This window comes from Camelina sativa, chromosome 12, assembly GCF_030686135.1.
Source record: "Camelina sativa cultivar CO46 ecotype springtype chromosome 12, ASM3068613v1".
NCBI classification, from domain to species: Eukaryota; Viridiplantae; Streptophyta; class Magnoliopsida; order Brassicales; family Brassicaceae; genus Camelina; species Camelina sativa.
The window spans coordinates 17,934,548-18,047,818 of record NC_141891.1 but is presented as its reverse complement, the minus strand read 5'-3'; the positions used below and the strand labels follow the sequence as shown (position 1 = coordinate 18,047,818).

General features: G+C 34.3%; 11 protein-coding genes, 2 long non-coding RNA genes, 2 other non-coding genes and 4 pseudogenes across 18 annotated transcripts; 8 read left to right on the top strand and 11 right to left on the bottom strand.

Moving 5' to 3' along the window:
• Nucleotides 1–5,741: 5,741 nt before the first annotated feature.
• On the bottom strand, nucleotides 5,742–9,592 carry LOC104732102 (coatomer subunit beta'-1). The gene is given in 17 exon segments (XM_087478803.1): nucleotides 5,742–6,068; nucleotides 6,158–6,215; nucleotides 6,313–6,429; nucleotides 6,527–6,618; nucleotides 6,702–6,911; nucleotides 6,987–7,127; nucleotides 7,219–7,410; nucleotides 7,492–7,602; nucleotides 7,724–7,859; nucleotides 7,949–8,020; nucleotides 8,108–8,406; nucleotides 8,491–8,670; nucleotides 8,672–8,841; nucleotides 8,919–9,016; nucleotides 9,133–9,197; nucleotides 9,279–9,299; nucleotides 9,449–9,592. Coding segments are annotated over 17 exon segments (2,055 nt in total). The 5' UTR covers nucleotides 9,452–9,592; the 3' UTR covers nucleotides 5,742–5,978.
• Nucleotides 9,593–18,231: 8,639 nt separating this feature from the next.
• LOC104732101 (uncharacterized) lies at nucleotides 18,232–20,807 on the top strand. 3 transcript variants are annotated; one of them, XR_015575234.1, is made up of 7 exons: nucleotides 18,232–18,580; nucleotides 18,675–18,945; nucleotides 19,183–19,277; nucleotides 19,555–19,659; nucleotides 20,057–20,245; nucleotides 20,328–20,472; nucleotides 20,590–20,807. It is a non-coding gene; the product is annotated as an uncharacterized LOC104732101 (long non-coding RNA). The 3 variants fall into 3 exon arrangements; XR_002034477.2 differs by having other exon boundaries at nucleotides 18,675–19,077; XR_015575233.1 differs by having other exon boundaries at nucleotides 18,675–19,077; nucleotides 20,328–20,480.
• Nucleotides 20,808–33,586: 12,779 nt separating this feature from the next.
• On the top strand, nucleotides 33,587–33,693 carry LOC147930679 (small nucleolar RNA R71). Its single transcript, XR_015576917.1, has one exon. It is a non-coding gene; the product is annotated as a small nucleolar RNA R71 (small nucleolar RNA).
• Nucleotides 33,694–35,978: 2,285 nt separating this feature from the next.
• On the bottom strand, nucleotides 35,979–38,974 carry LOC147930678 (uncharacterized). The gene is made up of 4 exons (XM_087477568.1): nucleotides 38,637–38,974; nucleotides 37,412–38,537; nucleotides 36,346–37,326; nucleotides 35,979–36,281 (listed from the first exon to the last, which is right to left on the bottom strand). Exons 2-4 carry the CDS (start codon nucleotides 38,528–38,530, stop codon nucleotides 36,195–36,197), a joined length of 2,187 nt encoding a protein of 728 aa, XP_087333694.1. The 5' UTR covers nucleotides 38,531–38,537; nucleotides 38,637–38,974; the 3' UTR covers nucleotides 35,979–36,194.
• A 2,909-nt stretch (nucleotides 38,975–41,883) lies between these two features.
• LOC147930677 (uncharacterized) lies at nucleotides 41,884–42,408 on the bottom strand (annotated as a pseudogene).
• An 11,874-nt stretch (nucleotides 42,409–54,282) lies between these two features.
• On the bottom strand, nucleotides 54,283–57,855 carry LOC104748889 (uncharacterized). The gene is made up of 4 exons (XM_087477899.1): nucleotides 57,483–57,855; nucleotides 57,017–57,386; nucleotides 54,669–56,690; nucleotides 54,283–54,618 (listed from the first exon to the last, which is right to left on the bottom strand). The coding sequence occupies exons 2-4, from the start codon at nucleotides 57,095–57,097 to the stop codon at nucleotides 54,442–54,444; spliced, it is 2,280 nt and encodes a 759-aa protein (XP_087334025.1). The 5' UTR covers nucleotides 57,098–57,386; nucleotides 57,483–57,855; the 3' UTR covers nucleotides 54,283–54,441.
• Nucleotides 57,856–61,174: 3,319 nt separating this feature from the next.
• Nucleotides 61,175–64,233, top strand: LOC104718283 (putative inactive linolenate hydroperoxide lyase). The gene is made up of 2 exons (XM_010436000.3): nucleotides 61,175–62,125; nucleotides 63,011–64,233. Exons 1-2 carry the CDS (start codon nucleotides 61,748–61,750, stop codon nucleotides 64,043–64,045), a joined length of 1,413 nt encoding a protein of 470 aa, XP_010434302.2. The 5' UTR covers nucleotides 61,175–61,747; the 3' UTR covers nucleotides 64,046–64,233.
• An 8-nt stretch (nucleotides 64,234–64,241) lies between these two features.
• Nucleotides 64,242–64,821, bottom strand: LOC104718292 (uncharacterized). The gene has a single exon (XM_010436013.3). It carries the CDS (start codon nucleotides 64,701–64,703, stop codon nucleotides 64,335–64,337), a length of 369 nt encoding a protein of 122 aa, XP_010434315.1. The 5' UTR covers nucleotides 64,704–64,821; the 3' UTR covers nucleotides 64,242–64,334.
• Nucleotides 64,822–68,601: 3,780 nt separating this feature from the next.
• Nucleotides 68,602–70,685, top strand: LOC104718301 (senescence/dehydration-associated protein At4g35985, chloroplastic). The gene is made up of 5 exons (XM_010436024.3): nucleotides 68,602–69,446; nucleotides 69,538–69,647; nucleotides 69,853–70,019; nucleotides 70,116–70,200; nucleotides 70,379–70,685. The coding sequence occupies exons 1-5, from the start codon at nucleotides 68,826–68,828 to the stop codon at nucleotides 70,530–70,532; spliced, it is 1,137 nt and encodes a 378-aa protein (XP_010434326.1). The 5' UTR covers nucleotides 68,602–68,825; the 3' UTR covers nucleotides 70,533–70,685.
• A 3,596-nt stretch (nucleotides 70,686–74,281) lies between these two features.
• Nucleotides 74,282–76,287, top strand: LOC104772465 (uncharacterized). Its single transcript, XM_087477502.1, has 2 exons — nucleotides 74,282–75,839; nucleotides 76,044–76,287. The coding sequence occupies exons 1-2, from the start codon at nucleotides 74,308–74,310 to the stop codon at nucleotides 76,285–76,287; spliced, it is 1,776 nt and encodes a 591-aa protein (XP_087333628.1). The 5' UTR covers nucleotides 74,282–74,307.
• Nucleotides 76,288–77,205: 918 nt separating this feature from the next.
• Nucleotides 77,206–77,861, top strand: LOC147930676 (ubiquitin-conjugating enzyme E2 4 pseudogene; annotated as a pseudogene).
• A 4,703-nt stretch (nucleotides 77,862–82,564) lies between these two features.
• Nucleotides 82,565–83,498, bottom strand: LOC147930675 (uncharacterized). Its single transcript, XM_087477627.1, has 3 exons — nucleotides 83,099–83,498; nucleotides 82,875–83,013; nucleotides 82,565–82,764 (listed from the first exon to the last, which is right to left on the bottom strand). Exons 1-3 carry the CDS (start codon nucleotides 83,321–83,323, stop codon nucleotides 82,748–82,750), a joined length of 381 nt encoding a protein of 126 aa, XP_087333753.1. The 5' UTR covers nucleotides 83,324–83,498; the 3' UTR covers nucleotides 82,565–82,747.
• An 851-nt stretch (nucleotides 83,499–84,349) lies between these two features.
• LOC147930674 (uncharacterized) lies at nucleotides 84,350–84,805 on the bottom strand. Its single transcript, XR_015574392.1, has 3 exons — nucleotides 84,787–84,805; nucleotides 84,563–84,703; nucleotides 84,350–84,481 (listed from the first exon to the last, which is right to left on the bottom strand). It is a non-coding gene; the product is annotated as an uncharacterized LOC147930674 (long non-coding RNA).
• Nucleotides 84,806–90,106: 5,301 nt separating this feature from the next.
• Nucleotides 90,107–92,042, top strand: LOC104718309 (BI1-like protein). 2 transcript variants are annotated; one of them, XM_087477898.1, is made up of 5 exons: nucleotides 90,107–90,179; nucleotides 90,303–90,636; nucleotides 91,095–91,208; nucleotides 91,384–91,541; nucleotides 91,646–92,042. In XM_087477898.1, exons 1-5 carry the CDS (start codon nucleotides 90,141–90,143, stop codon nucleotides 91,850–91,852), a joined length of 852 nt encoding a protein of 283 aa, XP_087334024.1. In that variant the 5' UTR covers nucleotides 90,107–90,140; the 3' UTR covers nucleotides 91,853–92,042. The 2 variants fall into 2 exon arrangements, with proteins under 2 accessions (XP_087334024.1, XP_010434338.1); XM_010436036.3 differs by lacking the exon at nucleotides 90,107–90,179 and having other exon boundaries at nucleotides 90,194–90,636.
• Nucleotides 92,043–95,925: 3,883 nt separating this feature from the next.
• On the top strand, nucleotides 95,926–99,325 carry LOC104718318 (F-box/LRR-repeat protein 4). Its single transcript, XM_010436046.3, has 8 exons — nucleotides 95,926–96,397; nucleotides 96,650–96,901; nucleotides 97,134–97,540; nucleotides 97,853–98,038; nucleotides 98,138–98,330; nucleotides 98,415–98,491; nucleotides 98,573–98,723; nucleotides 98,817–99,325. Exons 1-8 carry the CDS (start codon nucleotides 96,125–96,127, stop codon nucleotides 99,111–99,113), a joined length of 1,836 nt encoding a protein of 611 aa, XP_010434348.2. The 5' UTR covers nucleotides 95,926–96,124; the 3' UTR covers nucleotides 99,114–99,325.
• Nucleotides 99,326–105,742: 6,417 nt separating this feature from the next.
• On the bottom strand, nucleotides 105,743–106,197 carry LOC147930673 (uncharacterized). The gene is made up of 2 exons (XM_087476981.1): nucleotides 106,079–106,197; nucleotides 105,743–105,848 (listed from the first exon to the last, which is right to left on the bottom strand). The coding sequence occupies exons 1-2, from the start codon at nucleotides 106,195–106,197 to the stop codon at nucleotides 105,743–105,745; spliced, it is 225 nt and encodes a 74-aa protein (XP_087333107.1).
• A 1,467-nt stretch (nucleotides 106,198–107,664) lies between these two features.
• On the bottom strand, nucleotides 107,665–108,616 carry LOC147930672 (uncharacterized; annotated as a pseudogene).
• Nucleotides 108,617–108,774: 158 nt separating this feature from the next.
• LOC147930670 (uncharacterized) lies at nucleotides 108,775–110,587 on the bottom strand (annotated as a pseudogene).
• Nucleotides 109,418–109,489, bottom strand: TRNAG-GCC (transfer RNA glycine (anticodon GCC)). The gene has a single exon. It is a non-coding gene; the product is annotated as a tRNA-Gly (tRNA).
• Nucleotides 110,588–113,271: the final 2,684 nt, after the last annotated feature.

Below are 113,271 nucleotides of genomic sequence, written 5' to 3'. Positions count from 1 at the left end.
AAGCAACCAATGAGCATTCATGATTGGGCTGGAAGTGTTGCGTTGGTGAGGAGCGAACTTCATTGTTGGGGGCCAAGTGTCTAAGACAGAGCCCCTCTCCCCTACATTCAGAGTTAGAAGCGTTGTTGTGGGCCATGGAGCGCATACGTGTTGAGTTTACTCACTATGATGCATTCCCCTGAATATTGGCCATCCTTCTTCAACTTGCTTGATGAGTTTAATTTGTTGGAGTTTTTTCCACTATTCTCCATCTCTTAGATCCCGCATGCGACAAATTCGAAGGCGAATTATCTTGCCCGTGTTTCGCATTCTCTTATCTCTGAAGTTCTTTTGTAAACCCCTTCCCTCTGGCTTGGGCAACTTACCGAAGAAATTCCTTTTACTTTATTGTTTGTTTGAAAAAAAATAGATACACTTTTAGTTAAAGAAAATAGTTGTTGATGAGTTCAAAAGTATTTAAATTAAATTAAATTTAACAAAGAATATATATTTAATAATTTTCGTAAGTAAAAAACAATGTATAAAAGTAAAGAGATAAACTTTTAGTTATAGAAAATAGTTGTTTTTTTTTTTTGCTATAATACACTTATGTATACCATTTACAAATGTACTGTCTACATTACCACTAAAAGTTTATTTGTACCCGCAAATATATTTTATTATTAAAATATACTCTTTAGTCTTAACTACTACCAACACATTATCTTTATGAACACATTAAATAACCTATTATATGTCTTTTCACTTTAACATTTTTATAGTTACAAAAACGCATACGTTTAATCTTACATACTCCTATCATATATATTACAATAGCAGTCTTTTGAATAAATTATTTGATTGGTGAAAAAAATATGAGACGATCTATTTTTTTTTTTACTTCAACAATCTTTTTTTTTATGTAAAGGTGAGTATTTACATTTTTTTTAGAAACAGTAACTAATTGTATAATTTTTACAATCATTTTTTTTATCTTATATAAAAAGTAATATTTTTCTTGTAATATAGCAACTAAAAATTAAAATAAGTAAACAATATTATAATTTTGAATTTTTTGGTATATATCTATATATATATTATATTATAATTAGTTTTTAAATAAATTTAGGTTTTATTTTATCTATTTACTTTTATATAAAACCTTTTTAGGTTAGGTTTTGAATTTTTATATTTTTATTTTTTAAAATTTTAATAATAAATTGACATGTGTCAACATCTGAATGATATAATTGACACGTGTCACGATCTTGTTAATAAGTAATATTGTCATCAAGGTTTATATAATAAGATTATAAGCACAATGCAATATGAGTATGTAATTTTGTAAAGATGAAAATATAAATTTTTTAAAAAAAGACAGAAAATTTTATTTTAAATCATTACATATTTCAAATTAGTCAAGAAAATTATAAAAAATAATGTAAAATTTTCAATGATATATCTATCATACATGTCGTGATCTGAAATTCTAAGCACATTGATACACGATAGATCAAAATAATTCAAACATTCAAGCAGAAATCAAAATAGATAATCTAAAAATATTGGAACATTATAAACACGATTACCTCTTGGATAGATGCCATCATAAGTCATTAAACCAGTAATGTGTAACGACCCGGTTTTAGAATTAAACCGTGAGGCCCAAACCGAGTCGATTAGTGAGTCAAGCCCGAAACAAACCCTATTTTCTCTGCGTGTGCATAAAAAGAGAACACAAACTTCGAGACAGGTCACAGAAACCCTTAGCCGTCACGTTCCACGGTAAGCCTCCGCATAACTCGAGTCTTTAGTTTCGTATGGTTTTGGGAACAGCCCTAACTCGAACCTTGTTGCGAACCCTTGTAGCACCACTAGAGACACCGGAGATTGTCACCGCGCTCAGCCTGTGCCGCCGTGTGAAACGTCTTCACCGGAGAGGTAAGACCCGTGAACCAAACCTGAGAACTATGTTGTGTTTTCATAGATTGTTGGAACCAATCTAATCACCAAGCTTGAACCACCGCAGATCTGTGTTGCCGAGTCCTCCACTTCGCCGTTCAGTTCGTCAAGTCAAGCCGTCGAGAAAGGTTGCTGAAAGAGGTAACGACAAAGCTTTACGTCTCGTGTTGTTGTCGTTGTTAGGTTGTTCGTTTATAGCTAAACCAATATTTAACCAACTAAACCAGAAAATTATGGAACGTACGTGCATGAGTTGTTTATGGTGTCATGCATGGTTAATTACGTACGTTGTCGATGACGTTGGATAATTTAATAATGGTGAGTCGTGTGTATTGTGGCTGGTTTAGGAATCGGTAATAAACGGGGAGCATGTGGTCGTACGTGCATTAAATTGTGGTGATAGAAGTTATTAGATCGTTAGTTTGATTTAATTATTAAACTACATCTAACTAATTTATTTGTGAAGTACCAGCACAATTAAGTCAGTTTCGGTTATTAGATTAAATAAGTGACTAATATTGGAATATAATCATTGAGATTGTTGTTGGATTGGATTTGTGTTGTTGCTGGTCTTTAGGAGAATCAACCCAATTTGCTAAGGTGAGGACTAGTTGGTGTCTTTTTTATATACCGATATGTTTAGATAATTACTTAGTTTAAGGTTAAGCCAAGTATACTTATAGATTATATATATATAAATAATTTTAGTTGATTGTTGAGTATATAATAATAATATATATAATATATATTTATTACATAAAATGTAAGGAAAAAGAATTAGTAATAGGATTTGAAATTTAAAAGAACTAGATATTTTAAAACGGATTGTGTGGTGTGTGATATGCATGTTTGGGTGATAAAATAATTGTTTGAGTGTGAGGAGGAAATGTGCTAAGGCACGAAGGAGCGGATGAACCGCGGAGAGTCCTGCAAGGAGAAATCTTTGTAATTGTGTGGTGGTCTAACCGCGTGGTTTGCAGGTAGATTAGGATGGCTGACGAGCCGACATGTGTGCAATGCTAGGAACAAGTGCAAGAGGCGCTTGTGGTCCGTAAGCATGAGCACGAGTGATTGATGCTAGGACGAAGTGCAAGAGGCATGGAGGTTCCGTAAGCATGATGCATGAAGAAGTGCGAAAGCATGAGGGATCTGATAATGAGGATAGCTTGTGATGACACTTTGTATCTGACCCGCCAAGGGCGGTGATGGGATGTAGTCCCATTTTCTTGGTGTGTGTGTGTCGTTGACACATGTTTGACTGCTTGTGTTAGGTTTAGACTTTGTGATTGTCTAAGCGTGTTTGTGTACGGAGACTTCGTGAGCCCTAAGGCTTGCCCTCGCTGAGTAATCTTAGATTGCTCACCCCTCTCTTTCTCTTGCAGGTAACTATGAGGAGTAACTTTCTCTTGCAAGTAACCATGAGGAGTAGTTGTTAGAGTTGGTGTTGGTGTTAGGAGCTGGAGTTTGTTCTTTTATTATTCGTTGTTGGTCTTTGAAATTGAACTGGTTGTTAGTTTCGGTTTAACCTTTAAAGGATGATTTGAAGGACGTTTAAGTTGAATTAATGGATTTTTTGGTTATTTTCGGTTAAGTATGGTTTACTTGTGGTATAAGTTAACCTGTGACATGCCATGGAAACTGGGTGTTACAAATGAATCAATTAACCAACAAGAATTCCAAAACCAGATTATCATAGATAAAAAAAAAAAAAAAAAATCAAAATCAACAATAAGCAACAATTTCAACGAGTAAATCAACAACCTAACCAACATGCAACTAGCCATGGTTCCAGTTATAAAACAAGCATAAAACAACAACATCCAACGAGACCCTACATCTCCTCTCTTCGGCATAATAATACGATCACAATTTACTTTTACATGTATCACAAGGAAAAGATGCATATGTATCCCTGTTCTAAAAATCGTTTAAGATGGCTGAATCCTCGCTAGAAAGGCGTTGGAATTTTGTTGTAATCGGAAGTTGAATATAAATAAATTATTTGCTCTTTTCAACTTAAGAAATCAAATGTATTTGAGTAGATCTATTGATTTTGAATTAAAAATTTAAAGAAAAAGAAAGAGCAATGTGAATAAAATAGGCCGCCATCTAGGGATGCAAAAATAGAAGGAAGAAATGTTTTATACCCTTTAAAACTCATGACTTTTTAGAACCCGAACAACAGCCGAAACCAATACACCAGTTCTAATTTATGTAGTTTGTATCTAAATAATTAATATATACATAAAATTAGGTTCCGATTAATCCCTGATTTTTATGTTGAACGCTAGATCCACTTCAGCCGCCCGACTAGAACCTAACGATTTGTTAATAAAAAATAAATCTATATTAACATTTTTGAAGTACATTTTGGTTTATGGCTTTTAAGTTTTACTTATTTAATTTGTTTTTTACAACATTAACCCCTAAAATAATTCCATAAATAACATTGCAGAGAAACTCAAATACTAAACTTTCTTAAATTGACCAACATTTGTTACATTATTGTCATAAAATCTTAACAACATCTATACATTCCAATTTTTCCAAAAACAACTCTACCCATTAAAATTTTAACCCATTAAATTTCCAAAACTATTTTTATGGATGCTAGAATCTCTCATATTTAAATGATATACAACAGATTTTTCATAACAAAAGTTTACAATCTCCATAATTATATTAACATTAATAAATTTCCTAAACCGAAAATCCAATTATAAAGTGTCACATTAAATATGTTGAAAACTCTCCATATAATTTGGTTTATTTTTTATTTTTTGAGGAAGTACCAAAAAAATTAAAATTCTATTAATTATCATAAACTATATATATTGACATGAAAAAATTATAAACTATAAAATATGCTAATTTGGTAAAATAATTAACATAATTAAACTTGATAAAAAAACTTATTTTGATTATTTTTTTACGCAAAAACTTATTTTGATTTTGATGAAACGGGTTGGCATTAATCTCATATAGGGAGTTATTGTTTTTTTTAAAACACTTTTAGATGTGTGCAGGGAGATAAATTTATTATTAGATTATACATATACCACACGGGTTAAAACCTTGAAAACACTACAAAAATCTTATACTTTGAATACTTATATCAAATACGTGTAAAATTTTATATTTTAAAATTAATAAAATAACAAATAAATACAATATAAATTTTAAATTTTTAAAATTAAAAATATTGTCCGGCGGTGTACCGCGGGTTAAATCCTAGTATTATAATAAATACTTAGTAAGGTGATCCTCCAATCAACTGGACTATACACACAAGTCACTTGACACAATCATAATCAACAATCACAAAACAATCAAACCATGCAACAAAATAACATAATCGGCGCCTGATGTTTACTATTATATTATTATATCGAAACTAATTGAAACCGAATATACAACCAAACCAAAATCGAATGGTTAACCAAATGCATATGCCAACTAGTAGTTGCTATGCAAATGAAGCCGTACTAACCAACATTTAATTCTAATATCAATAACGTTTTGTATTCTATGGAACTAGTTGTTTTCTCCCTTTCGTTAGAGGTATGGTATCTCAAAAGTTGAAAACCCTCTTTTGTTTCTTCACTAGCAAGTATCAACCAAAGTGGAAGGATAACAAATTCTTTCATGGATGAATTCATCATCGATCGTCTATTTAATTAATATTTCACATGCATCTGTTTGTTGGGTGTTCTACGGTTGTGCGGCCCGGCAATTAATTAAAAGATCTATTGCAGAAAAAAAAACGCAAGAGCTTAGGGAAATACTCAGGTAATTCAGAATTTTACATAACATAATTGCTACGATTAATTAAGAACTCATCTAAAACTCAAATCGCAATAGTAATATAAACCAGATTTCACTACGGAAATTATCTATGTAAAAACCATAAAGAGTCACATAGAAAGAACAAGCAGCATCCAAGAGGACCAAGACTACTACAGAGAGACTCATAAGTTTAGGGAGTAATTATATTTATGACCCACAAAGAAAAGCGACATAGCCCTCTCTTTCCACACCTACAAGGCTTGAACACTGGTTTGTGGGAAGGTTGTTCCTGGTGGGACGTAGCCAAGTTCTATCCAACGTGCTTCTTCTTTAGCAAAATCCTGTCAGAAGATACGAATTGAATGAGCACAAGATAAATATGGGTACAAGTCATGGGCATCAAACATGCTTCTCAAAAGTACACACTAACCTCGAGCGTCTCACATTTGTAACCAGTTACTTCTAGATCTGCCAAGAAGCGTGCCACGCTGAGAAGGTATATGAAGATGACAATATCAGAAAGTTTATAACCACAGCGCGCAAGTAATGATGATATAATACAAGGGAAAACACACTCTCGTATACCTAATACGCTCTTCCTCAGGAATTGAAGGGAAGACTTCAAGAGCCTGAACCAACTCTCCACGCAACACAAGTCTCTGGTACGCAATCAAACTTGTAGGTAAAGTATAACCAAACAAGCTGTAAACAATCAAATTTGGCAAAAAAAAAAAAAAAGTCAGAAAGTTAAAACGACAAAACATTCGTCAGCAGTGATATTTGTAAAACATCTGCTCACTTAAACTCTTCGTCCATTAGATAAACCCGACTTGGATTAGCGGGAGACACCATCAATGACATAGGACGAGGCAGAAAACACATTACCGTTGCCTGTAATTTAAGAGTTGTAAATACAAGATTGTACCTAACAAATTAAAAACACAACAATTTTCTTAAAACCAGAGCCTCTTTACCTCAGAACGACCACCAACACAGTAGGTAAGCTCATCATGCTCAGTGATATAGATAAAACAATTCATAACCCATACGCCATCTAGAACACATTTATCTTCGGCTACACTGAGAGTTTTACCACCTTCGCAATTGAGGTCAAGGATTTTTAACGATGAATCACCGGCAATTGCAACGAGATCATCACTTTCAGAACAATATATATTCCGAGTCTGTAGCAAGAAAACATTAGCCGTGAATAGGAAGAGACTTTGTGGCAGAAAAGAGCGGTAATTTTAACAACTTACTTTGACGGTAACATCTACTCGCGAAATGACCACACATTTCTCCCAATCATAGAAGTCAATGAAATCACTTGAGCTCACTGCCAAATACGTCCCACCAAAAATGCGCTCTACTGAGTAAGGAGGTGTCACAGTCCCCTTCTTCTGCACACATATATAATTCACATAGGCTGTGGGAAAAAAAAAAAAAAAAAAAAAAAAAAAAAAAAGGAAAGTGCAAAAAGGAATCACGAACATCGAAGTTCTTGTTGAAGATCTCGATTTGTGACGAATCTCCCTTGACAGCATGTCCCCCCTTAGAGGACCAAACAAATTCCAGTGCCGAGCCAGATGATGCAACTTTCCGTGGTAAGGAATTGTTGATAATAATGTACTTGCCATCTCCACAAACAACTACAGACCTATCATCAGGGCTGTGCTCTAAGCTCTGAAACATATATACATGATAGTGGCTAGTTACAAAAGTTATGGTGCAAGGGGAGCAACAATGTATACCGATGCCACTTACTTCAGGATAAAAATCACAGGTTGTTAGCAAATGCCTAAAAACCCAATGGTGTCCCTCAAAATCCCAAAGTTTTTCCTCATAACCCCAACAGGGTCTCTCAATACCAGTACCCTAAGTAAAGGTCACAAAACAAACCATTAAGCATTTCCCAACATGAGCTAATATTCAAAAAATCTAAAAAAGAAAAGAAAGCAACAACCGAAGAATTTGTTAAATCATTTAAACTCCATACCTTATCTGCGGCAATCCCAACATATATCTCCCTGTGTTTAGCAAAAACAATTGTCCCCTTCTTGTCCATACTAGCCAATGGTATTTCAAGGCTAAATTCCATCAAAACGGGTCCACGGTTGCAACCAAACACAGCCCTGAAAAGGTATCGTATAAATAATGCGTAAATAATGTAGGAGGCAGAAAGGGATTAAGTATTGCCATATTAAAGGTCTCAGAAACTTACTGGTATGAACCAGTCCCGTGTCCGATAGCAAAACATCTCGAGTTAGACCTCAACTTCAATGTTTTCTCAAGCCTAGATGTCAAATACTGATACTCAGTTAAATTAATTTGGGGTATGAAAAAGTGAAGGAAACTAATCAATAGAAGTTATTAGCGTTACCTGAACGTGGTGGCAAGCCATATGAAGGCAGTTGCATCTTCGGAGACTGTAATAATTATTGGGATCACTGGATGGAAACAAACTGCTGTAACAGAGTTAGTATGACCTTTAAGTGTCTCAAGGCATCTCTTAGTTTGGTAGTCCCACACCTTAGCAGTCTGATCAGCCGAGCAAGTGATAAGGTACGGTTTATCGCTAAGAGTAAAGTAGTCTACACACAATACCCCATCAAGATGTCCTTCTTGATGTTCCTCTCCACCTAAAGTACACTGTGGAGAGTGAGAACCAAGGCTCCATATCTTGATCAAGGAAAAAGGTTTAGCTAGTGGAAATAATAATGGAAAAAAATGAAGTGAACAAACAACAAGTACGTAATTACTTACTTTTGTGGTATTGTCAAGTGATGCACTAGCAAAAGTATTGTCGTCTTTGGGATTGAAAGTGACGTGCACAACAGAAGCAGAATGCCCTACAAAAACCCGAAGAAGGCACCAATCCAAGTCCCAGTTCCAGAGCTTGATTTTATTATCATGAGATGATGACAAAAGATATGGAAGGGTTGGGATGAACAGCAAGACACATAACGGCAGCAGCGTGAGCATCACTAATTACTTTTATTGGCTGTCGCGAATTCAAGTGGCGGTTCATAGTGTACCATTTGTAGACACAAATACAGCCGTCGCCAGATCCAGCTACAACCCACTGCTTGCGTGGAACAAACTTAGCTGAACAAACTGCATATGCACGTTCACAGTAAAGAAAGGACAAGAACAAACCAATAAAATGTATATATATTCGAATAAAAATGTACCTGAATAAACACCACCAGACGGAACGAATACATGTATTAGTGCAAATTTCTCAGAATCCCAGATTTTAATAGTTCCATCTGACAAACCTCCTAGGATCCTGTAATTATAAATTTAAAACATATATTGATTAAATTTAAAACATATATTGATTAAATTTAAAACATATTGATTAAATTTAAAACATATAAGAAGGATGTAATGGCGAGAGCGTACCATGGTCTATATGGATGGAGTTCCACAGAGAGTACTGCCGCGTTTGAAAATATTGCAATTGCCGACTGATCCAAACATGTGTCAGGAAAACGGATAACAAAAGATATGATAAAAAAAAAAAAAAAACAAGCAGTCAGGAATTTTACCTCATTATAAATTCCCAGAGGCTGTCAACAAATTCAAAGAAGAGTCAGAGCCGATTGAAGCAAATAGAAAACTTTTTAAGTTGAAAAAACTCAATGTATTTAGAGATCTCAAGGCGTTCGTCGATTAAGGGATGAATTAGTAAAATATCCAATTTATAGCAACGACTAACCATCTTTGCAAGTAGGAGATCGGCTACGGGCAAAGGAAGATCAGACAGAAATCTCGGAAGAGAAGAGCGTTGTGCGATCCAATCCGTAGGAATCAATAGAAAAGGCAAATCCCGATTCGGAAGAGGGCCGTTGGTTGCCAAACTAGGGTTGTTTACTTACGGGACAAATATATATATATAGCATATAGGCTTTTCTTCGTTCAGGGCTGAAGTTTGCTGGGTTACCCCGGCCCGTGTCAAATTTTAAAGCCTCTAGTTTTTGTAAAAAACGGGCCCGAATGTAAATGGGCTCAATCTTTTTTTTTTTTACATGTGACATTATATAAATAAAATTATTATGCTAGAACCAATATTTATATAAGTACTCGCACTATATAAGTAAAACTAGCAATTGATCCGCACTACGCGCGGGAGTTAGATGAAGGTGTATGTCGGGTTTTTTCTATATATTATTTTTTAGTTATGTAAATTCATCTTTATGTCTGTTTTTGTATTTGATTCGGGTGTTTATGTTGTTTGTAACCTTTTTTTTTTGGCAGTAAGTATAATTTGGTGTGTTTTTTACTTTTCAAAGTTTGAGATCATCTTCTGTGCTTTTTAAATGTTTTTTAAATAATAATCATGAGAAGATAATATTGTGTACTTAAAGTTGTTGTTTTGTTGTAGTTATTAGTTGTGAATTGTGATTAATGTATTATTATTTATCATTTTGTCATTGTCTAATATTTGGCCCGTGCTTAGCGCAGGAATTTGATTAGGGTGTGATATGTGTTTTTTTTTTGTGGATATTTATAAAGTGTTTTGTTATTTCTCTTTATATTTTGGTTGCTATTTTTTGGTGGTTTTGTTTTTTTTTTAAATGGTCATTTTGGCTTTCTTGCTTGTTTTTCTTGCATTAAGTACAATTTACTGTGTAGTTTTACATTTTTTATTTTATGTTAGTTATGTTTATTTTAAAATTTGGTTTTGTTTTTCAGTTATTTAAATTGCATATTTGTAGATTATTATGTATAAGTTCATTTCTGAATGTAATTGTTTTTTGCATTGTTTTTTTTCCCTGTTATCTGTTTGTCTTTTTTGTGATTGTGTTACAAAGTTTGTAAGTTAGTAATATTTTATAAGGTTTTTAGGTTTTTAATTTAATTACATTCGAGTGTTTATATATATATATATATATATATATTTTTCTTATATTGATTGGGCCTAAATATCCGTTTAAGCCTTTAAATGTAGTGGTGTTTTGGGTCTAGATTGGATTTTATTGATTTGAGGATGTATTCGTCCTTTTGGGAAATAGCCCATGTCTTGTAGTTGTGTTTATTCATCTTTGCCGTATACCAGTTGTTGGATGGAATGGTGTGTATCAATATTTCAATCTAAAAGATAGTAGTAGGCTTGTAGATATTATTTTGGCACTTGTTTGAAGTGATTTGTTGTGTGATTCTATTATGTTCGGTTCCTTCCAGTTTTGTCCTTCCAATTGTATGTAATCAGAGTCGCCGTTGTCGTAATTTCCGACGAAACTTGAAGAATATCAAAGTTTTAGGTTAATGTTTTTGAGTTGTGAGAATGATTTTTAGTTTAGTTTCAGTTTTAGTTTTGCATGAAAAAGCCCATTTTTTCCAATTCGAAAATTTTAAAATATAAATAAATATATATATATAATGTACTTTAAGAAAAAAAATGAAAAAACTAATTAAAAATAAAATATTGCTGCAAGAAATTTAAAACTTATTGGAAAGAAAAACCCGACATTTTCCCATTCTATTTAAAAATTATTAATTTTTCTGCAAAATCTAAAACCCATAAACAAAAATACAAAAATTTTAAAAGCCAAAATCCAAAACTTTTTTTTGTTTGTTTTTCTCGTCTGATAGAAACCAAATAGTGTTTGAAACACATAACAACAACCATGAGAAAAATATAAACCCTACGATTAAATTAAGCTTCAGCAAAGCATTTATTTGATCGTGAAGCCAAAAAACCTGTTCAAGCGCCAAATAATAGGGTCGACTATGCTAGACTACACCAACTATATTGCTTCTTTGATAGTTGCTTCTATCAAGTGTGGCATTGTTGGCAAGTGTAAGTGGATGGTGTAAAATAATTATATTGAGTTAAATTTGTTTATTGATACAATAGAAACCCTAATTTTTTTTGGGGATTTTGATAGAAGAAGACGATGGCATGGTATCATTTCTTTGGTTCATTAACCTTAATCGTGGTTTTCAAAACGTGATTAATGGTTTAGTAAGTTTAATCACAATTTATATTTGTTGTGTTGCAATTAAAAGATAATGTATAATTTGTGATGTTTGATAGAGAAAAAATTTGTTTGTGATGTTTAGAAAAGAGGCAAAAAGTATAGGATGTATATCAAAGAAGCAGGTGTAGTGCAGCAGAGTCGACCCCAAATCATATATATAAAAGTAGAGTTTCAGTCTCTCCTTATTGGTCCACTTGGCAATATAATTTTAACAAAAAAAAATTATATTAGAACACAAATTTAAAACAATTAATTTTCACATTTAACCCACATAATATAAAACTGAAATCTTTATTGCTTCTCCCTATAAATTATGCATTAACTTTATTTCTCCACTAAGTTGTATTAATCAATTGTATTAACAAAATAATAAATTAGAATTGTAACTCTCATTTTTCTAAATTTCAGTCTCTCCTTATTGGTCCACTTGGCAATATAATTTTAACAAAAAAAAATTTATATTAGAACACAAATTTAAAACAATTAATTTTTACATTTAACCCACATAATATAAAACTGAAATCTTTATAGCTTCTCCCTATAAATTATGCATTAACTTTATTTCTCCACTAAGTTGTATTAATCAATTGTATTAAAACAAAATAATAAATTAGAATTGTAACTCTCATTTTTCTAAATGTAATTTTTCATCATTTCTCTTCCTATAAATATTCATTATCTTATTCTTTTAGTCTATCACTCTTTCATTCTCTCATCTTCTTCCACTACTCTCAAATCTCTTTTTTGTTTTGTTTTGTTTTGTTTTGTATTTTTTTGTTATTGTTGTTGTATGGGTTATAAAAACTCAAATCAAATATCATTGTAAAAGCTTAGTTTTAGATTTTGTATGATATGTATATCTTATATATTTATTTTAATATTTTAAAGGGAAAATGTCATGAAAACCCACTTTGGGTGTGAGTTGTGTCACAAAAACCCACTTTCCACTCATGGTATACTTTCCCAAGTTTTTTGCTTATGTGTCCACACATATTGGACGATTTTGCCCCTCTCCTCTTTCTCTCCTTCTTTTCTTTCTTTTTCTCTTCTTTTTTGTTGTTAACACTTTAACAAAGTAAAATATATTTATTTGTTATCATAAAACAAATTTTCTATTTATTTATATAAAATATATTATGATTATATATTTTCTACATTTTAAGATACATATTGCTATTATTTTTATGAATTTTTAGATTATACAGTATCCATCCGTCGTTGAACATTTGTTCAATTATAAGTGGATAATCAATTGCAGTATTGTTAATAGATAGTTACTTGTGTTTATTCATACAAAATATACATACATAAATTTGGTTAGATCTTTATCCATAGCATATTATCCATAACACAACATAGACCAAATAAGTACAAAACCCTTTAATTCTAAATTTTAAATCCTAGAACATAAACCCTTGAACCTAAAACCAAAACTATTCACTTTAAAAAAAAATAAACAAAGTTTAGTGGATAGAAAAACTATGGATAGGTCTCCATGGATTTACAAAGCATATCTAGACATTAAGCTGAAGAATAGCAGTTGAATGGTGGCTATGGATGTGATCATGTGGATATTTTTTTGTGGATACCAATGTAGACAGACCAAAGAATCATCATACAACATCCACACAATTAAATCCATAGACACCATGAGCTCCTTGCTTCATATTTTGTGTTGGTCCAGAAACATATACACTCATAAGTGGTTAATAAACAAAATAAAAATTAACAACATTGATTTATTTAGAACATTGAATATCAATCATGTGGATTAGTAGTTATGGATACTTATCTTATAATATCTTGCTCATTCTTTACATGAGCAGAAATTTGTCTAAGATAAATTAGCCACATAGATTTCTTTTAGCTAAATGTTTTTGTACTATTTTTCAGCTAGAAGTAGGTATATTAGAACTTAGAAGTGTCACTAGAAGCATACTACACAATAAACATGGTCATTATTAATCTCAAAGCCTATCCACCAAATTCTGACCACGTGGACAAGCAATCCAGATGAAAATTATTGACAAGTTTGTTGCATGTTCAAACATCACTATAGTTTAGCCACTTAGATGTCTTTTAGCAAAATGTTTTTGTACTATTTTTAAGCTAGAAGTAGAGATATTAGAACTTAGAAGTGTCACTAGAAGCATACTACACAACACACATGGTCATTATTAATCTCTAAGCCTATCCACCAAACTCTGACCACGTGGACAAGCAATCCATATGAAATTTATTGACAAGTTTGTTGCATGTTCAAACATCACCATAGTTTAGGGTTTAGACTTTAGATGGTATATAGATTCAATGTCTATGTTTTGATTTCAAGTTGTATTGTCTAAGGTTCAAGGTGTAGGATTTAGGGGTTACGGTTAAAAGTTTAGGTTTAGGTATGTGGATGATGTGTCTATATTTTTAATTCATAGGATTTAGGGTTCAAGGTGTATGGTTTAGGGTTTAGGATTTAAGATTTAGGGTATAAGGTTTACGTTTTTGGGCTTATATGGATTTAGTGTCTATGTGGTGTTAGGATTTAAGATTTAGGGTATAAGGTTAACTTTTTTTGTTTGTCAACAACTAAAGTTACTAAACTTAAAATTTAGTATGTTTATCACCAACTAAAGTTACTAAACTTAAAATTTAGTAATGAAAATGAAAAATAAATGTTAAAGAAAAAAAAATATTAGAAAAGAAAGAGTAAAGTTAGAGAGAGAGATGAGAAGGAAAAAAAAAAGTAGAAAGAGAAGGTTAGTTTAGTTAGAGGGTGTAAGTTGTAATTTGACATAAGAAAAGTATAGGGATAGTAGAAAGTGGGTGTAAGTGTCAATACTTTAGGAGAAAGTAGGTGTGAGTGTCATTTTCCCTATTTTAAAATGTTTATCTCTATTTTCTATTTTATATTAACATCTTATAAGTCATTATTTTCATACTTCCTTACAATATTCACCACACAATAAGATCATAAAGTTGAAATGATCCATATGTAATTATCTATTATGTCTCTGGTTATCTCACATATTCATGTATCATTTTTAATAATTTATAAAGATTAATATAATATTTAAAGATCAATATAATTATCCATTTATCTATTTATAAAGACTATTTTGTTTTGTGATCCAATTGTTAAATCTGCAGAGATCAATATAATATATATATATATATATATATATATATATATATATATATATATATATATATATCTTTTTATTATTTGAGGTTTTTGAAAACAAAAAGAACATAATTAAACAATTGGTTTTTTGTGTCTTTAATCAAAATAAAATATGATCCAAAAAACAAAACATATTCAACTGGAACTTAAATATAAAAATAAAATATAATTTTAAAAATATCATTTCACTAAATTCTCTAAAGATGAAACCATTAGAATGAAATCTAGCACTATAAATTAAATTGATGAGTGAAAATCAAAAAAATATAAGTTATCCTTGGGATTTTAAAAATTATTGAGATTGAAGAATTCATATAATTTTATAAGAAAACTAATTTAGTTTGTCACTTAAAAGTAATATTTTTTATTTTGAAATATTATGTGTAAGTGTTGAGTTTATATCAACAAACAACCAAATTATGTGAATTTTGATACAGCCACTTGGTATTCCTTTTATTTTAGGTTATAAAAAATTAAAATATTTATTTATAATTAAAGACATGTAACTCCATTTAACTCAAATGTAACTCCTATCCAATAATTCTACATTAATTCATTCCTCCTACTAACTTATTATCTTTGAAGAGAAATTATTTTTGGTTAAATTTTAATATTTTTTATTTATTTTGGTTGGCTAAATTAATATATTTCTCATGTAAAATTATTGTTTATAATATATTTCTCATTTCAAAGTTTAAAGCAATATATCATATATATAAAAGTAAGGTTTTCTAATTTTTTTTATTTTTTTATTTGCTTTCTAATTACTTTAAACAATATTTAAGATCCAATAAACACAATACATTTAACTCACACATTAAAATAAAATTATAACTGAAAATAAAATAAATTATGCATTAATCATATTCTACCACTCAATTTTATTCAAACACAATAAATTACTATTATAAGTCCATAGTTCTAAATGTAACTTCCATCATTTCTTATCATATAAATAAGCATTCTCTCAATCTATCATTCTCTCATATTGACATTCTTTTACTATCTAATTTTCACATTCTCTCATTCTCTTCTACAATATCTCAAATCATTTTTCGTTTTTTTTTGTTATTTTTGATTTCTTATTTTTGTTGTATGGGTTGTAAAAAAAATAAAATATCATTGTAAATTGTTAATGCTAAATTTTAATTTTAGAGACTACATGATATATATTTTACATTGTTCTTATTTTAAAAGATTTATCTCCTTTATCTAATTTGGGTTATTATCTTATAAGTAATCATTATCTCTTCCTCTCCCACCAATATCAAATGTTGTTATATCTCATATGTGTTGTAAGAGTTTGATTCTATATTTTAATTTAGAAAGTAATATATATATATATAGATATTACATTGTTCTATTTTTTAAAGATTCATCTCCATTATCTAATTTGGATTACCATCTTATAATAAACATTCTCTCCTCCTCTCCTACCAATATCAAATGTTGTTATATCTCATATGTGTTGTAACTTGTAAGAGTTTGATTCTATATTATAATGTAAAAAGTATTATATATGTTTAACATTGTTTTCAATTTTTATTTTATTTCTATAAAAAAATATTTCTTTTATATTTCTTGCCTTTCTAATCTATTCATATTTATTTTTTTAAATTTGCATAGTTAAATTTAAATTCACATATGTTGGTTTTAACAAAACAATCAACTTTATTTGAGAATTAAATGTTCCTATTCATTTTTAAACGATCAATGTGTAATATATAAGCATTTTGTCTTGCAATCACAAGTTCCATTTCCATTGCTTAACTCCATGGTTAAACTATAATATATGTTGTCCTATTTGTAGGAATAACAACATACTTATTTAATTTATTTAAAAGAGCAGATAATTAAACGAAATAAACATTTCTCTAAATTTTATAATTCAATCAGTGAGTGTACTTATTACTTTGAAAAACTTTTACATTGAAGTTCATAAAATCATATAAGAAAACTAAAATACAATATCACTTCAAATTTGGAAGGAAACACTTGGTATTCCTTTTTAAAAAAGTCAAGACACATATAAAAAATTATTAATATTTAACTCACTTTAAAGACATTAAAGGTCATTTAACTCAAAAATAACTTCTATCTAATAATTTCATACATTCCTCCCACAAATAAAAAAATATATATATGTTCAAGATTGTATTTAAATATTACATAATTTTTTAGTTAGCTAAATTTATAGTCACATATATACAATATATATACATAATAATTTATATTACTTATTAACACCATAATTTCACCCATTATTTGCTTAACTCAATATTGGTTTCAAAGCCAACTAAAGAAAAACAGAAACGATCTTATTGATATTAGAACCAAAACATGGGCATACAAACATAATCACTTACACGGAAGATATTTTAAAAAAATAACTTATTATTGCAACATCAACGTATGAAGGGTTTACATAAGCAGTTAATTAGAAAATCTCTAATACAATAAATGTATTGGAAACAATATCAGTCAATGATAAGATTGGATCTTCAAAAGCAAGAAACAACATCTTCATAAAAAATAAAAAATAAATGCCACAATTATACACATATGAACGAAATGGTATAAACATATAGTGTATAAATAAAAGTGACGGTAAAGCCTGTATATGCCTAATTAAAACGAAATAATACAAAAGAGAAAACGAAAAAGACAAAAAAAACAAGAAAGTGCCAACTACACCACAACCCACGTGTTGTGTGGGGAAACACCTAGTACTTATTAACACCATAATTTCACCCATTATTTGCTTAACTCAATATTGGTTTCAAAGCCAACTAAAGAAAAACAGAAACGATCTTATTGATATTAGAACCAAAACATGGGCATACAAACATAATCACTTACACGGAAGATATTTTAAAAAAATAACTTATTATTGCAACATCAACGTATGAAGGGTTTACATAAGCAGTTAATTAGAAAATCTCTAATACAATAAATGTATTGGAAACAATATCAGTCAATGATAAGATTGGATCTTCAAAAGCAAGAAACAACATCTTCATAAAAAATAAAAAATAAATGCCACAATTATACACATATGAACGAAATGGTATAAACATATAGTGTATAAATAAAAGTGACGGTAAAGCCTGTATATGCCTAATTAAAACGAAATAATACAAAAGAGAAAACGAAAAAGACAAAAAAAACAAGAAAGTGCCAACTACACCACAACCCACGTGTTGTGTGGGGAAACACCTAGTAATATTAAAATCGCAGTAACGTTAGCTACTTTTATTCGTGAACAACGCTACTTGATGACAATGGAATGAGTAACTCTAGTTAGAATATTATGAATCCAAAACTCATTTACAAACAAAAAAAAGAAACAAACAAACATTTTTAAGATTCAAAATTACTTAAAATATTACATAAAAGTGGGTTTATTACTATAACAACACGTTATGATTTCCCAGTTACTCAAACAATATTGAAAAGTTTGATTATTAATTATAAACCAGAGTTGTTTGTTTTACTACAGATAATGCTATTTATATTTAAAATTGTCTTTGATTTTTAAGTGAAAGGGAACACAAAAATCTTGAAAGATGGATTTCTGATTTTTTTTGGTATTCTCTTAAATTTGGGTTAACAAAAAACATGAGATTGATTCCTTCTAATTTGATTCATCTTCTTCGACTAAAATCATGACAAAAGAAAGAAAATATCATAGGTGGATCACTGTTCATTTTCTCTCTCGAGAACAAAATTATAGATCTAGTTTTTATTTTGCGTGAGTTTCGTTCTTTTCTGGTTGATTGTTGCAGGAACTTAGAGAAAGATAGGTGTGGAAGTGGGCAAAGGCATCTCTCCTCTCCTAGCCGAAACAAGAAAAAAATTTAGCAAAAAAAAGAAAAAAAAAAGTCTCCTAGGCGAAGACTTGGGTTTGTTTGTGAATAAACCAAAACTTGTGGGTTGTTCTCTCCTTCTCTTCAACCTCCTCAGTCGCTGATATTCAACAGTGGGTGTGAAACAACAATAGAGCGAGATACAATGGCGATGAGCTTGATGAACAGAGCAATCTCAAGAACCGAAACCGTCGGTGTTTTCAGACTCTCTTCTTCAACCTCTCTCTCTCTCTCTCTCTCTTCCATTTTTTTAAAGTTTCTCCCTTTCTTCTCTCTCTCTCTCTCTCTCTCACTACGACAACTCCATTTGTGCTCCTCAAACGTGCGTTACGAACGAATCCAATTGTTAATTTGGGTTTGATTTGTTCACCTCCGTGTTTTGGTTAGTTAAAAGTTCTGAACTTGTTGTGAATTGTGGAATCTGCAGGGACAAATCAGCTTCTGCTCATTCTATGACTCCAGGGGAAACAATCGCTGTAAGCTCTGTTAATATCAAAGGTGCCATTGCCTTTGAAGTTGCAGGTATAAGGATTTGATTGAAATGGTTATTAAATACAGTTTTCTGAAGTTTTCACAACATCTATAACATTGACAAAAGAGTATATGGATTGTGGTTAAATTCTTAAATTCTGCATCTTGTTCTTCTCTAAATCAACACTTGCACTCAACATGAAACACATTTTTTCTGGTTAAATTCTTAAGTCTTGTAAAAATTTCTAAGGAAAATATATATATATATATATATATATATATATATATATATATGTATTATAACCTACTTCCCTTTTGGTAATGGCAGGTTTTTGTGACTCCATTGTCTCTACTTCCAAATATTGATTCGGAAACTCAAGCCGCAGCATCAGAATGGATCTCCAAAGCCTTTAGACTCTGATCAATGAAAAAGGTCATACTCGTAAATTACGTTACATGATTTGGCCAAAACTCTCCCAACAAATCTGATTACTGGATTCTGCATTTGTTTGTTCTTGTGGTCGTCTTGCCATTTAACCCTTTTGTTATTTATTTATCTGATCTCTGGTTGCTCTTTGTTGGCTTGTTTGTTTGTTTGTCAGTAGCTGTTTTACTTTTGTAATTGGGGAAAAAAGGTCGGTCTGCTTTTTCTCTATTTCGAATTCATACAATTTGTTATGTGTGTTAGATTTGTTGTCAAAAATCATCAGCAGGATAATTTTTTTGTGCCCGCGTGTAAAATTTGGAGGCTTATTTTACATAGTCCCTTTTCTGGGTTTAGGTTTGTATCAATTAATAACCCCTTTTCCATTACTTTTCTCTTGCTGCAGCTAGCTATGATGGATCTGAATCGCTCGCTCCGTCGACACCCCTAACTCTTCATCCTCTCTTCCCGACGATCTATGTCCCTCTCTATCGTCGATTTGGGACTCATATGGTTGAAGACAAGACAAGCTTCGAAGAAGACCAGCTCGCCTCCATTTCCACCAAAGATATCACCTGAGTTACTCGACAACGAGGTTCACTCCTAGAAAAGTTGTTTGTATGCGTTAAACACTTGATTTATGCCATCTAATATGCCTCTGTTTTACTTGCTCGCAGAATAATAATTGGAGGCCTCACTTTACTGAACCAATGAGCCTTGTAGCCATGTGCTCCAAATAAACTACTGCAGAATTTAAGCAAGAGGAGCACAAGAAGGCACCAAAATTCAAAAGAAAAACCTTTGAAAAAAGTTACTACTGAAGTTATGTAGTTTAGTACAACTTACTTCATTTGTCTCTCTCTCTCTATCTAACTTAGCGTAGTACTACTGAAGTTATGTAGTTTAGTACTGAAGTTAAATTTGTTTTCTCTGTTTTAGGTTGGAATGATGATGATGTTTTAGCAGCAGATGATGATGAGTCAGAAGACGAAAAGAAGGAGGACGGAGAAATGGTCGGAGAGGACGCCATTGTTAAGAGATGATGAAGAAGAGGATTGGTATGTGAGTGTGTATTTATAGGCGCGTAATTTGAATAATTGGGATAATGTTGTGACGTTTTTTTGACTTGTTAATGATACTATATATAGATTTCGTGATTTTTGCTTCTCAGTTTATATATATATCTGAAAATGACACAAATCAAAGAATAGTTTACTGTTGTGTCTTCTTACACTCGTTTGGTATCGTTCAGTCTTTGTCCCGATCCATCCACAGATTATTATTAGTCTGTAACGATCATCTTCTTCCTTTTTTTTTGGGAGAGTTACTATAATATTACTAGGAAAAAATAGAGTTGTAACAGAGGTGGAGAGACTGGCATTTGTTTGGTTGTAATTAATAGAATTTTAGGGTGAGTGTGAGGTTTTATGTAAAACTAGATCATTTAGGTAAAACTGAGAAAATTTCAGTATAACTTGAACTATGTACTTGGTGCAACTGTAATAGAGCTATTAAAATAAGTTTAAATATGGCTCATGTGAAAACAAATAAACAATAGATTTTTGGCAGCAGAATATTCATTTAAAATCATCATACATGTGATAAAATGAACCAAAGACAACAAGATATTAGTAAAAAATTATCTGGTATACACATAATTATACATAGTTGTCCAGTTGTACTCTCATATTCATAGTTGAACTTTTGCATTTTTCCGTATTTCCAGTTGGACTATAATATAAATTATTAATTAGCAGTTGGCCACAAGATTTATCACTATTAATTAGCATATACAAGTTTTCATAACACAATGTTCATAACAACTTGGGACTCACCTCTTTTGCTTCATTTGAGGTGATCACTTACTAAGTCTTCCTTATACTATAAAGAGTGTTTTATGTGAAAACGATAGTATATATTAGAAAGTGATAAATTCTTGTATTGTTGATTAAACAAGGTTATTTAATAGTTCAATATGTAAAGAAATTCTTATAAACCTTAATTATCATTTTCATATTTTAAATATAAATGCAAATCTAAATATATATTTAGTTGTACCTAGTTAAACTGAGTATTATATATTTATGTTATCTAAATATAACCCTCTATAGTTAAAATGTAATTTTGTGTGGTTATTATTCATTACCTCTCTCATAAATATAATAAATAAACAAACAATGACGAATTACATAGGTTGTTCTAACAACATCTCTTACTTTTTCTAGTATCATCTCTTACTTGTTCCATTTCTGGTGAACAACAACGACAATATTAGCTAGGATTGCAGAAGAAGATATGTTGAAGATGACTACAATTACAATAATATCGTTCATTAAAACAGATTTATGGACGTCCACTAAGCAAAAGAACGTTATGTACGTACACTACAAGAAAACATGTAGTTTGTGACCATATTTTGTGACCCTTTTTTTGGTCACTAAACTTTGAGACGCTATTGTGACTACCTTGCAACTATTATGCGACTAGATGGGATTCAGTGGCTAAAATGTTGGTAATTTACAACAGAATAAAATAGACGGTAAATAGTCTCATATTTGCGACTTATTAAACACTAAAAATTTACCAAAAAGTTTCAGTCGCAAAAAAGTCACAAATTAAGACTCGTTAGTGACTCATATTTTAATCTCAATAATCAAATAAATATATTTTCAGCAATTTTAATTGTCGTTCCAAAAGCGTCATAAAATCCCCACTTTTTTGTGACTAACTTTGGAATCATCTATATTTAACAAAATTGTCGCAATTGTGTCACAAAATAACATCGATTTTGCTACTATATTGTGACTATTTTGCTACTTTTTACCAACTCCTAAACATTTTAAATTGCAAATTCACATTATATAATGTTAATATGTTAAGTTACATGTTTCAACATTGGTTTGAACTAATACATACACAAAATCTCTATAAAACTCTTGCTTTTCAATGTTTTAAACAAAATATTTGTATTTTCCTTTACATGTACAAGTGTTACATGTAGTTTCAATGAAAAGTTGTTAGTATTGTATCTTATAAAACTAATTTATCAAAACATTGTTTTATCTTTTTAAACTTAGAGATTTACTTTACAGTTCAAACATGAGGGATTGTAAGTAGTTAATGTAAAATTTTTATCTCTTAAAGAATAAATTTTGATATATAAGTTTCTGACTCATAAAAGTATGTCACAAAAGAGTTACATTTTGTGACTATTTTGTTACTAGTTAATTTGGCTACTTATTTTGTGACTGTTTTACTACTAACTTTGGGAATACTTTGCTACTTATTTTGCCTACTATTACATTTGTGACTACTTTGCTACTTACTTATGACTATTTTACGACTACTTTACTACTAAATACCTTTGTTAGAACTAAATACACGTAGTCTTTTTAAAACTGTTTACATACAAAATCTCAAAATTTATTGAATCTAGTCATGTTAATCCTAAACTATAACTATAAATTTCTAAACCCAACAATTATTTATTAATATATATAATACATATATATATCAACACTTCAATCTTAAAAAAAAAATACAATCATTGAAAGCCTAAATCTAATTATTTTGAAATACACATTAATTTCTAAAAAGGATTAAATTATTATTATTAGATTATTTTGTGATAATTCTTGAATTTATATTCTTTCTTAGTTAAAATGAACTAATAATAATTAATGTCTATAAAAGAATATATGGATTTTATTTATTCCAAAGAATAAAACTTCTGATTGGCTAATACACAAAGACAGGGATTGCACTTTTGTTTATCATCTACCATTGATTAATTAGATCCAACGGACCAGATCTCCTCCTTCTATTTTTTTTCTTTTCTCTTCTTCTCCTCCTTATCTCGTTTCTTCAAGAATCAAGCTTATGCATTTTTAGAGTTCAGACACAAGAAACACAAATCAACTAAACCCATTCACCGTTAACCCTTCATCTATGCTAATCGATTCTCCTTCTCTCACTTTGTTCCCCATATCTCAAAGCTACATTACACCACGAAGCTTCCGCCTTCACCACCACCAGATCTCGGAGCTTCTGTCGCTCCACCCACCAGACCTCAAAGCTTCTGTCGTCATTGACCACATCATATATTGAAGCTTCCGTTCTCGTTCACACCAGCACATCTCGAAGCTTCCGTCATCCTCAACCTCCAGATCTCGAACTTCTCGCCAATAGATCTCGAATCCTCCACCATCACATCTCTATACTCCGCCTCGAGCGTACTCCTCTTTGCCGACACGTTCCCGATCTCCCTTATCTTTTCCTCCGCTGCCAGAAAAACGCGTCGCCGGCCAAGCTTATCACCGCCCAACCACAACATCGATACAACAAATATACACACATGTATATTTTTCAAATTAGTTATTTAATAAAGAAAAATTCATTTATGTGATTTATTAATTAAAATTAAAAATGGTGTAAGAAAAGAAAAACATTTAAAAAAAACAAAATAAATAATTTTTGTTTTTGTTTTTTGCTAAATAACTTTGGAACGTTACAAAATAGTGGCTAATTATTCGGTCACAAAATAGTGGCTAAGTTTTATGTCATAATTTAGTCTCTAAATATGACTACAATACTCGGTGTTAATGTAGTCCTAATGGACGACACTTTATTAGTCTTACTAAACAGTCGCAAATTAGCGACTATTTTGCCACTCTATAAATTTGCGACCAAATTTTAACGACCATGTAAAATAGTCACTAATTAATCTCAAACAGTGATTTGTAACGGTTTTGTGACGCTTTTGATGGTCACAAGTTTTTTTGTAGTGGTACACTAATCTCAAGAACGTTATGTACATATGCGTTCATATGTATGTACACGTTTATATGTACGTACACGTTCGATTTTAGGTTTAATGAACCCGAAATTACCAGAATATCCTTGTCTTCTACCTATAACATACGACTGAAAATCCTAATTTCCCTGCCTCACTTTATTTTTTCACGACTTATGTCTATTTTTTTGGTTTCACTTGTGGGGTTTTTACTCAACTATTATAGATTTTCATTTCAACATTTGATTACTAAATTAAAAATTTATAAAAAGTGAGTTATATAGATCCCCCAATAAGTCTATCACAACGCTATGCTGTCTTTACCAACTCAAACAAATTCATATTATTCTGGTAAGACTTTACAACTGTCAAAAATGCCTACAAAATCTACCACAGACTAGAAGTCTACCAATACACTACGAAACTATTTCAAAAAAAGACAAAGTATACCAAAAATATCTGTAACGGGCGAAGGCTGTCGCATAAATCTGTCGCAACAGGCCATTAGCCTACCATAAATATCTTTCCACCATTTTACGTCTATCGATATACCCACTAAAAACATAAGTCTATCATCAAGGGCAATTCCTCTACCAACTTAATCTAACGAAATCATATATCTATCAATTTGATATACGTTAACCGATAAATGTACCAACACTACAACTAAGTGTACCAATAATATCTGACGTACACCTTCAATCAGTCACCTAACTATACAAACTATAACTACCGACTTGATGTACCAAATAAATGTACCGTCAAAGAATCGGTAGACTTTCTCCCAGTTCCCAATGTTTTTTTTCCACTAATGGTATTAGCCGTAATTACGTTTTTTCCCAGTACTAGTTTCAAGGGTACAAAATTTAGTCTAATAATTACCAACAATTGTGTGCTACTTTTGTAATAAGAAACCTTTTATGTAATATTAGAGTAACTCTCTCTTGTTTTTTAATGCTTTAATTTTTGCATTAGAATTCAAACTTTAGAAAGAAAAAAAAAACATAAAATAATAAACTCATATCTAAAATCCATCTACCATTCTTCACCAAAAAAAAAGAAATTCATATACCAATAAGACACCTTACCCATCCCTCCTCCAAGTTGTTCTTTAAAGTTGAAAGTTACTTTTTAACTTAGAAAAAGGGGAAAAAAGCATCTACCAGTATGATTCTAGCAGATTGTAATTGTTGTCATTTGGTATAAGAGTAGTTACTGAGGTGAGGGCAAGATTAGGATTATTATTCATTGTTTTGGTAAAACGATGGGGTCACTAGGGCTTAATTTGGGCTTTTGGTAAAGAGTACTTGAAGTTTAACCAAGTCTCTCTGGTTAAGTTTATATGATAAAAAAGTAGTTTTGCATATTCTATTCTTTGCGATGAAAAAAAAAAGAAAGTAGTTTTGCATATTCTATTCTTTTTGTATTGTCATACACTGACCACGCCATGGCTTCGACTGTTGGGCAATGTAGTATCCACCGTTCGAACATTTCGTTAATCATCAAACGCCAAAGGGTGTGGTTGGTTTTTGTCCATTCAAAGATTTCAAAGATTCATCTTCTTTTTTTAAAGGATATTTACTATAATGCATTGGCAAATCTGATTGGCCCTGAATCAAGTCTTATCCTAAGCTATGCTATAGAATCTAATAAACTTCGATTAACCGGAGAAACGAGAGACACGACGGAAGAGAGACGAAGCTCGAAGAAGAAGAGAGAAACGTGATTCTTCTTATTAATCCAAAGATAAAAGTTTGTTACAAAAGCTTAACCTGAATTAACAAACTAATTAGTCTTTATAGTTAGACTAATCAGGTCAGCTATATAACCAAAGATAACCCAGTTAAGCCAATGTTTAATGACCGGTCATACTCTAATACGCCCCCCTCAAATCTTTATCTCCGAAGTGTCTGGTTTGGGAGATAAAGATTTGACAAAGACATTTTCTGCAGCAGATGATGAAACGGTCTTGGGTGAAGAGGCTTGGTAAGGATATCTGCATGTTGTTCTTCAGTTGGTACATGGAGAGCTTGAAGTGTACCTTTCTTGAGTTGATCCCGTACGGTGTGACAATCAATTTCGATATGTTTAGTCCGCTCGTGGAAGACAGGATTTATGGCGATGTGTAAGGATGATTTATTATCACAAAACAGCTTGGCAGGTGCAGCTTCTCGAATGTGTAAGTACTTGAGTAGCTGTTGTAGCCAGATGATCTCACAGGTTGCTTGTGCCATACTTCTATACTCTGATTCAGTGCTACTTCGACTGGAAACTGCCTGCTTTTTAGATTTCCAGCAAATGAGTGAAGAGCCAAGGTAAATACAATAACTTGTGACTGTACACCTTGTCTCCTTACAAGTAGCCCAATCTGCATCAGAGAATCCATTCAAGTAGAGATCTGAAGTGACAGGATACATCAAACCTTGTCATGGATTCATCTTGAGATAACGGAGAACCTTGTGTGCAGCTTGAAGATGAAAATCAGTGGGAGCTGATATAAACTGGCTCAGCTGATGAACAGCAAATGTAATATCTGGCCTGGTGATAGTGAGATATAGAAGTCTACCAATAAGCTCTCTGTAAGACGTAGGAGAAGATAACAGTGTGCCCATATCTTTGGTAAGACGTTTGGATCCGTCGGAATATAGCTCGGTTTATAGCCTAAGAGACCTGCATCTTCAAGCAGATTCTGAGCATATTTGCGTTGACAGACTGAGATGCCCTCCGATGATCGCGAAATCTCTAATCTTAGGAAAAAGCAAGCTGGTCCAAGATCCTTTATCTTAAATTCGGATTGCAAAAGTGTCTTCAAATCGTGGACAACAGCATCATCATTACTTGCGATCCTAATGTCATCAACATAAACGAGCACAACAGCAATGGAACAAATTCCTGATGGACGCATAAAGACTTTAACGTAAAGGGTATTATCAGCAGGAGACTGAACGTAATTTCCCAAGAAAACGGTAGACAGACGTTTATACCACTGTCGTGAGGCTTGTTTCAAATCATATACGGACTTGAGTAAACGACATACCGGATTTGGAGGTAAAACTACACCCGGTGGAGGTGTATATCCTTGAGGAAGACTCATGTATATCTCTTCATCCAAGTCACCATGGAGAAAAGCATTGGAGACATCCATTTGAGTCAAGCTCCAACCTTTCACAGAAGCAAGTCCAAGAAGTAACTTAACACTGGTTAGTTTTGTGACAGGTGAAAATGTCTCGAGATAGTCAACCTCCTCCTGTTGTGTGTAACCCTGCGCAACCAGTCGTGCTTTATACCTTCAACAGAACCGTCGGAGTTATACTTGATAGTAAAAACCCATTTGCAGCCAATCGCGTGTTTCCCTGCAGGTAGAGACTCAACAGCAAAAGTCTTATTAAGTTCAAGAGCAAAGAGCTCATCATTTGCTGCTTTAGTCCACTTCTCCGATTTCATGGCTTGATATAAAGTTTTTGGTTCTGTTTCGGCACTATAAGAAAAAATATAAGATTGAAACAAAGGTGTATATCGATCAAGGGTACAAACAGAAGAAAGGGGATATGGTGTAGTCTTTTTAGGTGATGGAGGAAGAGATTTAATGAGAGGAGGAGGTGGTGGTGGCTGTTTAGGTGTAGAAGGTGGTATCTCTGTGGGTGGTAAAGTGGAGATGGAAGGAACAAGAGAGCAATGATACTCAGCCAGATAACTAGGAGCTTTAGACTGTCACTTTGGTCTAATGTTAGATACAGAGGTATGATCCGTAGCAGACGTAGATACAGTACCAGCCGGAATGGTACCATGATCATGCTCTAATGATGGTGCAGACGGTACAGTAGGAATTAACGAATCTTCATCAATGAGAGGCATGCTTTCAACAAAATGCAATAGAACAGGAAGAGGCAAATTGGAATTGGGAAACATATCAACTGCAGATGATAGTAATGAACTAGTCTTAAAAGGGAAAACATCCTCTTGAAACACAACATTTCTAGATATAGATAGCATTAGACTCTAAATCCATGACTTTATATCCATTATAACCCACTGGATACCCTAGAAAAACAGATGGTTTAGCTCTAGGAGAGAACTTATGACGGTCATGAGTATTAGTCGAGACATAACACAAGCAACCAAAACTTTTGAGTAAACTATAATCGGGTAATTTGGCAAGCAACAATTCATATGGTGATTTGTGAGCTAAGACAGGAGAAGGCATGCAATTGATTAGAAATAATGCAGTCAATACACAATCACTCCAATATTGCAGAGGAATATTTGATTGAAAAAGTAAAGATCAGGCCACATTCAAAAGATGTTGATGCTTGCGTTCAACAACAGAATTTTGTTGTGGTGTATAAGCACATGAAAAATAATGAACCATCCCTTGTTCCTTGATAATATCAGTGAAAGCTAATTCTGATGCATTATCAGATCGTATGGCTTTAACAGTGCTATCATATTGCGTTTTAACATGTTTAAGAAAGATAGAAAAAACTGTATGAACTTCTTTTTTATTTCTTAAGAGATAAATCCATGTAGTACGAGTATAATCATCAACCAAAGTAAGGAAATAACGAAACCCTTCTACAGACTCGACACTAAAAGGACCCCATATATCAAGATGGACTAAATCAAAAGGCTTATCTGCTAAATTGCCATGAGAAATGATATGCTCAAATTTACCCTAGAGCTACTCTCTCAAATTAAGAGATCAATGCAGTACTTAGGGGTCGAATTCCACAAGGACTCAAGACTACACAATAAATTATAGAGTTTTATAATTAAGCTAAACAGATTAAATTGAATTAAAATAAAAGCAATGAAAAATATTAAATAAAAGCTGTTGTAAATTCAGAAGATCAAAAAGCTAGGCCTAGGGAATTTCTCAGGAAATTATGAAATATTAAATCAATCAATTAAGAACAGATCTAGAACTCTAAACACTTTTGTAAATTAAATCAGTTCTCACTGCAAATAATATCTAAATTTAAAACCAGAAAATCCAAATCTCTTTGTAAAATTCTAGGTAATAAATCAGCAATAAAAACAGATCTAGAACTCTAAACACTTTTGTAAATTAAATCAGTTCTCACTGCAAATAATATCTAAATTTAAAACCAGAAAATCCAAATCTCTTTGTAAAATTCTAGGTAATAAATCAGCAATAAAAACAGGTTTAGATTGTTCACAAAATTATTAAATCAAATCTCTTTGCAAGAAATAATTTTGCTCATCAAAAGGTTTTATCAGGAAAATCAATTATATTCTCATATCAATTTATTTTCCTAGAGTATTAATTCTAGATGGCCAATCAAGGATTAATATGAAGAACAACCTAAGATGAAGATCTAGATAGATAATGAATCCTAAATAATCAGATCTAATAATTCATAAAATCCCTGTGAAAAACCCTAAACCTAACAAGCAAACTACTCAGACATAATCAATGAAGAACAAGACATGATTCTGAATAATAAGCAATAGAGATTAAAAGAGTAAGAAAGGAGTTTTAAGAATTCTTCTCTCAAAGCAGTTCAGATCTCTCTCTCCAATAGCTCTCAAAAATCTCTCAGGGTTGCAGAAAAATAAAACTTGCTAGAATAAAAATTTTTGGGTTTGGAAAACCTAAAAACACTATTTATATGTCCTAAAACACGTCAGGGACTTGTTTTGCAATTATGGAAAACTTTGGGGCAGATTTGTAAAACTTCTAAATTTGGCTCTTTTCTCGTTGGCAACAAGGGTGTCGATCGATGCTCTCTAGTGTCGATCGATGCCCTCTCTCATATTCGACTCCAAGCTGATTTCCTCCAGATTATTGCTCCAAAATGATCCAAACTGCTCCACTTTGCTCCTTTCATGCTAAAAACCTGTAAAGACTCAAAAACAATCTAGAAACAAATGAAAAGACACTAAAAGACTCCTTATATCATGGTTAAAAACCACAAAAACCATGATATATCAACTCCCCCAGACTTAGCCTTTGCTTGCCCTCAAGCAAAACATAAACTTAGACCTGTGAAAGAAGTTTGAAAACAGGGAACTCACTCAATTGCATGATGATTCTTATTTGCACTCTTCATTTACCTGACTCAAGAACTTACTTCTTATACTTAACCATGATAAGCATCAACATTCCTTACTCAAATCCCACAATTCTCTAGAATCTTTGAAATCTCCATTGTCATCTCATTACATAAATTAATGCAAGTACATGTGAGTTCTTACCTTGGGTGTATCGAACAGTGGCATATAGATTCTCTTCAGGCCAAGACATTCTTCTTACATCTCCTTTCCTCTCCCTTTTCTCACTTCCATTATTTTTTCTTCTTTTTTTTTTTTTTTTCAAAGGTGTAAGCGAATACCGGGGTCATCGGTAATTTACCTACCCCTCGCTTCCAAGCTTTGTGTGATCATTTGACTCAAGAGTAGAATAATGAGGTCACTGGTAATTTACCTACCTCTCTAAACTGATCAAAATCATCTCATCTTTTATTCTTTATATATATATTTTTTTTAAAGCACTGAAGGGAAGAGAGAGGGGAGACATACTTTGAAAAATTGCACTGTCTTGTATGGCCTGAAGAAGAAGTCTAGTCCACTGATTTCCAACCCCAAAGTAAGAGATTAAGTCCGGTTAAAATCCTGATAAAGGTTGAGACAACGTTAGATCAATCAGATATCCATTGAGTAAGGGCTTTCAGTATTGTTGATAAGGCTCATAGTCTTTCTAAGCTTCAGTTCTGAGATCAAGCATAAACAAATAATCATTAGAGTGTTAGCCAAATAAGAGAAATCATTAGTCAAGATCATAATTCCCAAAGACAAAAAGAAAAATTTTGAAAAATTTGACTCAAACTTTATGGTTTTGACTGACACAACTGAAACTCAAAAACAGAAAACATAGTTAGTAACTAACCTCCCCCAGACTTAAACAACACTGTCCCCAATGTTATCAAGTAAGAGGAAAGCAAAAATAGAAATAAAATAAACAAAAATCAAAATCAAAAGAAAAAGAAAACCCTACCAGTGGGTTGCCTCCCACTAAGCGCTTGTTTTCAGTCATTAGCTTGACTGTATTGGAGCTCAGGCATCCGGAGGAGCAAAACATGGCATTGAAGTCCTCTTCATCCAAGGTGGTGTATAAGCTTTAGGTGCATGAGGCTTGCCAAGGATGTTAGGAACAGGACCAGGGCGGGACTTAGGTATGGGAGGGTATCTTTTCTGTCCTGCAAAATCATCAACAGAAGAAACAAGCGCTCTACGATAATCTCGTGGCTTGGTTAACTGCAAAACAGTTTTTATCTCTTTGAAATTCTTGTTGATGATAGGAGGAAGTTTAGGAGAAGAAGATGCATACCTTGGCCTTACCTGAGGGCTCTGGAGTGTGGATTGATGACTCTTCTGTTTGGGAATAGGTTTCTGACTTGGAGCATCAGTTTTGGAAAAGCTTTGTCGCAGACGTGGAGGGATGTCGATCGATACTCTCTTGGTGGCATCGATCGACACTGAGCCTGATGCTCGTGTTGCAGAAACTTTTTCAACAGAAAAAGTCTGTCCATCAATAGTAGGAGCCCTCCTCAGCTTATCCATCTCAAAATTCAAACTCAAACCATCCACATTCAGTGCTATGTGTCCCTTCTGCACATCATGATGGCACCAGCTGTAGCCAAGAAAGATCTTCCTAAGATGAGAGGATCTTTAGGCTCTTGATCATACTTCAGCACCACAAAGTCAGTAGGAATCATGAAGTTGCCAACCTTAACTGGAATATCCTCTAAAACACCTTCAGGAGTTCTTCGGGAGCGATCAGCTAGGATTAGAGAAATCTGAGTTGGCTTGAATTTTGTCATCCGAAGTCTCACAGCAACAGAATGTGGCATCAAGTTGATGCTAGAGCCAAGGTCACAAAGTGAGTGAGAAAACCTTCCTGCTGAGATTGAGCAATCAAGTACAAAGCTTCCAGGATCTGGTAACTTCTTAGCAGTCCTACATTGAATGATTGCACTCACTTCCTTAGAGACAACTACCTCCTGCTTTCTCTCCTTCTTCCTCTGAACAGGCTGGTTCAACAGAATTGCACTAACATCCTTAGTTAGCAATGCTCCTTCTTCAGGGCTCAAACCATTGGATACCATTCTCTTGACATAGCGCTTAAGTGGTGGTGAAAGCTTCACTGCATCAATTAAAGGCATCTCAATCATCACCTTATCCATCATAGTCTTGCATCTAGCTTCCTCAAGCTCCTGCTTAGACCTTCTTGGCTTGGGAAAAGGAACCTTAAGCCTGTAGACCCTTTCAGCAGCTGGAACCTGAGATTTTGCAGTTTCTGGGTTCGTCTGAGAGGAGTGTCGACCGACACCCAGGTGGTGTCGATCGACACCATCATCTGAAACCGAGAGATTGGTCGATTTCTCTTCTTTTTCTGCAGAAGCAATTTCACCATCATCTTCATCTCTCACTGATATGGCATTGCAAGCATGTCTGGGGTTTGACTCAGTTCTTGCTGGAAGATAATTCTCTTGCCTTTTGACAGACCCAGCAGTCTGTGCAACTTGAATCCCTAGCTTCTTAACATGAACATTCAATGCATCAATCTTCCCATTCAGCTCAGTGTAGACATTGTCAATCTTCCCATTGAGTGTCACTGTCAAATTCTCTTGACCTTGTAGAAGCTGCTCAAGCATGGCCTCCATTCTACTCTCAGAAGAAGTCTTAGGAGGTGGAGACTGATAAGATGAGTTCCCATATGTCCTTGTATAGCCATTGTTCTGTTGTTGCTGATTTCCAAACCGCTGTCCCTGATTCCCATACACATAGTTCACATCCTCCTCTTGGTGTCCTTGATCAGGTTTTGGCTCATATGTCTCAACCTCAGCAGCAAAATGAACAGATTTCTTACCCATAAGGAGATTATGCACTGAATCCAGCTTAGCATTAACAGAAGCTAACTGGTTTGAATCAAATCCTCCATGCAATCTCTTCCTTTCAGCATCTGCTCCCTTAGTGCTATTGCTAGAAGCCAAATTCTCAATCAACAATTCAGCATCTTCTGGCATTCTTGTCTTGAAGTTTCCATGACTTGCAGCATCCAAAGCTAACTGATACTTCCAGTCACACCCTCTAAAGAAGATACTCAACAGTTGTACCTTTGAAAAACCATGGTGTGGACAATCCCCCTGATAAGCTTTGAATCTCACCCAAGCTTCCTTGAAAGCTTCATCTGGTCTTTGCTTGAAAGTGGATAGCTTGACTCTCAGCTCATCTGACATAGCATCATCATAGAAATGGTTGAGGAAAGCCACTTAGACTTGTTGCCAAGATGTCAAAGATCCAGCTGGCAACTGCTTCAACCACTGAGATGCCTCTCCTGCAAGTGAGTATGGAAAGAGCTTGCAGAATATGAAGTCCTCAGTCACTCCATTAGCCTTGATACTGGTCACAAGATCCTCAAAATGCTCAATATGGTCCAGAGGCTTCTCATGGGGCAGAGCAGAGAAAGGTTTCTGTCCAACCAGTTGAAAGTAAGCAGGCTTCAGCTCAAAGTCATTCCTCTGGAATGGTGGAGGAACAATTGCAGACCGGTTCTCATACATAAGATCAGCCCGGTTGTAGTCAGCAATGGTCCTGATCAAGTCCCGGTTCTGCTCCTGTCGTTGAACTGGGTTCTGTACATGGTTGGCAGCTCCACGTCCGTCTGCAGGAAGGGGGTGTCGATCGATACCCTCTTGTTGGTGTCGATCGACACCGTCGACACCATCAGCTGGTTCGTCGACAACAGCAATTTCAGCAATCACATTGCCCTCAACATCAATCTTTTGGCCCTGCTCATTGTGCAAGTGGCCCTCTTGATCCCTCAAAGCACCATCCTCATCTTGCATCAGAATGATAGTATTAACCATCTTTAGAGATTTGGCTGCCTTTCTGTTCTCACGCTCAAGTTTTCCTAACTCTTGGTTTGACAAATTCACAGTAGGACCAGACTTGTTGCTCCTTGTGTGAGGTCTAGGAGGCATGCACCTGAAACACCAAAGAGAAGAAAAACAAAAACGTGTAAGTAGAAAATAAAAAGAAAAATTTAGACAAAATCTAAAACTCAAATCTAATGGTAGATCAAAAGAGTCCCCGGCAACGGCGCCAAAATTTGATATGCTCAAATTTACCCTAGAGCTACTCTCTCAAATTAAGAGATCAATGCAGTACTTAGGGGTCGAATTCCACAAGGACTCAAGACTACACAATAAATTATAGAGTTTTATAATTAAGCTAAACAGATTAAATTGAATTAAAATAAAAGCAATGCAAAATATTAAATAAAAGCTGTTGTAAATTCAGAAGATCAAAAAGCTAGGCCTAGGGAATTTCTCAGGAAATTATGAAATATTAAATCAATCAATAAATTAGGATTCAAACAATTAAGAACAGATCTAGAACTCTAAACACTTTTGTAAATTAAATCAGTTCTCACTGCAAATAATATCTAAATTTAAAACCAGAAAATCCAAATCTCTTTGTAAAATTCTAGGTAATAAATCAGCAATAAAAACAGGTTTAGATTGTTCACAAAATTATTAAATCAAATCTCTTTGCAAGAAATAATTTTGCTCATTAAAAGGTTTTATCGGGAAAATCAATTATATTCTCATATCAATTTATTTTCCTAGAGTATTAATTCTAGATGGCCAATCAAGGATTAATATGAAGAACAACCTAAGATGAAGATCTAGATAGATAATGAATCCTAAATAATCAGATCTAATAATTCATAAAATCCCTGTGAAAAACCCTAAACCTAACAAGCAAACTACTCAGACATAATCAATGAAGAACAAGACATGATTCTGAATAATAAGCAATAGAGATTAAAAGAGTAAGAAAGGAGTTTTAAGAATTCTTCTCTCAAAGCAGTTCAGATCTCTCTCTCCAATAGCTCTCAAAAATCTCTCAGGGTTGCAGAAAAATAAAACTTGCTAGAATAAAACTTTTTGGGTTTGGAAAACCTAAAAACACTATTTATATGTCCTAAAACACGTCAGGGACTTGTTTTGCAATTATTGAAAACTTTGGGGCAGATTTGTAAAACTTCCAAATTTGGCTCTTTTCTCGTTGGCAACAAGGGTGTCGATCGATGCTCTCTTGTGTCGATCGATGCCCTCTCTCATATTCGACTCCAAACTGATTTCCTCCAGATTATTGCTCCAAAATGATCCAAACTGCTCCACTTTGCTCCTTTCATGCTAAAAACCTGTAAAGACTCAAAAACAATCTAGAAACAAATGAAAAGAGGGTTGACTCTGGTATACTACCCAAACTATACTACTTCTTCGATAAACATCATAGACTCTTTGCCTCTTTTCTGAACACCATAAACTATATTTTTCTCCATTAAACATCACAAACTATACATTCTCTTCTAATTACAACATAACGACTCTAAATTGTGATTAGATTTAGTAAACCGATAATTACGTTTTGAAAACCACGTTTACATTGAGTGAACCAAAAAAAACAGAGCCCACGATCAGTCTCCTTCTTCTTCATATCAAAGTCCCAAAATCTTAGGGTTTATACTTCCATTAAAAATTTTAAACGCTAACAAGTTTTCTGAATTTACTTTTCAGTATTAAAGTAATCTAATGTTAAGATGTATAAACGATGGTTTCAAAAAAACAAAAGCTATCACCAAAATAACAAAACTCCAAAAGGTATCATTCATGTTTGCAAAACTAAGCTAAAGGAAACGTTCATAGCTACGTTAAAAATTTTACTCATAAACCACCATGTCGGTGCTTGTTTGCGATGGTTGCGTGAGAGAGATTGTATCAGGTACTTGAGATGATGATGACTCGACCTAAAAAATAAATACAAACAATTATCAAACGCACCAGAAAAATAACAAAAAAAAAGGATCATACCTCAGTAGTTCTTTGTCTCTTTGTCTTTTCTTTTGGATATTTTTTACACCCAGCTGCATTATGACCAGTTTCACCACAAGACGAACAACGTATAATGCGTCCCTTCCTTCCAAGTGTTTCTTTTATTGTTTTCTTCTTCGGTGACTCTTGTTTTCCTTTAATCCTTTGATATATCTTCTGTCTATTTGTTTTTTTCTTCCCGGGTAGTATAGGCTCAGGTGGTGCTGTTACCAAGCGATACATAGATGTCATCCAGAATCTTGGCCCTCTCATTGGATGTATGGACTGCTCGTAATTGTCTCGCCACAAATCAGTGCTGAAAAATCCTGATACATAATCTTCAACATTCATATCATAATCAATCATTGCTCCATAAGCATGCTCACATGGAATCCCACTGATTTGCCATTTACCACATGTACATGTTCTTCTTTTCATGTTCACCGAATTCTTATTCCCATAAAGCATAACCTCGTAAACTCCATGAGTTGCGGGAGTTGTTTCACACTTGTTTGCATCTTTCTTCTGCTCTGCGAGAATCTTAGCAACATACTCTGTAAATCTTCCTTCGTGATTCTTGGATTTGTTATGCCTCTTCACCATTCGATGCATAGCTTGCCTCCTAATTGTCTCCAACATTGGAATCATTGCCTTAGCCCTCGCTTTTGTAATTGATGCATTGAATGATTCTGTGGCGTTGTTATCAACATCCTCACAGTTGCTTCCAAGTTTAAAGAAAGCTCTTGACCACATCTCGGGTTTCTTTTTCATCACTGAATTGTAGACATCGACATTATACTCTTTCACTTTGTTGAGATTCTCTTTAAACTCAGTCTTGTTGTAGCTCCAAGCTAGTTGCCATATTAATGGTTTGATCATATCTTTTTGTGGATGCTTCTTCTTCAAGTTCTCGATGATGTGCTTCACACAAAATCTGTGTTCAGCTTTAGGCAATTCCGTTTGCACTGAACTGATGAGTCCCTAAAAAAAAAAATTACAACACATAGGCAGTTACGTTAGAAAGAAAGGACAAAACAGAGAGAGAAGTCAAATTTTTGATATGTACCTTTGATTTATCAGAGATCAAAACAAATCCTTCACCATCTTTGAGTTTTAAATCAGCCTTGAGTAGCTGGAGGAACCATAACCAGTTATCCCCAGTTTCAGATTGTACCACAGCCCAAGCAAGTGGATAAATCTGATTGTTTGCATCATGACCAATTGCAGCCAACAACACTCCTTTCACTGCAGTCTTTAAGAATGTACCATCAAGCCCGATAATTGGTCGACAAGAACCTCTCCAAAGTGTGCGTGTTCTTTCAAAACACACATAAAAGCGGTTGAAAACATCTTCATTGATAGAGTTAGGTATAGTTTCAACAATGGCAGTTGATCCAGGATTTGTATACATAATCTCTTTGGCATAGCCACGAATGTGAGCAAACTGTTCTTCATACTCCTTCTCAATCAACTTTAAAGCTAGCAGCCTTGCACTCTGACATTGACCCCTAGAACTCACCAACTTCCATTGATCTTTAATGTGATTTTGAATTTCTAGAGGCATGAATTTAGGATTTACTCTTAGCTTGTCCATGAAAAGCCTTGCAATAACTGGACTTCTAAGTAGCCTGCATCTCCCATTAGCAGTACAACTGTGCTTTCGGTATGTCGATTTCACCACCCACATTTTTCTGGGCTCATCATAAGAGCAATACACCCTCCACTTACAGTTGCCAACAATGCCACACTTGAATTCAAGCCTTGTCTTCTCCCATCTTCCTTGAACCACATTATTCCCTGAGTTTAAAGCATACTCAATTACAGCCTCTTTGAACTCAACACCATTGAAGAATAATTGACCAATATATAATTTATCAACTCTGTTCTTTCGGATTCTTCTATCTCTTAAAACAATGGGATCTTCCTCTTCATCTGAACTATCTGGAATTTCATTTCGACCAACAGGCAATTCATCAACAAAATTTTCTACTGAATCTTCTACTTCAAACTCAAACCGATCTACTCCATCTTCATCATCTTCAGCTTCATCGTCGTTTTTCTTTTTCTTACCCTCTCTTTTGTTTTTTTCTAATTTGCAGTCATCTTCGTTTTCCATAATATGATTGTTATCAATATTTTCCATTTCCGTGTCGTGTTGCATCGCATCCATGTCTTCTTCGTTCATCGGATAACTGAAAAAGTAACAGCCCTAAGTTTTTGACAAAAAGTAAAAAATCTAAGCTAACAAGAGAGAAAGAGAGAGAAGCTATGAAAGGAGAGAGAGACCATACCAGGAAAATCGGGAGAAAGAGAAGTGAGTAGTTGCTGTGATAAATTGAGAGAAAGAGTGAACCCTAAGAATTTGGGACTTTGATATGGAGAAGAAAAAAACTGATCGTGGGCTCTGTTTTTTGGTTCACTCAATGTAAACGTGGTTTTCAAAACGTGATTATCGGTTTACTAAATCTAATCACAATTTAGAGTCGTTATGTTGTAATTAGAAGAGAATGTATAGTTTGTGATGTTTAATGGAGAAAAATATAGTTTATGGTGTTCAGAAAAGGGGCAAAGAGTCTATGATGTTTATCGAAGAAGTAGTATAGTTTGGGTAGTATACCAGAGTCAACCCATGAAAAGACACTAAAGACTCCTTATATCATGGTTAAAAACCACAAAAACCATGATATATCAAGAAACATATGCTAACCTTTTCTGTTTAGCTAAAGGACAAATGCTACAATGCGAATATAAAGAAGAACTCTTTAAAGAAGGAATCAAACTAACAAGTTTTTGGAGAACTATATGCGACGGATGTCCAAGACGTTGATGCCAAAGAGAATCATCATAAACCACAGAAGCAGAAAAAGAACATGCTGCAGGAAGAGATGGAGAGAGGAAAGTATTCTCAGTTGCCAGAATGTAAAGGTCTTGAAAGACTCTACCCCTCCCAATCATCAAGCCCTGAGAAAGTTCCTGAATCAAACAACAAGTATCAAAGAAATGTGCAGAACAAGATAATGTTTTAACCAATCTACTAACACTAATCAAATTAAATTTGAAATCAGGAACATGCAAAACATTATATAAAATCAACTTTTGAGAGATGTAAATTGTGCCTATATGAGTGATGGAAACTCTGGTACCATTCGGCAATGTCACAGTAATATCTGTAACGGGTCACAAATCTGTAAACAAAGCTAGATTGGAGCAAACGTGACTAGAAGCTCCACTATCTATAATCCAAGCATCATGCGGTAAAATTTGTTGTAAAGAAGAACGAATATGATTTTGAAAAGTTAGAATATGATTTTGATATTTAAGAGAAGTCGAAGGAAAAGGAATAGTGATACCAGAAGTAGAAGTCTCGGCCATCAAACCATGTTCAGATATCGTGGCCATAGCACTAGGAATACTAGAACCAGAAGATGTAGCTATAGGCTCTTGAATCTGAACTTGACATTTGTATTGAGAAACCATTTGATCAATTTGCTGCGGTGTAAATCCTTGTAAACTTGCAGGAGCACCATTGGGAACCATGTACTGTGGATACTGAGTAGAAACAGGACCATACGACACATCTTCAGTTGGAAACATTCCAGTCTCTGAATAAACTTGAGCCACTGCATTAGCCTTTTGCATAGAATTTGCATACGGCACCATTTGGTTAGCAGATTGTTGAGACATCCTTGGCTGAGACTGCATTGTTGGCATCCGAGGCTGGAACTGATTTGGAGGTCTGTAATTGTATCCCGCAGTATTAGTCTTGTACCCTAGTGGAAAACAAATGAAGCTTGTAACACTTCTGAATAGTATGACCAACTTTGCCACAGTGAGAACAAATAGGCTTTTGAATAGTCCTATTAGTATTATAAGCGGCTATATAGGCACTCTCTGCATCATTCATCGTAGCCACACTTTGAAAAGTCACACTGTCAATTCCTGTAGTCGGTTTGACCACTATCTATCGTTCATCTTGTGTCACCATGTTGAAAGCTTCTTCAATGGTAGGGATCAGCTTAAGTATTAATTAATATATGACGTCTTGCCTGATCATAGCTCTCATTCAAACCCATCAAAAATTTAGTCACACGACTTCGTTGCTGCAGTCTCTGCCATTTAGTAGCTGCATCACATTCACATCTTCCACAAGTACACACTGGAAGTTCCACATAATTCTTATGTTCTTCCCACAAAGTAAGCAAAGCCGTATAGTATGTAGACACATCTATTGATCTTTGAACAATCTGACTAAGCTTCTGTTCAATAGAAAAGATCCTAGGAGCATCATCTTGCTTAAAACGAGACAATATATTCTTCCAAATCCCTTCAGCAGTAGGAATAAAAAGTAATCTCTGTCCTATATTTTTATCAACTGAATTCATCAACCAAGTAGATATACTATATCGTTGCATCTAAACCATACACCAAAATCTATGATCTTCTTGAGGTTTTGAGATCGTACCATTGATAAATCCAAGTTTGTTTCTGACATTAAGAGCCATCCACATCGATCGACGCCAGGAAGGGAAATCCGAAGCAGTGACAAGATGATCGGAAACGAGAACAAGTCCTGCGTGGTCAGCACTATGGAGATGATACGGATTCTCATACTGTTCGGTTTGATATTGTGGTTGAACATTCACTGGGTTCGGAGTGGAAGGTCGATTCACCGAAGCATTCAAATTACCAGAAGAACTCATTCTCAAAGCAAGAATCGAGAATTTCAAAGAAAGTGAGACGAAAAGAGAAATCAAAAACAAAAATCGAACTCACAAAGATCAATCAAAAGAGAATTAAGAAAAATAGAAAGATGTAAAAGACTCCAATGAGAAAATCGTAAAGAATGGCGAATAATTCTTGAACAAACTGAAAACAAGAGCAAATCGGAAAACTCATCTCCGTCGCAAGATGCAGAAGCAATAGAAACACAATATCAGTGCTCTGATACCAGAATAAATTTTGATTAACCGGAGAAACGAGAGACACGACGGAGGAGAGACGAAGCTCGAAGAAGAAGAGAGAAACATGATTCTTCTTATTAATCCAAAGATAAAAGTTTGTAACAAAAGCTTAACCTGAATTAACAAACTAATTAGTCTTTATAGTTAGACTAATCAGCTCAGCTAGATAACCAAAGATAACCCAGTTAAACCAATGTTTAATAACCGGTCATACTCTAATAGAATCGAATTTTCTCGTTTCTAATTGTAAGTTCAGCTTGTAACATGAAGTCCCTTTAAAAGCTGTTACCACATGATGGTGCATAATTTGGAAACGATATCATAAAAGGTATCGTGTCTCGATCGGAATCAATTAGGGCATCATTAATGGGGGAACTAATTTTGGTGTTTTTAGAATAAAGATATAGTGAAAATAATGTAAGATCAGTAGTTAAGATCATATGTTAAAAAATGGAGGAACTAATTTTGGTGTTCTTAGAATAAAGATATAGTGTTTAAGAACATGTTTAAGATTTAATACAAAAACAAAAAAAGCTTAGTTGATGAACAAACTAATACTACTATTCCTAAAAGAAGAGTCAGGTCTGAATTTAAAGCTCTGTCTCGATTTCGTTGAAGTTCTAGTCTCTGACAAGGTCTCTTCTCACAGCACGGCTTCATACTAAGCGTGGTGAGGCTCCTTCACCTGCTTGGAAATTGGGTTGTGGGGTTACCTTTGAGGATGATGCAGGGAAAGTGTTTACCTTTGAGGATGATGCAGGGAAAGTGTTTACCTTTGAGGGTTACCTTCCTTGTGAGGCAGCTGGCAATCACAGAGCATCTACCTTCGTTGTCTGAGCTAGAAACAGAGTAGCTTCTAAATGAGTGGGATGGGCTCTCTACACTGTGGCACACGGGGTTTGAATCACAAGCACACTTGCTCTTTAAAATTCCTGCGTTTAGACATAGTCCAATGGTTTCAGAAACATACGAATGGAACATAAATAAAGGTCTGCTGCGAGTGATCTCACATTTCTGTGGAACAAGTTACTTGAAAAAGGACCATTCATTGTGAAATAAATAGAACAAGAACTAAGCTAACCATTCACAAAAAGTCAATTCCTTTACTCACGAAATCTAAGCAAAATCAGACACCGTTTCAAACAGCAATCTTGGCTGACACTGCATCAATAAGATCATGAGAATATCTTCTTGAGGATGATGTTCTACTAACATCTACATTGATAGATAAAGAGCACAAGACAAAAGCTCATTACTTTCTCCCCGACGAAGAATATCCCTGAACACTAGCTACTAAGAGGTGGCAGCTCCCAAACCATCAAATGAGAAGTGTACATAACCAGACTCATGTGTTCCACATCTATAAACTAAGACTCCTTATTCAGCAGCAAAAGGAGGCCAATGAGAATTGAACTTCTTCGAATCACCATTGAGAGAAGAATTCAAGCGGAACACACTATGATACACCACAAAAAGCCCCATCTCTAGCTTAGCCTAGATCAAGCTCTATGCCTATCTTACTCATCACTGCTAGGGCTCAACGCCAGAACTACAAATTCAAACCTATAAATATCTTTAACTACAAATTCAAACCTAGATACATTAAATTCAGCTAAAATGCATCAAATAGGTGAAAACATTTGTGCGTAACACAGAAAGATCCGATAAGAATTCAATTCCAATAGCGCGGTAGAGAGATAGAGAGAGAGTTGAGATCTGGAGAAGCAAAACTTACCTCTTGGGTGATTCTCCAATTGAATTCGGTGTCCAGAGACGTGAAGATGATGAGAGAAATTAGACCAATCAGAAGACAGGTAAGAAATTAGAACTAGCTGTATATCAGTTCTATCTCAAGATCAATATTTTTTATCTAAGCCGCCTACTGTTCCGTTTTTTAATAATATAATTGGACTTAGAACACATAAGTGTTGTACCGTTAATGATGGCCTTATAGCGTGAGTACAAAAATGTAGGTGAAGAATCTATCACTTATGTTAATGTTTTTGCGGCTTTTGTAGGTGTGAAAACCTTGCTCAATCTTCTTCTCTCTCAGTTATTACTTATTAGCATAAGCCTTAATGAAATTAAATCTCCATATGCTCGTATATTCGAGAAACGTAAATTCTCGTGTCTTTTGAGTCGTGAAAGCAAATCATTACGTTGTTTTACAACATTTCATGATTTCAAAGAACGATTTATTTTTTATTTTATCGAAATAATGTTACAATCAAAGGATTAACGTCACATCTGAAACATTATAATCATATAATGTAACCAATATTGATATTTCTTCAAAATACTATGAATGTTTGTATTTCTTCACATATAATGGTCAGAATACTATGAATCCAAAACCTATTTAGAAAAAAAAAAAAAAAAAAAAATCAAGGCCTAAAGTCTTTATATGTAATAATATGCTTTAATTTTTGCATTGGATTTTTAAACTTTCAAGAAAAGAAAAAACATAAAATCAATAAACTCTACCTAAAATTCATCTATCATTCTTCAACCCTCCAAAAATAAAAATCTATCTACCAATAACACCCCTTAGGGCAACTCCAACCGAGACGGCAAAACATCAGTTATACGTTAATGCACTCCAACTGAACTGCAAAACAAACACTATCTCTATTTTTTTTTCTGTTTTGTGAATAGTATTACACTATATTTGATGTAACACTATTTACAAAACACTAAAAATATATATATTATTTTATTTATGTTTTTGATTGAAAAATATATCTAAAATATTGTTTATCAACTATCATCAATATTTTATAAACTGTTTTATTACATTTAGTAATATAAACTAGTAAATATAATTAATATAATATTAAATAATATATATATATATTTTTAAAAAATAATTTGTTTATATAAATATTGATGTTTATTAAACTATTAGAAAAAGAATTTTAAATTTAATAATATAATAATTAAAAGTTTTGTTTTTAGTGTAAAATTTAGTGTTGTGGTTGGAGATGAAAAACTTTTTGGAACACCAAAACACTAAATTTAGTGTCAAAATTTGGTGTTTTTGTGTTTTATGGTTGGAGTTGCTCTTAGGCCATTCACATCGGTTATACACACTTAATGAGTGTCAAATGAATTTAATATTAATTGTTTTTGCATAATTTAATTAAATAATTAAATTATACTGAATTATACTGTATTTTTTTAAAACTAAACCAATCAAAATGAGGCAGTTGGCACATGGGTGTCAAAAGAACGTCTTAAATTGTCTTACTCCTCTTTTTTTTTTTTTTTTTTTTTTTTAATTATTAATACAACATTCATTATAAGCTTTTTAACTTTCATTGAAAACTCTTTGAAATATACCAATATGACTATATGTGATGTGATCACGGGATCGACCACTCGGCCGTGAACACTCGATTCTCTCGGACGTCTCTCAACCACCTCTCGGACAACACTTGGACGCCTCTCGGACACTTATCGACAACTTGGAACCGGCCTTCCTAGTGATGCGCGGTACCAACTAGTCTCCAAGGATCATCAAGGAGGAGCAAGTAAAGTCATCTAATGGGCTTTGCAATCCAAGCTCCAACCCTCACACCAATGGCTCATGGCTAGCATCACCACTGAAGAGCCTTGAGTTGCGACCAGCTTTGGGAAGCTTAGTTCGCGAGTCTTCACCATCGCGCAAGCGTGAAGACGCCCCTAAGTCATTAGAAGGAGCTGTACTCTTTTTCCTACTTTGGGTTTGTCCCAATGGGTTTACCAAAGAGGTTTTAACGAGGCAGCGAACTCTAGTGCATCTCCACTTCGTTCCCGCTTGGCTCATGACTTGGAAACAATCATTGACAAGTTTAGGAGCCAAGGAAGTGAAGATCCTATCACCGCGTCCAGCCAATGACGTGGCTTTTCTATCTCTCTCCCTTCCCTTCCTTTGAATTTCTTCTTGAACCTTCTATGACCGTTGGATTGGTCTTTCCTTTGATTTACTTTTGCTTTTGCTTTATGGCCAAGTGTAAGGATGAGATCCTGGCCGCGTGTCTAGGGTTTTAGAGTCCCCCATTTGTAAGCCTTCCTATATAAAGGCCTAAACCCTCATTGTAAAAGGCAGACTTGAAAGAAATAGAAATTTTCACAAAGAGAGATTCTTTGTTCTTGTCTCACCTCTCTCCTTAGCCTAAGTCCGGGACTTGGCTCTTGAGAAACCCTAAGAGATTCACAAACCGGGTTTGTAATCTCTTAGTTGACCGTATCAAGAGGAGAGCCAACCCTCTTGTGTCGTCGCATCAAACCACCTCTATTCCATCGCCCATCTCTTTCGTCCCACCGTCCCAACCTCGAGTTCTCTTCCGCCAGCTCTCGAGTCTATCATCGATTCCACTTCGCCAGCCTCGAGTTCTTACCATCAGTCCTCGAGACTTCCCAGTACCACCTCGCGTCGTTCCCACCTCCGTTTCCCACCGGGTCCTGCCATTAGCCGTATCCGCTCAGCCGCGTCCGTACGTTCCGAGAAGGCTTCACGACCGTTTTCACAAACCGTTCGTTGGAACCTCCTCAACTCTCGTTTCTGTCGTTTGAATCCTCTCTGGATTCGAACCCTTGATGCTTGGCCGAGGAAAGTCCCACCGATTCTGACTTGACCGAAGTCACACTCCTCCATCGATCCATAGCCGCGTCCGCGGGTCACATCAATATGAGTCTGGTTAGAGAGTTCAGAGTAGTTTAGTGAGGTGAGGGCAGTATTATAAGGATTGTTCATTGTTTCGGTAGATTATTGACAACGATTGGTTGTTTAGGGCTTAATTTGGGCTTTTGGTAAAGAGCTAGTACTTGAAAAAGGATTGTTCATTGTTTCGGTAGATTATTGACAACGATTGGTTGTTTAGGGCTTAATTTGGGCTTTTGGTAAAGAGCTAGTACTTGAAAGTTTAACCAAGTCTCTTTGGTTTAGACTATTCTTTTTGTATTAGGTAATATCCCGCGTCAATGCGCGGATTGTTGTATAATAAAATATATTAATTAATTTAAATTTAATTGATCATCATAAAAAAACTTAACAAATTAATTTAAATGTCATTAACATTTTTTATAGTTTTATTTATTCAAATAATACAATATCAAAATATATAACTTATTTTAAAATAATCATACATACATTATACATATCTCTTAAAGTTATTTTTTATGCTCAACTTTGACAATAATTTTCATTAGTATTTTCGAGCATTTGAGGTAATAAAATACTATTTAATAAAAATAAATTTACTATGTGATTTAAATATATAATTTAAGTTTTACAACACATAATCTAAACTATTTAATAATTAAAAGCTAAACTATTTTGAAAGTTAAAAAACACATATTTTCTATAAAATCATATGAAGTGCATCAAAGTTTTAAAATACGATTAAAAAATGTTTTTTTATATTCCTCTTAGTTTAAGATATATTGCTAGGTTTATTTTTTTTTGTTTTCTTCTCTTTTTTGGAACGAAATATTGCTAGGTTTAGTTATAATTTTTAATCCTTGTAATAAAAATTTAGATAGAAAATAAAAAAATCAATGTTTTTCCAAAAAATAAAAATAAAAAATCAATTTTTTTTATATAGAAAAATCTTTAAAGTACATATTTGAATTAAATTTAAAAAATAGTTATTTTTATAGCATTATATGTTGAATCAAAAACTGAATATAGCATTATATGTTGAATCACAAACTGAATATAATGATTATTATTCTAAAATAAATGTATTACAATTTTGTTGGATGTAAGTGAGAAGTAAAAAAAATTGATTTGATAATTATATTACAAAAATTTCATTCCTGAGAACATTTCAAATTTTAAGAATAAAATAAATATATGTGAATTTGTAAGAACTAATCAAACATCTAAAGTAAAGAATTAAGTGTTTTCTTTAGCTTGATTTCCTTATTATGAGATGGTTATAACCAAAATATTATTATGGTCATCAAAATTTTATTATACATATTAGAATACATATGTATTTTAAATCAAAATAATATACAAAAAAAAGAAGAAGTACATAAAACAAAGAAAAAATAAAATTCAAAACAATGTAAAATATATAGTAAACAAATAAATATAATCAAACTCTTATTTGGGTTTTCAACTTATGCAAAAACATTATAAAAAAACAAAGAAAATATTTAGGATTTGGGATATGGTGGAGGAGGATGTGAGAATAATTATTTATAGGATAAAAAGTGATGGAAGTTACATTTCTAAAATAATTAAATTAGAAGAGTTACAATTATAATTAATAGTGTGTTTAAATGAAAATGAATGGAGGATAAAAAGTCAATTCACAATTTATGTAATTTCAGTTACAGTTTAGTAGTAAAGAATGAATTTAAAGTATGTATTAATGTATATAATTAAATGTGTTGTTTAATTAAAAATAAATAATAAATTTTTAAAAATTAAATGTCAAATGGACGAATAAGAAGAGAGTGAAACATTTGAAATATGAGGCCATGAAGGTTAATGGGTTATAGTGAGATATGTGTCTTTCTTTTAGTAGATAATACTGAAATTGATGTATCAAAGATAACTATTTGAGAGTTACAAAAGTGCAAATCATTGCATATTAATACATTTTTAACATGTTCTATTATATTAAATTAAATTCATTGAGAACACTACTATGATATTATTATGTGAGTTACAAACAAATTTTATACTTTTCCAACTCCTAAAATTAAAACCCATTTAATTAAATGTGAGTGGGTGGGTCTATAATTTGATTCAAAGTATAATATGTTACACATTGATCGTTTAAAATGAATAAGAACATCTAATTCTCAAATAAACTTGATTTTTTTGTTAAACCCAACATATATGAATTTAAATTTAAATATGGAAATTTAAAAAATAAATATGAATAGATTAGAAAGGTAAGAAATACAAAAGAAATATTTTATTTTTGCATTTAGAATCAGACAATGATAAATATATATAATACTTTCTAAATTAAAATATAGAATCAAACTCTTACAACACATATGAGATATAACAACATTTGATATTGGTGGGAGAGGAGGAGAGAATGATTTACTTATAAGATGATAATCCAAATTAGATAATGGAGATGAATCTTTAAAAATAAGAACAATGTAATATATATATATATATCATGTAGTCTCTAAAATTAAAATTTAGAATTAAAATTTTACAATGATATTTCATTTGGATTTTTGTAACCCATACAACAAAAATAAAAAATCGAAAAGAAAAAAAAATGATTTGAGGTATTGTGGAAGAGAATGAGAAAAGTGGAAGAGAATGAGAGAATATGAAAATGATAAAGTAAAAAAATGCCAATATGAGAGAATAAGAGAATGAAATAATGTTTATTTATATGATAAGAATTGATGGAAGTTGTGAAGTGACCTTAGTGCAGTGACCAAAGGTAAGTCCTTAATGCACAAGGCACCATCACACAAGGGATCGAGTTCCGCTCTCTACGAATATAGGGATTAGGGTAATGGGCCGGCCTGTTGTGGCCCAATGGTTGACCACAAAAAATTGATGGAAATTATATTTAGAGTTATGAAAATTACAATTATAATTTATTGTGTTTGAATAAAATTGAGTGGTGAAATATGATTAATGCATAATTTATTTTATTTTCAGTTACAATTTATTTTAATGTGTGAGTTAAATGTTTTATATTAATTGGATCTTAAATATTGTTTAAAGCAATTAAAAAATTAGAAAAAAAATTAAAAAAAAAAAAAGAAAATATTAAAAAAAATCAACTAATAAGTAAAAACCAAAACCTTACTTTTATGTATATGATTTTCATACATTGACCACTCCACCACTCCATGGCTTGGACTGTTGGACAATTTAGTATCCACTGTTCGTACATTTGGTGAATTATTACTCTTGTAGACTGTAGAAATATAAAGATTCCTTTCTAGTCGTCTATCAAAGGGTGTGGCTTCTGTCCATTCAAATTAAATCTGATTGCCCATAATCAAGGAGTTTTCGTCTCAGAACTCCCTAAAACATTTCTGACAATCTCAAAAGTCCCTCTCTATTTTGGCATTTATTTTTGATTTTTTTTTAAAATCGAGAATGTGTTGTTTTACACTCTTGTCCATAGAAAAATTAGATATTTACAAAAAATACCTGGGTAGTATCCACCCAAAAAACTGAATCGGATCTAAGACCCAAAAAAAAACTGAATCGGTTTTTTTTTAAAAAAAAACTGTAAATTAAAACGAGACTCAAATTAAAACTGCTCTCTCTCTCGTCACTCTTCTCTTTCTTCGGGAAATTCGAATCGATTTGGGTAAAACTGTAGAACTAGGGTTTTCTCGTTTTCATTCAATCAACCAAAAATAGAGTAAGAAGATGGTGAAAACAAGGGGGGGTCTTGTGAGGAGGAGTGAGCGTTTGAAAGAGAAGAAGATCTTAGAAGGAGATGGTGGTTCGAAAGCAAAATCCAATTCGCCGGAAGTAGGTGTGTCGGGTTTGAGTCCGGCGACAGTAGGAGGAGAGAGAGCTTTGAGTACGGTGGCGGAAGAAAGTGAAAGTCGAGTTTTGGAGGAACCCAATCCGGTGGTCGGAAGAGAAATTGCGAACGAAGTAGAGAAAGTAAAATCCGCTACTCCGGAATCAAGTAATGGAGAAGAAGATGATGAAGAAGGAGGAGATAACGAGAGATCTACTTCTGTGGAATCAAGCGATGGAGAAGAAGAAGGAAACGATGAAGGGGAAGAAGGAAACGATGAAGGGGAAGAAGAAAAAGATGAAGTGGAAGAAGAAAACGATGAAGGAGAAGAAGGTGAAGAAGGGGTAGAAAAAGACGATGAAGGGGAAGAACAAAACGATGAAGGAGAAGAAGGTGAAGAAGGGGAAGAAAAAGACGATGAAGGGGAAGAAGAAAACGATGAAGGAGAAGAATCAGAAGAAAAAGACGATGAAGGAGAAGAAGGTGAAGAAGGGGAAGAAAAAGACGATGAAGGGGAAGAAGAAAACGATGAAGGAGAAGAATCGGAAGAAGAAGAAGAAGAAAACGATGAAGGAGAAGAATCGGAAGAAGAAGAAGAAGAAGAAGAAGAAGAAGAAGAAGAAGAAGAAGAAGAAGAAGAAGAAGAAGAAGAAGAAGAAGAAGAAGAAGAAGAAGAAGAAGAAGAAGAAGAAGAAGAAGAAGAAGAAGAAGAAGAAGAAGAAGAAGAAGAAGAAGAAGAAGAAGAAGAAGAAGAAGAAGAAGAAGAAGAAGAAGAAGAAGAAGAAGAAGAAGAAGAAGAAGAAGAAGAAGAAGAAGAAGAAGAAGAAGAAGAAGAAGAAGAAGAAGAAGAAGAAGAAGAAGAAGAAGAAGAAGAAGAAGAAGAAGAAGAAGAAGAAGAAGAAGAAGAAGAAGAAGAAGAAGAAGAAGAAGAAGAAGAAGAAGAAGAAGAAGAAGAAGAAGAAGAAGAAGAAGAAGAAGAAGAAGAAGAAGAAGAAAGAAGAAGAAGAAGAAGAAGAAGAAGAAGAAGAAGAAGAAGAAGAAGAAGAAGAAGATAAGGAGGGAAGTTCAAACTCGGCAGGTAACTCGAGAAGGAGTACAAGCGAAAGTGAGATGGAGCACGAGGAGGACAACAATGCAAGTGTAAGTACAACAAGTCTGTGTCATTCGTTCGGAATATGAAAACTCATTGGAATTTGAAATCGATCAAGTAGAAATGGTAGAACTGGTGCAACTATTGGGTGTAGAACTAGTAGAACTGGTGCAACTATCGGGTGTAGAACTGGTACAACTAGGTGATGTAGAACTGGTACAACTAGTTGTTGTATAACTGGTATAACTCATGTAAAACTGATATTGTTGCAGGAATCGGAGGAGGAAACAGAAGCGATGCAACCTTTAGGAATGCACTTCAATTCTAGTCAGTACAACAAGAAAATCAAGCTATCGACAAGGTGTCATATTTTAGAAACTTTGGAAACGCTGGATAAATTAGAGCACTCACTGACTAGTTTCTGAGAGGGATTGGTTTGAGAAACATCCACAATTCAAGCACATTTTCCACATGCCAAGGGAACCAAACCACAAGCTTATGGGAATGTGGTTGCTCTTACTTCGAACGGCTAAAATCGAAAAAAAGAAGGAAGCATGGTTTGTTGTGAATGGTGTTCCAATCCGGTATGGTATGAGAGAACATGCTTTGATGTCTGGATTAGATTCTCGGTGCTATCCACTTGATTATAAGGAAGCCGGCGGTATCGAGTTTCGAAGGAAGTATTTTTTACGGAAAAAAAAGATTACACTTCAAGATGTGAGGGGAAAGCTAATGGTAATGCAATCCGATGGTACTCGTGATAGGTTGAAGATGGCGGTTCTCTACTTTTTAGGAAGCATCATTGTAGGGCTATACAAAAGACTCGGGGAGAGATGCCATGGGTATCGATGATTTTGTTGTAAGAGCAGTGAATGATCTAGGTTTTTGTGTGTCTTTTCCTTGGGGGAGATTATCATTCGAGAACATGCTTGAAGAGATTTCCCATACAATGTCGCATTTTAATGGGGTCGTGCATAAAGAGAATGTGATATGGCCTGTTCCAGGTTTCTGTATTCCATTGGAGGTTAGTTAGTTTAAAATTTGAAGTTTTCTCATTTTTGATATTTCTTATAAGTGAAGCTGATTTTAGTTTTTTTTTTGTGTTGTATAGTTTTTACTATTTGAGGCAATTCCAATTTTGGCGAACACTTACGTTGACCAAGTTCCTGAGGCGGATGCAAGTTGTCCTAGGATGTGCAGGAGGAAATTTAAGAATACCGGTCAGAAAGGTTTTCCTCTAAAGAATATAGGAAATACACTTGGTACAACAACGGTTAGTTATCCTAGCAATTGCCATTATTAATCATTTGAATCAATTGGTTTGTAATGTATCTAAAGTAGGTCGTTTACACAGGCAATTGCTAGTGTGATCCCTCATATTGATGAAGAAATTCCTCTTCTCGATTTAATCATGGAAGAAGCTGAGGAAGACGATACCCATGATGTCGTAGTTGACAGTTGGATGTGGCGCATTTGTAGAGGACTACCTGTACTTTTGGAGGAGATGTACACAGCCGATGTGGCTTCTCATTTGGAACAAAACGATGCGAATGAGGAAATAGACGGCAATGAACAACCGAGAGAAGATACTATTGAGTTGGTGGATCTTCTAAGGACCATGAAGCAGGATATGAAAACCCAGTTTGATAACATTTTGGCGAAGATTGATGGGCTTGAAAAAAGGATCGAACCGTTGGAAGTATATGTGAAAGAGCAAGAAAAACCAAAGGTAATCGTAATACTGTAGTAATACTTGATAATACTAGAAGGTGTTAACAAAATTTGGTTTCATGTCAGGCGCCTGTAGATGATGAGCAACCGAGTACTTCGCAAGAAGGAGGGAGAGGGACGAAGAGAAAAAGGTCTAAGAAGTAGTAAAACTTTGATTTGTCATCGTAGTACTAGTAAAACTATGTAAAACTTCGTTAATTTGTTGGATTTGCGATTGGTACTGGTATTACTAGTTAAACTATGTAAAACTACGTTATTTTCTTGGATTTTCCGTATTTATGGTAAAACTACGTAAAACTAAACAAAAACTAGAGAATTCATATAAGAAAAATATAGAACATGATTCAATTCAAGGAGGCATAATCCTAGAAGTCACATAGAACATCATGATTAAACAAGAGAAGTCACATGAAAGATAAGAAACTGATTCGACAAGAGAATTCAAGGAAAAGATAAGAAACAGAATCTGATTCAACAAGTTTTAAACCAACATAGAATGAGATCGACTCAGATAATATCAATCGAAACACAACCTATCCAGGAGATCGACTCGAGTGGTAAGCAACGCCAACTCCTCCTTTAGTTTGGCAATCTCGTCACTCTTCTCCTTAAGCTCCATCTGCAAATTATAGATCTTAGTATGATGGGGTTCAAATTCCTTCAATCTCTCCCAATGGTTATCAACATCTTTCCTTAAGGTTTGGGTTTCTTCTTCAATTGCATCAGCCCAATTTTTCCGCCTGTGCAATCCATCATCCTGCAAAATATATCAACGAACAGACATCATACTCAGGTATCTCAATTGTATTTGATTAAATTTAATTTACCTTATACTTAACGCAAGTAAACCATCTCTTTTTCTCTGTTTCTGTTGGAGAGATCTCATTGACGATTCGTTTGCCACATGGGCAAATTAGAGGCATGTCAAAATCACCATCGGCTATGGCTTCTCGCCATGCTTGTAACTTCCTCGCCCTCTTCTGATCAGCATAGTATTGGTCGGCCTCAAATTGTTCCATAGTTTGAGAAGGAGAGAAATAGATCTAGGATCTGGATCTTCGACTTTGAAGATGAGAGAAGGAGAACTCGGTGTACTTTAGGTTTCGAAGAAGAAAATGAATGAATGACTGAGAATGAGCGTGAGTGAAGATAGATAAAAAAATAAAACTTCATGCTGTCGTCAAAAAAGAAAGAGAAAACGAAATTCTGGCCACGTGTAAAAGATGTGTGCGTTCACACTGCGTGTTCACACACAATTTTACCGAGTAATGTGGTTGCACTAAACTTGCAAATAGTTGTACTTTAGAGGTTTCTCAGTTTAATTAGTTTTACTAAACCTTAACATTACTTTTTTTAGTTTTACAGTTGATTAAACTTAACTAACATACAATTACAAACTTTTTGCAACTTCATAAGTTAAAACTTATAATTCTATAACTTTTTTCATGCTTACTTGGTAATTATTTACAAAGTGACATTAAAAGTGTAAGGAAACACTTGTTGAGATCAATAAATAAATTAAAATTGGTATATTTTTGAAAATTATTCATTTATAGTAGAAACCTATGTAGAACATTTATACTATACAATATGTATTGATTTTAGGTAGTACCAATTTTATTATTTTTACCAGTTTTATCTTAGTTCTGCCAGTTCTACTCTCTCATATACACATATTTTGAAAGAAAAAAAATATTAATAGACTTCAAATTAAGTTTCAAATTAAGTTTCAAACCAAGTTTTACATTAAGTTTCAAACCAAACACAATTGATACATGAAGAGGTAAATCAAACATGAACATTATCTCCAAATAACAACCATTGGAGTCCATGTCTCCGGCGCCTTTTATTCTGCGTCCTAGGTCGTTTTTGGTCGTTTTTCCCCAACAGATGCATACCTTTTTGTTTTCTTTCTTCCCCCTCTTATTTTCCGACTCGGAGGTATGATCTCCATATCTTGGACGTCATCTAGGACATCCCATCGAGACTTATCAGGTACTAAATAAATTGTCCTGCAATATGCAATTGCCCACAGCTCCGTCCAATAATACTTAGAACACAACTCATGTAACTCGAAATCCTTACCTCCATATTTCCTCCATATTTTTGGAATGTAATGAAAGACGCCAATGCATGCACACAAGGATACTTTTGTATATCGAAAAACCTGCAACTGCAACTTCTCAATCGCAACTTCACCAAATAAGGCTTTCCGTCACTGTCAATGACATTGTATTCAAGCTCGAAACCATTTAGCTCTATCACCTTTAGTTTCTCAGCAGTTGCCCATAAATCATGTAAGTAGTTCTCCACTAAAGGCAGCAATTTATTTGCGACTGATCCAGACACAGCATCTTTTCGATGTTCATTAAACCATTCAGAGAATTTTTTAAGTATTGCATCAAGCATGGGTATCAAGGAGTACCTCCTTGCATCTTTGAATACACTGTTCAACGATTCAACACAGTTGCTTGTGTCTAGGTTGTATCTATCTCCTGGAAAAACACATTGTGCCCATCTTTCTTTCTGGGTAGATTCTTCAAGATACTTGGCAGCAGAAGGATATCTTGTCGTAAAAGATGCGTAAGCAATGTTGAACTCAGCCACTGTGTAAAACCTACTACACTCCATGAATCTCCATGCAACAACGTCTTTGTTCACGTTACGAGCATAACTTTTCACATTTTGGGATAAGTGCCATATACAAAAACCATGATGAGCCAGAGGATACACATTAGCTATAGCTTTTATGAGACTTGTATTTCTGTCAGTCATAAATACTATTTCAGAAGAATCCCCAACAACGGTTTTCAACATCTCCAAAAACCAATTCCAACTTGCATCATTCTCACCATCAAGAACACCAAACGCCAAGGGATAATGGTGACGGTTAGGATCTTGAGCCGACGCAAAAACAAGAACACGCTTATATCCGTTCTTTAGAAAAGTTGCATCCATAGTTATAACTTTCCTCATGACTTTAAATCCTTCAATGCTAGCTCCCAAAGCTATGAAAAAGTACATGAATTTATTATTCTCATTGCAATGCACATATGATCTTGTACCATGATTAACCTTCTCTAACATGTGCAGATAACATCGCAGCATCTTGTAGCTTTCTTTTGGGCTACCTTTCAAATCAGTAACAGCTTGATTTTTCCCTCTCAACGCCGTGGAATATGATATATCAACACCTAATTTTGTCTTGACAAGATCCATGATAATTTTCGGAGGTGGAGTTTCCATTTGCCCTGGATAATCACCATGTAAAAGAGAAGCAACTAATTGTGGAGTGCCTTGTCTCTTACTATTGCTTGAACTTTGACTAGCCCGAGAGCATGTATGCATCTTGTTGGGCCTTCTAATCAAGAAAATATCTGTACCTCGAATCCTACCACCTCGTAAACCCCAGTTACATCCTTCTTTAGGACATTTGACCACATAACGCACCTTGTCCGACTTTACTATTTTAAAACTAAAACAGTTAGCGAATGAAGCTCTATCCACCACATCTTGCAATGCCTTCTTGTTTGGAAATTCTTGAAGTTTAGTCAGATCCAAACCATCATCCCATGGTTCAATATACTTACACGGTTCTACAACAGGGCGTGGCTCAGTATATTCATCACCTTCATCACGTGATTCAGCTTCATCCTCTTTATTAGAATCACCCTCTACAGCCTTTTCTTTGCCTACGTAGACAACAATGGCGTTAGGTCCGATTTCACCATCCTTCGCATGTTGGTTTTCATAGTTCATACCAACAGAACTTTGGTCCACTATGGGCACTGTGGGCACTATGGGAACTTGCTCAGGCTGAGGATCAGAAGGGATGACATTCACAAACAACATACATCTTCGCTTCTCATAATTAACGGAGTCTAGATAAATATTAACATTCTCATCATCATTAAGCTCACAATGCTCCAATGTTTCTACCAGTAGTGGCTTGTAGCTCAGCTGCAACTGAACGTTACTTTCAACAAACCCAAGCTTCCTCTGTATCCTTGCTTTTAACATCAACAATGTTATATTCCTCTTGAACATTATACTATACATGCGTCCTTCATATTTAAAATGTAGGCTGACGTTCTCGCATATTGTATCCTGCCAAACCAACCAATATAAAAAAATCATAATTAGTACTACTACTAGTTTTACTAGTTTTACTAAAAATGCCAGTATTACCAGTTTCACCACCTTCTCTCTCCTATCAAAATCGAATCGAATGGTAGACGAGTTCTAATCGAGTTAATTCACTGAAATCGAAAGCCAAATCTCTTTCTTATCTAATAGATAGCTCAATCGACCCATAAACCTTTGTAAAACACTCAATGTGCTAAGCTTTCTTCGATCTAAATCCAATTGAATTTCTATATTTACAAATCAAAAACAAATTCAACCAAAAGCAACTCTAAAGTGAAGTAACGCACCTGCATTTTGAAGAACAACTTGATGCAACTTGATTTGGTGAAGAACGACAACAGTAGGAGCTCCAACGACGGAAGAATCATCGGCGGCTGGGTTGAGAGAGGTCGGGTGAGTTTCTCGGGTCGAAAGAAGCTGGGTTTGAGAGTTTTTGTTTTTTTATTTAAAAAATTTAATCTAATTCAGTAAAATAAAAAGGGTAAAATCGTCTCATCGAGTATTATTGAAGAAGGTGAGGGTATGAAGAATAGAGAGGGAGATAGGAGATTTGTCAAATTTTTTAAGGACTTCTGAGACGATTACTCCATAATCAAGTCTTATCCGGACTTTAATCTCTCGGACCCCTTCATCTCTATTTTCATTCTATTTAGCCCCCTAATAAAAATACATGTATTTAAATGTTTATTTTTATTAAAATAATTAGTAAAAGACAAATAAATTTAGGATTTTTGATATATTTACAGATCTAACCTTATTTTGGATCTAGACCCATATTAGCTTTGGATTATCCATATCCACTTTGGATCTTAATCAACTAATTTCTTTATTCTCTTTTTGTATTCTCGTCTTCTTCTTCTTCGACTCCGGTGAATCTGAATCAAGTGAATCTTCTCATCTTCTTTTTCTTTTTCTTCTCATCTTCTTCTCCTCATCTTCTTCTCATCTTCTTCTTCTTCGACTCTGATATCATGGAAAATCAAGTAGGCGAATCTGCTATGATGATGGTAAAAGAGAACATGAAGCTCTAAGAGAGAAGATGATGCTTTGTCCGTCAAAGTTTATCACTACTCCTTTCACGATTGGGGAAAAAAAAGTGATATTTGTCTTTTGTGTTTATGCAACTAGTATTTTTAGGTACAACTGGAATTTATAGGGACAACTATGTTCTGGGTTATTTAACAATGAAGTATTTTGGTACAACCGAGTAAATCTAAGTACAACTATGTCTTTGAAAAAATTGTTAAAATATGTCTCATTTGACAATTATTTTGGTATAACTGAGTAAATCTAAGCACAACTATGTATTCTGTGTTTAATTTTTTCACCGTCAGAAGTCCACATTGAGACAGGACATCTGGCGCCGTCAAAGAACTGACATGTGTAAAATTAATATTTTGCCCCAGCAAAAAGTCATATAGTTGTTCAGTTGTACATAGTTGTACAAAAATGAACATAGTTGTTCTTTGTTCTATAAACCACAAAAATTAGTTATTCTTTACTCTAAATCAAAAAAAATTTGTTGTATTTATGATATTACGTCATCAGAATACATTTACTATGTTATCTTGTATTTAAATGTTTGAAACCATCCTTATTTCTTAATTCTCATAATTTGTGGTTGTTATATATAAAGTACCTTTAAAAGACTAAGGTTGTCTATGTAAGAATTTGGATTTCTATGATTTAGATTTCTTTTTTACATGTAAAGTAGTTAAAATTGTGTGGTTGTTATATACAATGTAATCTTAAAAGACTAAGTTTATATATTTTGGTTCTAAGTTTTCTAATTTAATAAAAGTTTTCAAATTAAGTAAGGCAATATAATATAGTTGTACCAGTTGTATTTAGTTGTACCAAGACAAAACAACTCAAATTTGTACAAATTAATTAGAGTTGTATCTGTTAAAACTTAGTTGTACGAAACATAACAGATAAGTTTCACAGTATTTTCATTGTCAACTGCAAAGAAAAGAGAAGAAAAAATGTCTATAATTTTATATTTTTCTGTAGCAATCCATCAACATAGTTGCACTCATTTATCTCAGTTGCACCAAATTTTTGTATCTGTAATTTTCTACATAATTGTATCCAATGGTCCCAATTGTCCCATATCTGCAATTTCTAAATTTTTTACAAACCTCGCATTTTTTTCTTTTAGAGAGAAGAGAAAATGTTTATTATATTAGTTATTTTTATTTCTTTCTTTTAGATTTAAATTTATAATATAATATAAGAAGGGTAGAGTTGGATTTTAATAATATTAGAAAAGGAAGGAGTAGTAAGAATAAGTGGGGGTTTTTCAAATTAGATATGAAGGAAAAGGGGCTATAGAGATTAAAATCCGTTATCCTGAGCAATGCTATATAGAATCGGATTTTCTCGTCTCTGGTTGTATAAGTTGCCACCTCGAAATATTCAATATATTATTTACTCCTCCTGTTGTGAATTCCATAATGTGAAGTCCCTTTAAATGCTGTTATCATAAGGTATGGTGTCTCGGGACCAATTATAACGTGAGTACAAAAATGTAGGTGAAGAATTTATCACTTACTTGGGACCATATCATATGTTAATGTTTTTGGGGGGTTTTGTAGGTGCGAGAACCTTCCTCAGTCTTCTCTCTCAGTTATTAGCTTATTGAAATTAGATCTCATCCCTTTGCTCATATTCTAGAAACGTAGATTCTCATGTCTTTGGAGTCGTGAAAGCAAAGTTCTCATCGAGAGAAGTAGAAATTGTTTTCACTAGTCAATCATTCATATTACGTTGTTTTACATTTCAAAGAACGGGGGTTTTTTAACGTCACATCTGAAACAATACAATCATATAGTGTAACCAATATTGATATTTCTTCATCATGCGGTGGTAACATGGCGTTTCTTTCTTTCTTTTTTGGACAGAAGCGGTGGTTATAAGTTAGATAGACACGTGTTTTATCGATCTTTTGATTCTCGTCCACACACTGATTTTTTAAGAAAAATCTTCTTGATACCTTAATTTAATCAAACCAAACAAGATAGAGATCTTCATGGTAACGTACGTAGCATGGCCACAAACTTCAATCATGTGGTACCTAGAAAAGATTCGACACAGAGTTAAAACAACTCGCCGACAAATTGAATAAGGACATATATGGCTTTGGCCTCCATCAATTTTTCCAATAGTTAGTCTTAAGTCTTAACTTTCTTTTTATTGTTAGGGTCCCGACCTTTTTTTTGAGTACCAACTTTTATCTTGAGTATGGAGTTTGGAAAGTTGGACATTGAATAAAATGATAATTTAATACAAAATTTGTTCCCTCTAAGAAAAAAAAATTGGTCAATTTTGATCATTGTCATAGAAGTTATTTTTCCCATTTGATGTTCTTATAATCTACTACCATATACTTTAGTGATTTCTAAAGGTTACAAAAATTTAAATCATTTATATTTAGTCCAAAATTTTTTAACCATAAATCCATAACTCTGAATCGTGAGTTTTATGAATTATACACATATATGATTTTTAACCATACTGATTCAGGCCTCTGCCTAGCAAAAAAGAAAACGTAATCACAGTTTGGAGTTTGATTTTCTTCATACAGCAGTCAAGCTCATATGTCAAGGTTTTTTGATATATTTATAATCACACTTCAGAGTTTGGTCAAGTAGTACCCCAAATACAAAAATATAAAATGTTTTAGAATTTTCTAAATGAACTCTCAACATAAAAGTATTTAAAAAAATAGTTCATTAATTATATAATACAAACATATATCATATATGTCATATTGTCATGCGCAAGAAAAAATAAGAACTTTTCATTTTGTCTGCGCGATCGTGCTTTGAGAAATATTTTATGAAAAATACACTTTAAAAACGTTTTGTCCTAGAAATGAAGACTATCTTAATGTTAACACCTCCCCTTAATGTATATGCATGCATAAGCTTGTTTTTTGAAACAACGGTGAACGGAGGCCATAATCATCATCGCGTTGTATCAAACTATCAATGGTTACGCGATTGTTCACGCTCACTACTTGCTATGTTTGCATTTGCTTTGAATCAATGAAATAATTCACATTTTTGAAAGAATAAGAATTTCTTTTATCAAGTGTATTATAAAATTTAAATACAAACGCCGATTAACATTTAAATATGTTGCTGAAATATTTAAAATAACATTTATTTCGGAATAAAGACACACACACATATATATATATATACTTTTTTTTTGCGTAAACGTAGACGTAAATGAAACAAAGAATAAAAGACAACTTTTTTTTTGTTGAAAAATAAAAGACAACTTTGTATGTACGTAACACATGAACGTCACTCTCTAGCCTCTTATACAATGTGACACATAATTTTTATTTTTTTTAACATTAATAAAATAAAACGAGAGAAAACTTCCTTCTACTTTTTCACATTCACATAATGTATATTCACATCCAAATTCAATTTACTTCTTTGAGTAATAGTGTTATTATACTCTAACTAAAAAAAACCATTAAAATTTCAACTAGAATAGTATAAAACTTTAAAACAATTCATCCTATATATATATGATATATTAATTTATTGTTTGGATTAAGCCATTTGGCTGTAAACTTGACTCAGTTTCCATTTTCTTCTCCAAATATAATTTAGGTTTGTTTTTGGCTGTAAGCCATTTTATACATACTATGGTTTTCCCATCCGTTTTGGAAATAGAGTCCATATTTTATAAAGAACATATAATTTTCTACGGAAATATAATGAATGATGTTTAATAGTAATGAAATTCAAATATACAATGAAAAAGAGTCAAATATTATACACAACAGAAACAATATATAATACAGATCAAAATAAATAAACAAAAGTTATTTACGTAAGAGTCCACAAATAATGCACGTATTCCATCTGGTAATGGTATACAGAAATATAACTACATGTTATCTCTTTTTATTTATATCTCCCAAGATACATCTACAACCGCATAGAAATAGAACACGACGAGATAATTTCTAAAAAAATTATAAGCTCAAGTTAAAGATGTTGTCACCACCGTCCCCGTCGCAGCTTCCCCTCCGTACAATACCGGGATCGTACGGTTGGCCGTTGGTTGGACCATTATCGGACCGTTTAGATTACTTCTGGTTCCAAGGGCCCGATAAGTTTTTCCGGACAAGGGCAGAGAAGTACAAGAGCACAGTGTTCCGTACAAACATTCCTCCGACGTTTCCTTTCTTCGGCAACGTTAACCCTAACATCGTTGCCGTCCTCGACGTCAAGTCTTTTAGCCATCTCTTTGATATGGATCTAGTTGATAAAAGAGATGTTCTTATCGGAGACTTCCGGCCTAGTCTCGAGTTCTACGGCGGCCTTCGAGTTGGAGTTTATCTCGACACCACCGAGCCAAAGCATGCCAAGGTTCGTACAAACGTTGCTTTACTACTATTAAACATATGTGTATATAAGTAATTAGTAAGGTAGCAAATAAAGTAACGATCTATATATATAGATAATTTAGTACTCTAATTGGTTGATTGTGGGAGCTTTTAAATAATACTAATTAGATTTGAGAACTATCGACAGTGGAGAAGATTAATATAGCTCTTCTCATCTCTAATTAACCACAAGAGTCTTTTCCAATATATATAACCCCAAATCCCCAATACTCTATTTGACAGAGATTATAGATTTACACAAAAATAAAAAAATTAACCCCAATACTCTATTTGACAAAGATTATAGATTTACACGTAAGAGATGTATAATTTTAAGATCCACCGTCGTAATTGAAGAGATGTAAATTTTTTAGAAACCATTTTTAAATTAGTTTCAAAACTAATCGAACCTAACCTAACTAGTTTTTTTTTTTTTTTTATATCAAAACCTAATTTAACTAGTTATCATTAATAAAACCTCAACAAAAAAAAAAGGTATGCACAAATACTATATGTTACAAGCTTAGCAGAGTAGAAACAAATGTATACGGTGTCTTTGTCAATATAAAAGAGAGGGAAACCAACTAAAATGTGCGCTGTTAAAAATAAAACAACTAAAATGTGTAAATAATAGAAAGACAAATACAAGAAACAGCTTTTATCTTGTAACGTTTTACATACAGAAGAAACAGTTTAAGTTTGGCGTTTTCCACCATTCCTTAAAACAACTTAAGATTATGTAATCGATGAACAGTATAAATTTTGTTTTCTTATTCACAATTGAACATATAATATATTATTTATTTATTCACATGTATTTAACTATATATTTATGGTGTTAACGTCTTACATGTATTTTTACACTCAGTTAAAAAATTTCGCGATGGAAACACTAAAACGAAGCTCAAAGGTATGGTTACAAGAGCTTCGTTCAAACCTAAACACTTTCTGGGGAACAGTCGAATCAGAGATATCCAAAAACGGCGCCGCTTCATATGTCTTCCCACTCCAACGTTGCATCTTCAGTTTCCTCTGCGCCTCTCTCGCCGGCGTTGACGTTTCCGTTTCGCCGGACATAGCTGAGAACGGTTGGAAAACACTCAATACTTGGCTTGCGTTACAAGTCATCCCAACTACTAAACTCGGCATCCTTCCTCAGCCTCTCGAGGAGATTCTCCTCCATACTTGGGCTTACCCTTCCCAAATAATCGCCGGAAACTACAAGAAACTCTACGATTTTATCGACGAGAACGCCGGAGATTGTATCCGGTGCGGTCAAGAAGACTTCGGGTTGACCCGAGAGGAGGCTATTCACAATCTTTTATTCGTGATGGGTTTTAACGCTTACGGGGGCTTTTCAGTCTTTTTACCTTCTTTGATCGGGAGAATCACCGACGACTCCGGTTTACAGGAGAGGGTTAGATCCGAAGTCAGGAGAGTTTGCGGATCCGGGTCGGATCTTGATTACAAGACGGTTAACGAAATGGAGCTGGTTAAGTCTGTGGTCTACGAGACGCTGCGTTTTAGTCCTCCGGTTCCGTTGCAGTTTGCACGTGCGAGGAAAGATTTTCAGATAAGCTCACACGATTCGGTTTTTGAGGTTAAGAAAGGTGAGCTTCTCTGTGGCTATCAGCCAATGGTGATGAGAGACGGTAATGTTTTTGACGAACCGGATGAATTTAAACCGGACCGGTATATTGGTCAGACCGGGTCTGAGTTGCTTGATTATCTTTACTGGTCTAACGGTCCACAAACCGGTACGCCTAGCGCCGCGAATAAACAGTGTGCAGCTAAGGACATGGTCACTCTCACGGCCAGCTTGATCGTTGCCGATTTATTTCTCCGGTACGATTCGGTTACCGGTGATTCCGGTTCAATTAAATCTGTTGTGAGAGCTACGTAAGTGGAGAGATTCATTTGTGGTTGTTATGTCAATTAATCTTCAAATGTTTTATATTTTTGGAGTGTAGACCTCAAAATAATCCGAACATATTTTATTTTTACAAATTTATTTATTGATGTATCATTTTTATAAATGTTTTGTGATTTTGTAGACTTTTAATTGAATGAAAAGAAAACAAAGTTGTAACATAGCGTGATTTGATTGGTTTGGAAACAAAGTTTGCTTCGTTAAAATTTAATTAATCCAATCCAACAAAATCATTAGAAAATAAAAGAGAACATTTTATTATTTATAGAGAAGCACAAGATAAGCTATCGATGAGCTTCTTTGAATGGTTTAACCATTTCTCAAGAACGTATTGCTTCACCTTCCCATCGTCGTCTCCGAATACATTGCACAATGCCTTGACGTAGTATTGTGGGAACTTTCCATTCACTTTCACGTAGTACACAATGATGCGTCCTTCATCTCTACAGATATTGTCTTCCATAGCGTCGGAAGGAGGAGTTTTGGGCTTATTCATAGGGGAAGGAGGGAGCGATCGTGCTATATTTCTTCTTATGCAATCTTCTAGAGGGCTCTGCTTGGCTAATGAGATTGTTATAATCGAGAGGAAAGTTACAAAGAAAATGATGACGATGCTCATGGAAGTCTTCATTATTTGCTTTTTTGGCTTCGCTTTGATGTTCTAAGAGAAAAATGAGAATTGCATATATATAATAGAGATTAGCTGAGAGGCTGAAACTGTAAATTGTTAATTAAGACTTGAAACTTGTTTTACATTAACTTCATGTTTCATCCGTTTTAACTTGTACTTTTATTGCTTTACATTAACTTCATGACGTTTTATTAACAAGTGGCAACACATATTACATGTCGGCAATAATTTTATATAATATGAGAAGGTTTTCTCCTAACTTTACATAACACAACAACATTTGGCAACATATATTTTCAACACCTGTCTCACTTCTTAATTATTAATTTTTTTAATTCATTTTTCTCAAAATTACATACATAATTTTTCATATTCACTAAATTTAAATAATTTTTCTGTACTAAAAAATATATTAACATTTATGCAATGTCCTTTTAATAATTATATATAGATATCATTTATCAATATTTTATATAATTACCATAAAATTATAATTTCCCTTAGGTATCATTTATCAATATTTTATATAATTACCATTACATTATAATTTTGCAGATAAGAAAGAATTAAAAATTAATATTATAATTTTGGACAAAATAAATTTATGATAATTAAAGATTTAAATATTAATATCATAATTTTGGAAAAATATAATGTGATGATTAAATAAATTTAAATGATATTTCTGTACTAAAAAATATATTGACATTTATGCAATGTCCTTTTAGTAATTATATATAGATATCATTTATCAATATTTTATATAATTACCATAAAATTATAATTTCCCTTAGGTATCATTTATCAATATTTTATATAATTATCATTACATTATAATTTTGCAGATAAGAAAGAATTAAAAATTAATATTATAATTTGGACAAAATAAATTTATGATAATTAAAGATTTAAATATTAATATCATAATTTTGGAAAAATATAATGTGATGGTTATTAAATTCTTTACTAATTTCAAGCTATAAAAAATATTATAATATTATAATAATTATTTGTTGACAAAAAATTATAATATTTATTTCACAATTTTTGTGCCAAAAGATCAAATCAATTTATTTTAAAATAATTTCAAGATATAAAACAATATGATATTTGTTTTTAAGAGTAATCATTAGCACAATTTATTGCATATTAATTATTTAGAATGTAACTCCCATGATGTTTGAAAAACTTTAGAAACAAATATTTCATCATATGAATACACTTTAATGTATTAATTGCAATACAATTTGTGTTTTATATAAAAAAAACACAGACAAAACCTATGGTATATTTATTCTTTGAAATTAACCATAACTCCCATGATATTTGACAAAAAAAAAACTGAAAAACCTCTCATACTACTACAAATTTATCTATAAATAGCTAGAAAAAATCTTCATCAAACATCATATTGTACCTCTCACATAATCTCTAAATTTTGTAATATTTAACTTTTTTTCTTTATGTGATATTGGTAGGTTTTGAAATAAATAAGTTGAGTCAAAATTTTGGAGCATATATAGAAGTCAACATGTGAAATGTGATTATTCATTAGAAAGAGTTAGATGAAAAATGTCTTAGGAACATAACATATTCCCACTTGTAAATGTTGGTAAATGTTGTTTCAAATGCCTATTTTGTATATTAAAATTGTAATTTGTTTTTTTTTGATCCATTTGATAAATTTGTAATATAAAAATGTTAGTTTTAACTTATAGATCATAATTCATAAACTCTAATAGATTTTATTTCTTAGTCACAATATTTATGTTACTTATTACCCATGCTATATTTATACAAGTGTCTTTGTATGTATTACCCATGAAAATGAGTTTAAACAAATATTAACTGTTTTGAATACTACTACTCTAAATGTGTTCCTTAACGTTACAACTGTGTTTGTATGTATTTATAACTTTCTTTCCGATAATCATTTTCCTGGTCCTTTATTTTATTTATAACTTGTGACTTATAATAAGAAAGGTTTTGTGATGGTAGGGTTTAGAGACGAGGAAGATTTGGACGTCTAGGTGATATATATCTCATGATATGGGTTTTCAAAGCCATGTCATTCTTCCAAATTCAGGTTTTATTTTTTTACACAATTTAGTCTTGATTATTTTCTTAAAATATAATCAACATCTAATTTCTTTTTACAACATTATTGTTTGGATTATATATGTATGCACTTATTTTCTCTTCTCATATGTTCCGTTATTTTTCTTAGCCATGATCGATTGTTGATGATGTGATGATAGTGCTTACCTGCAAGCAGAGCAAGGCAATAGGATTTGACCATGTGTGCAAGATTCATCAATACGCATTTAACAAGACTCACCTCTACCACATGTTTATCAAGTCAAAAGATCCAAAGATCACCCTAAGCTAATCCCAATTGCATTCTAGAGAGAGAGAGACGGAGGGAAAGAGAGAAAAAAACAATGTCTTGGAGAATTAGAAAGATTTGAGTTACCTCTTCTTCCATCCATCACATGATTTTAAAAAGAAAAAAAATTATCTGGTGAACAATTATTTTATTTTCTTTTAGGTTATGCAGTTAACACTAAAAAGGTAACTTGATAATAAGATGATATGTTTTTATTCTTTTTCGTTGGTCATTTTGAGTATAATACAACATATATATTAACAGAAAAGTATAACACAAAAAAGCAAATTTTATTTGATATAATAATATATTAATATATATATATTATTAACATTTATTTACTCAATTCTAAACTAAAATTCAGTTTGCATTTAGTATGTTCAATAGATATAAAGTACGTGATAAAAATATAGAAATATCTAACAGAGAACTTTCTTTTCCAAATACAATTAAGCAAGAAACACAAAAATTATACTTCTAGAACTCAAATGCATTTGAAGTCATTTGTATAATTTATTATAAAATTAAAATATTCTATTGCTAAAACGTTCAAATTATAATAATAAAATTTTTTAAGCATCTGTGAAGCATGATGGTAATATATAAATATCAAAATTATTTATGCCACATTTAGTTATCTAATTAATGAAATTAATTACACAGAGAATGAAGGAAGAGCATGAGTTTCGGCTCAAGAAGAGACTATTTGAGAAATTCAAGCTATTGTCTTGTCTTTCTTGGATGTGTATGGTTTTAGAAGATATTGATGTTTTATAGATTATGTTAAAAGCGGATAAACTAATACATAATATCCATGCTCAACCGCATTTTATTTTATAGGTAGTCAATGTTCTTTTTCCCAACATTAAAAATGTTTGTACATCTTGATTGTACATCAAAACATGAAGAGTTCTATATATTATGGGATACAGACTAAATATTTTAAAATAACCTTTCATATTAACAAAAAATCAGTTTAATGTTTAATAGTCATTCATTTTAAGGGACTGAGAATACTTATTTAAAAAACAAAACAAATAACAAACATAAGATAATTTATCGAAACAAAAAAATATAAAATTTTAAATATTTTAATAAGTCTAAAATATGTTAAAATTATTATAAAGTTATCTTGTGATGCGAGTCTACTTCTAGTATTATCTTATATAATAAAGTAAAAAAGCCACTAAAAACTTGCTTTATTTGTTCTTATACAATCTTCCAGAGGCCTGTTCCTGGCTAAGGAGATTGTACTAATCGAGAGAAAAGCTACAATGAAGATGATGATACTCATGAAAGTCTTCATTCTTTGCTTTTTGGCTTCTTTTTGATGCTCTAAAATATAAAAATGTGCATGTACATATATATGATAGAGATTAGCTGAAACTGTGAATAGTTCATTAGGACTTGAAACTTGTTTTACATTAAGTTCATGTTTCATCCGTTTTAACTTGTACTTTTACATCAACTTCGTGAAGTTTTATAAACAAGTGACAGACAACACCATATTACATGTCGGCAACAATATTATTATTTATAACTAAGACAAATGTGAACATGGTTGGGGTCCTAGAAAAGTAGTGTGTCTCGATTAACACCGAAAGCAAAACACTGTCTAATTCATAACTCTTTTTGTTTTTTACTTAATCGATAAGATTCTTTTTATAAAATCAGAAGAAGAAAAAACACACAATTCAATCTCGAGACTGTAACAAGAAACTTCAAGATAGGTAAAAATGAGTTTTTTCAGATCAAAGACTTCAAGAAATGGAGCAAAACAATCTTCGTATAATGGACAAGAACAAGAAGACGCCATGTACTCATCGAACAGAAGAGTGAGTGATGAAGTGTTACTAAAGATTGATGGATGCAGAGCTCATCTCATCGACGGATCCGAAGCGGTGGAGCTCGCCGCCGGAGACTTCGAGCTTGTTCAAGTTTTTGACAACGGTGTGGCTTTAGCTATGGTCGTGAGGATTGGAAATGACTTACAATGGCCGGTGATTAAAGACGAGCCAGTGGTGAAACTCGATTCACGTGACTACCTGTTCACGTTGCCGGTTAAAGACGGAGAGCCGCTTAGCTACGGCGTCACCTTCTTCCCCATCGACGAAAACGACGTCGTTTTCTTGAACAGTGTCGAGTTGTTAGACGATTTCTTGAGAGAGAACTCGTGTTTCTCTTCATCCTCGTCTTCTAAATCTTCTTCTTCTACGGGTGTTAAGAGTGGAATTGATTGGAAAGAGTTTGCGCCTAAGGTTGAAGATTATAATAATGTTGTGTCTAAAGCTATAGCAGGAGGTACAGGGCAAATCATTAGAGGGATGTTTAAATGCAGTAATGCTTACACTAATCAGGTTTGTAAATTAATCATTAAATTTTTCACCCAGGATAATAGATTAATCTCAAATTCTGAATCTTGGGTTTTGTTTTTTTATGGGAGAACAGGTTCATAAAGGAGGTGAGGTTATGATTACAAAGGCAGAGAAGAAGAGTGGTAAGTCGTCGCAAAAAAATGCAACCACAAACAAGAATCAAATCAATAAGAACCTTCAACGGTATGATATAATTCACATAAGAATGATTGTTTTTTATAAGGGTGTTCAATTTAGTTTTTAGTTCTAATCATAGTTTTAGAAAAATAGTTACCAAATTATTATGGTATTAATCGCTTTGGTACGGTTCTAAATTGGGTATATTTCTAGTTCTTTGTATCTTTATCTCTTATGAACTATAATCTTTGTGGTGGTAATACATATATAGAGTGAGGAGATTGTCGAGAGCGACCGAGAAATTGAGCAAGACGATGTTGAATGGTGTTGGAGTGGTGAGTGGCTCGGTGATGGGTCCAGTTGTAAAGTCTAAGCCAGGGAAAGCTTTTTTCTCAATGGTTCCAGGGGAGGTTCTTTTGGCTTCACTTGATGCTCTTAGTAAGTTAAATTGATTGTTTTTGGCTTCTGACTGGCACTTTATTATCTTTATAATGATAATACTAAAAATAGTTTAATTTGATTTTTAAAATTTAGATAAACTACTAGACGCTGCTGAAGCTGCAGAGAGACAAACTCTTTCTGCTACGTCCAAGGCTACTACCAAAATGGTTAGCGAGAAGTAAGTTTCACTTTCAAAGTCCTCAATTTGCGTCTACGTCTATAGTTAACAAAAAGATATTGTTTAGATTTAAAGCTGTAAGTTCATTTAGTCTCGATGGTTTGTTTGCGTTTATGTGCGCCTACGTTTTACATTTAGTGTGAATGTCTCATATAAATGATGTTTATAACATGGACAGGTTGGGTGAGAGCGCAGGGGATGCCACGAGAGATGTGCTAGGCACGGTGGGACACGCAGCCGGGACTGCCTGGAATGTCTTCAATATCCGCAAAGCTTTCTCTCCTTCCTCGTCTGTCACATCGGGGATCCTAAAAAATGCTTCACGAAAGTGATCTTTGTTCAATTTTTTATCATTGATCAGCGTTATGTATGTTTTCGGGTATGGAATAGTTTGGAAGGTAAAGATAAGATTATAATGATAAAATTCTAAAATGTGCGAATGTGTAATCTTTACTTTATCAAATGTGCGTCATGTGTTTTAGATACAAGTTAAATCTTCTTGAAACTTATGATCAAACAACTTATTACTTTGCCAATATCATAAATTCATATTTCTTATTAGTATCAATGACAACTTTAAGCTCTAATGATGCAAATCCATTAGCAAAAGGAGTTTAAGAGTAAGAGTAGTGTGTCTCCGTTCCTTGTCACCGTACCTCTTCCCAGGCCAAACCATCATCCTTCTTCTTCTCTACACATGCGACCCTCCTCAACCACCCGAACCTCCGGCCTTTTTGTCTTGTTTAGAGTTAAAGTTGTGAGTTCATTTAAGTCTCGATTTGTTTGTGTTTGTGTGCATCTACGTTGATACTTTGCGTACGTGTCTCACATTAAGTGAGGATTATAACATGGACAGGTTGGGTGAGAGCTTGGGGATGCCACAAGAACTGGCTTAATTCTTAAACATCAGAGTCGTTATGTCGTATGTTTTTTTTTTTGTGTTTGGATTGATTCGTGGGTGGAGATTACAAAAACCTAAATGTGCAAGAATGTAATCTTGAACCTCAAAACCAAAGAAAACCCTTTTCTTTACCAAAGTGTGCATCTGTGTGTCTAAACAACACAAAGACTTAAACATATCTTCTTGAAAGTTGAAACTAAATGACTAAAAAGTAAAAATAAATATAAAAACTTAACCTACCAAACTCTTTGACCCAACATCAAATCCTGAAATTTCAATATATCAAAGAAAATATAATTGAGCTCGATCTAGTTAAAGAAAAAAAACGATGATCAAGAAAGCAGTTGCAAATCTATCGGCAAAGGGAGTCACTAGTGCAGAGACTCCGTTCCTCTTCGCTGGTCGATGAACCATACCGACGCCTCTTCCGATCCCATGTCCACCTTCTTCTTCTCCATGGCCGCCACCGCCTCCAACAGCATGGCCTCCTTCTTCAGTAGCATGGCCACCTCCTACACTAGCATGGCCTCCTTCTCCTGCACTAACATGACCACCTCCTACATTAGCATGGCCTCCTCCTCCTGCACTAACATGACCACCTCCCACACTAGCATGGCCTCCTCCTACATGAGCATGGCCTCCACCTCCAGCGTGAGCGCCGCCTCTGGAAACCACAGTGGTACACTTGAATTGAAGTAAAGTGATGATTAGGAGGACGGCGTGTTTCCCGGCATAATTGGTAACAAAGGGTGCTCCAGTCTTCGTGATTCTCATGGTGGTAATATCAAACATACACCTTCATCAAAAGAAAAAAAAAAAAAAGTTATCAAAACATTAAACATACATGCGTGTTCTACCTTATAGCTTTGCTTCTTAAATTGTGTTACCTTAAAACGAAATAAAAGAATTTGTTATGGTGGGGTGAGATGCTTTTGGAAAACCCTCTACATACAGTAAAACCTCTATAAATTAAGAGAATTTGTTACTAATGCCCTTTCTTTGATACCCCTTTTTAATAATACCCTCTTTGATAATCATTTTTAATTATACCCTTCCATTATTTTTTAAAGACATTTTTGCCCTTGTTTTATAATTATACCTTCCTTCGCCGTCGACCTTCTTCGTCTTCGTCTTCGTCTTCGTCTTCGTCTCTTCTTCTCCGGAGACATCTCTCCTTCTCCGGTCGGATCTCTCCTCCGCCGTTATCATTGTTTCTCCCATCGTCTTCGTCTTCGTCTCTTCTTCTCCCATCGTATTGAGCAATTGAATTTTTAGGTCTTATAAAGCAAATATCTCCTCCGCCGTTATAAATTGAAATTTTTTAGGTCTTTTTCTCCCATCGTGTAAGCTTGTTTCTGTATTTTTGTTTTGATTTCAATTTCAATTTTGTGTTAGCTATTAGATTGTTGTTTCGATTTCAAATTTGATGTCAGAATTTTTTTAGGTCTTAACACTTGCTCTTTTAGATCTGTTCGTGATAATAATGTCCTTTATTAGATCTTTGGACATCTACTGTTATTCTTTGATATAGTTGTTTGGATCTCTCTTCTTTTAATGTAGTTTTATTGGTTTGTTTTCTCAGGTTTTGTTTGGGTGTACAAATGATTGAATTGTATTCAGTATGTGGTTTGTAGAAGTTGAACAACAACATTCATTGGGAATTTGAGATTGATAATGAAAGGGGAGCTTCTTTGATTAACATTGATGAGAATACTAGATTTAGTGAGTTGGTAAAAATTCTATTAGAAGATTTTGACATTGATATTCAGGCACAATGTTTAAAGCTAAGTTATTCATTGCCTGCTAAGTCTTCTACTATAGGTAGTATTCCTATCTTTATTAGAAATGACAGGCAGCTTGAAGCTTTTAAACTCAAATATGCACAAAGTGGAGGAGTTCTTCATCTATGTGTTACTGTTGAGGATTTTTGTGAGATTGTAGAGCAGGTATTTTTAGTAAACTCATTCTCTTGTTCTTTCTAATATTGTTTTAGAAAAGTAACTGATTTGAGTAATGTTTCTTTATCAGGGTCAACCTAGATCTACTCCTTTTATTGAGAGTGTTACTGCTATTACTCAGGTAACTTTCTACTTTAGAATTTTAAATTATTTATTGCTTACAAAACCTTATAAAATTCTTTGAAAACACTTGTAAAACGTTTTAAATACTTTACAAATCCTTTCAGGATCAAACAAGCTCAAATCTGTTAGTTGGGAATGTTATTGATGTTTATACTCATACTCGGGTAATTTACAATGGTATAAATGTTTTTATTGTCTTTTCAACCCGTTTTAAAAACCTTTGAAAACAGTTGTAAACCTTATTAAAAACTCTAAACCTTATTAAATCCTCTGAAATCACTTGTAAAATCTTTTTAAAAAACCATTGATTTGTACTTTCAGGGTCAACCAATACCAAATCCATATGTCGAGAGTGATCCTCCTGCTGCTTCTTCAAGTCAATATACTGGCACTTCTGATGATTTTACTGCTACTCATACTCAGGTAACTTACATTTAAACACTTTAAAAACCCTTTTGAAAACGGTTGTAAACCTTATTAAATCCTTTGAAATAACTTGTAAAACCTTTTAAATAACTTGTAAAACCTTTTAAATAACCATTGATTTGTACTTTCAGGGTCAACCAATACCAAATCCATATGTCGAGGGTGTTCCTCGTTTTTATTGTTCTCCTGTTGCTTCTTCAAGTCAATATACTGGCAATTCTGATGATTTTACTTCTACTCATACTAAGGTAACTTACATTTAAACACTTTAAAAAACCTTTTGAAAACGGTTGTAAACCTTATTAAATCCTTTGAAATAACTTGTAAAACCTTATAAATAACTTGTAAATCCTTTTAAATAACCATTGATTTGTACTTTCAGGGTCAACCAATACCAAATCCATATGTCGAGGGTGTTCCTCGTTTTTATTGTTCTCCTGTTGCTTCTTCAAGTCAATATACTGGCAATTCTGATGATTTTACTTCTACTCATACTAAGGTAACTTACATTTAAACACTTTAAAAAACCTTTTGAAAACGGTTGTAAACCTTATTAAATCCTTTGAAATAACTTGTAAAACCTTATAAATAACTTGTAAATCCTTTTAAATAACTTGTAAAACCTTTTAAAAAACCATTTATTTGTACTTTCAGGATCAACCAATACCAAATTCATATGTCGAGGGTGTTCCTCGTAACATGACAACCTCTGTTGGGTATCCATCTTGTTCTTCACACTCAACTGGTCTAATCGATGTTGATTCACTGTTTTGTGGAAAGTTATTCAAAGACAAAACAGAAATGAGAAGTCAGATGCGGATGTATGCAGTCAAGCACAGTTTTGAGTTTCATACTTTTAAGTCAGACAACAAGAGGTATGTTCTTAAATGTATTGATGAAAAATGTAGTTGGAGGCTACTTGCAACTAAGGCTAAAGCATCAGATAGCTTTGTTGTTCGAAAGTATAGTAGTCAGCACAGCTGTGACTCTGCTTTAAGGAATGTTAATCATCGCCAAGCAACTGCAAGGACTTTGGCTGGTTTGGTTAGTAACCATTTTGCAGGAGGAAAGCTTCCTCTCAGACCCAAACAGCTCATGGAAATTTTTAGGAATGACCATGGAGTTGGTGTCTCGTACTCAAAAGCATGGAGAGCTCAAGAACATGCATCAGAACTTGCTAGGGGTATACCTGCTGATAGTTATGAGGTTTTACCGAGTTGGTTTCACATGATAGAAAAGAAGAATCCAGGTACTATCACTTACATCAAAGCTGATTCTGATAATAAGTTTAGATATGGTTTTCTGGCTTTTGGTGCATCAATTAGAGGCTTTAAGTTGATGAGAAAAGTTATTTCTATTGATGGCGCCCATTTGAAATCAAAATATAAGGGAACTTTGCTTGCTGCATCAGCTCAGGATGGTAATTTTCAGTTGTATCCTATTGCTTTTGCTGTTGTTGATTCTGAGAATGATGCATCATGGGATTGGTTTTTGCGGTGTTTGAAGACTATTATTCCTGATGAAGAGGATCTAGTTTTTGTGTCTGATCGGGCTTCTTCAATTGCAACTGCGCTATCAGTAAATTATGTACATGCTCATCATGGGATCTGCACTTTCCACTTGCAAAAGAACCTGGAAACACGATTTAGAGCTTCTGCTTCTCTTCTTCCAGTTGTTCATGATGCTTCAAGAGCTTACACTCAGTATGATTTTGATTATTTGTTCACTCAAATTTCCAATGGTGATCCGGTTCTTGGAGAATATCTTTGGCAAGCTGATATTAGGAAATGGTCACGTGCATATTCTCCTTCTAACCGGTACAACATTATGACATCTAATTGTGCCGAGTCCTTTAACTCCAGGTTAAAAGAGACTCGTGAGTATCCAATTGTCTGCCTGTTTGATACAATCAGGTCTATTTTGACTACGTGGTTTAATGAACGACGTGAGGAGAGCTGTCGACATCCATATGCTGTTACTACAAAAGTTGGGAATAAGATGAATGAATCTTATAATAATACTACCCGCTGGCTTGAAGTTAGTCAAGTAAATGAAAATATCTTCGAGGTTAAAGCAGCTTTAAAGACGTATATGGTGAATTTGGACACAAGGAAATGCACATGCTGTATTTTTGATATTGACAAATTCCCTTGTGCACATGGAATTGCTGCTGCAAAACATGTCAATCTCAATGAAAACATGTTTGTTGATGATTATCATTCCACTGAAAGGTTATAACTCTCTTCTTTAATAACGTCTTTAAAAGGTTGCTAAAGTAACGGATCCGACAGGGTTTTTACAATGTTTTAAAAGGTTTTAAAAGGTTTTATAAGTTATTTAAAAGGTTTATAAACAGTTTAAAAAAGGTTTTACAAGGTTTTTCAAAGGTTTATCAAAGTTATATTAGTCTTATCTTCCTCTTTTTTATTTTACAGATGGCGTTTAGCATATTCAGAGAGCATTCACCCAGTAGGTGATATGCAGTATTGGGAGATTCCAGAGAGTGTTAGTTCTTCTATTCGGCCACCTTCTACTCGTATACCTAGTGGCAGGCGAAAGAAAAAGAGAATAGCTAGTTCATGGGAGTATGGAAAGGCTAAGACAAATTCAAAACAATACAAATGCAGTAGGTGCGGTCAGTGTGGACACAACAAATCTAGTTGTGTTGCAGCTATCTAACTCTCTGTCTCTCTTTAATTCAACTTGAATTTGTTCTTTTTAATAAAATACTTTCAGTCTGTGGTGTTGTAAACTCCATTTTCTCAAAACAACTTGTAATGCCTTTTAAAATAGCAAGTCGTACTGTTTTAAAATCATTTACAAACAACTTGTAAAATATTTTAAAACATGTTAAAAACCATACATACTCTTGTAAATCTCTACACCGATTAAAAACCATATATATACCTTTAAAACAACTTGTAAAACCTTTTAAAACATGTTAAAACCCCTTTAAAACATGTTAAAAACCATATATACTCTTGTAAAACCCTACAACGATTAAAATCCATATATATATATATACTCTTGTAAAAATCAAGTCGCCACACTCTCTCTCTCTTCCCCTTCCCCTTCCCCTTCCCCTTCCTCTTACACTTCTTCATCTCTCTTCTCTCTCACTGCAAAAACCCTAAATTTCTTATGATTTCACCATCTTCAGTCTCCTTCACTGCTTCGTAATCAAACACCAAGCAAAACACTCCAACGATTTTAGATGATTTGAACAGATAGAGAAGATTTCAAATTTTGATTTCGAATCGCTTAAGTTTTTTTTGTGGAAGAAGATTGAAGGGGTAATATGCGAAGAGTCACTTGGAAACAGCGAAGGGGTAAGTTTTGAAGGGGTAAGATTTTAATGGATAAGATTTCGAAGGGTTAATTTATTGAAGGGGTATTAAGCGAAGCGTCGCTTTGGTTCGGTTTTAATTAAGCGTTGAATGGGTACTTTTTGTAAACCAAAGCGACGCTTCGCCTATTATATATACTTTTTGTCTCACGATAACTCCTCAATCATCTCTCAGATTCAAAAAATCAAACCTTTGTCTCCTAAATCATTCTCGAAAACTCTATTTACATTCTTCCTCTAATCCGTCTGAAATGGCCCGTCGTCCTGCTTCAAGCCTTATAAAGACTGATCTGAGATGTCTGAACAGGGATCTTTCGCCAAACATCACAGCAGGTAAACACATGCATCTTCAGAGTAGATTTGTGTTACTGTTAAGGATAAAAGAGATTGAGTGTTTGCCTTTTTTTTAGTAACTGTTGATGACGACATTTTCCGTTGTGAGGCTACTCTAATCGGACCGGTGAATACTCCTTATGAAGGGGGAGTGTTTAAACTTAAGGTTACTTTTCCACCTGATTACCCAAGAAGTCCCCCCAAGGTATCTATTTTTGATTATACTCCTTTTTATTTTAGCAAGCATGATTATTAGGACTCCTTTTTTGCAGCAACTCAATAGTTTTTTAATTAAAAATTCTTGATAATGCAGGTTATTTTCATCACAAGAATTTGCCACCCAAATGTATCAGATAATGGAGGCATTTACCTAAAAGTGTTGAGGCGCGACTCTTGGACTCCCATGTCCATTGTTAAGCTTTTCAAGGAATTAGTGGAGAAGTTGATTGAACCAGAGGTCAATGATGAGGGACAGACCATTGAATATCTTGCCAACCTCTACAAATCTGATAGGAGAAGGTTTGAAGCTATGGCTAGAGAGATGACTAATAAATATGCTGGGAGAGGAAACTGAAATAGTTCATATCTATTTTTAAGAACTATTGAATAATTTATCTTGTTTTTGTTCTTTTTAATAAAACATTTCAGTCTCTGCTTTTGTAAATACTATTTTAATAAATATTTTATTCAGAGTTTACTGTTTTAATATTAGAAACAACTTGTAAAGCTTTTAAAAAAGCAAACCAAATTGATATATATCATTATAAACCATTTGTAAAACCTTTTAAAATTTCTAAAAAAAGATATAATCTTAAAGGTTTAAAGGGTTTAAAAGGTTATAAAACCATCTAAAAGGTTTTAAAAGGTTTTTAACACTTTTAAAGCTCTCTTAAAACCTTTTAAAACCTTTTATAACAACTATTTTTTTAAAATATACTTGCAAACTAAACATTGAAATACTATTCTATTCAATATTCTTCTTGATGTGATCACGTTTATATAACAGCAATAATTTTTAAATGGTTTTTAAAAGATGTTAAAAAAGTTTTCAAAAACTTCTAAAACCTCTTTTTAAAAGATTATACAAGGTTTAAAACTCGTTTTAAAAGGTTTTAAACCCTCAAAAAGGTTTTTCATCTTTTAAAGCTCTCTTGAAACCTTTTAAACCCTTAAAACTTAAAAGAATATTAACCCGTTTTAGAAAATTTAACCTTTTAAAAGGTTTTAAAACCCTTTTAAAAGGTTTTAAAAACAGTTTTTTAAGTAATAACCTCGTATATTAGGCAAGTTTGAACAAACTACTCATGTTTAATTAAACTGTTTATAGGATTAAAACCATTTAAAAAGTTTTACAAGCGAAAAAAATAACATAACATTAAAAAGACAATTTTAAAAAATCTACTTGCAAACTAAACATTGAAATACTATGCCATTATTCTTCTTGATGCGACCAGCAAGATGCCAAATTCCTTAACCTACGTATTTGTCCTTGTACTCCTGCAAAAGAAAACAAAAATATAAGTTAATATTAAATAACTGTAAAATGTGCATAAAATCCAACAAAAGTCGAGGTTCACTGACCTTTAATTTTGTAAACATTCTGGTACCAAGGTATCTCATTTGTGGAGTAACATCTTTAGGAATTTTGTCAGGATGAAGAAGTAATATTGCCTTCCTTGTTACTTTTTTTACATCTTCTTTAGTAATCAAATCCATGGCATAGACTTTTTCCCACTTATTCCCTTGCCAAAGATACTACAATGTAGAACATCCAAATTTAATTAATGTTTAACACCTATGATAACAAGTATATGATTTTTTCAAACTTACGTTATCAATTGACGAAAGCATAGTTCTGATGTCCTCGGTCTTCGTCCAAGAAGTTATTACTTCCTCGATTTGTTTTATTTCTTCGTAACTTAAATTGTTCTCCTGCGTAGTAGGTGTTTGCACTAATACAAACAAAAGAAACAAAATATTATATGTCATTTTTCAACAGGGAAAATCATTTATAATAAAGACTTCAACAACTTACAACTGCCCATTTCCTGGCTGGTGTGATATTGTTGTTGGCTTGGGTCTTCTTGTTGAGTGGGAGCTTCTTGTTGGCTTTGGTCTTCTTGTTGAGTGGGAGCTTCTTCTTGGCTTGGCCCTTCATCAGTATCTGAAATATTAATACACTCTTCGTCATCCGATATAATAGTGTACGCTTCTTCTTGGCTTGAGTATACATTATCAGCACTGTTAGGCTTCTCATCCTGCATAAATAATGATATTTTTTTTTAACCATATGTAATTATTTTCAAATATGTTTTTACAAGGTATTTAAAATTTGTCGATCATATTCAAGTAACACATACCTTATCATTATTCATATCCTCTTCTTGTGGATCATTTTCATTAGTATCCTGGGTTTTTTCTTCAGGAATAACACTTGGGTCCCCTCTCAAGTCAGTTTGTTTCTCATGTTGATTATCTTCTTTAGATACCTAGAAATGTTGTAAATTTTGTTTAATACATTTAAAACACTAGCAAAACCTTTGAAAACGTTTATATGATTTTGTTAAAAGCTCTTTAAAATACTTTTTAAAATGATTTTAAAAGGAATTAAGTTTTTATTTCACTTACAAATTCACTTTGAGAAGCTGGTACATCCTCTTCTTCAAAATCGGGGGCAGAGGCTCGTACTTCCTCTTCTTGAAATGAAGTGGCAGAGGCTTGTACTTCCTCTTCTTGGAAAGCAGTTGCAGAGGCTGGTACTTCCTCTTCTTGGAAAGCAGTTGCAGAGGCTGGTACTTCCTCTTCTTGGAAAGCAGTTGCAGAAGCTGGTACTTCCTCTTCTTCAAATGCAGTTGTAGAGGCTGGTACTTCCTCTTCTTGAAATGCAGTTGCCGAGGCTGGTACTTCTTCTTGAAATGCCCTTGATTCCCACTGTGGTGTTGAAGCAGCAGTAGTGATCCCCACATGATTCTCCAGTCTCACTAATCTTTTGTGAGTAAGTTGACATGTTTTTAAAATCATGTCAATTTTCTCACTAAAAGATATTCTTTTTTTTTTTGTTAGTTTGATTCAAGAATGGCCCTGCAGCTTCTCTCACACGCTTTTTTTTATTTTTTTCTCCTTTTTCATCTTGAATAAATCCTTGAATCCATTCCTCCTTAGTCATCCTATAGCCTTGGATTACAAGTTTAACAACTTCGTCGAAATCCTTGTCTTCATCATTCGGTGGCATAACCAAATGGCTATATTCATCGGGATCACCGACAATTGTTTTCACTTCAAACTGCAAAGATAAATTGATTCATATTATATCTCAAAAATCTTATACAGATATTTAAAACCTTTTAAAACTCTTTTATAACTCTAGAAATCCTTTGTAAATCCGTTGTAAAGTCTTGTAACCAGTTTAAAACACATTGTAAATCTAAATTACATTACTAACATTTTTTAAAAAAGGTTTTACAATGTGTTTTAAAACTGTTGGAAAACAAAAAAAAAAATAGTTCTAGAGAAGTAATGGTACCTTGCAAGACTCGAAAACAAATTTTATTTCATTGAATCTTGGGGATGATGTCTTTTGCCATTGCAAGATCAGTGGGAGATGTTGATTTTGGCTTGAAATGCTTTCCCTAACACCAAAATGTTCCCCTAGCTGTCGAACTGAAGATAACAACCAGATTTGGATTGCAAATGGAAAGCCAGCCATTCCATACTGTTTCTTTGCCAACGTTCCCACAGTCATTTGTTTCACATCACTCACTAATGATTCGTAAGCAATTTCACCCCAAGGATACTTACAGAAATTCTCAAAACTACTGGCTCTCAGCAAATTCTTTAAGGGAATTTGAACTACTGGATTTTGAGCTATCAATATCCCCTCCACTAGTATCAAAGCACCTAATCTAATTCTTTCCTCAGATTTCATGTCTTTCCCTTTAACTCTCAAAGTATCAAGAAGACGTTTGCAGGTCATTTTATCATTCATCCACAAATCTTTTTTCGATGTAACAGTACCTGATGGAACAGTGCCTACGGGAAGGCCTGTTGTAATGACGAATTCCCTTAGCGAAAATCGCATAGGTTGATCATCAAATGCAAACCAGAGCTCGTTTTTCGCAGACAAAATCCTCCTCTGTAGTAAGTGGTGGACCAGTTGTGATATTTTTCCGATTAACAAATTCTATAATTGGACCCAAGAAAGACTTCTCTAACTGCTGGAACTCTTTTATTTTTAATGCATTCTTTACACTCGCCAAAACAGCTTGCTCTGAAGAATATTTAGTAACTCTTTCTAATGTATCTCCCTCTGTGCCTGGCGTGATTAATCTTTTTGGAAAGCACAGTTTCTTCGCGGAATCTTCAAAATTACTCATATCGCAAAACCTGTCAACATTGTTTACAGAGAACATATTCAAGGCATGCACCCAATATCCCTTATAAATCCTATTTTAAAACCAATTTAAAACTTTTTAAAGACATTGATAAATTTCCAACCTTCGTATTCCGAGTTCACCAAAACATCATAAAATTTCATATTGAAATAGAAATTGAAGTCAAAATTAAATTCCAAACCAAACTTACAATAGGGAGAAGAAGAGACGACGAATTCGAATAGAGGACTGAGAGAAAAAACGAGGAAGAAGAAGAGTCCGTAATTCGACAAAGAGAAATTGCAATTTGAAGTCCTCGCGTACCCAATCAGCCGACTTCTACTTTCAATCCGACGATTTCGTGACTGCAATCCGACGAAATCGAGAACCCAATTTTAAGCAAATACAGATTTGAGTGAATTTCGCGCATTCAACCTCCCAGACGGAAAACTGTACTTTTTGAAAGAGAAACCCTAGTTTTTACTGACAAATGATAAGGGGGGGGGGAGTGGAGGTTATATTTTACTATTTGGGCCTAGGCCTAGGGCTTTCACCCTTATTATACAAAAACATTGTAAAATCATTTAAAATATAGTATTAAAACCATTTAAAAGTTTTTACAAGCGTTTTAAAAGGTTAAAAGGGGTTTTTTTCTGGGTATTTCAATGATTTTAAAGGATTTAAAAGTGTTTTAAAACGTATTTTAAAAGGATTAAAAGGGATTTTTTGGGTATTTCAATGATTTTAAAGGATTTACAAGTGTTTTAAAACGTATTTTAAAAGGATTAAAAGGGATTTTTTTGGGTATTTCAATAAATTTTATAGGATTTACAAGAGTTTTAAAAAGTTTTTAAAAGGATTCAGAAATGATAAACAACGTTTTAAACTTCATTGTAAATACTTAATCTTAAACGAAGTATATATATAAAAGGAGTAACTTAACATATTTTTAGAATATGTTAAGTTATAATATTGTTCTTGATGCAATAATATTGTTCTTGATGCAATAATATTGTTCTTGATGCAATAATCTAAAGCACCATTCCTGCGATCACGTTCATATACCAGCAAGATGCAAACTTCCATTATCCTAGTCATTTTGTAATTCTGCAAATATAATATAATTGATGTTAGAACCATTTAAAATACATTGCAATACAAAAGTTGTTAACCCATCTAAAACCAGTTTAAATAACCATGTAAAAACCTACACTGACCTGCAAAGATATCAACCGCCATTTTCTTCCGTAAATCACCAATTGACTCATTTTTAAGATTGCCATGTGTTGTTATGCTCATAGCCAAACATTCGATTGTCTTCAGCATGAAGACACCACTATCTTCAATCTTATCAACCTATCAAGAAAAAACAAAGTGAAGAGTCCAAAGTATTTACAGAGACCATATCAAAAAACTAGAAAACAAGCTCAACAGTATTTACCTGAGGTATGCAATTTATAATACTGATTCTGAACGGAGATTTCTTTGTATCATTTTTCATCCCAAACTTCTTCTGGGCAATATAAGGCATTGCAACAGCATATGCACCCACCTGTTTGTCTTTAATTTTGTTGGTGTAGAAATGCTTGCCCAAGTCGTAGATAATCATCTCCTTCTTCTCCAAATTGATCATCAATGGCATCCAAAGCCTTTCCTTAACCAACATTGGCGCCAGTATTTGGTTTGTAGGTGCTTCCTTGAAGAGTTGACTGAATCCTTCTTCAGGGAACTCATATTCATCTTTGTTGTCAACGAATATTGAGTAATATTCATCAATCTCTCTCAAAAAAGAAGTTTCAGCCAACGTCAATGATTTGCTTTTATAGAAGTGCGGATGACTTTCTTCTCTTATGCTTAACAACTTCACAACTGTATCAACATGCTAAACAACAACAAAAAACAGATTAGAACAAGTCTTGTTGTCAAATAACTCATATAAATAAGTTCAGACCCGGTCACACATCATCTTGTAAACCAATTTAAACACATTGTAAATCTTTGAAAACGCTTAAAAGACATATTTTAATTCCTTTTAAAACCTTTTAAACCTCTTGTAAACACTTTTAAAACTCTTTAAAACCTTTTTAAAACCTTTTTAAAACCCCATGAAACGTTAACAACACATTTGTAAAACCTTAAGCTTTGTTATCATACCATTGTTGTTAACGACTTCCCTGGCGTCTCTAGTGTTGTGAACCACTTGGCATCAACTTTTTTACCCAGAATTGTTAGTTGCCTACATCCAAAAATAAACAGAATAATCAAGAATACTTTCAAAACCATGAATACATCTGTTAAAAGACTAATTGAACTTTTACTTTTGTTGCTAGAAACTAAAACTTACTTTGCTTTCCTTGAATTCTTCCAGTCACTAAATACATCTAACCGGGTCTTATCAACTTTGGAAAAAGGATAAAGTATTGGGTCCTTCTTCTTTTCGGCCGTGTACGGCGGCTGAGTGTGAATAGAAGGAATTGTATTTCGTTCACTTTTTCTTTGCACACCACCAACATCATCAGATTTAATCTTCTTTTTCTGTGGCTTTACAAAACAAAAAAATTTCACACTTTATATCGATACACTGGAAAACATTTTAAATATCTCATAGAAATAAATAATTAAGTTAGATACATACCCCTTCTCTAGCTTGAATATCAGCATCTGGGTTGTCTCTTGGTTTACGCTTCTTCCTCTGTAGTGCCTCAAGAAAATCACAATTTTTTGTAAAACATTTAATAAAATGTAAAACATTATACAACTAGTTACTAACCTCTTTTCTGTTCATAACATCATCATCACCATCATTGCTTTGCTTACACTTTCTCTGCAGTTCATCATTTCTTGGTTTACTTGATGAAATCTTTTAAAATACTCATAACAACTATATAAAAAAATAATGATTTACCTGTTTTCTCTCTCTCAAAACTCTCTTCTTACTGCTTGCTCCCTTCTCTTTATCAATGCTTTTATCTTTTCCACTATCCTCATCTTCTTCAGAAAGAAGATCAAATTTTGGTGTAGAAGGGCGTGGAGAAGGAGATTTATCCTTCAAAGATGATAACAATTGTGGTTTACAACAGGCTTTTAAAAGGATATTTGAGAACTTATAAAAATACTAGATATATGTACCTTTGGTGTTTCTTCAAAGTAACTACCATCATCACCACCAGTTTTTTGAGTGTTTTCATCATCTGCAGCGTAGCTCCCATCTTGTGTGTTTGATGGACGGACAGAATCTGCAGACTGGCTTTCTACGAAATTTTCTCTAGCAATATCTCCATCAACATTTTGTTTGCCAGCCTGCAACAAAAAAAAAGAACATATAACAACATCATTTTTAAGGTTTTACATTCTGTTTCAAAAGGGTTTTAAAAGGTTTAAGTCACTATGGTTGCCCTTTAATCAGTGTTATGCTGTAAATCCGTTAAAAACACTTTTTAAACAGAAAAACTTTTAAAATAGATACTGACCTCTTCATTTATAACCTCTTCATTTCTATTCTGTCCATCTTCATCTTCGTGAGACTGCAAAGGGAAAAGAAAAAAAAGGACCTCAGTTTAAAGAGTTTAGTGTCGAATATATGCGAAAAGGTGCGATTTTGTAATCTTACTCCTTTATCCTTATCTTTCCCTAATGTGGTTTTGACAGCTTCTTCAATGGCTTCTAGTCTTTTGTTGAAGTCATCTAACATAAAGAGGATTATGTCAAGTTTTTCTGAATCTGACAAATTTTTCTCCATTTTCTCTTGTTTCTCAAAGTCTGGCAATTTTTCCCCCATTTTGTCACCCAACTCTCCCAAAGCACAGTAAATATCAACTAATCTTGTAGACCATTCTTCTTTCTTCAACCTATAGCCTTTCATAACCAAGCCAATAACTTCTTCAAAATCATTGTCATCTTTATCAACCAAATGCTTATATTCTTCTGGATCTCCAATTATTGTTTTGACTTCAACCTACAAAAATAATCAAAATCCATCAAAACAAAACTCATCAAATATAGATAACCAATGAATAATCAAAACTACACTTTTAATAGAATTCAAAACTTACACAAGTTGCTGTCTTAATAGCTTCAACAACATCATCAAACCTTGCATAACGACTTGATTGCCAATTGAGAATCAGTGGATAGAATGTTCTTGAAAAATTACATCTTATCGCAAATTTATCACCAAAAATTGGAACAGCACTCAAGGCCCATATATATAATGCCATGGGAAATCCCTTGACACTATACTGACCTTTAAACCAAGTATTTTTATCGAATTTCTGAATGCATGTGGCGAGAATGTTATACGCTTCCTTGCCCCATGGTTGGGCTGTATACATCTCGAAATCTGATGCATGCTTCAGCCTAGACAGAGGTATCTTCTCTGTTGAATTTGGTGTCATCAAAATACCTTCTGTTAATACCACTGCAGCGAGGCATTCCTTTTCCTTGTCATCCAAAGGTTCTTCACCCTCTTCTGGTTCATTAAATAGTCGATATTGAAGTTGAGTTAAAGTGTAATCTCCTCTCACCGCCCAAGAATATGGTTCACTAATTGGATCTTTTCCGTTATTCCTTGGTTCTCTATGAATAGGTTCGCATTGAATCCCTATGTTTAATAAAACAATGATGTTAGTTTGTTCAAACTTTGCCTAATATAAACTGTTCTAAAACCCTTTTAAATCCCTTTTAAAACTCTTTTAAAACTCTTAAAAGGTTTTAAAAGAGTTTTAAAAGGGTTTAAAAACTTCTAAAACAGGAAAAACCCTTTTACAATAGTTTTAAAAGGTTTTAAAAAGGTTAAAAACCCTTTTAAAACCCTTTTAAAACCATTTTAAAACCCTTTTAAAACCCTTTTAAAAACCTTTTAAAACTATTGTAAAACCCTTTTAAAACCATTTAAGAGTTTTAAAAGAGTTTCAAAAGAGTTTTAAGAGGGTTTTAAAAGGGTTTTAAAACATTTAAAACGGGAAAAACCCTTTACAATAGAGTTTTAAAAGGGTTTTAAAAGAGTTTAAAAGAGTTTTAAAAGGTTTTTAAAAGGGTTTTAAAAGGGTTTTAAAACCATTGCAAACACTTTATAATTACCTGTTGTAAGGAAGAACTCTCTCATGGAAAACCGAAGAGGTTGCATGTCGACTGTAAACCATAAGTTTCTCCCTCTTGTCTTCAGCCTTCTCAGCATCAAGTAGTGGAATATTTTCCCAGAAAATCCAATGTCTCTGGCAGAAAGATTGATGATGTGCCCAAGGAAGGAAGATTGAAGCTTCGTGAAAGATGCTTTTCCTAATGTGTGTTTAACTTTGGCAACTAGGCTTAAGTCCGAATGTTGACATATGTTTGCTCCAACAATTGGTTCTAAACCCATACCATATGTTGGTTCTGGTAGTGCAAGGGGTTCAAAATCAGTTGATGCCATCTGTTAAAGAAACACACTTAATTAGACTTTTCAACGGATTTACAAGAGTTTTAAAAGGGTTTTTAAAAATCAATATCACACGTTATCGATCTGAAGTCATCTTATCAACACACTTTATCGACATAATTCAACTACGACCGATCTAAAAATTGATATCAAATGGTTTAACAGGGACTTTCAAAAAGTGTTTTACAAGAGATAACAAAAATCCAAATTTACAAGACTTTACTAATTTCAAATCCATATCAAACAAAATTATCGATCTGAATGCATCAGATCTGAATCTGGATCGATATCAAAGAAACTGAAGAGGCTTTTAAAAACTGTTTTAAAAGAACATAAATCCAAATTTAAAAGAGTTTACATATTCCAAATCGATATCAAAGAAATCTAAAAGCCCTAAATTTAAAAAAGCGATAGTCCAAATTGATAAACCCAGAAAGAAAAAAAGAAAGAATGAACCTGCCTGCGATAGAACCAGAATCAATGTCGGGAATTACGTATACGAGAGACGAAAGCGCAGAATCGCCGCGAAGAAGGATCGAGATTAGCCGCGAAGAAGAATCGTGAATCGCCGCGCAGAATCGCCGATGAACGAAGGAGAGAGAATCGTCGGTTGAGGAAGGAGAGAAGCACGGCGAGTGGAGAGAAAATTAGGTTTTCTTCATTAAGGGTAAAAAAGTCTTTTTCACCCAAAAAAGGGGTACCTTTAAAAATGGACCCTTCCCAAGGGCATTTTTAAAAAGTGGAAGGGAAAAAGGGGCATTTTTGCTTTTCCCCCATAAATTAATAAGGTCGGGACACAAAATTTTATTAATTTATAGAGGTTTTAATTTATCGATAAATTAATAATTATTAATTTATCGATAGATTAATATTTTATTAATTTATGAAGAGATTTTTAATTTTCATAATTTTTAAAAAATTATATTATAAAATAAGATACTTTTGTTATCATTCATAATATTAAAGAATTTTCTTAATTTATAATCTTGGCTATCGTAATTGTTAAGTTTAGAGTTTAGATATAAATGATAAATGCTAGAAGTTTAGAGTTTAGAAGAAATTGCTACTATCATTCATGGTAACGATGAAGTCAAAGAATATATTGTGGTAATTTAGAACCAAATACATGTAAGGAAGTAATTATCGCATTTAGGATTATCCATGATTTTTGGATGCGATTTGAGAAGACGGCAATGAAAAAGATTAGAGATGAGCTCCAATAAGAATGTAAATTCAAGAATCCGGAACCAACAATAGAGTCATATTTTACTAGATTTTCTTAGATATATATATATATATATATATCAATATTAGCTTGATTATTAATTTATGATATTGATGGGACCATATTTTTACATAAGATTTCTGAAAAAATATTATCTTATTAATTTATCGAAATGTGTCATTTTTTACACCGGCCCAACTCGGGACCGGAAGAATTTATTAATTTATAACGAGTATTAATTTAAAGAGTATTAATTTATAGAGGTTCTACTGTATATACGCAAGATCATGAAATTATTGTTAATTTTGTTTTTGTTACTATTTTTTTTTATTGTCTTAGGATAAGTTGTGAATAATTCTACAGTATACTCTTTGTATTTATCTTTCCTCAAAAATATGTATGGATAAAATTATCATTACCCTAATGAATGTAAAGTTAAATTTTCACAAAACCTCACATGTTGTTGTTCTTATACGAGTATTACATAATTTCATATGTTTTGTAAGTAAACAAAAGGCGAATTTCACATGAAGCATAGCATGCGAAAATTGCATATAAAATCCATCAAGTTGGTGAAAAAAATGCACGAAATTATTGTAGCTACCATGTATATATATATTTTTTAAACGCACACTTTCATCAATTTATTCTAAACTTCATAAGATGAGATTAGCATAATTGAGATTAACCAATCCCCCTTTTAATAAAAGGGAAGTACACAACTTAAGTTTTGTAGACTTTATAAAAAATATAAATGGTTATAAATGCATACTAATAGGTTATATATAAGATATACATTAACCATATACTCTTCATAAGATAACTCTTTATATATATATAATAAATAATAAATCCATAAATCGTGGAGTATATAGATAATAAATAATAAATCGTGGAGCAAATATATCATGAAGATCACAACATAGTTATTTCAAATGATCTTCTTTTTAATAAAAGAAAAGTACATAACATAGTTTATATTATTTATATTATAATATAAAATAAAGAGAAGTACACAATATAGTTTATATTATAGTGATTAAGTTATATTATTTAATTTAAAATTATAATCGCGGAGTTATTTCAAATGATCTCCTTTTTAATAAAAAGAAGTACACAATATAGTTTTTGTAGACTTTATATTTTTAATTAATTATAAATGATTACAAATAGGTTATAGATAGGTTATAGATTAATTCATATATTAATGGTTACACCTAAATATTGGGTGCAACCTTAATTGGAGATATTCCAAATTGATAATTGATATATTAATGGTAATAAATAAAATCATGGATCTTTCAAACTGTATTTTCAGAAGATTTTAGTCATATATCAAGTTGTTTCCAAAGATCTTTAAACACAATATTAAAAATTTACTTTCCACAGATTTTATTGATAAACCATAACGTTCAATAAAAATTAGGACCATGCTAGAGCACAGATTGAATTTTGTTTTTATATTATAATTTTAAGACTTACAAACTCAAGCACGAGTTAAATTTTTATATACTCTAGCACGGAAGCTGCTGGACACACTCTAGCACGGATTAATAATTTTATATACTCTAACACGGGTTAAAATTAACAATATAAGACTTACATAATACATTTACATTTCATGAATAATATTTACAATAAAAATTATTTGCATAAGTTGCATCCAAATAATATTATATACAATTACATACATAATATTTTAAAAATAATAAAATGTATTTCAATCCGTGCTGTAGCACGGGTCCAAATCTAGTATGATTATTATTAGTACATACTACCATTTCTGTTTGGTCTTGTTAATTTAAAGACTTAATTCACTAACAGCGTCGTTGATTGGATATTATGAATAACACAACGCGTTATTATAAAAACATCTTAACCGTAGAATTTGCCACGTGTACATCATCTCATGAGATTAGAAGGAAATGACTCGTCTCCTTCGTCAACACAGAAATATATAAATCGTATCTTTTTTATTTTCCCCACAAAAACAAAATCAACCAGATCTGCTTCGTAGAGACTCGTTCGTTTACCCCCAAAATCTTAGCCATGGAGAAACCGTACGGATACGCGAGCGTGAGCATGACCGGCATAGATCGGGATCGGAAGGATATTGATCTTGAGATGGGAGTTGGAGAAGCGACGCTTTACCCAGGGCTAAGCTACGGCGAGAACCAGCTCCGTTGGAGTTTTATTCGTAAAGTCTATGGGATTCTCTCAGCTCAGCTTCTCCTCACCACGCTTATCTCCGCCGTCGTTGTTCTTAATCCTCCTGTTAACGATCTCTTAACCGGATCTCCTGGGATTCTTCTCTTCCTTTGCATCGTCCCCTTCATCTGTACGTAGATCTCATTCGAATCTTCTTGTTACATATTTAGTTTCTTTTTTTTTGGATGTTGTAATTAGAATTTTTCTTAAGGTTTGATCTGAGATTTCTGATTTTGGTTAGGCGGATTCGTGTAGTTTGTTTGTGGTGTGGAGATAATAGAATTGCAATTCTTGAATTGTATGATTCATTTCTTAGTTTCTGCTGCCTAGCTTTAGGGAATTATACGATGGTTTCGAGATGATTTGATCGTCCTCTATGCGGTTTGCTTTGTTTGGTTGCTTCAATAGTCAGAACAGTTATTAGTTTTTGTCTGGGAAGGTTCTCTTGGTGGCATCATGTGCAATTTGTGTTATTATGTGCTGGAAGATGTTATTATCTAGCACAGCTCTGGAGCTGTGTTATATTATAGTTTTTGAGATGATTAATTTCTCATGTGATTTTGATTACTGGGAGATAATTTTTTGCAGTAATCTGGCCTCTTCACATTTACCACCAGAAGCATCCTGTTAACTTGATCCTCCTTGCCCTGTTCACTGTCTCATTGAGTTTCACTGTGGGTGTCAGTTGTGCTATGACAGAAGGTTATTTATATTTCCCTTTAATATCATCTGTTTGTTATCAATCATTCTTGTGATTCTTCGCAGTTCCTGCCGCTTTTTTACTTATTGACAAAGAACACATTTTGCCTACAACTTGAAACAGCAATGTGTTAATAGTCTAGTAACAATCTCTATTTTTGTCTACGTATTTTATCAGGAAGAATCGTCCTTCAAGCTTTGATATTGACACTGTCTGTGGTCGGGTCTCTAACCGCATACACTTTCTGGGCTGCAAAGAAAGGAAAAGACTTCAGCTTCCTTGGACCCATTCTCTTCACCAGTCTCATCATTCTTCTAGTCACAAGCTTCATCCAGGTCCGTCTCCCAAAAATACTCCCTCCTCACCAATAAAACCAAAACACACAGTTCCATACATATAGAGAGCCTTGAAAATTTTGTTTGTTATCATAATGTTGCAGATGTTCTTCCCTCTTGGCCCGACATCTATTGCCGTATATGGAGGAATCAGCGCATTGGTATTCTGTGGATACATAGTCTACGACACCGACAACCTCATCAAGCGTTTCACATATGACGAATACATCCTCGCATCAGTTGCTCTCTACTTGGACATCCTCAACCTCTTCTTGACCATATTGCGTGTGCTCAGGCAAGGTGACAACTGAAAAGGAAAGCATAAGATGATGTTTTCAGTGATCTGAGTTATAACTATAAGCAGAACCCAATGCCTTTATGTGATTTACATTTTGTGTGTATATCTTACTTCTGTTTTTGAGAATTTAGTATATGATCGACGCTAAAACGATTGTGTAAACAAAATCAAGATGAAATTAATATGTGGTAATTTTGGCGGAATTTAGATGCCTTGCTCTTTGTCTTGTCAATTTTGATACTCTAGTTATCTATATATAATAGCAAACCCACTTTTTTGTGTCAACTTTTAATCTAACGGATGAGATTAGTTCCAGTTTTAATCCAACAGTTTAAAATTATTAATCGTATCTTTTCGTCGCACCCCCATCTTTCAAAAGTCACATCTCTTAGTCTTTGCATCTCTTTGTTGTACCTCCTGGTTTCAAAAATCACATCCATTAATTTTTACACCTTTTAAATCACACCTCTTAGTCTTTGCATCTCTTTGTTGTACCTCTTGGTTTCAAAAATCATATCCATTAATTTTTACACCTTTTAAATCACACCTCCTTAGTCTTTGCATCTCTTTGTTGTACCTCCTAATTTCAAAAATCACATCCATTAATTTTTACACATTTTAATTTCACACCTCTATGTGTTACACCTTTTTGTTGTACCTCTATGTTTCACATCTATTAATTTTTACACCTTTACATTTCACACCTCTATGTCTTACACCTCTTTGTTATTATATATAAACTTTTCTAGACTACATAAACAAGTTTCGAAAAATTGTTTCTGAGTACTAAAGAATTGTACTATTGAAGTATTTTTTAAACTTTCAAGCATCAATCTCTAATTCAAGGTAATTTAATATTTTTGCTGCGAATGACCTATAGTGTTTCTCGGTTAGATTATTATTACTGTTAGTCGACACTATTAAGTTCATACATTAATCTTAGTTTTGTTAACTTTTAGTCTCTTCAAAATTTTTAGCCTTTCCGGTTTTCATGTTTTTGCATGGCTAATGTTATTAAGTACGTGTGCCATATTTTTTGCATGGCTAATGTTTTTGATTCTCAATGTGCAGATTTTATTTTTTGACTTTCTGGAAAAACCAAAACCAAGATACGAGAGGCATGATGATATGCAGTGATGTTAGAGCTATGGATAAGCCAATTTTTTTTTAACAAACATGGTATAATTATAATTTTATATATGTTCTTATTTTAACCTATTTATTTTTCTAACAAACATGGTATAAATGTTAATTTTTTTTTCCATTAGATGTTCATGATCCAGGTTAGTTTACATTTTTTGTAAATAAAGTTTTTAAAAATTTTAGTTGAATTATAATTTATTATACTTTCTGGGTATCAAACATTTTGATAATATATAGAAATATTACAAATGAGCATGGAAATAGAGAGTGCCGAAGAAAAAGCCAGACATACTTGTGACAACACAAAATCAAATTCTAGAAAGCGTAAGCACAACCAAATGACAAGTCAAGTTAGAAAGAAAAGATCTACTAAAGGTAACTTATTTAGTCTTTGATGACTTTCTAATCTGTATATACAACTTTTTAAAAACATAATGTATAACAGTCACTTTTAGAGTGATCTGGAATCTGCCAAAAAAAAAGAAAATGCAAGAAATTTATAAAATTAGTGTTTAACCTAAAGAAGAGAACATCAAAAGGTGAGATATTATTATCACCTGTTTCACCACATCGACTTCGTTTTCGCTGTCGTTTATTGAAGATCATGATGGTACCGATTCATAGACATAAGTGGGAAATCAAATAGAGGGGGATGCAGCCTGGATGGAGAGCAGCCGACACGGTGGAATGGGATGGATTGGGAGAGACCAACATAAAATCCTCTGTTCTATATTTTATTAATTTTCTGAACTTTTGTAGTTTAATTGAATTGCTTTGATTGAATAGCTGATGAGTGTATAAGTTTTTGTCTATATACATTCTAGGTCAGTTACGTCTTGATTTTTTTTCTTTTCCAAAGAGGAATATGTGATTTGAAGCAAATATTACAAATCCATGTATCAAATGTGTTAGTAGGAAATAAGGTAATCAAGATTAACCCATTAAAAGGGAGGAAAGAAGGGGGTCTTTTGAGGGAAAACATGAGACCAACATGCATGTAACTGTGGAAAGCATTATAGCCAAATATATATCTCTAAAAGTTGTAGCTGAAGAATGTGAGTTACTCTATACTAACCAATTAGGTTTGATTGGTTGGTCATATAAAACTCGGTTTTGTACATATCTAAAAGTGAGAGAAAAAAATATCCACAAGCATAAGTGAAATTTTATATATGGTTAAAAGTAATGTTCATAGTAAATCATTTGTATATAAACTCCACTTGCTTACAGCATCGGAATATTGATTGTGATTTGTGAATCAGTAATCTATGGAAAGAGAAATCGCGTATCAAAGTGAAGGGGAAACGAAACTCAATCCAGCCATCTACTCCGATCCCAATCTTCGACAAGTGGCATTTAGTATTTTCTCGATATAGTAAATAAACCAAGAGAGAAGCAGCCTCGTATGTATTTCGATTGATAATGATCAACAACAAAGACAATTTCTAATAGCGAATTAAGAAAGGATACCAATATATAGCACCATATGGTCGGAGACAAACATAAGTGAAATTTTATATATGATTAAAATTAATGTTCATAGTAAATCAAGCTCTAAAAAAGGCTCACTTTTGTGTGTGACAACATAAAATATAATAACATTGAAATGAATCTTTGGTTATTTAATTAGCAGAAAGCAATAGCAAGAAGTGAAAATGATCAAATTGATTGAGAAAAGAATGATTTTAGGATGAATTACAAATGTTAAATTTTAATTGAGGATTTCACCTCCCCGTGCGGCAACATACGGGTCGCATTCCTAGTTATATTAAAGGACAACATTGATACCAAACGTAACATTTCAATTATCAAAGATTTATTATTGGGAAAAATGTCATTAAAATCATGAACTTTCAAATTTTGGCCATTTAAAACATGAACTTTGTTGTAGGCCATTTAAAACATCAACTTTTGTTGACTAGCTTTTTTAAACATGAAGTTTCGTTGACCAGGCCAAAAAAGACATGACGTTAAATCCGATAATTGACCTACAAACAGACGTTACTATGCCGTTAATCACTCCGTTACTAACAAAACGACGTCGTTTTAATGGAAGTTTTAATTCGAAAAGTGTCATTTAAACCATGAACTTTTAAATACAGGCCATTTAAACCATGAACTTGTAAATATATGTCATTTAAACTATGAACTTGTAAATGTATGTCATTTAAACCATGAACTTTCAAATTTATGTTATGTAAACCATAATACATAAAAATGGTAATCAATCTTTCAAACTCTAGTGCAGTATCCTAAAACAAGATGATCAATCCTTCAGACGTGTAGTGTCCTAATAAATGAAAAAGACTCAAGAAAAAAACAAAAAGACACAAAATACATGACAAAGATCGAAAAAGAATGATGAACTGATGTTCTTCTCTCTCTTTCTCATAATCGCATCATGAGGCAGAGTCGAAGAAAGAAGAGATAAACTATACTAGGGTTAAACGGGTTAGCCGATTAAGCTTATATACTTCTACAGTTTCTAATAAACCAATCGATTCGATTACCGAGTCAAACCAAAATCCGGTTATTCAAATCAATTGCACCGAACGATTAAGCTTTCTCTCTTCGATTTGCTTCGATAACCAAAATTTTTAGGTTGTCTGGTTTTTACCGAATGCCCAGGGCAAGTTCATGGTTTAAATGACATAAATTAAAAGTTCATGGTTTAAATGACATATATTTACAACATCATGATTTAAATGGCCTATATTTAAAAGTTCATGGTTTAAATGACATTATTTCAAACTAAAACTTCAATTAAAACGATGTCGTTTTGTCAGTAACGGAGTGATTAACGGCATAGTAACATCTGTTAGTAGATCAACTATCGGATTTAACGTCATGTCTATTTTGGCCTGGTCAACGAAACTTCATGTTTAAAAAAACTAGTCAACGAAAGTTGATGTTTTAAATGGCCTACAACAAAGTTCATGTTTTAAATGGCCAAAATTTGAAAGTTATGATTTTAATGACATTTTTCCCATTTATTATTACCTTAATCTAGAAATGATTTTTACTGTACACTTTTTTTTTTTACCGACCCCAACCTCATCTTTACCCACGGATCCGCCATTACAGACGAAGATCATAGTATCATACAACCAAACTACAATCTTTTTCTCTCTGAGTCTGAACCATGAGAGGTCAGGATCGGATAAACAATACCTTACCGGAGGAACTAATCCTCGAGATATTCCGACGACTTGAATCGAAACCCAGCCGCGACGCTTGCTCTCTCGTCTGCAAACGATGGCTCTCTCTTGAGCGCTTCAGCCGCACCACGCTTCGCATCGGTGCTTCCATTTCTCCCGAAGAATTCGTCTCTCTGTCTCGCCGTTTCCTCCATATCACCTCTATCCATGTCGACGAGCGTCTCTCCGTCTCCCTCCCTTCTCTCTCTCCTTCCCCTGTAATGTTTTTTTCCCTCATCGAATTTGAGATCGGATCCGCCTTTGTTTTAGGATTGTTAGTGGATTGAGTTGTGTTCAATTGACCTCTGACTCTAGGATTCAGATTTGAATTTGGTTTTGTTTCTCTACATTGATCTCATTTCTGGAGAATGTATTTTTTCGAAAAACATAGAGTAATTGCTAGGTAGCTTTATTAACCTTCTCAAGTGATGCTTACAGTTTTAGAAACCGAATCCTCAATTATTTTGCAGACGAGAAAACGTGGGAGGAACAGTTCGTCGTCCCCGTCGTCGTCAAGTAAGCGTAAGAAATTGAATGGTAAGACACACTCTGCAGCTGAGAACGTCGAGTCTTGCAGCTTGGCTGATGCGGGCTTGACTGCTCTTGCCAATGGATTCCCAAGATTAGAAAACTTGAGCTTGATATGGTGCCCTAATGTTTCAAGTTTTGGTATGTGTTCCTTCGCTGAGAAGTGTGCTTCACTTAGATCTCTGGATTTACAGGTAATTTAACCCCTCGTATGTGTTTAAAGATATATGGATAGCTTTAGTCATGTTCAAAGTTTTCCTATTCAGATACTACTCTTCATCATTCAGTAAAAGCATATATCTTTCTTTTGTTCAATCTCTGTAACACCCGTTTTGGCTTATATAGACAACTGTTTATATACTTTTTCCTATATCCCTCTTGATAAAAAAGCAATATGATCTCATATGCTTAGGATGTGGTCTTCAGGGTTGCTTTGTTGGAGATCAAGGCTTAGCAGCTGTTGGAAAGTTTTGTAAGCAACTCGAAGATCTAAACCTGCGTTTTTGCGAAGGCGTAACTGATGTTGGATTTATTGATCTAGTTGTTGGCCGTGCCAATTCCTTGAAGTCTATCGGTGTTGCTGCCTCAGCTAAAATAACAGATTTATCTATGGAAGCAGTTGGTTCTCACTGTAAATTACTTGAAGTTTTGTTTTTGGATTCTGAATGCATCCATGATAAAGGATTGATAGCAGTGGCTCAGGGATGTAACCGTTTGAAAGATCTGAGTCTTCAATGTGTTCTTCTGACGGATAAGGCATTTAGCGCTGTCGGAGACCTGTGTACTTCGTTGGAGCGATTGGCTTTGTATAGCTTTCAGCATTTTAGTGACAAGTTAGTGATGTTCCTTTTAAGTATACCTTTGGCTTTTTTTTTTTATGCGTGCAATCCAATGCTTCTGGTGCATAATTTAACTGTTAGAGATGTCAGGGGATCAGGAAAACCTCAGGATTTTGCTCTTGTCTTTCATTACGTGCTTCTATTATATGTATTCTTGTCAATATATCACGTGGGGGGTATAAGACATTTAAAACGAAGATGTGCTCAATGTTGGGTTGACTATATGAAGGACATGGAAAGACACTTGCCTTTGTACTATGGCCTTGTGTAGGATAATGTTTTACTTGATGTTATTTTGTATTTCAGGGGGATGCGGGCCATCGGTAAAGGGTGTAAAATGTTGAAGAATCTCACTCTAAGTGATTGCAGCTTTCTGACTTGCAAAGGTTTAGAAGCTATTGCTAATGGTTGCAAAGAGCTTACGCGTGTAGAAATTAATGGATGCCACAACATTGGTACCCATGGACTAGAGGCAATTGGAAAATCTTGCTCGTACATTTTCTTTCTCATTTTCTTTAGTTCTTGTTAACAGCATCTGAAATCATTATGGGCTGGATCATTGATCAAACCGTTATTTCCGGGTGTATGCAGGCGCCTCAATGAGTTAGCTTTATTGTATTGCCAAAGGATAGGTAATTCTGCTCTTCAAGAAATTGGAAAAGGCTGTAAATCCCTAGAAATACTTCACTTAGTAGACTGCTCAGGCATTGGAGACAATGCAATGTGCAGCGTTGCTAAAGGGTGTCGCAACCTCAAGAAACTCCATATCCGCAGATGCTACGAGGCATAATCTCTCATCTCTTGAAATAAAGTATTCCTCCTAAATTGTAGACATAGAAACTGTTATTTACGTTTTTTCTTTGTGTAGATTGGAAACAAAGGAATTGTAGCTGTTGGAAAGCACTGCAAATCACTAACCGAGCTTAGTGTCCGGTTTTGCGATAAGTAAATCCTGCAACTCTTTTGAATCTTGTTTCTTAAACAGCACCGGGACAAAAGCTAATCGTGTGTTTTGGTGTTATCCAGAGTTGGAGATCAAGCATTAATCGCCATTGGAAAAGGTTGTTCCTTGCAACAACTAAACGTAAGTGGTTGTAATCACATCAGTGATGCTGGAATTTTAGCAATCGCCAAAGGGTGTCCTCAACTTACTCACCTCGACATTAGTGTTCTTCAGGTAAATAGACCCAACCTTCTTTTCTTAAAACAAAAGTGTGTGTGTGTTTGTTGTTTTGAGATCTCAAGCTCGGGTTTGATCACAAAATTTCAGAACATTGGAGACATGTCATTGGCGGAGCTTGGAGAAGGATGTCCAATGCTGAAAGACTTGGTCTTGTCCCATTGCCACAATATAACAGACACTGGTCTGAATCATCTTGCACAGAAGTGCACACTTCTGGAGAGTTGTCACATGGTTTATTGTCCAGGGATCACTTCGGCTGGAGTGGCTACTGTCGTCTCGAGCTGTCCACACATCAAAAAGGTGTTGATAGAGAAATGGAAAGTGAGCGAGAGGACAACAAGAAGAGCTGGATCGGTCATCTCTTATCTCTGTATGGATCTGTAGTTCGTCGTAATTTGAAGGTCGGTTTAGAAAGTTTGTGTTTTCTTATTAATAGTCATATCATATCGTATTAATAAAGACTTAAAAACACAATTTGTTTTTTTTTGTGTGTGTAAACTTCATATATTTGTATGTACTAGGTAATTAGTCCACCCAATGCGTGGTTGTATACATAATAGTTTTGATTATATTTCTTAAATTTTCTTAAACTAAAATATTGTTTTACTAATGTATAATCTCAAAAAAATTATACTAATGTATGAATCTTAAAAAAGATTATAGCAATTTTTTAAAATAACACTCTTGTCAACATTTTTTGGTATGATTATTTATTATACAAAATTTAAACTATATAAACTTTTCTATAAAAAAAAATTAACTGATACTACAAAAAATTATTACAAATTAATTAGCTATATTAATATAAATAATAATATAGAAATTTAAACATTTTCCTAATATAAGAGAATCTATGTTTATGATCATGCTTTATAGAGGTTAAACATTGATTTTTTAAGATTTTTTCTTAATGACATTGTAAATATAAGACTGTAAAATAGTAAAATTGAATCAAATGATTATCAAAAAATTTAGTAACTACATATAAATTATTGTATATAGAATATTCTTCATTTCAAAGTTTAAAGCAATTAAAATAATTAAAAAAATATTAAAATTTTACCAAAAACCTTTTTTCATGAATGATAAATATATTAGTTGGAGGAATGAATGTAAAATTATTAGGTAGGAGTTACATTTGAGTTAAATGTAGAGTTAAATGGAGTTAAATGCCTTTAAAAGTGGGTTAATTATAAATAAATATTTTAATTTATTTTTTACTTAAAAGAAAAGGAATACCAAGTGGCTCAATCAAAATTTACACTTTTTGATTGTTTTGTTGATATAAACTCAACATTCACACATAGTATTTCAAATTGAAAATATTACTTTTGAAGTGACAAACTAAATTAGTTTTTTTTTTTTTTTAAAATTATATGAACTTCAATCTAAAGATTTTTTAAAACCCCAAGAATAACTTCAATCCTTTTTTTTTTTTTTTTTTTTTTTTCACTCATCAATTTAATTTATAGTGCTAGATTTCATACTAATGGTTTCATCTTTACAGGATTTAGTTAAATGGTATTTTAATAATTATATAATTTTCTATATTTCACTTTTTTCATTTTGCTTAAATCAAGAAAATCAATTTTTTTATAATTAAGTTCTTTTTGTTTTCAAAAACCTCAAATCTTAAATAATATAAATATTATATTTATCTTTACATATTTATCTATTGGATCACAAAACAAAATAGACTTTACAAAATAAAATAGATTTTATAAATGGATAATTATATTGATCATTCTAAATTATTAAAAATGATACATGAATATGTGAGATAACCAGAGTACATAATAGAGAATTAGAGATGGATCTTTTTAACTTCATGACCTTATTGTGTGGTGAATATTGTAAGAGTATGAAAAATAATGACTTATAAAATGCTAATCTAAAATAGATAATGAAGATAAACCTTTTAAAACAGATTCTCAAATAAACTTGAATTTTTGTTAAAACCAACATATGTGAATTTAAATTTAGCTATGAAAATTTTAAAAATAAATATGAATAGATTAGAAAGGCAAAAAATATAAAAGAAATATTTTATTTTTATAATAAATAAACAAAAAATTGAAAACAATGTTAATTATATATAATACTTTCTAAATTAAAATATAGAATCAAACTCTTACAACACATATTAGATATAACAACATTTGATATTGGTGAGAGAGGAGGAGAGAATGATTGCTTATAAGATGATAATCTAAATTAGATAATGGAGATGAATCTTTAAATATAAAAACAATGTAAAATATATATATCATGTAGTCTCTAAAATTAAAATTTAGCATTAAAATTTTACAATGAGATTTCATTTGGTTTTTTGTAATCCTGTGACAACCTGTCCCGTGGATCCCACTAGCCTCACTGCTAGCCCACTAGCCTCACTGCTAGCCGCCCAAACGGACCCCAAGCTGGCCCTGCAGGGCATCGATCCTAACCTCTCATTGGGCAAATGGAACTATTCATCCAAATCCACAGTAGGTTATTGGTGCGCCAGGCGTTCCTCGAACCCTGGTCCCCACCCTTTAACAACCTTCCCACAGGACAAGCTGTCACCAGTTGACCTGCAGATCAAATAAGATATCCTTTGTATTAGGTAGTTCTCTAGATTTGAGAAATGCTAATGGTGAGATGAAACCCAGTCTTGGTTTATATACAGCCTTGGTGAATTTGATGCTGATTCAAGCTGAAAAATATGAATCTTCATATATCTATGATATCCACATACATGTTTATTATGAGTCTCAAAAAACTAAGGAATCTCATATTGATACATCAGGTGTTTGCTTATTAGAACTGGATGAGTTGTTAAAGACAACCTTTCAATCGCAAGATTTCATTTCTATGGAGGGTACCCCTCCTCCAGCAAAAAGCTTTCGTAAAAAGCGTCAGGTTCAAAAGTATATAACAAAAGCTGATATTAGGAAGGGAGAAAGGAAAGCTTTCAATGTTGCTGATCTCGAGACTATCATGTATGACTTTAATAAAGATGGGGTTTTAGTTCATGTACCATATGCTGCGGGTTTCTTAGTAACTGAGCCTGATGCTGATGTGGGTTCTATTCCTATTCATAAATTTGAGTCTTATTATAGTGAGGATTTCTATCACGATACATTTTGTGAAAGAAGTGACAACATGATGATAAGATTCATCGACCGTATATCTAAGGTAGCTTTCAAAAGAAAAATCAAAACGATCTATTTTCATAACATGTCCAAATTTGACGGGGTTATAATAATTAAGTATTATCTCCGTTTCTTTGTGAATGAGTATAAGATCAAAGATCTGATGAGAAACAACTGTCTCTACCAGTTATCTATATTCTGTAAAAATCACAAGAGTCTTACCTATAAATATATTGACTCATTAAAAGTTCTCCCTGGAAAACTTGTTGATCTGGGTAAGGCTATATGTCCTGACTTAGGTTCTAAAGGTTCTGTAGATCATGAAAGTGTGAAAGAGGAAAATCTGAAATATCGTAAAGCTGAGTTGCTAGCTTATATGAACCAGGACATACGTCTATTGGGTGGTATCATGTGTAAGTCTCAAGCTAACTACTGGCGTCAGTATAATATTGATATAACGGAAGTTTTGACGATCTCATCTCTTGCTCTTCTAATCTTTCGTATGAAATACTACAACATGGAAGTGTTTCCTATTTATATCCCTAATCGTAACGAGGATGATTTCATTCGTCGTGGGTACTATGGCTGACATTCTGATGTCTACATTCCACGTGGTCAGGATCTCAAGTATTATGATGTGAACTCTTTGTATCCTTTTGTAATGATGTCATATCCTATGCCTGGAGGAGAGCCTGTTTGGTATAGTGATTTTGAAGGTTAAGACTTAAATGACTTGTTTGGTTTTATTGAAGCTTATGTTGAATGTCCATCTACTATTGATAGACCTTTCTTACCTTATAAAGAGAATGACGTCTTACGTTTTCCAACTGGTAAATGGGTGGGTATATATTTTAGCGAAGAGTTAAAGTTAGCCAAATCTGTGGGTTACAATATTATACCTTTAAGAGGTTATCTCTATGATAAGAATCAGAAGATGGAGTCTCCTTTCAAGGAGTTTGTCAAATCCCTATTCGAGAGAAGAAGAGAAGCTAAGAAAAGGGGTGATGAAGCTATGTCTTTTGTATATAAAACTTTAATGAATTCACTCTACGGGAGATTTGGGATCTCTCCTAAGAGTCTTGTTACTGAAATTTGCGATAAAGATAGATAATCCTTTAGTCAATAAAAGCGATACAGAATACGGAGATAATCTCCACAATGAGTATTATCTTGTAAGATATTATGTCAATACCGAATCTACTGACGAGACACAATGGAACCCACCCAGAAACTCCGCTGTTCAATTATCTGCAGCAATTACAGCTTATGCTAGAATCTATATGTACTATTGAGCTTTGCTCGTGCAGAAATGATCGATGAAATGAGCCCCGCTCCCTAACCTAACGCGGCACCGCGCGTTTCCAATAGTCATCCTAAATGAGGTACCTCATCTCATCGACGAGGCTCAGCGTGTACTGGCAAGTTATCAATCCGTAAGTCCACAAGACCTTTTCTTGTGTTTATAGAAGCAGCTGCCCCTGGAATCCACTTTATATTCAGATCACGATCTATAGACCTCTGAACTCATGCGCTTGAACCGCCCTTTCGAGGACGATTGGTGACCTATTCGATTACCAGCTCGGAATCAACCCGCTAACGGAATCCTCTGGCTGGGTTACCTAACCTCCACTTACTCCTACCCTAACCATGCTTGCTGGTAATTAAACCTTTAGGGCTACTAAGCTATCGACTAGGTCTGGATATTCCCCATTCTGGAGATGTCAAATGCAGGGAATAATACCTACGTTTAACCGCCTGTGAACAGGAGTTGGCGCACCTGCTTCCGACTAAGCGAGATCCTTTTCTTTTTACATTTCTCGATTGACAATAGCTGACTAAACCTTTGGGCTCTTTTTCCTGTAAAGATCATTCTCTTGAAGGGAAATTTCTGCACTCATTTCAAATCATAGAGGTCGGGCTTTAGTCGAACAACCTTCTCCCTCCCTTACGCCGATGAAACTACTCTTGCAAATTAAAGGTTCACGTCTTTGTAACTAAGACAAGCATTAGAATGTAAAGGTGGGCTTACAGGTATATATACCTTGTTTGTTAATAGAAGAGAAGACCTGAATGAGATTCGGTCGGGGTGGGCTAAGCTAATCAGCAGTCAGAATGTTTATGGGTAGGGGCAGTGGGCAGATAGCAGATCTTGATTCAAAACTCAAATCTTCCTTAGTGGCTTAGGCTTAGTAGACCTACTGTTGTTGAGGAGCTAAAGACCTTAAATGCCATTGCCATATATTGGAGTTTCCCTGATGTTCTACCAGCTATAAGCCGAAGATGGTCTCAGTCAGCTAATCGGAAGGCTTATCCACACATGGTAGCGGCATTCTTACCTAACAGGGCGTTCCCTGCGGAGCCTTACACACTTGCAGTCAAAGCGTGTCCAAGGAATGGTGAATATAGTCGCATAAAGGCAGAATGAAAGAATAGAATGCCATGTTTAGATAGATAGTTAAGTGTTTTGGGGAGTCTTACCCAGTTGAAACTTCAATGCCTGCAATCAGGCAGCCTGGATGAACCGCCGTTGATGTAAGTAACCCTTAAAGGAATAAAAAAGAAAGAGCTGCTAAGCGTGCTATAAGAGGAAAACGGTTGACGATCTTTCCTATACCTCTTGGCCTTTTTCGAGTTCTCTTTCGCTCCTTCACTAATAATTCGATTATATGAGAAAGTTGACCTCTAAAGAGCTTCTTTCGCTTTCCCTGTAACTTCATATGGTTTATAAACGTTCTTTGGCGTAGTCTTTTCTTTTTCCTCAACCAGGACTGGCAGCTTCCACAACTCTTTCAATGCAGTAGCAAAGCTTGGAGTGGACTGAACCTTTGTTCATACTGGAGGGCGAACCCCTCCATGGAGGCCTTCAAGTTTTCCACTAGAAACAAAGCGCATGAACTAGCCCTATTCTATTGACTTAAAAGGTGAGCCTAGTCAGTGCAGTCTCGATCTTTATGATTCCACTTCTCTTTGCGAGCTAGCCCGGTTTTTCATTAACCAGCTCCTTTGAGAACCCGGGGGAGAGACTCAAAGCTGTCTCTTGAAAAATTCTTCTTCAATTGAAGTGAAAGACTCACAGGCTTTAGATTGAACTATGGAACCGAGCGAAGACCTTTGAGATTGATATTCCCCAGTCCACTTATGAAATGGATCCGGATTAACCGCTTTCGACTGAGATGTAAAGTCACCTTCGCCTTTTCTTTTTGTATTCTATGCGGCTTTCTCCAACTATAATCTCAGGTTTTTCCTTTTCTATGAACTCTATAGATTGATCCACAAAGAGATTGTACCTATACCTACTTCAGTATAAGTTTATCCTGAACCCTATGGCACTTCGTTGCTTGCTCCAGTGAGCTACCTATTTAATGAAAGGGATATTTTTATCCTTTTTCAGTGTGTGTACACGCTTGAAAGCGGAAAAGATGAACTCAGACTACTAAAAGGAAACGGAACTTAGAAAACAAAACAACTAAGGATGGGCTCTCCGGTGGATGAAACGACCCCTAGGAGTCCCTTCGATTGGGTGAGGGCGAAGCAAATCTACAATCCTTATGGGAGGATGGGAGGCCTACCACAAATATGGGGATGAAAACAGGCAAACGGTCTCATACGTCGTAAATAAGCATTCTTAATGTCAAGTTGGTAGATAGGCCATAGCTGTCGCCAACCAAGTCTATTAGAACCATCACAGTTTCAAATTTAGTAAGCGAAGGTCTCTTTATCATCCTTCCCAATCACTTGCGTCTACCCTTTAGCTACTAATGACACTTTCTATCTCTCAATAGAACCATCAAGATGAGACTGGATCTTATACATTAGAGCCTATAAGCCTTTGTATTAGGTGGTAATGTCCGAAGTCTTCTTGGATTTGAGTGCACCAATTTATTTTTGCGTGGCCTCTTTGGTCTCATTCTTTTTCTGAGAAAAAGGTTCAGAGACAGCAAGAAGATTGTTCAAAGAAGCTAGATAGTCTGCTGGGAATGTGTGTCTATTATGCAGAGGAATTGAAAGAGAATGTGAACAGAGAATCAACAGAAAGTTTCCCTTCTTCTTTGGTACCGTAGAAGCTTGGCGATGTGAAAAGATAGAATTCTTGAACGAGCGAAGAAGCAATCGGGGCAGCGTATAGCCTTAGTCACGCGCATCCCTTTCCTGCATAAAGATGAGCTAGATAGCACGACTTTGAAAGAAAGATATCTGAGGCAATTTTCCATTCACCTTTTCTTGCTGGTCAAGATAGTAAGCCGAGACTTCTGTAGTAGCTTTCTGTTGATTGGATAAGGAGTCAGTTGAAAGTGGTGAATAAGACTCACAAATCCCCCTCTAAATGGTTGCATTTTTTCATTTTCAATCTGTAAATTCATGAAGTCAAGAAGTGTAGCCGAATCAAATAGTTGGCTATAGTCTAATTGACTACTTGGAGAGAAAAAAGTGATTTAGTGAAGTCTCTTTGATGCGCTACGAAGGTCAAGCAGAAAACAGGGAAGCCCTTTCGACCTAAGCCAGGCTAATAGATTGAGTGACCAGGAGAGTAGACCAGAGAAAGGTTATGTAATAGAGGCAATAGTGAGCCCCGAATAGTGATTTTCTATTCTTCCCCTTATTCGCTACGTATTCCTTTCACTGGGATTTTACATCGCTCCTAATACTACGACAAGGCTCGCTTATGGCTCGCTCCCGTGGCTCTAGTAGTAGTCCATTTTATTCAGAATTCTTCTTTCTTTTTGTTGATGGTGCGTTGGAAGGGACGAAAGGAGCTAGTGAGCAATGACATCCGCGCGGGGAATAAGCTTGCTTCTTCCTAGCGATCGGGCGGTCCTCCCTCTTCCTGTTCACCGCCAGTTCGCCCACTGCTGCTTTCATAGATGTCGTGCGAAGGAACAGAGCTAATGGATGCCTATTCCGTTCTCCTGCTCCTGCTCCAGCTCAAGAGTTCAAACGGACAGAAGAGAGTCCTACTACCGAAAAAGTGCATAATATTGGATTCAAACAAAGGGGATTTATTCACAAATACGATTTCTATTGATTGAAAGCTTTCCTATTACTGATGGCAGACGGGCGAGACGGAGACCGTCAAAGAAGTGCCTTGACGCGCCGCAGCCACTACTCTGACTCCTTTTATGCAATTATGAACTCCACGAAACTTTCTCGATTCCAACGCAACTTATCCTTTTGGAGCTGACGTAACAAACTAGGCGAGCCTCCCAACAAAGCCAACATAAATCCTATCCGAATAAAAAAAATAAAAGGCAGTTTCATTATGGTGGTATACCAACCTCCTGTTCTGGAACTTCCAGTTCCAATCGAAGCATATAGATCCGTAAATAGATTTGTATGTATAGCCACTTCAGTCGTGCTCGTCCTTTCTCGAAAGTATCTTTTTTTCTGGGAACATGGTTAACCCAAAATTATTATGTTTGCGACTCTTCATCCACCAATGCAGAAAATGCTCCAGTTTTCGATTCTTATATGAGGCCGAAAAGTTTATGAGCAAGAGGTCGGCATGAAGTGATTCATCATGCTCAAACATGAGCCGATCGTTTGTTAGGGACGGTTTATAGATCATCAAATTCCCATAAATGAAATGAAAAGTGGGTCCATATAAATGATCGAGACCTCGGAAACAACAACGTTCCTTCCCCATATGGAGTTCGGAACCCAAAGGCAATCGTTGAGTGAACTGTATCTTCTTTGTGTTAGTTGACCTAAGCCGCACCATTACTGCTGGGGTGGGGCTCGGCCTCCGAACTGTACGTGGGACGAGTTTCTGCCTCATACAGCTCGGGCCAAAGATCGGGGGAAGTTTAGGAGAGATGGGGAGACCCAGCAGATGCCGGTCGGGGCGGGGGTAAGCTTGTGAAGAAGCGAGCTTATCCCCCCCCAAAAATCCAATCCTATAGCGCTAGTGCTTTGCGTTCTTTATATTTTATCTCATTTCATTTCGGGTTAGGCGGCTAATACTAATCTAATAAGTGAAGTAGTCGTCGTCTGACCAATTGACTCGGACACCAGACCGCTCGTGCCCACCCATTCTGTTTCGCCCTAAATGGAATGGCTCTCTTAGTTACGCTGCACCCCGACCCGAGTTCCCACGTCCGCTCTTCTCCGTCCGCAACCTAAGTAGTTGGCTTTGCCAACACAACATTAGGGCCGTTCCCTTCATTCTATGCTGACCCCGGCCCGGGGCTGGCTTTTTGGGAAGCCCATTCCCACCGCGCTCATGGCCCGGCTGGCCTGCCAGCGGTAGTGGGAATTATCCCGTTCCCTGGTCAAAGACTTGGTTGGATGCGGGATCTACTCCACGAGGAGCGGTATGGACGTAGATGATATCATCACGACCTCTCTTTTCGTACCGCTAGGGATTCTTAACGCCACTTCGCCAACTAGCGTTACCTGCGCTTTCGTGTCTCTCAGTGTGGTCAGCACTGGGTGTTTCCGAGCAGCGAAGCTTACACCCATTCGCATTAGTTCATCCAAAGTTCCTTACCCTTATGCACGAATTTTGGAATAAGCCATCTTCCTATCAAGGTTAAGGAGTCAACTGAGCATCTCAGCGGCGGGATTGAATACTCGGATCGAATCAGAGTTCACGCCGCCCCCCCTGAACAAATAGGAGGCGTGGGCCACATGTCGCACATAAGCCGCTGGGTCGCACGACAGAAGAACACCCAACATACAGATGCACACTCCTCCATGTGAAATATTCATCTTCATTGGAACCTTTTGGTAGTAGTCGTGACCAACAGCCATAGCCATCAGCTGTCGGCTCCTTGGTAAGGCGAGAGCTTCAAGCCCGATTTCTGGTGGCACGCCCCCCACACAAGCAACACCCAACTCAGGGGGGACGGGGAAAGCTAGAGGCCCAAAACCTTCGACCCTTCTTTCTAAATCTAAATGGGGGTGCCCAGAGCACCTCATCTTGTCATTTTGTCGTTGCTCATTCCCGTTCGCCCGAAGTGTTTGGCCTTTCCTTCTCCGCGCCCGCTCACGCTTCGCTGACCTATCGCATGCTAAAAAGAGGAAAGTAAGAAAGAATAGTAAACAGAGCACACTGCAGAAAGATTCTAAATATGAGAAGTCCCCCTTGGATTCGAGAAGACGGAAATGAAGAACGGGAACGAAAAAAAATAAGGCCTTTCTAGCTCTAGTTTCGGATGAGCTTCTCCCAATTATGTCTGGTAATAGAATAGGGCGACTTGCTCTGACCAAGCCTCCACTTTTTGCTCCGTCCATGGAGCGTATGATTTTCCTTGAATGTAGATAGACCAAAAGAGGAAATGAAGAGATAGGAATAGGAATTATAGTACCATTGGAAAAAGGGGCACCCGTGGGAACATCTCTACTGACGAACCATTTCAATAGTACGGGTGCTGCCGTGCCACAAGGCACGACCATAAAAATAATAAAAAAGAAAAAGTTATGTAGTTGGACCATCTGCTCTATCCGTTCGAGTTTGGCTTCTCTAAAGAAGAGAAGGCGCTAAAATGAAAATGTTCGCAAGGCATACCGAAAGGATACCAATGAAGCCAACCATTAATGACTAGTTCGAACACCAGGAGCGGAAGGAGGGAATTGAACCCTCAACCTTAGCCTTGGCAAGGCTATGCTCTACCATTAAGCTATTTCTGCCAGCTACGGTAGTGGCGAAGCACTACTGAGCAATTCACGTATTACTTGATACGGACGACTTCCGTTTTTCCGCTGGACCACGGCTCTTGACCTCCGATCGAGCTACGAGCACGAGTACGTAGGCGGCATCTGTCTTTTTTTTTTGAAGTTGAGTCATTTCCTTTCCTATGACGGCTTCTCTTATTCTACGCTAATCCAAGCAGCAGCTGCCCGAGTCCGCTCAGAACTAGTCGATTCCTGAGCCTGGACTCAAGGTCTCTCCTGCCTGCGAGTTTGCTGCGAATGCTGCGAGTAAATACATGAACGAGACGAGTGAGTTAGTCTCCGAGCGAATCCGGCGGGTCTTTCAAACATCCAAGTTGCCACTTTTATGCTACTTGGAATGTATGAGACCCTTGCATTTAGGAATCTTAGGTTACCTCCAGCCTTCTGAAGCGAGTTGACCTTCTGTTGACCTTATATCTGTCTACCTTATGTAATAATGAATATGAAAGGAAAGCACTAACTCCTGAGCTTGGGCAAAGTTGGCTAATCGATTTAGACTATTATAATAGAATAATCAATCCGCGACTTGGGAAACCCTTTCTTCATTCGTTTGACGGGAAAGGAGAAACCATTTCTTCATTCATTGGCGAGAAAGCATTTTGTGCCTTCGTCCTAGGCTCGGCTACTTCTTTCTCAAATAAGACAAAGATTGCACTAGACCTTGAGCCCGGGAAGACCGCTACTAGCTCTTTACTCTATTGGATTGATTTGGTTGAGACCCGGTTTCTCCTTCCTAGAAACCTGAAACTGCAATCCGCGAACGACCGCTTTCTTCCTTGTTAGCCTAATATCTTACTCTCGGACTACATTTGTCTAAGAGCAGTTGAGGAATTTGTAACTGAAAGAAAGGAATCATGGAATCTGAACCCAAGGTTCAAAAAATGGGAACGAACTACGGAAAAGGGTCTATCACGTTAATCGTCACCCACTTACGCTCCCAAGCCATCTCTGGAATTGAACTTCCTCGGAACAGCTACAATGCTTTGAATTCCTCTGTGCTTTCACGAACAAGCCGAATAACCTTCTATTTCGGAAGAGGCATTCTGATACCATTCACCCATAGATGATATTGAGAATTCAGGTTGAAAGCCCATCAACTTAACGCTATCTGGGGCCATTCAGAAATTCTAATCCACGAAAGGAGCCATCACCGGACTCGAGCCGGGAGAACCTTTGAACAATACTGGCTGCCTTTGCTCGTTGACGACTAGCCTTTGTTCTTTGACCGAGATGTCGACCTGATCACTTTTCTCAAATTTCAGCAACAACAATAAAAAATAGTAGAGCCTTCAACGGGACATTCGAACGCAACAAAGGGTTTCTTGACCGCCTTTGAACGACAACTCGATAATAGAAGACTTTCTTCGTCGACTTACTCGATCGCATGACAGCATTTAGTGGTCTCTTCACTGGCTTAGGCTATATTGGGGAACACTCGGCTACAAGATTGAAAAGACCGATATGATAGCTCCACGGCCGGAGCCGATACTTCTCTCTCAAACCATTACCTTTCCCCGCCACATTCTTTTTTGACGGAGAGACGATTCAAGAGGATCCAGCTAGGCTGAAAGCGGAGGATTCTTTCTTTACCTGTGCCCCGGACCCAAGCTCGGCTGAAGGCAATGAATTCTTTCTAGACTGACACACAAGCTAGGCTGAAAGCAATCCGGGTTACAGCAATGGGGATTCTCTCTTCTATTAGAAATGATATTATATTGGTGACTACTCCCCTCAGATTGAAGATTTGAAAGATAACACGCCCACCGCCGGATACTCTTCACGTGCTGATACCTATATTGGATTGGTGAACAACCCTAGAGTTTAGGACATTTGAAACTATAGAAAGACCTTAGCCGCTTTTATGATATAGTCCTGAAGACCTAACTCTTAGAAATGACCTACTAACTCATCGACAAAGAAAGGAATTCGCCTTGACCTTCTGACCTAGACGTTGAACCAGTGCCTTGGATTCATCAACAAAGGGATCAAAGGAACTCATCTGTCTGTCCAAACGGAAATATTGGTTTTGTAATTTGATCTCTGATAAAGGGAGAGGGAAAGAAAGACCAGTCCATATCTTTGAAAGAAAAAGATTCTCAGAAACGCTACCACCGAACATCGACTTACTCGGCATCTTTGGATTCAAGCATTTCGTTCGTTCGTTGGCGCAAAAGCCTCGTTTGGCGGGAAAGCATTCATACGTTTGCGGGAAAGCAAAAACGTTAAGCATTGACTTCCTAAAGCGACTTCTTAGCGTGCTTCAACAGCGCCCAGATAATGCCTTGACCGGAGCCGGAGGGAGACCTAAACAGAAGAACGACCTTGCAGTGGCAACATAGCCCATCCTAAACTCATACCTCAGATTTTGAACCATTCTTTGAGTCCTCAAACTTTGAGATGGACTGGACCAACAGTCTTCTTTGAGATGGAATTCCCACCGCTCTTATTTGACATGAACTGTAACGCTACTCTTTCAAAGATACCTAACAACCTTAGCTGGCATTGATCACTCTTCCTTCCCAATCCCTCCATTTAGAATTGCAAACATCCTAACTTCCAGAGCTACCTATGAGCCAAGGGCGGAGGGAGATATATTAGACTGATCAACTTCAAACAAAACGACCTTCCTGGACTCGCTTTCATCTCCTTCTTTGAAACGACTCAAATAATTGAGTGGGCATTGGGAGCCTTATTTAATGGTGGATTCTCCTAAGCTATGAATGTCTCTGAAATCGTGATGTCAAAAAGGAATGATGTGTGATTATTAACTTGCTTCCTTCCCTCTAATTTTCATGCAGTAGTTGCATTTTTGCACTCTTACCTCGATGCGATTTTCCGCCTTGAATAGATGGAGGTGTTTTCCACCTTGAATTGAGAATTATTGCATGCTCGATGGGATTTCTGCCTTGAATTGTGATATATTTATTATGAATTTTTGCATGCTCGATCTGATTTTCTTCGCTGGATGGGAGTGCATAGGCCTATTCTAGCATGGGGTTTCTCGGGGTAAGGCTTGTGCTTTTCCTTCCATATAAGACTAGCTATGTGCTCCCTCGGTACGCCTGTATTCCTTTCGTGGATTGGAACCTACGTACTGTTGTATTGTAGTGTGATGTTTTCCCACTGCTTTCTGTCTTCACTGGATCATGTACTTGTGAACTATCATGTACGTGTTGAGGGCCTGCTACGTTCTGTCTCATTGTTGTATTGTTGGTCTAAGGCTTGTGCTTTCCCTGCCCCGTATAAGACTAGCTATGTACTTACTCCCTCTGCCTTGATTCCTCCCCTTGATTGGAATCGACATACTGGGCTGTTGTAGCGTGCAGTTTTTCCGTGTTTTCTGGCTTGACTCACATAAAGTACGTGCGTAACTGGCACTATCATGTAGGTGCGAAATCTGTCTTCTCCTATGTCTTGTTCTCCCACTTTGATTCCTATGTTTCGAAGTCCAGCTAATTAGTGAAGGAAAGTGGTATGGATGTTTGGAGCTCAATCCATCGAATTCACTCGCTTCTTTGCGCTGCGTTGTAGCTCTTAGATTATTGGGAGGAGGTCATTTCGAATCTTTTGTAATTTGGAATCGTTTTTTCTTCAAGGCACGGCTTCTTGAATCGTCTTTGTCTTGTAGAATGGTTGTCATCTGGAATCTAACTAAATAGTTAGTTAAGAAGACGCGTGCTTTGTTTGGTTTTGATCTGGAATTTCACTATAAGATAAGATAAGAGTGAAGTGCTTTG

Excerpts from the sequence above, each read along its gene's own strand:
- LOC147930678 (XM_087477568.1), bottom strand. The coding sequence starts at position 38,530 with ATGAACGAAGAAGACATGGATGCGATGCAACACGACACGGAAATGGAA. Across the intron at positions 37,327-37,411 it reads TGATCTCTGATAAATCAAAG|GGACTCATCAGTTCAGTGCA; the intron begins GTACATATCAAA and ends TTTTTTTTTTAG. Across the intron at positions 36,282-36,345 it reads AGAGACAAAGAACTACTGAG|GTCGAGTCATCATCATCTCA; the intron begins GTATGATCCTTT and ends TTTATTTTTTAG.
- LOC104748889 (XM_087477899.1), bottom strand. The coding sequence starts at position 57,097 with ATGATTCTTCCGTCGTTGGAGCTCCTACTGTTGTCGTTCTTCACCAAA. Across the intron at positions 56,691-57,016 it reads AGTTGTTCTTCAAAATGCAG|GATACAATATGCGAGAACGT; the intron begins GTGCGTTACTTC and ends TTGGTTTGGCAG. Across the intron at positions 54,619-54,668 it reads AATATGGAGGAAATATGGAG|CTGTGGGCAATTGCATATTG; the intron begins GTAAGGATTTCG and ends TATTGGACGGAG.
- LOC104718283 (XM_010436000.3), top strand. The coding sequence starts at position 61,748 with ATGTTGTCACCACCGTCCCCGTCGCAGCTTCCCCTCCGTACAATACCG. Across the intron at positions 62,126-63,010 it reads CCGAGCCAAAGCATGCCAAG|TTAAAAAATTTCGCGATGGA; the intron begins GTTCGTACAAAC and ends TTTTACACTCAG.
- LOC104718292 (XM_010436013.3), bottom strand. The coding sequence starts at position 64,703 with ATGAAGACTTCCATGAGCATCGTCATCATTTTCTTTGTAACTTTCCTC.
- LOC104718301 (XM_010436024.3), top strand. The coding sequence starts at position 68,826 with ATGAGTTTTTTCAGATCAAAGACTTCAAGAAATGGAGCAAAACAATCT. Across the intron at positions 70,020-70,115 it reads GGCTTCACTTGATGCTCTTA|ATAAACTACTAGACGCTGCT; the intron begins GTAAGTTAAATT and ends TTTAAAATTTAG. Across the intron at positions 70,201-70,378 it reads ACCAAAATGGTTAGCGAGAA|GTTGGGTGAGAGCGCAGGGG; the intron begins GTAAGTTTCACT and ends TAACATGGACAG.
- LOC104772465 (XM_087477502.1), top strand. The coding sequence starts at position 74,308 with ATGACAACCTCTGTTGGGTATCCATCTTGTTCTTCACACTCAACTGGT. Across the intron at positions 75,840-76,043 it reads GATTATCATTCCACTGAAAG|ATGGCGTTTAGCATATTCAG; the intron begins GTTATAACTCTC and ends TTTATTTTACAG.
- LOC147930675 (XM_087477627.1), bottom strand. The coding sequence starts at position 83,323 with ATGTTGGTTAAGGAAAGGCTTTGGATGCCATTGATGATCAATTTGGAG. Across the intron at positions 83,014-83,098 it reads TTATAAATTGCATACCTCAG|GTTGATAAGATTGAAGATAG; the intron begins GTAAATACTGTT and ends TTTTCTTGATAG.
- LOC104718309 (XM_087477898.1), top strand. The coding sequence starts at position 90,141 with ATGAATAACACAACGCGTTATTATAAAAACATCTTAACC. Across the intron at positions 90,180-90,302 it reads ATTATAAAAACATCTTAACC|ATCTGCTTCGTAGAGACTCG; the intron begins GTAGAATTTGCC and ends AAAATCAACCAG. Across the intron at positions 91,542-91,645 it reads TAGTCACAAGCTTCATCCAG|ATGTTCTTCCCTCTTGGCCC; the intron begins GTCCGTCTCCCA and ends ATAATGTTGCAG.
- LOC104718318 (XM_010436046.3), top strand. The coding sequence starts at position 96,125 with ATGAGAGGTCAGGATCGGATAAACAATACCTTACCGGAGGAACTAATC. Across the intron at positions 96,398-96,649 it reads CTTCTCTCTCTCCTTCCCCT|ACGAGAAAACGTGGGAGGAA; the intron begins GTAATGTTTTTT and ends ATTATTTTGCAG. Across the intron at positions 96,902-97,133 it reads TTAGATCTCTGGATTTACAG|GGTTGCTTTGTTGGAGATCA; the intron begins GTAATTTAACCC and ends TGTGGTCTTCAG.
- LOC147930673 (XM_087476981.1), bottom strand. The coding sequence starts at position 106,197 with ATGCAACCATTTAGAGGGGGATTTGTGAGTCTTATTCACCACTTTCAA. Across the intron at positions 105,849-106,078 it reads ATCTTGACCAGCAAGAAAAG|ACACACATTCCCAGCAGACT; the intron begins GTGAATGGAAAA and ends TCTGCATAATAG.